Source organism: Vidua chalybeata, chromosome 26 (assembly GCF_026979565.1).
Source record: "Vidua chalybeata isolate OUT-0048 chromosome 26, bVidCha1 merged haplotype, whole genome shotgun sequence".
NCBI classification, from domain to species: domain Eukaryota; kingdom Metazoa; phylum Chordata; class Aves; order Passeriformes; family Viduidae; genus Vidua; species Vidua chalybeata.
In genome coordinates, this window is record NC_071555.1 from 1,083,867 (window position 1) to 1,185,864 (window position 101,998).

Here is a 101,998-nt window from a genome sequence, read left to right on the forward strand (position 1 = left end):
AGCTGGGAGGGGTTTGGAGCACCAGGAACGGAGCTGGGATGGGTTTGGAGCTGGGGAATGGAGCTGGGATGGGTTTGGAGCTGGGGAATGGAGCTGGGAAGGGTTTGGAGCACCAAGAATGGAGCTGGGATGGGTTTGGAGCAGTGGGAGCAGAGCTGGGAAGGGTTTGGAGCAGCAGGAATGGAGCTGGGATGGGTTTGGAGCACCAGGAATGGAGCTGGGATGGGTTTGGAGCTGGGGAATGGAGCTGGGATGGGTTTGGAGCTGGGGAATGGAGCTGGAATGGGTTTGGAGCACCAGGAATGGAGCTGGAATGGGTTTGGAGCACCAGGAATGGAGCTGGAATGGGTTTGGAGCAGCAGGAATGGAGCTGGGATGGGTTTGGAGCTGGGGAATGGAGCTGGGAAGGGTTTGGAGCACCAAGAATGGAGCTGGGATGGGTTTGGAGCAGTGGGAGCAGAGCTGGGAAGGGTTTGGAGCACCAGGAACGGAGCTGGGAAGGGTTTGGAGCACCAGGAACGGAGCTGGGATGGGTTTGGAGCACCTGGAATGGAGCTGGGAAGGGTTTGGAGCTGGGGAATGACCTGTGCAGGGATCAGGGATGGGGATCACCTGTCTGGGCATTGGGATCAGGGATGGGATCACCTGTGCAGGGATCAGAGATGGGGATCACCTGTGCAGGGATCAGGGATGGGGATCACCTGTCTGGGCATTGGGATCAGGGATGGGGTTCACCTGTGCAGGGATCAGGGATGGGGATCACCTGTGCAGGCATCCCTGGAAGTGTCTGGGCCAGCCTGGAGCCACCTGGGATGGTGGGACGTGTCCCTGCCCGCGGGACTGGATGGGATTCGAGATCCTTTCCCACCCAAACCATTTGGGGATTTTCGGATTGAACCCCCTGCACCAAAACCGGGAATTTCCAGCCGATTTCCCGAGCTGCTCCCGGGGGACAAACGAGGCCCCAAACCTCGGCGTTTTGGGACAATTCCCATTTGTGCCTTTTCCCCTCAGCCCGGCTCACAAACCCTGAGTGGATTAAAAAGGAGAAAACCAAATCCCAGCGGTGACTCCCTGACACAAACACCGCGTGATGGCGTCACCCCAGCGCGCAATTAACGCGGCCCGCTAATTACCCCAACCACCGCGGGTGTGTTAAACGCGGGGTGAAACCTCAGGAAATCCTGGAAATTCTCTCAGGCTCCAAAAAAAGCTGTCCCAGGACACTCCAGAACAACTCTGTTTAATTGATTTTTTTAATTTCCCCAATGGAATTTCTGGTAATTTCTAGAAATTTCTGTCGTTGTAAATAAGGAATCTGGAATTATCTCGGTTTTTTTTTGGGGGGGTGGAATTCAGGGGTGCAATGAACCCAGGAGGATTTATGGAAGTGGGATGTAATTCCAGGGAAACATTCAGTCCAATTCCAGGGAAATATTGGGGGATAAAAATAAAAATACGGGGGAAAAATAAAAACACTGGGGAAAAAAAATAAAAATATTAGGGAAAAAAAATAAAAATACTGCAGAAAAATAAAAATACTGGGGAAAAATAAAAATACTGGGGGAAATAAAAAATACTGGGGGAAAATTAAAAATACTGGGGGAAAATAAAATATTGGGGAAAAATAAAAATACTGGGGGGAAAATAAAAATACTGGGGGGAAATAAAAAATACTGGGGGAAAATTAAAAATACTGGGGAAAAATTAAAATACTGGGGAAAAAAATAAAAATATGGGGGAACAATAAAAATACTGGGGAAAAAAATAAAAATACGGGGGAACAATAAAAATACTGGGGAAAAAAATAAAAATACAGGGGGAAAAATAAAAATACTGGGGGAAAAATAAAAATACTGGGGAAAAAAAATAAAAATACGGGGGGAAAAATAAAAATACTGGGGAAAAACTCCTTCAGAGCAGCTGCAGGTCTCTGCTGCCATCGCATGGGAGCTGCTTTTGGAGCAGCGAGGGAAGGAACCTCTCTCTCCCAGGAGCTCCAGCTGCTGCCCTGGGAGAGCTCTGCAGTTCCAAACGAGCCGCTCCTGAAGCGGAATTGATAAAAAAAATTGATAAAAAATTGAATTTTCAAGGCGGTGATGTGGCAGCGCGGTTCTGCTGAGGTGAGGGCGCTCCCCGGGGTCACCCCGCTGTGCTGGGCTCCCGCTGGCAGCTCCGCGGGGACAGCTCCGCACTCCTCCAGGGCCTTGGGTGGAAGGGACCTCAAAGGTCCTCCCGCCGCAGCCCTGCCAGGGCAGGGACACCTTCCACCCTCCCAGGGTGCTCCAAAGCCTGTCCAAGGGGGCCTGGGACACTGCCGGGGAACCAGGGGCAGCCACAGCTGCTCGGGGGAGGATGAGGATGGACATGAGCGTGGAGATGAAGGCTGGAGGTGAAGGTTGGAGATGAGGGTTGGAAATTAAGAATGGAGATGAGGGACGGAGATGAAGGTTGGAAATAAAAAATGGAGATGAGGGATGGAGATGAAGGTTGGAGATGAGGGGTGAAGATGAAGGTTGGAGATAAAGGATGGAAATGAAGAATGGAGATGAGGAATGGAGATGAAGGTTGGAAATAAAAAATGGAGATGAGGGATGGAGATGAAGGTTGGAGATGAGGGATGGAGATGACGGAGATGAAGGTTGGAGATGAGGTTGGAGATGAGGGTTGGAGATGAGGGATGGAGATGAAGGTTGGAGATGAGGGATGGAGATGACGGAGATGAAGGTTGGAGATGAGGTTGGAGATGAGGTTGGAGATGAAGGTTGGAGTTGAATGTTGGAGGTGAAGGTTGGAGATAAGGGTTGGAGATGAGGGATGGAGATGACGGAGATGAAGGTTGGAGATGAGGTTGGAAATGAGGGATGGAGATGAAGGCTGGAGATGAGGTTGGAGATGAAGGTTGGAAGTGAGGGCTGGAGATGAGGGATGGAGATGAAGGTTGGAGATAAGGGTTGGAAATGAGGAATGGAGATGACGGAGATGAAGGTTGGAGATGAGGTTGGAAATGAGGGTTGGAAATGAGGGATGGAGATGAAGGCTGGAGATGAGGTTGGAGATGAGGGTTGGAGGTGGGTTTGTGGCTCTGGGCTCAAGTAGAACCACTGTGCAGGGTGTGGGGTTTTAGGTCCACAGGCCGGGGTCCAGGTACCTTACAGAGAATCCCAGAGCCCTGCAGGTGCCCTGTGCTCCCATCCCTGAGTGATGCTCCTGTGGGATCACACCTGTGGAACCCCAAAACCCAGTGACACCCCACACACCTGTGGAACCCCAAAACCCAGTGATAACCCACAAATCTCTGATACCCCAAAACCCAGTGATACCCCAAAACCCAGTGACACCCAACACACCTGTGGGAACCCCACACCTGTGGCACCCCATCCCTGCCAACCCCACATCCAAGGTGCCCCACACCTGTGGGACCCCACACACCTGAGCCTCCCCGCCCCAGGACACGCCCACACCTGCCCTTCCACCCCACGTCCCCACCCGCCGGGCCGGGCCAGCCCTGCCCTGAGGACACCATGTCCCCCCAGGGACCCCCGATGTCCCCTCACCCCGCCAAAACACATCAGATCCCTCATTGATTATTCATGAGGGGGGCGTGGCAGCGCGGGCGCGTAACAGGCGGCGCGCTCTTCCCGTTATGGTGAGGGGGCGTGTCTTGTTTAAATATTCATGAGGGGGGCGGGGACATCGCGGGCGGGAAAAGCCGCGCGCGCGCCGCTCGCGCCCCGCCCCCGTCCCGTCCCCCCCCCCCGCCCCTCGCGCCGAGAGCAGGCGCGGGCGAAAAGGCGGGAAAAATCGTTATTACCAAAAATTCGCCAAAATTCACCTAAAAAAGGGCCGGAGTTGCCAATAACACGAGCGAAACACCGCTGAAGGGGCACGCTGTTGTCGTCCGTGATAATTTCCTCCCTCCAGCGCGTCTGTGGCCACACTGGCAGCTCCCAAATCGAAACTTGCTGTGTTGGTTTTTAATATTTGCCAACATTTCTGCTCCCGGCTGAGGCTCCCGAACACAGCTGTGCTGCCTATACACACCCGCCTCTGCTCCTACGACCAGAACGCCTTTTAACCCCAATAGGTAGCAACATTTGACTGAAATAAGGCTTTGAAGAGTTGAATTTAAATAATAATAATTTTTAAATGGCGGTTTGGGGTTTCTTTCCCCCTCAGGGAGGTTGGTGATCCCGCACCCCCATCCCCTGCTGCTCCCTCAGAGCTCGCTGTGGGCGCTCGGCCGGGGCTGTTTGTGGAGAGGGGGTTTCCCTGAGGTAAAAAGCGGCTGATAAAGTGTTTTATGTGAGTACCATCAACTGTCAGACATCCTCTATGAATTTTCTGTAGGTTTTTGGGGTGCAGGTCCCCCATTTCAGCCCTTTAGCCACGAAGTTTGGGAGCCTGGGGGGGAGATGGCTCATGGAGAGGACACAGCCTGGCCCATCCTTTGGCCTAAAGGTCACAGCCTGTCCAAATCTGACCCAAAACCACAGGTAAAAGGCCAAAAATAACCAAAAATAACCCCTTTCATCAAATATTGAAGCCTGAGGAGCAAATCCAGGCTGGAGTGAGGGAAAAAGGGGCAATTTTTAGTGTTTTCCTCCTCTGTTGGGAGCCAGTCCCCTCACACAACCTGGGCGCCATCAACAACAGGGCCAGGAACCCTCAGCTCTGCTTTATACTCACATTATTCTCCAATTTAGGAGCTTTTGGGACCGATTTCCACCATCAATCTTACACAGAGCAGTTATCATAAATAAAACCACTCTTTTTAAACAAAAGTTTTCAGTGTAGGTTAAGGGTAACAAGGTAACTGCATGGGTGCACTCAGTGTTCTGTCATCCTCCGTTTCGCCTTGTGCTTGAAAATGATTATTTTATTTACTTCTATTTTCTTCCACTCTATTTTATTTCCTTTTTATACCATGAAAGACGAGAGAAAAAACGGGAAAAACAAATGAAAACCCCCATCGAGTTAATATTCAAAGCCACTGGGTTTATGCTCGGGGTTCTGAGGAAGGGAAAGGGAAACATCCCAAACCCATCTCCAGAGTAAACACCTTTTTTGCAATAAATGTTTGCCAAATGTTAACACAGGGCTCCGAGAAATATCAGGACTAAAGTGCATCCATTAGCAGGAGTTTAGCGACTGCTTAAGGCCAGCGTGGGTGGAAGTTGATGCTTTCTGCCTTGTAAACAAATTAGTTTATAGCCACAAATGAGATGACCCTTCTTAGCTAATATTATGAGTTTAGCTTGTTAAATATTTAACATTTACCTTTCAATTTCCAGTGTGGATTAAGCAGTTCTCCAAACACTGGTGTCCCCAGCAGCAGATGGAGATGCACAGCCCATTGCCCCGCTCTGGCTCAACTCCCTAAGAAATAAAAACAAAACCACTTTAAGTCAAAGAGGAAGCAAATGGGAGCTTTCAGGAAAGGCTTTAAAACTGGCTGTTTGCACTCCTTTTTATTGACATTAATTTTATCTAGCTCTGCTCTGCATCAAAACAGCGATAATCAAGTTCACTTTGACCAGATTGCACAGAAACAGACAAATATTAGACAAATCCTTGCCAAAAACCTCGCTGGGGGCAAAATATTTTCCCTTCTACAACTGGAGAGCCAAGGTAAGATTTTTGAAAAAAAAATCACAGGAAAAAAAAAAATTTAAAACTATTTTTAAAAATCCCCACAGCTCCAGACAGAGAGTGGAAAGAGAAGAAAGTATTTTAGGATTGCAACTTTATTTCTAAAGCCTGGATCAGAAATATGCACCAGATTTAGCCAAGTTTTGTGCTGCCTGATCGTAAACAGGGAATGGGCTGATTTTTATGTGGCACACAGGGGATTTCTATGGAATCCACAATTCTGTGTGTAAAAATCCCTGCTTTTAGAAGAGAAGCATTTTAAATATAATTTTATCTCTAGGTGATTTTTCCTCAAGGCCTTTTGTCAATTTCCCCCTCCTAAAACCCTCAACCCACTCATTTTAGCAGCAGACACATCTCCTCCCAAGCCCTGTGAAAGTTTTCAGCTGCTTTAGCAAGCCAGAAATGTCCCCCAGCTAAATTAAAAACGCTCCCAGTGACACAAAGAATTCCTTAAATGTAGAATTCCCAGTGTCCCCAGCTCCTGCCAGCCCCGTGTGTTTTTTCCCCAAAATTCCCTGATTTCTCAGCACCAACAGAGCCCTCATTGTGGGCAGTGAAAACTTATTTATTTTTCTTTTTATCGAATAAAAATAAAAATAAATTAAAAAAAAATAATAAAATAAATAATAATAAAATAATTTAAAAAATAAATAAAAATAAATAAAAAATAAATAAAAAATAAAAATAAATGTATTGAATAAATTTAAATTTTTAAAAAAATTAAATTTTCTTTACTAACTACATCAACGCCTTTCTTTTTCATTTATTTTTATATCACATTCCATGAGATGAAGCCTTGCACCGACTCGGTGCTGCAGGAAAAGGAGGGTTTGAAGAGTCACTTCAGTGCTTTTAATCTTCGGCTGGCTCCTGCACAATCAGGAATTATCACTCTGAAGGGACGGTGCTGATCCTTTCAATAACAGCGTTTTGCTGTTCTGTTGAATAACGAGTGTGACAAATGAAATGTGAATTCCCCTCCAGAGCTGCTCTCCTCACTTTCTGTGCCCTCAGTGCTTTTGCCTCTTCCTCCCCCAAAATCAGCTGAACCCTCCAGTCCCCTAGACATTATTTATGTTTAGAATTTCTTTATTTACACATTTCAACACACTGCAATATTATTATAAATTATAATAATTATATTCGTTATATTATTTATTAAAAATACATAATATTTATTATACATATATACATATTATACATATTTATTATTCATATATATATATGCAATAATATATAAAAATACATAATATTTTTTATACATATATATACATATTATACATATTTATTATATATATATGCAATAATATATAAAATTACACAATATTTATTATACATATACATACCTATTATACATATTTATTGTACATATATATGTATATATGCAATAATATATAAAATACATAATATTATTTATTATATTATATATTTTATAAGTTTATAAATTATAATATAATATAATATAATATAATATAATATAATATAATATAATATATAATATATAATATATATAATATATGATATATATTATATTGTATATAATATATATATATTATATAATATATTATATGTATACAAATTTATTATAGTATAGTATAGTATAGTATAGTATAGTATAGTATTATGATGCATTATTATATATTATTATATGTTACATATTGTATATTATTATTAATATATATTATTCTGTTTTTTTGTATTATTTATGCTATAATATATATTTATTTCTTCTTTATTTTATATATTTTATATTATTCTTAGATATTATTATATATTATTGTTATAAATGAGTTAGAACACATTTTATTCTTCACGCACTCCAAGTTATTCAGCAGATTGCTTTCCGTGAATCCAAGCAGTTTATCCCGCGGGATTTTCTCTCTCAGTGTCTCCAAGGCAGTCATTTCCTCATTCTGGGCGCCTTTCCCTCGCCAGGAAATCACATTTAATGGGCACTGTTTGGTCTTTCCCCAGGCTCCGCTGGTGGGAGCGCAGCAATGACCCCGAGCGCGGGCAGCGGCCGCGCCCCGCTCCCCCGGCAGCGGCACAGGCGGAGCCGCCGCCGCTCCGGCCGCGCCCCGGGCAGCGATTCCCCGGCCCTGGCCGCGCTGGGGGACTTCCAAACGCTTCCCTTGGAGATCTTCCAGATGGTGTTGAACTACCTCTCAGGTGAGGAGGGCCTGATCAGAGACATCAACACCTGAAATCTACCTTTTAGCTATTTATTTATTTTAAATGTGCGTAGCGCTATTGTCACTTTTAGGTCGTTAAAATAATTTCATGTGATTTCACATTTTCAGCTTTTTAAGTATGGAAGAACAACCGACCAAGAGTGCAATGATATTTGAACAATATATATTTGGCAACCTATTTGAAGTCGTTTTCTGCCTCTCAAATGTGAAAATTACTCCTTAGATCTCTCAGTTTCTAATATCTCCAGTTCGCTGGCAAAGCAGACCAACAGTAATTAATTTCGGTTTTATTTATAAATCTCATTTCTTGGCCTTGTTCTTTTGAAGCTAGACTGGTGATCAGCACTTTTTCCCTTGCAGCGGGGATTTAGGAGTGTCCTGGGTGTGAAAAACACCAATCACTTGTTTTTTAAAAATCTTAAAAGTTTATTAGTAATAAAATAGTTATTAAAAAAATAGTAATAAAATTAGAGTAATAAAAATTTGGGCAATGAGGATTAGGACACCAGGAGACAATAAAAAGCAAAGAATTTTGCACGTCTGGATGTTTTTGGGCACTGAGCTGCCAAAACCACGCCTTGTGAACAAAGGAATAACCCTTAAAAGCAACAGCCTGTTGCATATTCATAGATCTCATACCTCATGCATAAATTCCTTGCAAATTAAGATTTTTTTCTGGTTTTTGTCACCTCCTTCCCCTTAATCCTGGTGGTTCATTGGAGAGAAGGTGGAAGAATGTCTTTTCCCATAAGGAGGCTGCAACTCTTCGGGTTTCCTGTCACTGTTATCTCTGTGCTAAGAGTTTCTTGTTTACCTTTTCTTGAGCTAGTAAAAAAAATATCTCACATCGCAGAGTTTCTATTCTAACATTATGTTATAACCTAAAACTACATTTGGTTGTGCTGTATTGAGTCTACTTAAGAGAATCAATACAGCACAACTTTCTAACGTTACACATCGAATATTCATTGTAATATTTGTGAAAATATTTGTGAAAATATGTGTGGAAATATTTGTGCCGATGATAAAAGATGCGTTTTTTCACACACTGGGCTTTGCTTTTGCAGTGAAGGACATCAGCATGCTGAGCATGGTGTCCAAAACCATCAGCGGCCGCCTGATTAATTACATCTCCACCTCGTCAGGGAGCCGGCGGCTGCTGCTGCAGGACTTCCACCAGGAGCTCCCTGCCAGGAGAGGAGGAGCCTCCATCCTGGAGCACTACCGAGCTCTAGGTGAGAGCAAAACTCCCTCCAAAGCTGTCTCCTGGCACGTGTATGAACGCGGGAATGCTGAGGGTGTGGCCAAAAAAAAAAAAAAAATAGAGGAGAAAAAAAGAATCCCTTCCAGCACTGAGGAATTGCCTGGAATTCTTCCATCATTTCTGAGTTATGGAAAAAAAAAAAAAAACAACCAAACAAACAAAACTCTGCTTGTCACGCCCCTTTGGGTGTCTCAAAATTTCTATGGAATTCACAATTCTGTGTGTAAAAATCCCTGCTTTGAGAAGATAAACATTTTAAATATAATTTTATCTATAGGTATATATTTTATCTATAGGTATATATTTTATTGAAAAAACCCTGCTTGTCCCTCTCCTTCTGTGAGTCCCAAAATTTCTGATTTATTGAAAGAAACCCTGCTTGTCCCACTCCTTCTGAGAGTCCCAAAATTTCTGATTTATGGAAGAAAACCCCTCGTGTCCTGCCTCTTCCGAGTATCCCAAAATATCTGATTTATGGAAAAAATCCCCTGCATGTCCCACCTTCTCCAGGTGTCCCAAAACCTCTGATTTAGGGGAAAAACACCTGCTTGTCCTGCCCCTTAAATAAAGGCATTAAATACATTCAATAAAGGCACTAAAGACATTAAATAAAGGTGTTAAAATCCATTAAATAAAGGCATTAAATACTTTCAATAAAGGCACTAAAGATTAAATAAAGACATTAAAATATATTAAATCAAGGCATTAAATACATTAAATAAAAGCACTAAAGACATTAAATAAATGCATTAAAATACATTAAATCAAGGCATTAAATACATTAAATAAAAGCACTAAAGACATTAAATAAAGGCATTAAAATACATTAGATAAAGGCACTAAAGACATTAGATAAAGACATTAAATACATTAAATGCATTAAAGACATTAAATCACACAAGGTAAAGGAAAGCTGTTCAAACCATTTCGAATAAAAACCTATTGTAAGCAAACCATGGAGGTTTGGAGGTATCTTAAAGTACCTTTTAATATTTATCTGAGTATTTCCTCTTTAAAAGGAAGCCTGGAACCTTGTAATTCTTTAAAAGAAATCAGCATTGCTTTGTAGTAATCTCACCCAAAATGGCACCTTGTTATTTAAATGTAGGTGTGAGCCCACCCCTGCAGCAGCTGTAGAACACAAAACACATATTTAAAAAAAAAAAAAAATATATATATATATATAAAATTTTTGGCTGTGTCACAGTGGGAGGCTCAGGGGAAGCTTCCTGGTAGGGCTGGCTGCAAAATCAATATTTACACTGCAGCAGGAATAAACTGCTGGCAAAAAAAATCACCTTTTGCTCAGCCCTTTCTTGTCCTCCACACGGTTTTCCCCTGGTGGATGGCTCTGGTGTGGAGCTGAGCTGTCCTAGCAGCTGCTCCTCGGGGAGCTCTCCAAAGCCTGAGGCAGCCCATAAAAAATGGACTTGGCTGAGCTTTGGGGCAGATGAATAAATGATGGCTGTCTGCAGGAATGCTGACACGCTCTGAGCCAGGCGAGAGGCACTTCAGAACCACAGCAAATCCACAAGGTGCTTTCTGACCTTGGGGAAAAAATTGTGGGGTTTTAGGATTTTTTTCTTCTTTTTTTGAAAAAAATATTTTTTTTCTTTCTTTCCCCTGGGAAACTCCAGGCTTTTCAGTGCATTCCTTGATTAATTAACAAGCAGTATATATATTTTTTATCCTGGTGAAAGGCTTTGAGTGCAAGCTGTTAACCCAGTTTCTGTCAGGAGTGTAGAAGAAATTCTGCTCAACAACCAGCTGCTCCTCAGCATAATGAGCTCCAGACTCTGACATGCCAAACACGAGAATAAATTTCCCTCTCTGCTATGTTTTACATGAAGGAATTTCAGAATATTTGCTTCTTAGAGCATGTGGCTACCCCGAAAAAAAACTGGGGGATGATGTAAGGGGAAAACCAGCACAGAGGTGCAACAAGTTAAACATTTCTGCCAATATTTTGAACAGCTGTAATTCCCAAACCAAGGCAGGAATTTTAATACAGCTCCAACTGTGAGTAACAGGGGCTTTAAACACCACCACGAACAACTTAGAGCGGGTGCAGGGAGCTGGGAACTCCCTGCAAATATTCCTTTGGGAAAAGAAGGCCCTGCTACCCCTGCTCCAAACACAAATCCCTGCTCCTTCACCCCGTGTTGGGAAAGATGAACGTTTGACAAGAAAGTTTCACAGATATGTGTGGCGTGGGTCCTCTGCTTCCTTTTCCTGCCTCTGTCAGGGTGGGGATTGAGGCACTTGAGAGGATGGTTTGTGTTCACACTCAGGTGTTCATTGTTCCTTCTCAGCGTTCCAGCCTCACAGCACTGAGTTCTGCACTCTCTCCTTAGCAAGGCACAAAATGGCCAACTGTCTCTTGCTGCAAGGTCTTTTAAGGCTAAACTAGCCAGTTAAGAAATGACACCTAAATTATTTTCACTTTTAACCCAATCCCAATTATTTTAACCCAATAACTGACCACTCAAAGCCAGCACTGTGGACTTCTCTGTGCAGTTACAAAACACCACCCAAACCCACGGAGAAGAAGGAAGAAGGAGGTGATGAAGAAGGAAGAAGGAGGTGAAGAAGAACAACCTGTCTCCACCCTAAAACCTCCATCTCACCCCATATTTATTTCTGTATTCTAAAACCCCAAACTCTACGTTTCCCACCCTGTGCTGTCTCACACTCCTAACCAACTCCACACCCGTAACCCCAGTGCTGTCAGTCAGTTTTGGAAGCTTTCTCCACAGCCTCAGGTCAAGTGCTGGGAGTCAGAGTCTCTCAGAAAGTTTAAAACTCTCAGCATCCAGAGCTCCAACGTTATCCCAGAAAGATCCCTGGGTGTAGAGAATAGAGATGGAAGCAAGTTTTGATACAGAAGAACAATAAATGCCTAAATTGACAATTCCTGAGCCAGTCTTGCTGGACAACTAAGAAAGCAAAGCTTAAATCGAGTTGGAAGGAGGTTTTATGACCAGAGCAAAGAATATGTTGGCCACAAAGAAAAAAGATGTTTTTACCAAGCAGAAATAGGTCTTAGGAAAAGCAGAAAGATACCACAGGCAAGCAAACATGTTAATGTGGCAAGTAGAAAAAAAGGTCTAAGAATTTACCACTGTAAGAAAAGAGAAAAACAACTTAAAGCTTAAAGTGTAACTCATGTGATTGGACAGTATTGACCATAATATGGTAATGATTGTAGTTGTGATAGGCTATAGGTAACAGTAACAGGATTGATTGATTGATTGATTGATTGATTATGGATTGAGATGCTCAGCAAAGGAAAATATGTCATGCAATGGAACCAAAACTAAAGGGTCTTCAGGCTTGCCTATAACTGCAGTTAGATATGTATACATGGTTATATATAGGCAAGTTATATATATATATATAGTTATATATAAGGGTTTTTCCTCCCTGAAAATTGAGGTTTTTCACCCTTGAAAATGAAGATTTTCCTCCCTGAAAAATGGGGTTTTCCTCCCTGAAAATTTGGCTTTTTCCTCCCTGAAAATGATCTTTTATTCCTGGAGTCCCCCATCTCTGGTCACAGGCTCTTACAACCTCGGAGCAGCAGCATTTTCTCCGTATTTGCATTTTCAAGCTGCATTATTATTTTTTTTATTAGTTTAATCTCTGTATCTCCATTTCCAGGCCGTATTACTATTATTTTTTTCCCCTGAGGATGCTCCAGCAGTGTCTGAGCACCCCCAGAGCTGTGTGTTGCTCCCCTCTGCCACAGGGCTGCTGCTCAAGAGGTGCACGCTGCTGCTGCCCACCAGGGACAGGCTCAAGTACGTGCACAAGGTGCTCTCAGGGGTAAGTCTGAGGCCAAGATGGTTTTTTTTTACCTTTTCTTTTATATACCTTTCATAGAATTCTTCTTATTATTTTATATCAATATTTATTGTATTAATTTTATAATTAAAATTCCATTATTTAAAAAAATTAAATTTTAAAATCCTTTTACAATTTATTTATTTATTTTAATATTGATTTAATAGTAATATTTACATTAATATTTACATTTATATTCATATTAATATTTATATTAATGTTTACATCAATATAAATATCAATATAAATATCAATATAAATATTAATATGCAAACCAACATTTATATTAATTTTCAATTTTATATTACTACAATAATATACTTTAAATTATAATTGTCATTATATATAATATATATAGTTATAATAATTATAATTATTATTTATATTAATATTTTTTTTTAAATCAGAGATTTGGCCCATGCAGGGGGGAATTCCATGGATTATCCATGAGATATCCATGGATTATTTGGCCCATTCAGATGGGAATTCCATGGATTATCCACAGAATATCCATGGATTATTTGGCCCATCCTTGTTAGAGCTGCTCATTTGTAAGGTCTATAAATTTATTCTCCATCTATGGCTTGTGTGCATTTTGGTGCATTGCACCTTGGTGAAGTGGATCCTTATTAAAATCCTGAGGTAAAACCCCCTTATCCATGTTCTTGGTTTGTTAATTTGATACTTTGTTCTTTTTGAGATTTTTTTTCGGGTGGTGTATTCATGAGTGTACACAAATTTTTGGGTTTTTCCTCCCTGAAAATGGGGGTTTTCTTCCCTAAAAATGGGCTGGTTTGTCCCTGAAAATGGGGGTTTTCATCCCTGAAAACTGGCTTTTTCCTCCTTCAAAACTGGGCTTTTCCTCCCCAAAAATGGAGGCTTTTCTCCCCGAAAATTGAGTTTTCCACCCTGAAAATTGGGTTTTTCTTCCCCAAACCCTTTTGTCACTGCCAGTTTTGACTCGAACCCCTAAAGCACCTCCCATAACCCATTCCAGTACCTCATTCCCACAACATTCCCATGGCTCACACCGAGAGGGGAGGGAATCCTGCTGCACCTCTCTGAACCGAGGAACGCGAGGGCCACGGAGCCTTTCCAATCAGGGCAATTAATGACTGACTAATTAGGACAAACCACGGCTGTTTTTGCCCTTGCAGGTTTCCTGTTTCAAGCTGAATGGTTGTGCCAGTCCCCTGCACTGCCTGGGGCTGCAGTGCTACGGGGTCTTCTTACAGGTACGGTATCCCCATGCACACAAGGCAAGTAGCACGAATAAAAAATGAAAATTCATCCATTTTTCTAAATTATTCTGTGTTTTGCAAGATTTTTTTAAAGCATAAACTGTTTTTTTTTTGTGTGTGTGTGTGTTTTAGGGTGATGTTGATTCATGCAGTTCTCTGGGTTTTCCTTCCTGTGCTGGAAGTTGCTGATTTGACTGCTGAGGATTTCTTGGCCTGGATTTCACTCCCAGCCAGTCTGGGTTTTTTAATTAGCAATTTATTACCTAAGAAGACAGGGGAGAAAGGGAGAATTTTATCACACAGCCCCAAATTCACTGGTCAAGAGCAGAGATGCTTTAGCTTCCAGGGAAATGGCTCCACACATCAAAGGCCAGAACAGTTTCTGCTTGTGGTAGCTTAAAATGAATGTAAACCAAACATAAAAATTAAAATCCTGTCTTAGAAGAGCAGGGGATTATTAGTGCTGGGACATTTTGTAGCAAATCCCTTCCACATAACAGCCACAAATCAGATTTTGGGGCACTCTCAGCAGTTTTTGATTCTGGGAGGCATCAGGCTGATGAATCCCTGCTTTCTAATGCTTCAAATCATATTAGAAAGTTTATTTTCTGGCCAATTTCACTATCAAATCCTTAAGCACCACCTGATGAATTCCTGCTTTCTAATGCTTCACATCATGGTAGAAAGTTTATTTTCTGGCCAATTTCACTATCAAATCCTTAAGCACCAACTGCTGAATCCCTGCTTTCTAATGCTTCAAATCATGTAAGAAAATTTATTTTCTGGCCAATTCCAAGTAAGCACCTCCACTCAGGTATGACCCATCCCTCCCTCTCCTGGGAGACTGCAGGATAAAATTGGGTTTATCTGCTGGGAGCGGGAACGGAATTTCTGCTCAACCTCCTCAATTCCAGCCCGTTTCCCCTCCAGATCCTGACCGCGGGCTGGGATGAGCTCGAGTGCCACCGGGTGTTCAACTTCCTCTGGGAGCTCAGCAATTTAGCCCGGAAGGTGCAGACGGTGGTCAGCAGCAAACCAGGTAACTCCGAGCAGCCAGCAGCCCCAGAAACCCAAAAGCGCCAGCGCGGAGAGGGGGAAACGGCTCCTGGCTGTGGGATTGAGGGTGGTTTGGAACTCCCTGACCCCGCTGGGAGTTCTGTGGGCATCCTACAGCTTCACCTGATGGACACGGCTCCTCCCCAAGAGCAGCTTTTGTCTCTGAATTGATTTGTCTTGAGAGGCCTTTAGGGATTTTAAGTCATCCCGTTATCAATCCAAAGCGTCGCTTGTGTCTTCACGTCGGTTGTGGATTTGAATCTTTCCTACCCTACAACAATGAAGTCAATGGGAAAGGAATTAGAGAGAAAAAATAGCAATAAAATGAAGCATAAAAAGTGAGGTTTAATGTTTCTGAAGCCCAGCACGGATGGGACAAATGCCTCTCAAGGAATTCTCCCATTTCCCAACAGAGAACAAGGGATTTCTGAGGAACCCTCCATCCACAGCCACACCACCCTTCCTCCCACTGCCAAACCCCAGAAACCAAACCCCGCAGGGGAAAACACCAAAACCCAGGAAGCGAGAGACAAAACCCGAATTAAGCACGTTACAAAAACCCCCTCCTTTCCCTGCTGTGCAGGGAGGCAGGGCTGGGGAAGGGCTGAGCGCAGCCGGTGTTTTTTCCAGGCAGCGCCCGGCGGCTGGAGCTGCGGATCCGCCTGTTCTGCCGGGGGGTGCTGCTGTCGCCCGGGAGCCGCCGCAGCGACTGCGCCTTCTGGCTCACTCGCATCCTCAAGCCCTGGCCCATGGTCAACCAGGCCCGCCTGCTCTACATCATCTTCGGGCCCGTGTCCTCCCGCGATGGTGAGCAAAGGGAGCGCCCCCGGGAGGAGCTTGTCTGGGCAGGAAAGCCCAAAAGATGGGATTGTGTTGGAATGGTGGAGTCGTGGAATGGCTTGGGGTGGGAAGGGACGTTGAAGCTCATCCGGTGTCACCGCGGCCGTGGGCAGGGACACCTCCCAGTGTCCCAAATGGGGTGCTCCAAACCCCATCCAGCCTGGCCTGGGACGCTTGCAGGGGTGAGGCAGCTGCAGCTGCTCTGGGAAATCCATCCCAGCCCCTCACCACCCTCACAGGATTCCCCCGTGAGGATGGAAGGGAAGGAATTCCTTCCTAAAACCCAACCTGAACCTGCCCTCTGTCCATCTTGAAGCCATTGGAGCCAATGCATTGCCTGGGAAAAAATTGTTCTGCTCAACCAGACATCACTTACATACAGAAAATATATGTATATAAATATTTAAATATCTAATAATAATATATTTTAAATTATATATTTTCATACAGAAATTATATAAATTATGCACACAAACACACATATCTAAAAGTTACAATTCAATGAAGAAATGAAATGACACCTCTGTTCCTCTCTTCTCCCTACTTGGGGAGACTTGACTCAAATCCATCCCAAAGAAGCACCCATTTCCCTGCAGGAAAACACATTTTTTCACTTCATTATTAAACCTGGGTTTCTTTAAGTTGGACTCGCTGTCCCTACTGAAGTGACAGATGGAAAATAATCACAAAACCTCAGTGGTGTCACCTGAATTCCTCTCCTCTGCCTCTGCTGTGAGGCTCAGTTTAGCACCTTCCTTGTTTAAAAACTGTCACTCACTAGCAGTTGTGATTGATATATCACCCAGGACACGTGGTCTGGCAGAAAATGATAGAAGGACCAACAGACGAGACCAGTCTGAAGGGTTTAGCTGATGCAATTAAGCTGCTGTATGGTACAGAAGCTAGAGAATGGACAGCAGATGATGTTATCAGTCTTGTGGATGAGCTGTCAGGTGTGTTTTTGCTTTTATCATTAATCCCTGGGATTATGGATCCTCACGTCCTCCAAACCCAGCTGTGTGCTGCAAAATTCCTCTCAGTAGCTGTGGCTTAGCTGGAAAAGTCATCACACTGGGAAGCCAGGCTGGGATGAGACAAACCCAGTTTGTTTTACACATCCAGGCTGTCTTTCCCCGTGGAGAAATCTTTTAAGAACCCATGCAGACCTTTAAAACTCAAATCTTGCCTTGAATTATTCAGGAAACGTTGTCCAAACACGGAGTTTGCTCAGGCAAAATTCTCCTGAGCAATTTTTGCCAGCTACACTGAGAGTTTTGGCTGTGTCCCAGAGCTGGTGGGGAGAGCTCCAACCATCCCTGGTAGGGATTATTTGTGCAATTTCACTGCTCCTTTTCTGCTCAGAGGTTGTTGGACTATACCCTTTTCTGACCCAGAGATGGAGCAACTGGGAGGTGTTTTAAGAACTTTTATTCTATTTTTAGTTTCATGAGAAGGGTGAGACAATACAGGTGGTATAATTCACCCCATTACAATTAGAAGCCAACTACTTCCTAATTAAAATACACTATAAGTGTTTTTTACCCTATCAGCTTTAGCCACACTATGTTGTAAATGTCTTAAAGCTAATTATCTAAAATTACTCCTTGTAGGTCTTGGTACAAAACATCTTTGGTAATTCCATTTCTCTAAAATATCTGCTCTTATAAATAAGACCATCCTTCAAAACTTATTTCTAGTTCCATTTCTCTCTCAACACTGTCTTATTCTATAGCATTTCTAAGTTAACATTCCTTATCTCAAAGTTTGCATACAAACACACACTATGTAAACCTTCTGTCAAGTTCTGAGCATTTTCTCTAAATCCAGTTGGCTGAAATCCTCTCTCCCCTCGCTCCAAAGTCGTTCCCCAGGAGTGGCTGATGGAGAACAACGCTCGGCTGCTGCTCCTGAGTGGGAACAGCATCTGCTTCACCTTCATGGCCAGCAAAGCTGTGAATGGCAGGGCTGTGGAGCTGGCCAGGCTCATGGTCTTCATGGTTCTGGTGAGTACAGCTCAGCCTCTTTGCCCCACATTTGCTGCCTCAGGCTGGAAAAATCTTTTCCTCACTGCTCCCATGTCGCACTCTGACACAAAATAACTCACACGCTCACGCTGGATGCAAAAGAGGGGGAAAAAGAGGAAGTTTTGTTTCTGACTGTGGGAGTCCAGGACATCCCTCTGCCTGCCCTGGCTGGCTCGAGACCCTGGCACGAAGGCAAAAACACCTGTGGCTTTGATTTTAGCCCGTGGAAAAAGCTGCCAACTCTGTGTGAGGAATTACAAGCCACAAGGGTTTGAGCAGTGTGGTAGTTGAATTAACAAAGGGTGAAAAAGCAGAATTTTGGGGCTTTTTAGAATGGGGTTCAGGGGACAAGATGGAGGGATTTGGGCGTGTCCTGACCTCCTTCTCCTTTTTGCCCTCCATGTCTTGCTGTGTTGGTGACACTTTTCATTGGTTTAAGGTACAGACACACTGCCCAACATCAATGACAGACATTGGCACGTTATTGTAACCACAGCACACAGAGTTTTTGGTATAAAATGTGAACACTGCCCTGAGGGCAGACAGAATGCCATGGCCGAGCTGCTGGACAGAGCCCAGCAGGGCAGAGAGAGAATGTTCTAGATAAAAACTGTGGTTTAAATCCTTCCTCTGCCCTCCAGGTGTGTGAGAAGGACTTGTACTGCATGGACTGGGCAGTGAGGATGATGCAGAAGGTCTGCAAGGTTTTCAGCTCTCCCTGGGAGAGGAACAACTTCCTGCAGTGCCTGGAGAACTCCTTTGCTCGCATGCTCATGGACATGCTGCAGGCAGTGCTGGCTGGTAAGGCTCACTTTAGCACCAGGAATGTGCCCCTGTTGACACAGTGACCAAATTATCCTTTGGCTCCTTAAAAAGGCAAAAAGCCCCGAAGTTTCTCTCCTCAATTTGGTAAAAAGACACCTCATAAGACCTTTAAGGCTTCACCTCAAACTTAAGGCTTGGTCCTTTGGCCAATTGGACAGAGGCCAAAAAGTCCCACCTCAGTCATTCACTAAGAAAAGAAGAAAACAAAGGAAATAATCTATTTTGTGGGGTGTTTTTAGCAAGAGCAAAAACCTCTTGTCCCTAGTTCGGTTTTTCTCTGTAAGAGCTTTGTTATTTTCCCTTTTATTAAAACCTTTTCTGTTCCCAACACTACCTCAAAAACCATCCTACTGGTTTGATGCCATTTGAAGTAGCTGGGCTATCTCAGATGTGGTAAGTTCTCTGAGAGCTCACAAGACCCAGCTTGAAGAAAAACTTATCCCTGGAGCAGTTCTGGAGCAGTTCTGGAGCAGTTCCGGAGCCAGCCGTGGCATCCAGAGCAGCCTGGAACCTCCCTCCCTCCCCAGGCAGGGCAGTCCTGCAGAGCCTCAGGGGTTGGAGAACTTAAAATGACAGATCTCCAGAATTTCAGAGTGGTTTGGGTGGGAAGGGACCTTGAAGTTCATCCAGTGCCAGCCCTGCCATGGCAGGGACACCTCCCACTGTCCCAGGCTGCTCCAAGCCCTGTCCAGCCTGGCCTTGGGCACTGCCAGGGATCCAGGGGCAGCCACAGCCAATCTGGGCAACAAAAATAACCAAACAAGTGTCATCTCTGGGAAGAGATATTTATTTAAAATTTATTTTAAATGATTATATAATTATTATGTATTATACTTTATTATATTATATTAATTTTAATATATTTATTATATCACTAATATTATTATTACTCTTATTAATTTTAAACTTATTTTAAATTACTACATTTTTAAGGGATTCCTGGTGCCACGGATGGTGAAACCAGCAGTGGTTTAAAATCTGTCCCACCACAAAGCTGGGCCCAAGGTCCCTTTGGGCTGAGCCTAAACCTGCACCAGCTGCAGCTGCTGCCTGTCCTCGGCCCTGCTGGAGCCTCAGGGCTCAGCTCAGCTGAGCTGGAGTGAGGAACACCCAAGGGAGCTCAGCTCAGCTCAGCCCAGCTCAGCTCAGCTCAGCCCAGCTCAGCCCAGCCCAGCCCAGCTCAGCCCATCCCAGCCCAGCTCAGCCCAGCCCAGCTCAGCTCAGCCCAGCCCAGCTCAGCCCAGCTCAGCCCAGCTCCTTGTCCTGGCTCTTCCAGGAGCTCCTCCTGTGCTGCCTGGGCCGAGGCTGAGGATAAAGCCCAGCCCAGAGCTCAGGCTGCTGCCCCCCTCTGCTGGGAGCTGTGCCTCGGGGGGATTCACCTCCTGAGCTTCCCTGGGTGAATTCCTTCATTTCACTCCTCCTTTTCTGTGCCCTGCCAGGGGACAGGGATGAGGAGGACAGCAGCTTCCTGAACCTGTTCCACCTGATGAATGCACAGGCCAGCTTCCACAAGGAAATCCTCTCCGTGGCCATGGGCAGCAGCAGCAGCAGCAGCACCTGAGCTCCACGGAGCCCTCCTCTGTCCCTGCCTGATTCCTCTTGCTTTTCCTTTGAACTTGTGCAGAGAAGTCTCGGATTATTCCTGACATTCCCATCCCAGTAGGAGCTGGGGTGGCAGAGGTTGGGCCCATCCGTGCCAGGCCAGCTGAGTGAGCTCATGGAGGGCTTGGGGAGTGGAATTCCATTCCCTGTGCTCTTCTCCTCCAGGGAAGAGGGCTGGGAACACAATCTGCATTCTTTTCCCACTGTGCATGTTTGCACACACAATAAAAATGACATGGTTTCCACAGCTGATGTGCAGACACCAGCTGAAGCTCATGTTGTCTTAGCTCAGAACCCAAAACATTCTGAGCTCTTAAATTTCTTTTCTCTTGGGAATCTGAGGAGAAAGGGAGGGATGGGATTTGAGGAGCTGTATTTTTCCAGCTTGCCAAGGTCTCTGACTCAGGCTCTGTGGCAGAAATGCTCCGTAGTTTGTACATTCAGCTTTGGGGAAAGGTGATTTCTGAAAGCAATTCCAGTGCTTTGATCAACCAAGGCATTTCCTCCTCTCAATCTCCAGGTTTTATAAAGCAAAAGAAACTTCAAATCTCTCCCCCTGCCCCAGGTAGCAACTGTTGAAGTGTTTTAGGATTTAGCCAAGTTGAAGACACCCATTAAACACATTAAATTAGAACACTGGTTCATTAATGGATAAATGTTTGCTGCTCAGAGAAGGGTTTGATTTTCTGCTCTGTTGCCTTCCAGACAAACCCCTGTGCTGGCAATAAAAGGCTCTCACGCTCTCTGTGCTGTTTGCAGCCTCCAGGTTCCTGAAGAGCCGCCTTCCCCACCCGAATATTCCCTTCCCAAGCCTCCCAGGCTTCCCTCAGCACTTCCCACATTTAGCTCGGGAATTGCGGGACCAGCTGCAGCGGGGCCGATTTATCCCAGCTGCCCCCACCTGCCCCCATCAGCCGCAGCCTGGGAGCAGCTCGGGAACTGCTCCGAAGTTGGTGCGCTCAAAATCCCGGCGGCGTTTGTGGAATCCACAATTCCAGGCAGGATCTGGCTCCGGGACATCCCTCGGCGCTGGTGCCGGTAGGTGGCAGAGGTGAAACCTTCCCTGAGCGCTGCGAACATCCCTTTTTTTTTTTTTTTTTTTTTCCTTTTCCCCTGGCTGCTCGAAGGTGACGTTTTAAGGGCGCTGCAACGCCGGCGTTGCGCTGTGCGTGATTTCTGAAGCGAGAGAAATTCCAGGCTCTGCTTTCCACCCGGGGAACCGAACGTGTCCGGACTCATTCCCAGTGAAGCCGAAATTTGAGGATAAAACAGCCTCGATGTGAGGCCAGCGACGGGAAAACGCCGCCAGGAATGTCCAGCCCAGATCCTTGTCTCTCCCTCCATCCTCAAGAGCCGCTCCCGGTCAATAATCCCGGATGGGAGCAGGAGGAGCAGAGCCCGGCCCTTTGTGTGTCCCCGTCCCGCCGTGTCCCGGGTCATTCCCGGCCAGAAGCAGCCAGAAATTCCAGCCCGGCACAAGGGGGGCCTTTATGAGAGCTCAGCCAGGGGAAGAGGGAGCTCTTTGATTCCCTGGAGCAGCCGGCGGGGCTGGAATGTCAGCCCGGCTGCTGCTCCTGCTGAATTATTGATGGCTTTATTAATTGTCATTAACTGCTCTGGCTCTGGCACTCCCAGCGCCTCAGGGAGGCCTTGGGCTGCCTCGGAAGGGACATTAAAGCCCATCCAGTGCCACCCCTGCCACCTCCCACTGTCCCAGGGTGCTCCAAGGCCCGTCCACACTGGCCTGGGGCACTTCAGGGATGGGACATCCCTGGTGGCAGTTTTTTTTTTGCCACATTTCCAACAAACAGGACTTTCCTTCCCAAAGGAGTGAAGCCCAGCCCCGCTCCCCTGCCCAGTTTGGGGTGAACTGGGAAATGCTCCCAGCCCTGCTCCCTCCTTTTCCAGCTCCCCCTGGATCAGCTCAGACACTGACAAGATCTGAGGCGAGCTGGGATGGGGGTACTTGAGAAAAGGGTGATTTTCCTCTTGCTGCCAAATTTTTATCTGCTGCAGAGGAGAGTGGGTAAAAGGCAGGGCCAGGAGCAAATCCCCCCGTGCCAGGGGCTGGGCTGGATCCCGGCTGCAGCCTGAGCTGTGCACGGGCACTGTCCCTGCCCCCTTTGGCTGCCTGCAAACCCCTCTCCTGCCCTGGTCGCCTTTTCCCACCCCTCCCCAGCTTCCAGCAGGGAGCTGGCGGGTTTGGGGCCTGCAGGAAGGGATTTCTCTGCAGAGCTGGCAGCTCTGCGAGGCCTGGGAGCCAGAGGAAAGGATCGTTCCTGCTTTCACACTCAGCTGAGTTTCCATTCCACGCATTCCTCCTCACTCGCTCTGCCCTCATCCCTGCAGATGTCGGCTCCCGAAGGACGGGAGGTTATTGAGAAGCCACTTGTGCCTGCAGAAATTCCTCCCGGAATATTTCAGGCTCCCGATTCCCGGCTATATTTGGTGCTGGAGAGAGGGAGCAGCGCTTCCTCACCTCGGGGGCTCAGCGGGAGGGATCACCCTGGGCGGCTCCAGGAAATCCCCAGCCCGGAGTTTCTCTCGGGACTTTGACTGACAGGAAATGGCAGTGTCGAGCATTCAGCTGGCAGCGCTGACCACATCCAGCATTCCCAGGCTCTGAAATCTCTCTTTTTTCCCCTCTCTCCTGAAAGTCACAGCAGCCCATTCCAGCATTTCCTGGCCCCCTGCTCTCCCTGGATCCCCTTCTCTCACACGCTTGTGTGGTGCTTCCAGGGATAGCTGAAGGGGCACAAAGTTTTCCCCATTATGGATATTTCAGGTGTTTATTGCTTAAAAAAAAATAAAACCCTGGGAGACACCAGGAATGTGAAAATGTTGCCTTCTAGGAGGGTGAAGCTTTCAGTCATTGCCTGTGAGTGGCAGTGGGAGGGCAGGGATGGATGCAGGGCTTCAAAAAAGGACAGGAAAAATCCTCCTGATGCCCCAAACACCTCCCCACGCATCTCCAAGGGAGGAAAAATGAAGCTCTGAAATGTTCTTTCCATCCCACAGAAATTTCCATCGTGCCAAAAGTGTTCCTTTTCCTATCCAAGGCCTCCTGGAGCTTCCCCAAACACCAGGGAGGGACCTGAGAGAGGGGTAGGGACGCTCAGGGAGGGGACAGGCTGGAGCAGGGGGACACAGAGGTGCCTCGGGCTGGATTTCGGATCTTTCAGCATTCCCGGGATGCCCTGGATCCCTCTGCACTCCCGGGCTTTGTCCCTGGAGCCGCGTGTCCCCCACCCCCATCCCTGCAGTGACACCAGGGCCATCTTCCCTCTCCTGTGGCATTCCTCTTTATTCCACTCCCTGAACATGGCTCATCAAAAATAGAAGCCACTTCCTAAAATTAAGCCCAGACGAGCGGCCTCGGACCGAGGGGACACGACACAAGCGGGGGGACAGGACCCCTCTCATCCCCCTGGGGACACCGCGTGCGTTACCGGGAGCATCGCAGGTCCCGGCGGCGGGAAGGACACGGGTCCTGACAGGGGGAAGGACACAGGTCCTGACAGGGGGATCAGCCGCGTCCCGGCAGCGGGACAGCCCCTCGGAGCCCCCTCCCGTGTTCCCCCATTCCCGTCCCCGGCCCCGCCGGCTCCGTGACCGCTCCGTGCTCCGCGCCGGGCTCGCAGGGGTTAACGCTGTTCCAGAAGGCTCCGAGGGACGCGCACCGGGCGGAGGCTGCGGGAGAGAAGGAGAAAGGAGAGGCCGGTGTGAGCCGGGCCCGAGCTGCGGGAGAACCGGGATGGAGCAGCTCCGTGCGGGAGCTGCGGGAATAGAGCAGCTCCGTGCGGGAGAACCGGGATGGAGCAGCTCCGTGCGGGAGAACCGGGATGGAGCAGCTCCGTGCGGGAGAACCGGGATGGAGCAGCTCCGTGCGGGAGAACCGGGATGGAGCAGCTCCGTGCGGGAGAACAGGGATGGAGCAGCTCCGTGCTGGAGCTGCAGGGATGGAGCAGCTCCGTGCGGGAGAACAGGGATGGAGCAGCTCCGTGCGGGAGAACCGGGATGGAGCAGCTCCGTGCGGGATCTGCGGGGATGGAGCAGCTCCGAGCAGGAGCAGCCGCCCCCGGCCCCGGGAGCCTCCTTTGGCTCCTTGGGATGACGCAGCCGGGATCCCGCCCGGCCTCTCCCCGGAGCTGCTCCATTTCCCCCGCTCAGGAACCAAAGCCACCGGGCCGTGCTGCAGGAGCGGCTTTTCCAAGCGCGCTGATCAACCCGGCAGGGAGAACCCGGCAGCAGCTGCGCCGTGCCCGGGGCTGAGCGGCCTGGATTGTAAAATCACCCCCGCGTCCCCTCCAGCCCAGGCGGCCACAGCCAACAGCACCGACCCCCAACCTGCCCCCTGCCCCCCCCCCGGCACTATCCTCCCTGGAATTCGCACCTGGAGGGGCGAGGAGCTCACCCGGCCGCCTCTCGGCTGGCGAGGCCGCTGCTGAGCCGCATCTTCCTCGGCGGCGGCTCTTCAGAGCATGTAAATGATGTAGGACAGGACCACCAGGCCGATGATGGCGAAAAACATCAGGATGAAAATGTCCAGCATGGTGAGGGAGGGAGGGAGGGGGTGGCGGAGCAGGGGCTGCGGGGCTCCGGGAGGGGCTCGGGGCTCCGGGCAGGGCTCCGGGAGGGGCTCGGGGCTCCGGGCAGGGCTCTGGGGCTCCGGGCAGAGCTGCTGGGCAGAGCCGCCCCTGCGTCCTCCCCTCCCCGCCCGAGCGCGGCTCGCTCCGCTCAGGATGCAGAGACGATGCCGGAGCTGATGGAGCCGCGTTCCTGGGGGGGATGAAGGGATAAACCCCGGCGGCAGCCGGGCCCAGCCCAGCCCCGCCGCTCGGGGCCGTCTGTCCCCGCGGGGGTTGTTCTGTCCCAAAGCGCTCCCCACTTCAGGGGGTGCCCACGGGGATGTGTCCCCCCCCCCCCCGTCCGCAGCTGGGAACGGGCCCATCCTTTGGGGAAAGGAGGGAAAATGAGAAAATGAGCGCGGCCCCATCCTGAAGTCACCTTGGCTGGAGCTCCTGGGGTGCCCCAGCACCGCCCTTCGCCTTCCCCGGCACTGCTGCTTTGTTTTCCTGGCTTTTTTTACCGGAGCTGTTGATGAACAACACCCGTCCCTACACACCCGCCAGATGTTTATTAAACACCGCTGGAAATCCCACCTGCATCCCCAGGGCTCCACGGAAAGCCCTCGGCTGAGGTGGGGGCTCCAAAACACATCCCTGGCCTTTCCAAAGGCAGGCGAGGAGCCCAGGAGCTGCAGCCCAGGAGGATCCCCGGGGATGCCGGCGTGTCCCAGGCTCAGGGGAGATGAAAACCCCAGCTCTGGAAGCTTCCCTGTCCCCTCCCCAGCTCTGGAAGCTTCCCCGTGTCCCAACCAAGCAGGAAAAGCGGCCGCAATCAAAGCCAGCACAATCAGCAGGTAAAAATTAAACTTTTATTTTCAATCCAAGAGAATTGGTCGGGTTGTTCCATTCCGTGGTTTTTTTTTTTTTTTTTTTTTTTTTTTTGGATAAAAAGGCCAAATAACTTTTAAATTTTTTTTTTTTTTTTACTGGTGGGTGCTCAACCCAGGCAGGAGGACACAAGGACAAAACCCCAAAAGAGCGACGGATCCCAAGGAAAACACGTTCTAAGCTCAGCACTGAGACACAGCCAGGGAAGCTGGGATGGACGAGGTCTATTTTACACGTGATGAGAAGCAATTATTCAGCTTTTTAATTGTTCTTCCTCCTTGTAATTTTTTTTAAACTCTTTTATTTATTCATTTATTTTAAATACAGGTTCAGGTGCTTTTCAGCTATGAAAAAAAAAAGGCAAAAAAGTGCATAAAGTTGAGAGAAAAGGCAGAAATCAAGCAGTAAGAGGTTTGTTTCCCATGGTGGGGGTGAAAGGGGCACGGGAGGGGAGAATTTAGGGACAATGGTTCCGGGGGAGGATTAAAAAAAGGTCTGTATCCCAAAAGGGAATTTCCTGTGTTATTTGGTCCATTAGAAAAGGATTTATTCACATTGATGCTCCCCCCATTCCCAGACAAGAACGTGATTAAGAAGAGGATTTAGCAGGGCGAGGAGGCTCCCCCTGCCCTTGTGCTCCCTGTTTTAGCACCAGCCGGGATTCCCACCCCGGGCAGCCCATCCTGGCTGCTCCTGCCCCGGTGTCACCCCGAATCCCTGTCCCCATCCCACCGCAGCCGGAATTGCCTTTTCCCGGCGGGTCTCCGCCCCCGGCCCCGCTGTCCCCAGTCCCAGCCCCCGAGGAAGGGAGGTGTCCCCAAGGGCGCGGCCCCGGCAGGACCAAGGAATGTCTCACTCGGCATTTGGTCCCTCATTCCCGATTTTCCTGCGGGAACAGCAAAGGTGGCGCTTCCCCCTGGGAGCCTCCCGGCCCCACAGCGCAGCCAGCACGGGGACACCGCTGCTGTCCCCGGGTCCTGGCAGGGGGACACCGCCGCGGTGCCCGGGTCCTGGCAGGGGGACACCCCCGCTGTCCCCGGGTCCTGGCAGGGGGACACCGCCGCGGTGCCCGGGTCCTGGCAGGGGGACACCGCCGCGGTGCCCGGGTCCTGGCAGGGGGGCACCCCCACTGTCCCCGGGTCCTGGCAGGGGGACACCGCCGCTGTCCCCGGGTCCTGGCAGGGGGACACCGCCGCTGTCCCCGGGTCCTGGCAGGGGGACATGGCTGCGGTGCCCGGGTCCTGGCAGGGGGACACCGCTGCGGTGCCCGGGTCCTGGCAGGGGGACACCCCCGCTGTCCCCGGGTCCTGGCAGGGGGACACCCCCGCTGTCCCCAGGTTCTGGCAGGGGGACACCGCTGCGGTGCCCGGGTCCTGGCAGGGGGACACCCCCGCTGTCCCCAGGTTCTGGCAGGGGGACACCCCCGCTGTCCCCGGGTCCCCGCTCCTCACTCCCTGCTCGGTTCCAGTTTGTCCCGATCCCGCCCCGAGGCCTCCGGAGCGCGGAGGAGAAGGGGGCAGGGACGTGCTCGGTTTTGGTCCATGACGTGATCCCAAAGTGGTCCCAAAAAGCTGCCACCAGCGCTGGGAATGAGGTGCGGGGTGGCTCGGGGTGCCACAGCACCTAGGGGACAATCACCCCGGGCGGGCCCAGAGGGGTGGCAGCACTCAGCAGCAGCAGGAGAAAAACAGGAACATTGTGGGTGGGGGTCCCCAGGGGACCCCCAGACCCCAGCCCAGAACGAACTGGAGCTCTGGGGGGCTCATCCCAGTCTGGGGGGCTCATCCCAGTCCGGGGGGCTCATCCCAGTCCAGGGGGCTCATCCCAGCCCAGCCCTCCAGCCAGAGCAGCCGCCCCCAGGAAAAGCCCCACGGCTGCTCTGCAGGGCTCGGGACAGCCCAGCCCGAGGCAGGAGCAGCCAGAGCTCCTCGAGAGCTCGGAACGCCAAGCAGAGAGGTTTTGCTGGGGGTTTGAACCGAAGCTTTCCTGCTCTGAGCACTGAAGGGAGCGAGGGTGGGCGGGAAGCAGCGCCGGGAGCAGCTGCGGGATGAGCCGAGCAGGGGGAGCTGCCAGCCCTGCCAGCCCACCCCGAGCCCCGGGCACCCTCGGGGTGGGCACCCTCGGGTGAGCCCCCCTCGCCTCTCCCACCCCACAGCGGGAATTTGGTCCTGACGTGGCCTCTCCCTCCCTTTCCTGGGATCCCGGTGGCTGCGGAGCTCTCCCTGGCCGGGAGGGACAGGGGGGACAGAGGGGACAGGGGCAGGAACGCCTTGGGGCTTTGATCCCCAGCCCGCACAGCCCCGCAGCCCCCACGGGGCCACCACGGAGCAGAACTGGCGAGAGAAGCCGGACCCAGAGGGGACACGGGGACACGGCTCCGAGGGCGGAGCGGGCGGGGAGGGGACAAGAGACGCACACACGGGGAGGGGACACGGGCGGGGCCGTGTCCCCGGGCTCAGATGGCCTCCACGTAGTTGGCCGGGAGCATGCCCGTGTCCCCCGTGCGCTCCACCGTGCCGTACATCCAGCCGTCATCGATCTGCTGCACGTTGATGATGGTGTCCCCGTCCTGGAAGGACACCTCGTCCTCGTCCGCCGCGTTGTAGTCATAGACGGCACGGAAACGCTTCTGTGGGGACACGGGGACATTGTCACAGCCCCAGGGGACACGGGGGTGGGTCATTGTCACAGCCCCAGGGGACAGGGAACAGCCCCAGGGGACATGGGGGTCACTGTCACAGCCCCAGGGGACACGAGGGTCGTGGCACAGCCCCATCCTGGGGACAGAGGGGTCACTGGCACCTTTGGTCCTTCCCCAAGGCCAGAGGGGTCACAGCCCCTCCCCAGGGACAGGCTCGGAGCTGGATCTGGGCAGTTCCCAGTGCCCAAACTGAGCCTCCAAACCCCCCAAAACCGAGCACCCAACCCCCCAAAACTGAGCCTCCAACCCCCCAAAACCGAGCACCCAACCCCCCAAAACTGAGCCTCCAACCCCCCCAAAACCGAGCACCCAACCCCCCCAAAACTGAGCCTCCAAACCCCCAAACCGAGCACCCAACCCCCAAACCGGTTTCTCCTGGGGCTGAGGGAGCACAGGGACCCCCGGGGTGGGAGTTGGGGGCTGGGCTGAGCTCACCCCCCCTCCGGCCGGGGCGCTGCGCTGGGACGAGGCCGGAGCCGCCGGCTCCTTGTAGCCGTAGGACTGGGATGGAGGCGGCTGCTGCTGCTGCTGGTAAACTGGGGAGGGAAAGGGAATGAACTGGGATGGGAGGGACAGGGGGTCCATGGAGGAATGGGGATCCTGATCTGGGATGGGGAGGGACAGGGGATCCTGCACTGGGATGTGGGTGGATCCTGCACTGGGATGTGGAGGGAAAGGTGGATCCTGCACTGGGATTTGGATGGATTCAGTCACTGGGATTTCAGTGGATCCATGAACTGGAATTCAGCTGGATCCTGCACTGGGATTTGGATGGATCCAGGCACTGGGATGTGGCTAGATCCTGCACTGGGATTTGGGTGGATCCATGAACTGGGATTTGGGTGGATCCTGCACTGGAATTTGGGTGGATCCTGCACTGGGATGTGGCTGGATCCTGCACTGGGATTTCAGTGTATCCCGCACTGGGATTTGGGTGGATCCTGCACTGGGATTTGGGTGGATCCTGCACTGGGATTTGAGCGTATCCCACACTGGGATGTGGTTGGATCCTGCACTGGGATTTTGGGATGTGGGGGATGCAGAGCAGCCCCGGGGCTGTCCCCACCCACCTGTGGCTCCGGGCTGGCCGTGGTGCTGCTGCTGGGGCTGCTCTGCTCTCCGGTAGCCGCCGCTCTCCTGGGAATTGCGGCGCTCGGGCTCCGAGCCCTCGCCGGGGCTGGGGCCCATCCGGCTCCGCTCGAACTCCTCGTGGTACTTGATCTGCAGGGAGGGGGGCACGGCTCAGAGCTCGGCCCTGCCGCAGCAGCTCCTCCCAGGGGAGAAGGGCTGGGACACGGAAACGGCCTCAGGGCAGGCTCGGATGGGAAATTGGGGAGAATTCCTCCCAAAAAGGGAGTCAGGGCTGCCCCGCGGAGCCAGCGTGCCTGGAAGGGTTAAAAAGCCCACGTGGGCTGCTGCTGAGGCAGTGCTGGGCTCATGCTGGACTCGGTGGCTTTTCCAGCCTGAAGGATTTCGGGATCCTGCATCCCCTCATCCCAGCTCGGCTCTTTTTGCCACCCCAGGAAATCCCGGGGGGCTCCTTCCCCACCCCCCAGCACGGGGACACCTGCCCAGAGCACCCCGAGGCACAGAGGGGACAGGAGGAGCTTTCCGTGCCCTGGGGGTGGGCTGAGGAATTGTTCTGGGATGAGACTCAACCCCCAGGAAAAACCTCCCATTCCCTGCCCGGGGTTTGGTGAATCCATCACACCCAGGGGGATGCAGGGAGCAGCACAATGGGAGCAGAAAAAGAGGGAATAAAAATCCCTCTCCCACCCTGCTGGGGCTCCCTGGGTTTTTGTGTGAGCTCCGGCCGTGGCACCATCCCCCCCCATTCCAAGGAGCAGCAGCAGCTCCCAGGCAGGCTCTGTGTCCCCTGGGCAGGGAGGCTTGGGGATGGAAAAGCAGGAGCAGCTCAGGGAGCAGCTCAGGCAGCGCCCAAGAGGCTCCTCAGGGAGAGGAGTGACAGAGCAGGGAGAGCCCAGCAGGAGAAGCCAGCCCTGCAGCTGCAGGGGAATGAGCTCCCTCCCTGGCTGGGAGATTTTGGGCAGGGGCAGCCACGCCCACTGCTCCTGGGGATCCCAGGGCATCCCTGAGCCTCCCTGTCCATCCCAGAGCATCCCTGAACATCCCAGAGCCTCCCTGTCCATCCCAGATCCTCCCTGCCCATCCCAGCACATCCCTGTCCATTCCTGCCCATCCCAGAGCCTCCCTGATCCTCCCTGTCCATCCCTGCACATTCCTGAGTACCCCTGAGCCTCTCTGAGGATCCCTGCAAATCCCAGAGCCTCCCTGACCATCCCAGACCCTCCCTGTCCATCCCTGAGCATTCCTGAGCCTCCCTGTCCATCCCAGATCCTCCTTGTCCATCCCTGCCAATCCCAGAGCCTCCCTGTCCACCCCAGAGCACCCCTGCCCATCCCTGTCCCTCCCAGGACTGCAGGAACCCGTGTCCCCAGGCTGTTTGTCCCCTCCCTGCTGCCCTGGAGGTCACAGCAGGGGCGAGAGGCCACTCACGTTGCTGATCTGGTCCTGAGTCTTCCTGATCCTCTGCAGCTCCGGGGTGTCGGCCACCACGCTGAAGCCTTTCCCCTTGTTCTTCTCAAACTCCTCCTTGTAGCGGATCTGGGGGCAGGAAAAGGGATTGGAACAGGGCCAGAGGAGGGACAGGGCACAGCTGGGCCTGCCCAGCCCCCACTGCCACCCACCACGGCTTCCCTGGGGGAGCAGCTCCTGCCAGGGCTCCTGCCTCGCTCAGGGGCACCCCCTGTGCATCCCTGAACTTTCCTCAGCATCCCTGAACATTCCTGAGCATTCCTGAGCATCCCTGAACATTCCTGAGCCTCCCTGAGCCTCCCTGAACATTCCTGAGCATCCCTGAACATCTCTGAGCATTCCTGAGCATCCCTGAACATTCCTGAGCCTCCCTGAGTCTCCATGAACATTCCTGAGCTTCCCTGAACATTTCTGAGCCTCCCTGAACATCCCCAAGCCTCCCTGAGCCTTCCCAGGGAATTCCTGAGCATCCTCGAGCATCCCTGCCCATCCCTGAGCCTGCCTGCACATCCCTGAATACCCCTGTGCCACCCTGTCCATCCCTGCACATCCCTGAACATCCCTGAGCCTCCCTGAACATCCCTGAGCCTCCCTGAACATCCCTGAACATTCCTAAACATCCCTGAGCCTTCCTGCACATCCCCAGTGAATCTGGTTTTTCACCCTGCTGATGTTCAGGACACAGGAATTCAGCCCTCAAAACCCACCTGGCAGCATCCCCATGACAAGGACAAGAATAATTTAAGGAATTAATTAACCCCACACTTCATTTTCCTGGGGGAGCTGCTCCCTCTGTGCCGTGACTCCGAGTGCATCCGTGAGTTATCCAAAGGGAGCCAGAAAAACCCTGCAAAAAACCCTTCACACATCACACCCTCCCCCTTTTTGTCCCCAGCACCGAGGTGACACTGCTCCCAGAGGGGCTGGCACAGCAGGGACAGGAGTGGCACTGCCACCCCCACACGGGACCCTCGGGCAGGAAGGGCCGTGCCCAAATTCCCCCCCCGGGAAAGGCTCGGAAAAGGAGCCCCAGGATGGGAACCTGCAATTTCCCTGCCACACGTGGGCTGGGAAGAGCAGCCTGTGGGCACCAGGGTGGCACTTTGGGGACACTTTTGGCCTCACAGGACATCATTATCCAGCAGCTTCCCGTGAGCGGAACGGGAGGCGCCTCCTCGGGGACACAAATAGAGGGGACAGAGGAGTGGCACGGAACCACTGCTGCCACCCACCCTGTGCCTGGCACCCTGCCCCTGCAGGTGCCCAGTGTCCCATCCCTGTCACCGTGTCCCTGTCACCCATCCTTGCAGCTCCTCATCCTTGGCACCCCATTATTGTCACCCACCCCTGCCACCCCACCCCTGTCACCCATCCCTGTGGGTGTCCAGGACCCTGTCCCTGCCACCCCACCCCTGCAGGTGCCCAGTGTCCCACCCCCTGTCACCCATCCTCGTCACCCACTGTCCCATCCCTGCCACCCCAGTGTCCCCGAGCCTGGCAGGCCCCGGGAGCTGGGCACGCCTGGCACAGGGGCTGTGGTGACCATGGAACAAGAGCCACCCTCCCTGCAGGGCCGTGCCCCACCCAGCTCCCGAGGGGCTGCGAGTCCCCCCGGGCCAGGAGAGCCCAGGCAGAGCTCAAACCCCAGCCCAGGCAGAGCTCAAATCCTCCCAGGCAGAGCTCAAACCCCAGCCCAGGCAGAGCTCAAACCCCACCCAGGCAGAGCTCAAATCCTCCCAGGCAGAGCTCAAACCCCACTCAGGCAGAGCTCAAACCCTCCCCAGGCTGAGCTCAAACCTCAGCCCAGGCAGAGCTCAAAGCCGAGCCCAGGCAGAGCTCAAACCCCACTCAGGCAGAGCTCAAACCCCACTCAGGCAGAGCTCAAACCCCACCCAGGCAGAGCTCAAACCCCACTCAGGCAGAGCTCAAACCCCACTCAGGCAGAGCTCAAACCCCACCCAGGCAGAGCTCAAACCCCACTCAGGCAGAGCTCAAACCCTCCCAGGCAGAGCTCAAACCCTCCCAGGCAGAGCTCAAATCCTCTCAGGCAGAGCTCAAACCTCAGCCCAGGCAGAGCTCAAACCCTCCCAGGCAGAGCTCAAACCTCAGCCCGGGCAGAGCTCAAACCCTCCCCAGGCTGAGCTCAAACCTCAGCCCAGGCAGAGCTCAAACCCTCCCCAGGCAGAGCTCAAACCTCAGCCCAGGCAGAGCTCAAACCTCAGCCCAGGCAGAGCTCAAACCTCAGCCCAGGCAGAGCTCAAACCCTCCCAGGCAGAGCTCAAACCCCAGCCCAGGCAGAGCTCAAACCTCAGCCCAGGCAGAGCTCAAACCCTCCCCAGGCAGAGCTCAAACCCTCCCAGGCAGAGCTCAAACCTCAGCCCAGGCAGAGCTCAAACCCTCCCCAGGCAGAGCTCAAATCCCTTCCCAGGCAGAGCTCAAACCCTCCCCAGGCTCTGCTTTCATCACCAACACCCCAGGAAAAGCCTGGAGACTCCAGCACTGGAGCAGCAGCAGCTCCGTGGTTGCCATGGAAAAGCCACGGTGTCCCCCTTGTCCCTGTCATCCCCTGTCCCTGTCATCCCCTGGCCCTGTCATCGCTGCGTGGACACAAATCCAGCCCCAGGCTGGGCTCAGCTCTGAGCCTGAGCCAGGGATCTGCTGGGCCGCTCCCAGGGGGAAGGGCTGGGAGAAAAGCTGAGCTTTGGGGACAAAAGCTGAGCTTTGGGGACCCCGTGGTGGCCCCGGCCCCGCTCCCCCATCCTCCCCCTCCTCCCGGATGCATTCCCATGGATTGGCTCCTGGCACTCTCAGGATAATGGGAAGAGAAGGAAGAAGGTCACAGCATCCTTCAGAGCATGGCAGGCAGGGATCTGATCCCAATCCCAAAAACCGACTGGAAACAGCAGGGAAAACCCCAGAAAACAGCACAGGGAAATCCCAGAAAAGAGCATGGAAAAGCCCAGGAAACAGGACAGGAAAACCCCAGAAAACAGGACAGGAAAATCCCAGAAAATCCCACCCCATCCCGAGCTCTCCTCACTGACAGGATCACCTCTGGATGGGATTTTTGGGCTGGCATCAAAGCTCACCCACGGCTCAGGAGATTCCAGAGCCCAGGAAAACGTGGAATTGTTATGGCTGGAAAAGCCCCGTGAGCTCAGAGTCCAACCCTGCCCCCATTAACCCACTGGGGCTGGCTGGGGACATTTCCAGAAATCCACACTGCCCCGGGCAGCTCCTTGCAATGCTGGACATCCCTTCCAGTGAATGCTTTTTCCCTAAAATCCACCTTAAACCTTCCCTGGAACGACCTTCCTCTCATCCTGTCAATTTGGGGAAAAGCCTGGCCCCCAGCTGGCTCCTCCCAGGGATTTGTGGGGATTGGGAATTCCTGATCCTCTTCTTCCAGAGCCTTTTTCCCATCTCCCTCAGCCTCTCCTGGTGCTCCAGCCCCTTCCCCAGGCAGGCTCACCCCCTCCCCATGCCCATTCCTGCACTTCCAGCAGTTTTCCTACCAAACTGATGCTCCCAGCCCTTTCCCCAGAGCTCTGGAGCAAAGGGAAATCCGGGATCACCGCAGGGACAATCCCAGGGCCACCTGCAGGGGACAAAGCAGGGCATGCCTGGCCAGCAGCCTGTCCCCCAGGCTCTGCTCTTCCCAGAAAAACCAGGAATTCTCCTCCAGGCCCTCTCCAGCTGTTTGTTTCTCCCTGTGAAATTTGGTTTTTCAGGAAACATTTGGAGGGTGCAGGTGGGAAATGGATTTGTAGGAAATGTTTGAAGCTTGGCAGAGCGTGTACCCGTGTGTAAACTCTGAGACAAGAAACGTTGGCTTTGGGAATGTTATGGAACAGGATTAGGAACAGAATATTGTTGAGAGAGAAATGAAATTAGAAATAAGCTTTAAAGGAGGGTTTTGCAAATAAGGCTAGGTACTTTGGAGAAATAGAATTATGAAAGATGTGGTAGGACTTACAAGGGGTAATTTTAGATTGTTGGTTTTAAGGTATTTATTTTTTTAGTGTGGTTAAAGTTGATAGATTAAGAAATGTTTATATTGTAATTAGGAGATAGTTGGCTTCTGATCTATATATGAATTTATATTCTGATTTACATGGATTATACCATCTGTCTCACCCTTCTCATGAGACTGAAAATGGAATAAAAGTTTTTAAAACACCTCTCAGTTGCCCCATCTCTGGGCCAGAAAAAGGCCTAATGCAACAGGTGCACACCTGTCCAGGTGAGGATCCTGCCCTTTCCCACCTGGAATCCAGCCAGGAGAAGGCAAATGGGAGTGGGAGAGGCAGAATCCCCCTCTGGGAACAGGGGTGAAGGGAACAGCAAACACAGGTGAGGCCTGAGAGGAGGGAGCTGCACCCCAAACCTGCCTCGGCCTTCCCTGTGGGAAGCACCAGGGCTTGGGAGGGGTTTGGGAAGCAGCCAGAGAATCATGGAATTGTCAGTCATGGAGTTCCAGTTGACTTGGAATTGTCAGTTCCAAGGCTGGGAGGGCCCCTCAGGAGAGAGAATGCAGAGAAATCCCAAAATATGGAACCCTCCGAGACAGAAACACAACAGGGAAAGGTCAGGGTGGGATTTTCCCATGGGAATTTGGGAATTTGAGGAGCACCCAAAGAATCCTGGAACTGTCAGGGCTGGAAGGGCCCCTCAGGAGAGGGAACGCAGAGAAATCCCAAAATATGGAACCTTCAGAGACAGAAACACAACAGGGAAAGGTCAGGGTGGGATCTTCCCACGGGAATTTTGGGAATTCGAGGGGCTCACCTGGCTCTGGAGCTCGCTCTGCTGCTTTAGGCGCAGGTTCTCGGGCGTGTCTGCCACCATGGTGAAGGATTGCTTCGGGTAGTGTCTGCCGAGGGAAGGACAGGGTTAATGCCACTGTCCCCTGGCCCCACCTGCCCAGGTGCTCCAGCACAGCAGAGCAATTCCCACCCTGGAATTGTGGAGTTGTGGAATTGTGGAATCTTTCAGGCTAAATTCCTCAGCTGTCTTCCCAAAGCTGGGGCTCAGCACTGGACACAGCACTCGAGGCGTGGCCCCAGCAGTGCCAAGGACAGGGGAGGGATGAAGGGTGACCCCCCCCTGCTCCTGCTGGCCACTCCATCCTGATCCATCCCCACCCTGCCAGCCGGGATCTCCCATTGCCATGGCAACCGCATCCCTGCCCATGGCAACCGCATCCCTGCCCCGGGCACTGATAACGCCGAGCAGAGCAGCCAGGCAGAAATCCAGCCCTGTGGAGCTCAGGAGGGCTGGGAAAGGCAGAAATCCAGCCCTGTGGAGCTCAGGAGGGCTGGGAAAGGCAGAAATCCAGCCCTGTGGAGCTCAGGAGGGCTGGGAAAGGCAGAAATCCAGCCCTGTGGAGCTCAGGAGAGCTGGGAAAGGCAGAAATCCAGCCCTGTGGAGCTCAGGAGAGCTGGGAAAGGCAGAAATCCAGCCCTGTGGAGCTCAGGAGGGCTGGGAAAGGCAGAAATCCAGCCCTGTGGAGCACAGGAGGGTTGGGAAAGGCAGAAATCCAGCCCTGTGGAGCTCAGGAGGGCTGGGAAAGGCAGAAATCCAGCCCTGTGGAGCTCAGGAGGGCTGGGAAAGGCAGAAATCCAGCCCTGTGGAGCTCAGGAGAGCCGGGAAAGGCAGAAATCCAGCCCTGTGGAGCTCAGGAGAGCCGGGAAAGGCAGAAATCCAGCCCTGTGGAGCGCAGGAGGGCTGGGAAAGGCAGAAATCCAGCCCTGTGGAGCTCAGGAGGGCTGGGAAAGGCAGAAATCCAGCCCTGTGGAGCTCAGGAGGGCTGGGAAAGGCAGAAATCCAGCCCTGTGGAGCTCAGGAGGGCTGGGAAAGGCAGAAATCCAGCCCTGTGGAGCTCAGGAGGGCTGGGAAAGGCAGAAATCCAGCCCTGTGGAGCTCAGGAGAGCTGGGAAAGGCAGAAATCCAGCCCTGTGGAGCTCAGGAGAGCTGGGAAAGGCAGAAATCCAGCCCTGTGGAGCACAGGAGGGCTGGGAAAGGCAGAAATCCAGCCCTGTGGAGCTCAGGAGAGCCGGGAAAGGCAGAAATCCAGCCCTGTGGAGCTCAGGAGAGCCGGGAAAGGCAGAAATCCAGCCCTGTGGAGCTCAGGAGGGCTGGGAAAGGCAGAAATCCAGCCCTGTGGAGCTCAGGAGAGCCGGGAAAGGCAGAAATCCAGCCCTGTGGAGCGCAGGAGGGCTGGGAAAGGCAGAAATCCAGCCCTGTGGAGCTCAGGAGGGCTGGGAAAGGCAGAAATCCAGCCCTGTGGAGCTCAGGAGGGCTGGGAAAGGCAGAAATCCAGCCCTGTGGAGCTCAGGAGAGCTGGGAAAGGCAGAAATCCAGCCCTGTGGAGCTCAGGAGGGCTGGGAAAGGCAGAAATCCAGCCCTGTGGAGCACAGGAGAGCTGGAAAACCACAGGAGGAGGAGGAGGAGGGGATTAAAAAATAACCCAGACAACAACAAGCAGCCCGGCTGGATTGAACGCAGCGCCGTGTCCTGCTCCAGCCCAGCCTGGGGGAGCAGCAGCCAGCCAGGGATGAAGCTGGGATTAGGTTTCCTTTGGATTGTGAGGAAATCTCCCAAGGATTTGAGGCAGCTTTTGCTCAGCCCTGAGTCAGCAGGCGGGAGGGATCCGTCTGTGCCGGGTGTGGGATGAACAAAATTCGGGATCCTCCCCCGGGATTGGGAACCCCAGCTCCTGGGGGCTGCTCCCTGGGGAGGAGGCATCCCAGAGGCATTTGGGAATTTGGGATTCAGGATCCTCCAACAGGACTGGGCACCACTTTTTCCCCCAGCTCCCTGGGGAGGAGGCGTTTCAGCCCTTCAGGAATTTGGGATTCAGGATCCTCCCCAAGGATTGGGCACCACTTTTTCCCCCCCCAGCTCCCAGGAGCTGCTCCATGGGGAAGAAGCACTCCAGAGGCATTCTGGAATTTGGGATTCAGGATCTTCCACGGGACTGGGAACTGCTTTTTCCCCCCAGCTCCCACGACCTGCTCCCTGGGGAGGAGGCGTTTCAGCCCTTCAGGGATTGGGGACAGGATTGGGGATAGGACCTGGGATCCAGGGTGGGACCCAGGTTTTGGTGGGTGCTGGGTTGGTGCTGCTGAGGCTGCTGCAGTGCCCAGGGGGGGTGTGAGGAGCCCAGGGCTGCTCCAGCACCGGCCAGACACGGATTATCCCAGGGATTGATGGAGAGGAGCCAACAGACTGCAGGGGGGATTGGGTGGGGAACCTCGGGGTCTCTCCTCACTGCTGGCATCCCTCCATCCATCCCTCCCTGCAGTCTGCACACAATTCCCTGCTGGAATTGCTGTCCCGTGGATCCCAGGGACACACAGGGATGGAGGAGCAGGAAAACCCTCCCTGAGCTGCAGCTCCACAGGATCCCGGGTGGGTGAGGAAACCTAAGGAAAAGCCACCTCTGGATGCAGCTGGAAAAGTGAGGGGAGACTCCTCAGGGGCGGCAGCTCCGATCTCAGTGACAGGGACAGCACAAGGGAAGGGCTGGAGCTGTGCCTGGGAGGTTCAGGCTGGATTTTGGGAATTTTTTTGTCCCCCCAGAGGGTGCTCAGGCACTGGAACAGCTCCCCAGGGAATGGGCACAGCCCCAAGGCTGCCAGAGCTCCAGGAGGGTTTGGACCATGCTCTCAGGGACAGGGTGGGATTTTTGGGGTGTCTGTGCAGGGCCTGGAGTTGGATTGATGATCCCTGTGGATCCCAGAGCCCCAGGAATGTTTGGACAACACCCTGAAACAGGCTGGGATTGCTGGGGGTCCCTTAAACTCAGGATATTCCAGGATTCCACACACAACAGCGCAGGGCACGGCAGGGACCCCAAACACCCCCAAAACCCCACAAATCCCCACCAAACCCTGGCCCCTGACCAGCAGGGGAGCCCCGGGGGCCCAGACCAGGCGGCTTCTGTGGCGCTGCTAAATCAGGTCAGAGGAGGCTGGCGCCGGCATTAGGGGCGGGCTGAGCCCGGCAATTCCCGGGGATGGAAATTCATCCCGGCAATTCCTGGGGATGGAAATTCATCCCTCAGAGCCTGGCAATTCCCGGGGAGTGGGAATTCATCCCGGCAATTCCCGGGGATGGAAATTCATCCCGGCAATTCCCGGGTGTGGAAATTCATCCTGGCAATTCCTGGGGATGGAAATTCATCCCTCGGAGCCTGGCAATTCCCGGGGGGTGGGAATTCACCCTGGCAATTCCCGGGGAGTGGGAATTCATCCTGGCAATTCCCAAGGGGTGGAAATTCATCCCTCGGAGCACAGCAATTCCCAGGGGATGGAAGTTCATCCCTCCAGGAGAAGGAGAGGGCTGAGAGCACAGCAATTCCCAGGGGATGGAAGTTCATCCCTCGGAGCCCGGCAATTCCTGGGGGGTGGAAATTCATCCCTCCAGGAGAAGGAGAGGGTTGAGCCCAGCAATTCCTGGGGGATGGAAGTTCATCCCTCTGAGCCCAGCAATTCCCCAGGGGTGGAAGTTCATCCCTCCGGGAGAAGGAGAGGGCTGAGCACAGCCATTCCCAGAGGGATGGGAATTCATCCCTCCAGGAGAAGGATCCAGCTGCTCCCGGCAGCCCCCCGGCCACCATGTGGTAAAGGGCTCATTTGGGGGCCACCAGCAACTCCTGCACATCCCCAGGCAGGGAGGGAAATTCCATAGGGATGTTGGGAAGTGAATCCAGACCTTCCTTCCCACAGCAGCACCGTGCCTGCTTTCCATGGGATCCCTATTCCCCGTGTTCCCACCTTCCCTGCCCCACAGCAGGAGAGAATTTCCAGATCGAGGTGAATCTCCCAGCACTCGCACCCCATTCCATCCCAGTCCTGCCCTAAAAGCAGCATTTCCCCCAAAACCTCCCATCCCAAGCAGCAGCACTTGAGCTGCTCCCTTTGGAGCTTTTCCCAGGCTGGAAATGAGGATAAATCCTGGAACACCACTAAAAACTCCTGGGAGTGCAGCCTGGCATGGCCCAGCTGCTCTCCAGAGACAACTGATGGAATTTGGGAGCAGACTCTGCATCCCCAGCACGGCCCAACCCCGAATCTGATCCCAAAAAAACGCCAGGGATGATGTGACAGCCGCCAGTGTTTGGAAAAACCTCGGGAGCTCCGAGTGTTGCTTATATTGAGGCTTCAAACCAGATTTTGGCAGACTGGTCCATCAAGGAGCAGCCCTGGATTCAAACATTCCCTGTGCCTGCAGCTCCCAGGGGTGACAGCCACCCCCCAGCTGGGGCAGGGATCCGGGAACCCTTCGGGAAGGATTGGGCAGAGGAGATTTGAACAAAGGAAGCAACTGGCTGTGCTCTGCCAGGAGGCTCCGAGGTCACATCCTGCCTCTCAAAGGGCTGCTGCTCCTGGGGATGAGCTTAAAACACAAACGGAGCCTTTGTCAGCACCGGAATCAGCCCCAGCCCGCAGAGATCCCACCGGGAATGGGCGCAGGGGAGGGCTGGGATCCTGCCAGGATCCCGGGATGGCTGGGGCAGCCCTCCTGGTGCAGAGAGCCCAGCAGCAGCCTGGCACAGGATTTCTCCAGGATTTGTCCCAATGTCCCAGTGCCAGGGCTGCAGGGGGCAGGAGAGGCCAATGCCATGGCCAGGCCAATCCCAAATCCAGGAACCACAGCAGATCCTTGGGATCCAGCAGGGAAACAACCCCGATCCCAAATCCAGGAACCACAGCAGATCCTTGGGATCCAGCAGGGAAACAATCCCAAATCCAGGAACCACAGCAGATCCTTGGGATCCAGCAGGGAAACAATCCCAAATCCAGGAACCACAGCAGATCCCTGGGATCCAGCAGGGAAACAATCCCAAATCCAGGAACCACAGCAGATCCTTGGGATCCAGCAGGGAAACAATCCCAAATCCAGGAACCACAGCAGATCCCTGGGATCCAGCAGGGAAACAATTCCAAATCCAGGAACCACAGCAGATCCCTGGGATCCAGCAGGGAAACAATCCCAAATCCAGGAACCACAGCAGATCCTTGGGATCCAGCAGGGAAACAATCCCAAATCCAGGAACCACAGCAGATCCCTGGGATCCAGCAGGGAAACAATCCCAAATCCAGGAACCACAGCAGATCCTTGGGATCCAGCAGGGAAACAATCCCAAATCCAGGAACCACAGCAGATCCCTGGGATCCAGCAGGGAAACAATTCCAAATCCAGGAACCACAGCAGGTCCCTGGGATCCAGCAGGGAAACAACCCCAATCCCAAATCCACAAACAGCAGCAGATCCCTCTGATCCAGCACAGGAACAACCCCAATCCCAAATCTAGGAGCAGGAAGAGATCCCTGGGATCCAGCAGGGAAACAATCCCAAATCCAGGAACCACAGCAGATCCCTGGATATTCACATTTGAGCCCTCATCCGGGATTTTCCAGGTGGGATTTGTGCTGCACAGGGGGATCTCCCTGATCCCTCAGCCTCAGCACAGCGAGTTTAATATAAAATATATCTTCAGATATAATATTTACTTTAAAAAAATTTATATATTTTATAAATAAATACAGTTCTATATTTATAAACTAGATGTCTATACCTATAAAATCTAATTTTATATATTTATAAAATATTATTATGCATTTATAAAATATGATTATACATTTATAAAACATACGCTAATCTATTTATAATATATAAGTTAATATATTTATAAAACAGATGTTAATCTATAATATATATATGTTAATCTATTTATAAAATAGATGTTAATCTATTTATAATATATATGTTAATGTATTTATAAAATAGATGTTAATGTATTTATAAAATAGATGTTTAATATAAAAATCTCTATAAAATGTGTCTTTGGGAGCAGCTGGAGCCTGCAACTCCAGCCTTGCCTGTCTCTTGTATCCAACTTTTCCCCACTTTTCATCTGGAAAAGCCTCAGGTTTCCTTGGATTTTCCCTTCTTCCACTTCCAGCTCAGTCCAAGAGTGCAGCCCAGCCCTGAATGTCACTTCCAAGTGAGCCACCAGTGCCACCAGTGCCACCAGTGCCACCAGTGCCCAGCTGGAGCCAAGGAGGGGACAGCGAGGGGGGTGGGGACTGTCCCATCTGCCTCCAGGCCATTCCCAAAGATTCCTCCCGGATTTATGGCTGGGGCAATGGCAGGGCTGGAGGAAGCCCAGCCCTCTTCCTCCTGCTCTCCCAGAAGAAAGAAACTCAGGAATTTGGCAGGGGCCCAGGGCTGGAACAGAGAGGAGCCTGTTTGGAGCAGCAGCCTCTCCCCTGCCAGGATAAACGTTGCTTTTCCACCCCCTTCTCCCAGCACGGAGGATCCTGCCCCTCCAAACCCGGCAAATTTGGGAATTTCTTTTTGTTTTTCTGCGCTCTTCCCGGGATGTCCCCAGCCAGGCACATCTCTCCTGCAGTTTCTGCTCTCCCAGGATACTCCTGGGAGCAGCTGAGAAGGAACCAAGCCCAAATCCAAGCCTGGAGTTTTCCCGGCTCTCTCCACATCTCAACCCCCGGGAAAATCCTCCGGGAACTCCCAGCTGCTCCCACTTCCCCTTTTGGTTTATTTTAGACAAGGAAAATGGGAAGAACAAAAGGGTTTTGGGGGCAGTTTGTGTGCTCAGTGCCGGGCTGGGAAGGGTTAAAGCAGCAGCAGCATCAAAGGGAGCCCCGGGAGAGGGGGGTGAGAAGCAGGGCTTGCGCAGACTCCTTGGAATGTCAGGAATTTCCCATTATTATCCCACTTCCCCGGCAGGGAGAGCGCAAGAACAGGACCCTGAGCCTGGGGATGGGCAAATCCCACGGCCCAGGGGGGAAAGTTTTGGGTCAGGACACTCGGGACAGCTGGGGAGGGGCTCAAAATCATCACCCCCAAAGGCAGAGCCCGCCTGCCTCAGCACAAACATCCCCCCCCTCAAAAGACCCCAAAATTTCCCGCTTTCCCCCCAAAAGATGGAGCTCCAACGGTGCTGTTCGCCCACAAAAAAAAAACAAAAATTATTTTCAATCAGTTCTTTGCATTGTCACCCTGGGGGAGACCCCAAGAAAAGCCATTCCCTGCCCAAATTGGGATTTAACAGATTTCCCCTCAAAATTCCTCTGGATTTTGGACGAGCCACAGCCACCCCCAGCAAAAACCACCAAAAAAAAAAAAAAGGAAAAAAGAAAAAACCCCACGGAAATGGGAGGGTCTGGCCAAGCCCAGCTCTCACCACTTCTCCTTTCCGTGGAACTCAGAAAAGTCAAATTTAAAGAGCAAAAGTAAAAACTTACAGAGAGTAAAATCAGGAATATTGGGAAGAAATCCCTCCCTGGGTGTAAGCCTGGTTTTACACCAGTATTAACTGGGGTGTAAGCCTGGTTTTACACCAGTATTAACTGGGGTGTAAGCCTGGTTTTACACCAGTATTAACTGAGGTGTAAGCCTGGTTTTACACCAGTATTAACTGGGGTGTAAGCCTGGTTTTACACCAGTATTAACTGGGGTGTAAGCCTGGTTTTACAGCAGCACTAACTGGGGTGTAAGCCTGGTTTTACACCAGTATTAACTGGGGTGTAAGCCTGGTTTTACAGCAGCACTAACTGGGGTGTAAGCCTGGTTTTACACCAGTATTAACTGAGGTGTAAGCCTGGTTTTACACCAGTATTAACTGGGGTGTAAGCCTGGTTTTACACCAGTATTAACTGAGGTGTAAGCCTGGTTTTACACCAGTATTAACTGGGGTGTAAGCCTGGTTTTACACCAGTATTAACTGGGGTGTAAGCCTGGTTTTACACCAGTATTAACTGAGGTGTAAGCCTGGTTTTACACCAGTATTAACTGGGGTGTAAACCTGGTTTTACACCAGTATTAACTGGGGTGTAAGCCTGGTTTTACACCAGTATTAACTGGGGTGTAAGCCTGGTTTTACAGCAGCACTAACTGGGGTGTAAGCCTGGTTTTACACCAGTATTAACTGGGGTGTAAGCCTGGTTTTACACCAGTATTAACTGGGGTGTAAGCCTGGTTTTACACCAGTATTAACTGAGGTGTAAGCCTGGTTTTACACCAGTATTAACTGGGGTGTAAACCTGGTTTTACACCAGTATTAACGGGGGTGTAAGCCTGGTTTTACAGCAGTATTAACGGGGGTGTAAGCCTGGTTTTACACCAGGATTAACTGGGGTGTAAGCCTGGTTTTACACCAGTATTAACTGGGGTGTAAGCCTGGTTTTACAGCAGCACTACCTGAGCCTGAGGCTCCTCCAGGCCAGGCCTGCCCTCCCTCCCGGGGCGCTGTGGGTCAGTGGGGCAGAGCTCCTGGGGGGCTCGGGGTGCCCCCAGAGCCCGTCCCAGGCTGGGCACGGGGCTTGGAGAGGGGAACATGCAGGAGACCCCACAGGATCCCCCAGAAAATCCCCCACAAAATCCCACAGCAGAGCCCACAGGAGATCCCACAAAATCCCACAGCAGACCCCACAAGGATCCCCCATGGCAGGAACCCCCACAAAATCCCACAGGAGATCCCCCACCAGAGCAGGAGGAGGATCCCCCCACAAGAGAGACCCCACAGGAGGATCCCCCACAGCACAGGAGAGGCCCCACAGCAGGAGAGGAGGCCCCAAAGGAGATCCCACACAGGAGGGTCCCACAGGAGGAGATCCCCCACAGGAAGGGAACCCCCACAGGAAGGGATCCCAAAGGAGGAGATCCCCCAGGAGATCCCAAAGGAGGAGATCCCCCACAGGAAGGGATCCCAAAGGAGATCCCAAAGGAGATCCCCCACAGGAAGGGATCCCAAAGGAGATCCCAAAGGAGATCCCCCACAGGAAGGGATCCCAAAGGAGATCCCAAAGGAGATCCCCCTCAGGAAGGGATCCCACAGGAGGAGATCCCCCACAGGAAGGGATCCCCCACAGGAAGGGATCCCAAAGGAGGAGATCCCCCAGGAGATCCCAAAGGAGGAGATCCCCCACAGGAAGGGATCCCAAAGGAGATCCCAAAGGAGATCCCCCACAGGAAGGGATCCCCCACAGGAAGGGATCCCCCACAGGAAGGGATCCCCCACAGGAAGGGATCCCCCACAGGAAGGGATCCCACAGGAGGAGATCCCCCCAGAAGGGATCCCCCAGGAGGAGATCCCCCCCGAAGGGATCCCCCAGGAGGAGATCCCCCCCGAAGGGATCCCCCGAGATCCCCGGGCCGGCACTCACGCGTTGCAGTACGGTTTCTTCTCGTAGCCCTTGTAGTTCTTCATGTTCAGGGTCATCTTGCAGGTCTCGCAGTGGAAGCAGGATTTGTGCCAGAACTGCAACACAAAACCCCAAGCATGAGCAGCAGGGACCCCAAAACCCCGCTGGAGCCCCACAGCTCCCAGTTAATCCCAGGACATCGGGATCTTCCTGTGCTACAAAAATGGGATTTCCGAGCTCGTTTTCGGGTATTAAGAAATATTTTGGCTCCACAGAGCTCGGGACCGGTCAGGAAAGGGGAGCACACATCAGGATCCTTCTGGATAAAGGGGAAAAAAAAAAAATTGGAAGGTTGGTTAAATGAGCACAGGGAATATCCTGGTTAATTTAGGATCAAATCCCATCTCTCCTGATCTTCCCAATGCATTTATCCCAGCCAGGGGAGGTTTTTTTCCCCTTCCATAAATCCAGGAATTCATGGATAGGAAAAGTTCCTCCTGCGAGCGACACCTCAGCAGAGGGAGCAGCTGTGTTTGAAGGTTCAAGGCTGCTGCTTTGGGTTTTTATTTTTATTTTATTGCTGCGCTCTGCCTGGTACCAGCCAGAAGAGCAGGTCAGGTGAGGCTGCACGAGCCAAGCAGGAAAAGGTTCTCATGGGAAGCAGACACGGATCCAAGGTGAAAGAGACACAAAATCCCCAAAAATCCAGACCCTGACCCCACACCCTGGGCTCTGACAAACCCTAAAAAAAAGAGTTTGATGGTTCTTTTTTTAGGGCTGCTCCTAAAGAAATTCTTCCCACCTGGCTCTGAGCTGGGAGGAGCCTGAGGAGAACAGCTCAGAGCTGGGCTTAAAGGTCGGATTTGGTGATCTGGGAAATCTTTTCCAACCCAAATTATTCTGATTTTGTGATTCTGAGGCGGCACAGACCAAGTTCAAAGTCCGCTTTTCCACGGGGATTTGTGGGCTCTGGCGGGAATTCCCAGGGCACAGAGAGGAATGGGAATTTCCTCCTGGAGCAGGGGAAGAGGGAAAGCACAGCCTGGAGCAAAACCTTCACCCCTGGCAGCCAGCTCTGCCCTAGGGCGACCCCCTCAGCTCCCAAACCACCCCAAAAAATCAGGGAAAGCTCCGCCAAAAGCCCAATTAGCAGCACCAAGCACTAATTAGAGGACGGGCAAGCGTCCTTTGACACTCAGCCAGGGTGCCCAGCTGCTGCTTCTTGCTGGGATTTCCACTTCAAAACCTCCAAGAAGCCGACTTCCCTCTCCAAGCCCAGCCTGGATCCGTGTCCCCGCAGGGACCAGGCCCTGCTGTCACCTCCCCTGGTGCCACACCCCGTGCACAAACACTGCCAGGCTCTGGGGAGTGACTCAGCCTGGAGAGGACAATTCCCCTCCTTTTTAATTGCTCTCAGCAATGGATTTGTTCCTCCCCTCTGCTCCAGTTCCTCCAGCTGGAGGGGCTTTGCTCCTCCGCCCCTTCCCAGCTTTTGGGCTCCTGCAGGATGGAGCAGCAGCTGGATCCTGAGTTTTTGGGGTTTGTGGGAAGTGCCAGGCTGTTGTGGGGGGGGTGAAGGGCCCCTTCCAAGCCCTTCCCAGCAGGGGCTGCCAGGGGTGAACTGAGAGCCAGCACGGCCCCAGAGCCTTCTCCCCAAGGAATGTCCCAGCTCCCAGGAGATCTGGCACAGCCAGCAGATCCCTGGGATCCAGCAGGGAAATAACCCCAATCCCAAATCCACAAACAGCAGCAGATCCCTCTGATCCAGCAGGGAAATAACCCCAATCCCAAATCCATGAGCAGTAGCAGATCCCTCTGATCCAGCAGGGAAATAACCCCAACCCCAAATCCATGAGCAGTAGCAGATCCCTGGGATCCAGCAGGGAAACAACTCCAATCCCAAATCTGGGAGCAGCAGCAGCAGATCCCTGGGATCCAGCAGAAGAACCCAAAACCCAAATCCACAAACAGCAGCAGATCCCTGGGATCAGGGAAACAACCCCGAATACCAAATCCAGGAAGAGCAGCAGATCCCTCTGATCCAGCAGGGAAAGAACCCCAATCCCAGAACCAGGAACAGCAGCAGATCCCTGGGATCCAGCAGCAGAAGAACCCAAATCCAGGAACAGCAGCAGATCCCTCTGATCCAGCAGCAGAAGAACCCCAATCCCAAATCCAGGAACAGCAGCAGGTCCCTGGGATCCAGCAGATCCCTCTGATCCCACTCCCAGCCCGGCTCTGTTCCCATCCCAGCGTATTCCCAGCACATTCCTGCCCCATTCCCACCAGGGATTGCTCAGCAGTGCCATTCCCAGCCCGAGGCTCTCCCCACGGGATCTGGGATGCCCCTGGAGCACTTTTTTGGAGCACTTTTCCCTGGCCCCAGCCTCGCTGCCACCGCTCTCGGGCTCACAAAGGGAGTGGAATTAATGCTGGATGCACAGAATCGAAGGCAGTGCTGAAGGGAGGCTGGAGCAGGGCTGGACACAGGGGACCAGCAGTTATTTCAGCTTCCAGGAACGTTCTGCTCGCCGTGGAAAGAGGACAGCATCCAAATGGGGTTTTAGAGGAGCATGAACGCCCTGTGCTTCCCAATCCTGAGCCTGGAGGTGCTCCCACATCCCAGCAGGCAGGATTTTATTTCTAGGTGTGAACACACATTTTGGAAGCTCTTCTGACCTACACATCCTCACTGGAAAATCAGAAATTTAAAGGAAAACAGCTCTAAAACTTCCCAGGTTATCCAGGTGAGTGGGTCAGAGATAATCCATGCTGGGGAAAGAAAGGATTCCTTGGATTTATAATCATGGAATGGTTTGGGATGGAAGGGACCTTCAAACTCATCCAGTGCCACCTCCTGCCATGGGCAGGGACATTTCCCACTGTCCCAGGCTGCTCCAAACCCTGTCCAGCCTGGCCTTGGACACTTCCAGGGGCAGCCACAGCTGCTCTGGCTCCCACCTGGCAAAGCCTTTGCTCCACACCTGGGGCAAACCCCACACCTTGGGGGCAAACCCCACAGCCTGGAGCCCCCAGGATTTGAGGACAACACCCAGAGCAAGCCCTGGGCTGGAGCAGACAAGGCCTGGGTGAGGCTCAGGGCCCTGCAGAGCTCAGGCTGAGCCCAGCCCAGCCCTCGGGTGTCACTTCCCCTGCGGAAGCCAGAGCCAGCAGTGGCACTGTCCCCGTGGGGGCAGGGACAGCGATGTCCCCTGAGCCACTCGGGCACCTCGGGGCTGTGGGGAGGGGGCCACGCTCCGCGTTAAAGGGGTGAGTTTTCCATAAATCCCAAAGGGAAGCGGAGTTTCCCTGGTTCTGGGGGCAAAGCCACATCTCAGCCACCCCAAGGCTGGGGCTGTCCCCTCCTCTGCCAGCACGGCCCCGCTGCCCTTCGGACTCTGCCCGGGGTGGCAGGGACAGGGAGAGGGACTCCAAGGGCTGGGAAAAGCAGGGCCAGAGGAAAAGCAGGGCCAGAGACATTCCAAGGGTCAGGAAAAGCAGGGACAGAGGAATTCCAAGGGCCAGGAAAAGCAGGAGTAGAGGAACTCCAAAGGCTGGGAAAATCAGGGACAGAAGAAAAGCAGGGACAGAGGAATTCCAAGGGCCAGGAAAAGCAGGGCCAGAGGAAAAGCAGGGCCAGAGACATTCCAAGGGTCAGGAAAAGCAGGGACAGAGGAATTCCAAGGGCCAGGAAAAGCAGGGACAGAGGAATTCCAAGGGTCAGGAAAAGCAGGAGTAGAGGAACTCCAAGGGCTGGGAAAAGCAGGGACAGAGGAAAAGCAGGGCCAGAGGAATTCCAAGGGCCAGGAAAAGCAGGGCCAGAGGAATTGCAAGCAGGAACAGAGGCACTCCAAGGGCCTGCCCAGGGTTTTATGGGAACTGGGGCAGCGTTCCGGGAAAAGGGCAGCCGGAGGCGCTCCGGGGCGGGCTGAGCCGCACCACGAGCCGGCCGAGCCTCGGCTTTTCGGAAGAGGAAGTGGGTGAGGAGCCCGAGGAGGACAAGATGGTGACTGCGGGCTCCTGCCCGCTCCCCACAGCTGGAACACAGCCCCCTCCTGCAGCTCAGGGAGCCCACGAGCACCAGGGAGCCACGGCTCATCCCCTTCCTTGCTGGCAATCCTGGGATCCCCCTTCCCTCCCGGGGCAGCCTCAATCCCAGCACTCCCTTTCCCTTCCAAATATCCCCAATCCCAGCACTCCCTTTCCCCTTCCTGTGAGCCCCAATCCCAACACTCCCCTTCCCTTCCAAATATCCACAATCCCAAACCCCTTTCCCTCCTAAATATCCACAACCCCAGCACTCCTTTTCCCCTTCCAGTTATTCCCAAACCCCTTTTCCTTCCAAATTTTCACAACCCCCAAACCCCTTTTCCTTCCAAATATCCACAACTCCCCAAACCCCTTTTCCCTTCCAGTTATCCCCCAACCCCTTTTCCCTTCCTGTTATCCCCAGTCCCAACACCCAGCGGCTCCTGGAGGCTCGCAGGGCGCAGAGCCACCCGCAGCCCCAAATCCCAGGATTTAGGGGTGATAGTTCAGCTCCGAGCCATCCCCGGCCTCAGGAAGAAGCATCATCCCTTAAAAATGCGAGCAACAGGGTCTGCCGGAGCTCAGGAATGCCGCTGGAGAGCGGAGCCTTCTTCCCAGTTACTTTTTTTAGTCCCTAAACTGGTTGTCCCAGAAGCCTGGGAGAGGAGGGGGAGGAGAGGAAAGGAAATCCCATGGGAAGAGCAGCGGGAATGGAGCCCCACCATCACCTTCCCCAGCTCCAGCTTCCACCAGAGCTTTGGTTTTGAGGGGAAAATACTCAAAAAAATATTCCGGGTTAAGGGAGGCAGCCCCGGAGTGTAGGGATGGGATTTTGGAACAGAGAAGTAGCAACTAGAATGGAAGATTTAGGGAAAAAAAAAAAAAAAAAAAAAAGGGAAAAAAAGCTCGATAATGGAAACCAGATGAGGTTCCCGGCTTCAGGGAAGCGTTAACTGTTGCTTTCCTTGGGCCTCCACACGGATGTGCTGCCTTTGAATGGGAGATATCGCAATAAAAAGAAATATTTGCCATGGAAGGAAGAGCTGGGGACGCTGCCGGAGCCCCCCCGGGCAAAGAGCTCCAGCCCTGTCCCCTCCCTGGGGACCCTCGGGACCCCCAGGACACGGGGGGGGGGGGGGGGGAGGGCAGCGTGGAAATACCCCCGGGAAAGGTGGGGGGAGAGACCCGGATTCCCTGGGGTCCCACCGCGAGGGGATCCAGCGTGGAAATACCCCCGGGAAAAGCCGGGTTTGGAGTGGGAAGCGCGGAAATATTCCCGGGAATCGGGCGGGGGGGAGAGCGCCCATAAGGAAGTGGAACCCGCGGGGGGGGGGGGTTGGAATCCTACCAGAGACCCCCCCCAAAATAACGGGATCCCGTGGAAAACCCCGCCGGGAATGGGGGCGAGGGGAAAATCCATCCCATCCAGAGAGGGGGGGGGGGGGGGGAAATTCCCAAATCCACGTCGCACTCCCCACGTGCGATCCTGCGGGACTCACCTTATCCAGGCAGTTCACCTTCTCCGTGGGGTACACGATCTTCCCGCAGCGCGCACAGTTGGGGTTCATGGCTGAAAACTCGCGTGGAGGGGAAGGGAGGGAGGGGGGAAAAGGAGGAAAAAAAAAAAAAATAAAATCACTCCCACCCTCCTCCGCCGCCTTCTTCTTCCACTGAGCCGCCGCCCGCGATGTCGCGACTTTAAATAGTCGGGAAGGGGGAGGAGGCGGTGGGGAAAAGGAAAGGGGAGGGATCGCGGGGGCGGGGGCGCGCCCCTACGCGTGCGCGCACACGTAACGCGCGCGCGAGCGGCGTGCACGCCCCTCGGGGGGCAGCGCCGAGCTGAGACACCCCCAAAAAGGGCGAAAATCGGCGTGAAAACCGCAAGAAAGTCACATTGAGGACGCAGCGGGATTCGAACCGGCGGCCTTCGGGTCCGCAGTGCCGCTAGGGCGGACTCCTGGCGGGAGCACGCGGCGGGCGGGGGTATAGCTCAGTGGTAGAGCATTTGACTGCAGATCAAGAGGTCCCTGGTTCAAATCCGGGTGCCCCCTCAGCGAGCGTTTTGAACCTTTTTTTACCCGTTTTTGTCGGGTCTTTACCCATTTTTTTTTTCCGTTTTTTTTCGGTATTTCCGGGGGAGGGAGGGGGGATTTGAGACAGACGGGTCGCATTTGCCGCGCAGGCGCGGAGTGAGCCGTAAAGGATCACCCAGCGGCTCTATCCCTGCAGTGGGGGTATAGCTCAGTGGCAGAGCATTTGACTGCAGATCAAGAGGTCCCCGGTTCAAATCCGGGTGCCCCCTCATTTTAGTTTGGTTTTTTTTTTTTTTTTCCCTTTATCCCAAGTTTTCTCGCCCCAGTTATCCCGGGTCGCTCTTTCCGTTGCCGCCGCCCCCTCCCGGCGCTCCCGGTACCGGTGAGGGGGGCTCGCGTTTCCCGCCGCCGCTAGGGGGCGCCGCGCGCGGAGCGAGGCGGGGCGGACGCGTCACGTGACGTCCGCCGCCTCTTCCGGCGCCAAGATGTCGAAGCGAGGTGAGGCGGGCGCCGCTCTCCGCCGCCATCCGGCTCCATCCGCCGCCACCCGGTGTCCCCGTGCCCGTCCCGGCGCAGCGGGAGGCCCGGCGAGAGGCGCCTGAGCCCGGGCGGGAGCGGATGCCACGGGTGATGGCGCCGTCGCCCTCCCCGTGAGGCGCAGTCCCGGGGCCGCGCTGGCCGCGGGCGCTTCGTGAGGCGGTACCGGACTCTTAACGCTCTTCTCGACCCGCAGGACGCGGAGGTTCGTCCGGGGCCAAGTTCCGCATCTCCCTGGGGCTGCCGGTGGGGGCCGTGATCAACTGCGCCGACAACACCGGTGAGTGCGGGGCGGGAGCCCCTCGGGAACGGCCCCCTCAGTGACCCGAGGGTGAGGCGCCAGATAAATCCCCAAAGCTCCGTTTTCCTTCTGGAATCTCTGGTAGCGGCGGCGCTGTGGGGTGTCCCTGCTGTGGGACGTGTCCCGGGATAACGGCGGCGCTGCTCCCGGCTGCTAAAAATAAACGAGAAATTATTGTGAAATGGTTGATAGTTGTTAGTTTGGTTATGGTAAAAGGGGTTTAAAGGGGCGGTTGTCAGAAATGCGGCACTCTACATGCCATAATACACCTAAGTAAAGCGCACCACCCCCAGGCCTGGACAGAGCTGTAATGAGCCAATCAAGCGCCTTAAACCTTCATGCAAATGAAGGATCCGAAAAGAAACCAATCCAGAGGGACAAAAAACAGGATAAAAGGGGGGCTCCTGACCCACTGAACCCGTGCCGCTCCACCTGGAACATCGAGGACATCGCTGCTCAGAAGACCCAACAATCCTCGATGGGAACGCTGCTGCTCAGCCCTTGCTTTAGTCCTTTATTTTACCACAATAAATGCTGAAATCCCTTTTGTTCCCGGGAGCGTGGTCCCGTTTTTAACGCGGCTCTCCCGCAGGGGCCAAGAACCTCTACATCATCTCCGTGAAGGGCATCAAGGGCCGCCTGAACCGGCTGCCGGCGGCCGGCGTGGGCGACATGGTGATGGCCACGGTGAAGAAGGGCAAGCCGGAGCTGAGGAAGAAGGGTGAGTGGCACCGCTGCTGTCCCGAATTGTCACCCCCCAACCCCTTCTCTAAAGCACTCGTTGGGTCCCTGCCGTGGCCCAGGGAGTTGTCGTGGAAGGGCAGAGCAAAGGCGCCGCTTTTGGGTGAAGTGGCAGCTGCTGGTGCTGTTGATTTCAATCAGCGGTGGGACAGCGGCTTTGGGGATCCTGGAGTGGGCTGGGAAGGGACCTGCCGTCCCATCCGTGGGCAGGGACACCTTCTGCTGGCCCAGGTGGCTCCAGCCTGGCCTTGGACACCTCCAGGGATGCAGGGACAGCCACGGCTGCTCTGGGTAACCCGCGCCAGGGAGGAATTCCTTCCCTAAATCCCCTCCTGAGCCCAGCCGTCCGTCAGTAAAAGAGGAGTGATGTCACGTGGATCTGTGGAATTAAAAATTATGGAATGGTTTGGGTGGGGAAGGAACCTTAAATCTCATCCAGGTTCACTCCTTGCCGTGGGTTTGTTCCTGCTCCAGAGGAGTTTTTGCTGAATATTGTTTGCGAATTAATAATTCACTTCAAAATAAAGGTGCAAAAGTTGGGAAAACCCTGGATTTTCCAAGCATAGGTGCAGCTGCAGGTGTTTCATGGTCAGTTTCAATGGGACTGTTGACTATAAAGTGTAACTTCAGAGTAAAACACCACAAATACAAGCTGCCAACCAAAACCCACCCCGAAATGTGGGTTTGATTCCTGGGGGATCCGTGTGGAATGTGCTTGTCCTGAGGGCTGTGTCGCTTTTCCCTCGCAGTGCACCCAGCAGTGGTGATCAGGCAGCGGAAATCCTACAGGAGAAAAGATGGGGTGTTCCTGTACTTCGAGGACAACGCGGGAGTGATCGTGAATAACAAAGGGGAAATGAAAGGTGAGCCTGGGAATTGTGTCCCACAGGGGGAAAGGACTCAAGATTCCCCCCCACACAGAGTGGGATTTTGGCTGGGAAATGCTGCCCTGAACCATCTGTGAGCTCTAAATCACGGAATTCCAGAATGGTTTGGTTGGAAGGGAGCTCGAAGCTCATCCCAGGGGCATCTCCCACTATCCCAGGGTGCTCCAGCCTGGCCTTGGACACCTCCAGGGGCAGCCACAGCTTCTCTGGGAATTGCATCCCAGCCTCTCAGGGATGAGGTCAGCCTCACTGACCCTGTGGTGTTGTCCCTGTTTTCCAGGCTCAGCCATCACAGGCCCCGTGGCCAAGGAATGTGCAGATCTGTGGCCCAGGATCGCCTCCAACGCCGGGAGCATCGCCTGATCCCCATCCTGCCCCTGGCCAGGGACACAAAATAAAACTCCTTGTAGCAACTCCGTGGTGTTTTCATTGCCAGATAGGAGCAGGATTGTGCTGGGAAGTGTTTCCATGGAGCTTCAGCTGGAAAGTGGGATTGGGCAATGATTTAACAGTTCTGGTTTTCAGGCAGGTTCCTGGAGAATCCCTGGAATGGGTTAAATTTTAGTGATTCTCAATTGATGCCTTGTCTGAGGGGGGCTGGGAGGGGTCTGTGCCTTTGTGCTGGAGCTCCCAGAATTGGAGAATTCCCAGAATTTTCTTCCAGAATGGGCAATTGAACTGTTCACAGTGAAGTAGTGCCCGAGGCTGAGCTGCCCTGGGAGCTGCAGGGTTCCTGCAGGACAGGGGCACCTGAGGAATGTCCCTTGGCTGGGGACAGGGGGAGGCCACTGCTGTCACCTGGAGAGCCTGGGCTGAGCTCGGGATCTGCTGGGAACCTGCAGCAGAGTGGGAAGGGATGTCCAGGGAGAAGCTTGTGCTGTTTGTTCCTGGAGCAGAGGAAGGAGAGGTTTGGGTGGGAGCTGTGATTTCCTGGCCCCACAGGATGGGGGGAGCCTCATCCCTGGACCCCCAGGACGCTGGGGTGGCTTTGGGGCCTTGGTGCCTGGAATTCCTGCCCCGACCCCAAATCACAGGAGGAGGGGGCTGCTCCCAGCAGGAGCTGCTCCCAGCACTGCAATTCCCACCTCCAGCTGGCACCGAGCTGTTCCCTGCTGCACTTGTGGAGATTCCTGATGTTCCTGTGCCACTCCCGATGATTTCGTGCCATTCCCACTGTTCCTGTGCCATCCCTGATGCTGTCTATGCCACTCCCAATGCATTCTGTGCCATCCCCATGATTTTGTGCCATTCCCACTGTTCCTGTGCCACGCCCGATGCCTTCTGTGCCATTCCTGATGTTCCTGTGCCATTCCCACTGTTCCTGTGCCACTCCTGATGCCTTCTGTGCCATTCCTGATGTTCCTGTGCCATTCCCACTGTTCCTGTGCCACTCCCGATGCCTTCTGTGCCATTCCTGATGTTCCTGTGCCATTCCCACTGTTCCTGTGCCACTCCCAATGCCTTCTGTGCCATTCCCAATAATTTTGTGCCATTCCCGACATTCCTGTGCCATTCCCGATGATTTTGTGCCACCCCCCATGTTCCCGATGGCCTCTGCTCCAGCTCAGCCTTCTCAAGGCTTCACCCCAATAAAGCCCAGCCCAGTAAAGCCCCAGTAAAGCCCCAGTAGAGCTGCTCTTGTTTGGTGTTGCACTAATTCCTGAGCCAGGCTGGGCACACCCTGAGACCAAACCGAGCCTGCGCCGACACTTTGAAGTCCGCGCTGGAAACGTTCCTTTCCTTTGGCCACATTTGGGGTGTTTTTAGAGGGAATCAGGTGGGAATTCAGGACCTGCCTTACCAGGAGCGTGGTGAGAGCCCTGGCATGAGGGCTGGGTGTGCCAGGCAGGGCTGAGAGCAGCTGGCACACGGCAGCCATCCCTGGCATGTGACAGAGCCACGTCAGTGGCCACAGGAGCCTCACCTGGCCACAAGGAGCCTCACCTGGCTACCCTGGCCAGGTGGGGGTATAGCTCAGGGGTAGAGCATTTGACTGCAGATCAAGAGGTCCCTGGTTCAAATCCGGGTGCCCCCTTCTCTTTTCTGTCTTTTTATCCCCAAAAAAGGGGGGTGGGAGCCTGGAATTCCCAGGTTTCCCCCCCCTCACCCATCTCCGTGCAGGCCCCGTGCTGATTCCCAGCAGGGCAGAGCAGCAGCAGGGAGTGTTGGTGAGGAAAGGGATGAGGATTTGGGGGGGATGTGTGTTTTGTCCTGGGATTAATTAGCTGGGATGGTAATGAGCAGGGAATTCCTGCTGGGAATGCCCATGGGAAGCTCAGGGGGAGAGGAGAGCGTTTGCAGATCAGGAGGTCCCTGGTTCACCCCCAGGTGCCCCCTCTTTTCTCCTCCTTTTCCTCTTCCTTCTGCCCAAATCCTTCCGGGAAGGTTGGGGAGCTGCCGTGGGACGTGGGGGTTGTGCTGGGCAGGGAATGTGGGGTGGGAGCCGTGGTGGGAACAGCGAGGCCCGAAGGGGAAGCACCCCTGGGAACCCCTCCCGGGAAATCCGGGCCTGCCTCAGCCTCCCCTGGGCTGAATTCTCTGTCTGGGGGAAATTCCGTCGGGAATAACGGGGAAAATGGAACCGGGATCTGGGCTGGATTCAGGGATGGGGAAAACCGGGACGGGAATCTGGAATGGGGGAAAAACTGAACCTGGATTCGGGCTGGAATTGGGGATGGGGGAAAAACCGGGACTGGATAAGGGTGGGATTTGGAATGGGGGAAAACCAGGACTGGATCCGGGCTGGAATGGGGAATGAGGGAAAATCTGAACCTGGATCTGGACTAGAATCCAGAATGGAGGAAAACCAGGACTGGATCTGAGCTGGAATCTGGAATGGGGGAAAACCGGGACTGGATGAGGGCCAGGACACGGAATGGAGCAAAACCCCAAAACCCAGACAGGATCAGAGGGGGATAAAGAATGGAGGGAAAACCCGGACAGGATAATGGCCAGGATATGGAACGGAGGAAGACCTGGACTGGATCAGAGCGGGATTTGGCCTGGAGAAAAACCTGGACTGGACAAAGTCTGGAATATGGATTTTTTTGGGGAAAACCTGGACTGGATTACAGCTGATATATGGACTGGGGGAAAACCCGGACTGGATTACGGCCGAGACCTGGAAGGGAGGAAAACCCGGACTGGATCACAGCTGGAATATGGATTTGGGAGAAAATCTGGACTGGACTGCAGCTGATATACGGAATGGGGGAAAACCTGGACTGGATCAGGGTGGGATATGGTAGGGAGGAAAACCCGGATTGGATAATAGCCAGCATATGGAATGGAAGGAAACCTGAACTGGATCCAGCCAGGACATGGAATGGGGAAAATCCCGGGCTGGATCAGGGCTGGGAAATGGAATGAAAGGAATCACATTTGCCATTTTTTTATCCCATTTAACTCCCTGTACCTTCACCAGGGACATTGGGCTGCACAGGAGCTGTCGAGTACAGGGATCCAACTCACAGAGGGAAAAGCTTCTCTCTTTCCCAAGGAATGTTTTTACCTGTCCCTGGGGCAGGTGGCATCCCAGGGGGTATAGCTCAGTGGTAGAGCATTTGACTGCAGATCAAGAGGTCCCTGGTTCAACTCCAGGTGCCCCCTCTTTTCCTCTTCCTTCCACCTTCACTTTGCCAAAATTTTGCCACAGGAAAAATCCATGGAGCTTGTGCTGTGCACTCAGTGTTGCTTCTGAGCTCCAGCATCCAAGGAAGGAGGCCCTGAGCGCTGGGGAAGTGCAGGGGTTGTTCTTTGAGTGACCACTCACTGTCTGTGTGAGCTTTGCCTGTCTTCAATTCACTGCAGACATCAGATCTACCAGAATTTCTCATTCTTACCCTCATTTAAGCCCACGCACATCCTTTGGCAGGTACACTGAAGTGCAAAGGGCAGTGTCAAGGATTCCTGAAAAACAAATTTTTAAAATTTCCTGATAAATGTTTTTAAATCTGCCTGGTGGAAGTGGTGTGTCAGGGGGTATAGCTCAGTGGTAGAGCATTTGACTGCAGATCAAGAGGTCCCTGGTTCAACTCCAGGTGCCCCCTCTTTTGCTGCTCCTCTTTCCACATTCCTTTTGCCCAAATCTTTCATGGAAAACACGTGGCGAGCTCGTGCAGGATGTGTGGCCTGGCTCTGTGCACTCAGTGCTGGTTCTGAGCTCCAGGATGCAATCCCTGGGTGCTGGGGGAGTGCAGGGGCTGTGCTCAGTGTGAGAACCCCTCCCTGTCTGTGTGAGCTTTGCCTGTCTTTAATTCTCTGCAGACATCAGATCTACCAGAATTTCTCATTTTTACCCTCATTTAAGCCCACGCACATCCTTTGGCAGGTACATTGAGGTACAAACAGTGGTGTCAAGGATTCCTGAACAACAAATTTTTTAAATTTCCCGATAAATGTTTTTAAATCTGCCTGGTGCAGATGTTGGCCCAGGGGGTATAGCTCAGTGGTAGAGCATTTGACTGCAGATCAAGAGGTCCCTGGTTCAACTCCAGGTGCCCCCTCCTTTTTTTGCCTCTTTTCACCTTCCCTTTGCCAAAACCTTGGCACAGGAGAAGCGCCTGGAGAGCTGTGAGCTTGTGGGGTGTTGGTCCTGAGCTCCAGCATGCAAGGAGCAGAGGCTCTGCTGGAGAAGTTTTGGGCTTGTGCTGTTCTCTGTCCTTAATTCTCTGGAATCAGCGTGAGAATTTCTTTAAAAATGGTATGGATGAAATGATGTGATAGATTTGAGGTATGACTGCTTTATTTTAGTTGTTCAGTGTTATTAAAATTGTAATTTTTGCCATGATGGATGGCCTTTATGTCCCTGTGCCTTTAGCAGGGAGTGCGTGGAGCTGTGAAGAAATCCAATTCCTGGCTGAGAGTGATTTGAATTTCACAAGGAATGTTTTTAGCTGTCCCTGGTGGAGGTGGTGTGTCAGGGGGTATAGCTCAGTGGTAGAGCATTTGACTGCAGATCAAGAGGTCCCTGGTTCAACTCCAGGTGCCCCCTCTTTTGCTGCTTTTCCCTGGGGATTTTGGGGGGGTTGGACACCGGGAATGGCAGCTCAGCCTCTCCTCCTGCTCAGTCCTTCCCCTGTTGCAGCCAGGGATGGAAGCCAGAGGAAAACATCCCAGACTCCAGGGAGGTTCAGAGCACGCAGGGGACACACTGGGACTGGGGAGGTGTCGGAATAAATCACTGCATTTTCCTCATGGTGGAAGAATCCTCCTCTTTACTCACAAAACTCAGTGTTACCCAGCTCCACAGCCCTCGTGGGGGACTCCAATTGGTGAGCTGTTGCCCCGATTTTTAAAAGTGTTTTCTTTTAGAATTCTTTTGAAAGTTTTAAACTTCTCATAAAACTTCTTCAGCCTTCTGATGTTTACATATTTCTACTGGAGTTTCATGTCAATAATGATTGTTTTGCATTCTTCTTTGCAGGAGGGAATTGATGGACTGTTGCTTTGAGCAGTGTGGCTGGAGAGGTGGCAATTCCAGCCTCCAATCCACGGCCACTTTTGGAATTCTATAAATACCAGATGCTCCAATAAAACTTTCTCTTTTTTTCTCTTTTGAACTGACCAAGCTTCTGTGTGCTCATTTCGTGTCCAACAGCGACAGTCAGCAGCTTTCTTGCCAATTATTGATCAGTGACGAGTCGTTATCCTGTATTGATTGGCCACTCCAACTCTCTGTGTGTCGCTTGTGAGAGGCAATTTGCATTTTTCTATTTGTGTGTAAAAGCAGTTTGCACTGGTGTAAGTTGCTTTTTCACCCAGGAATCGATTGTTTGTTGACCAACTGCTCACGCCAGGATTGCTGTCACATGGGAACCTGCGAGGTGCCAGCTTCCCTCAGGAGAATGGCGGGATAACAGAGCAGGCCTGCTTTTATCAGGCCTCTTTCTTATAATTTTCCCACTTCTAATTTTCCATTTTTTCTTGTAATTTTTCCCAGGAAGGGAAGGAGCTGGGTTGGAAATGGCCCAAGGCCTTTATGATTTTATGAGGCCTTTTTCTCATAATTTTTCCACTTTTTTCCACTTCTTATAATTTTTCCACTTCTAATTTTCAATTTTTTCTTAGAATTTTTCGCAGGAAGGGAAGGAGCTGGGCCAAAGCCTTTATGATTTTATGAGGCCTTTTTCTTACAATTTTTCCACTTGTAATTTTCCATTTTTTCATGTAATTTTCCCCAGGAAAGGAAGGAGCTGGTGAGGAAGTGGCCAGGGCCCTGTGTGGGAGTGCAGTGACTCTGTGGCTGCTGCTGCCCCACAGGTTCTGCAGCAAGAACCAAATCTTCAAAGCACAGAAAACTCAGGGATTTGGGAAAAACATCCTTGAAATGTTTTATTTTGCTGAGGAGCTACCAGGGGGTATAGCTCAGTGGTAGAGCATTTGACTGCAGATCAAGAGGTCCCTGGTTCAACTCCAGGTGCCCCCTCTTTTCCCTTTTTTTTTTTTTTTTTTTCCATGAAAAAATCAGGAAGATTCCTCCTTTTTTGTACCCCCAGTGTCTGTGCCTGCACTGACACAAATCACAAAAAAATACCTGAATGGCTTTGGTAGGTCCCTGTTTGCATTTTGTATCTCTTCCGAAAGAAAAAGAAATGCAGAATTTGCCTTTGAAAGCCTTGAAGATCTTCTGAAGTGGGAAATTTTTGTGAAGTTAAGATGAGGATTTGATGCCATTGATTACTTAGCCAGGTGTTACTTTCCCTGCAAGCTCTAGGAGGACTAAAATAAGCACTTAATAGTTTAATTCCTTAATGAGAGCACATTTTGTGGCAAAAATAGGGAATGATGTCTCATGTTTAAAGCTCTTGTGTGGTGTTCATTTTCCTTATCGTGTAACAATGAAGGGCTGGCAGCTCCAGGATTAAAAACTGAGCTCTCCACTAGGAAAAATCCTGCAGGAATCCAAATTTTGGGGTGGTGACAAAGCCCAGACTCAGCATTTGTTTCTGTGCAGAATTTGGCTGGGACATTTTCCTGCAGTAGGAATAAAACCTGAGCTGGGTTTAAGGGATTTTATTGCTTTTTTTTTCTGTGAGCTAGGACAGGGGGTATAGCTCAGTGGTAGAGCATTTGACTGCAGATCAAGAGGTCCCTGGTTCAACTCCAGGTGCCCCCTCCTTTTTTTGCCTCTTTTCACCTTCCTTTTGCCAAAACTTTGGCACAGGAGAAGTGCCTGGAGAGCTGTGAGCTTGTGGGGTGTTGGTCCTGAGCTCCAGCATGCAAGGAGCAGAGGCTCTGCTGGAGAAGTTTTGGGCTTGTGCTGTTCTCTGTCCTTAATTCTCTGGAATCAGCATGAGAATTTCTTTAAAAATGGTATGGATGAAACGATGTGATAGATTTGAGGTATGACTGCTTTATTTTAGTTGTTCAGTGTTATTAAAATTGTAATTTTTGCCATGATGGATGGCCTTTATGTCCCTGTGCCTTTAGCAGGGAGTGCGTGGAGCTGTGAAGAAATCCAATTCCTGGCTGAGAGTGATTTGAATTTCACAAGGAATGTTTTTAGCTGTCCCTGGTGGAGGTGGTGTGTCAGGGGGTATAGCTCAGTGGTAGAGCATTTGACTGCAGATCAAGAGGTCCCTGGTTCAACTCCAGGTGCCCCCTCTTTTGCTGCTTTTTCACCCTTTTTTCCCTCCAGAAATTCCTCACGCACAGACCACGGGGAGCCTTTCTTACCCCTCTGAGGTGCTGGAAATCACTCGGTGATCTTTTGCCAAGCCTGAGCTCCCCCTTTGCCACTCTGCTGTGCTGAATTCTGCAGGAAACACACAAACTCAACAGCTGCAGCTCCAGTTTTTCCTGTTGGGAGTAACTACCCTTAATTTCCACAGTGAATTATGTGTACAACGCATTTCTAGAAGTCACTTTGGAGTAATTACCCTTAATTTCCACAGCGAATGATGAGTATAACTCGTTCCTAGCTCAGCTGTTCCCTCCAGGCCGGTTTGGTGGGTGGCTGAACGCCACAGCTCATCGTCTGGGCAGCCCCGGGGCTCGAACCCGTGACCCGCGGCCCCGCAGGCGGCGGCGCTGCCCCTGCGCCACGCCCCGGCCGCGGGCGTGGGGGGGCGCCGGGGGCGCGGCGGGAGGGTGGCGCAGGGGCAGCGCGCCGGGCTGGGAACCGCGAGGTCACGGGTTCGAACCCGGCCTGGCTCCAGAGGGGAGCGGCAGGGCCCATCCAAGGAGATCACAGGCTCCAAACTGGGAGATCAGGGCTGGTATCCCGGGAGATCAGGGCTGGTATCCCGGGAGATCAGGGCTGTTCTCCTGGGAGATCAGGGCTGGTATCCCGGGAGATCAGGGCTGTTCTCCTGGGAAATCAGGGCTGGTATCCCGGGAGATCAGGGCTGGTATCCCAGGAGATCAGGGCTGCTCTCCTGGGAAATCAGGGATGTTATCTCGGGAGATCATAAGCTCCAAACTGGGAGATCAGTGCCATTATCCCATGAGATCACTGGCGTTATCCCAGGAGATCACTGCTGTTTTCCTGGGAAATCAGTGCCATTATCCCAGGAGATCACTGGTGTTATCCCGGGAGATCACTGCTGTTTTCCTGGGAAATCAGTGCCATTATCCCAGGAGATCACTGCTGTTCTCCTGAGGGATCACTGCCATTATCTCAGGACGTGACAAGCTCCAAACTGGGAGATCACAGCTGTTTTCCTGGGAAATCAGTGCCATTATCCCATGAGATCACTGCTGTTATCCCGGGAGATCACTGCTGTTTTCCTGGGAAATCAGGGCCATTATCCCGGGAGATCACCAGCTCTGTCCTGGGAGATCACAGCTGTTATCCCAGGGGATCACTGCTGGTATCCCGGGTGATCACGGCTCCATCCCGGGACACCACCGGCTCTATCCCGAGAGATTCCTCAGCTCTATCCCGGGGAGCCGCCAGCCCTGACCCGCCCCGGCACAGACCCTTCCTTCCTCCCCACCACGGCCTGGGAGCTGCCAGGTTCTGCCCCTGCCGGGGCACCGCCGGAGGTGACGGCAGCGGCCGGGCTGTGCCCCGGGCCGGGCCGTGCGTCACGGGGCTCGGCGCCGGAGCGCTTTGGCACGCCGGGTCCGAGCCGGAGGCGCTGCCCGCGCCCTCCGCGCGTCCTCGTGACGGGCACAGCCCGACAGACTCGTCCCGTGGCTCTGCGTGCCTTTGGAATTACTCACTTCATCATTGCCAGGCGCGTCTTTGGCAGTGCTGCGAGCAGCCCCATTTGAAACGGGCTCAGGTCTTGTCTGGATCCCCGGGAGCGCCCAAGGCCTGGCAGGGTGGGAGCTGTGCCTGCCCACGGCAGGGCCGGGAATGGAGAGCTTTGGTGTCCCTTCCCACCCAAACCATTCTGGATCCCATTAAAGAAATAAAAACACCCGTAGGCCCGGTACCAAGGGGCCTCCCCGCCGGTTCAGCCTCTTCCTCCTTCTACTGCGCGCCGCCATCTTCCCCGCAGCCTCAGCGGCGCGCCGGAAGTGTCGCAAAGGAGGAAGTAGCGGGAAAACCCAGCGGCGGCACGCGGTGGTGACGTACTTCCTGTCCCGGTAGCGGCGGGGGACGCGCTCGCCCGGAGGCCGCGATGGGGGGGGGAGACCTGGTGAGGGGAACCGGGGGGGGCTGAGGGGAATGAGGGAACCGGGGGGAAACCGGGGGGAAACCGGGGGGCTACGAGGGGAATGGGAGAACCGGGCGAGAGACCTGGTATGGGGAACCGGGGGGCTGAGGGGGGAATGAGGGAAACCGGGTGAGGGGAACCGGGGGGGCTGAGGGGGGAATGAGGGAAACCGGGTGAGGGGAACCGGGGGGGCTGAGGGGGAATGAGGGAAACCGGGTGAGGGGAACCGGGCGGGGGCTGAGGGGAGGCGAGCGCTGAGAGGGCACTGAGGAGTCTGAGGGGCACCGCGGGGGCTGAGTGGGACCGGGAGGGGGCTCGGAGGGTTCGGGTGGTCTGAGGGGAACTGGGGGGGTGAGGGGAGACTGAGAGGGGCCAGTGGGCGCTGAAGGGGCCGGGGCTGTGCGAGGGGCCCTGGGGGGGGGTTCGGAGGGGCCCTGGGGGCTGAGGAGGGGTCGGGGGGGCCGCAGGGCCGGGATGTGCGGCTGCCCCGGGGCTGAGGCCGCTCCCGGGGCCCGCGGGAGCCGCGGGTCCGTTCTCCGGGCCCGGCTGCCGGCATTGCTGGGCTGCCCTGGCCCCTCGGTGCTGGGGCCAGTGCCAATCTGGGTGCCAGTCCCAGCACTGGTGCCAGTCCCGGTGGCAATCCCAGTGGCAGTGCCAGTGCCAATCCTGGTGGCAGTGCCGGTGCCAGTGCTGGTCCCGGCACCAATCTTGGTGTCAATCCCAGTGCCAGTGCCAATCCTGGTGCCAATCTCAGTCCCAGAGCCAATCCTGGTGCCAATCCCGGTGCCAATCCCAGTGCTGATGCCAATCCTGGTGCCAATCCCAGCCCCAGTGCTGGTCCTGGTGCCAATCCTGGTGCCAGTCCCGGTGCCAATGCCAGTGCCCACCCCTGCTCTCCACAGAACCTGAAGAAGAGCTGGCACCCGCAGACGCTGCGCAATGTGGAGAAGGTGTGGAAGGCGGAGCAGAAGCACGAGGCCGAGAGGAGGAAGATCGAGGAGCTGCAGCGGGAGCTGCAGGAGGAGCGGGCACGGGAGGAGATGCAGCGCTACGCCGAGGACATGGGCACCGTGCGGTGAGGGCACGGGGACACGGGGACATGGGCACCGTGCGGTGAGGGCACGGGGACACGGGGACATGGGCACCGTGTGTGACAGCACAGGGACATGGGCACCGTGCGGTGAGGGCACGGGGACACGGGGACATGGGCACCGTGCGGTGAGGGCACGGGGACACGGGGACATGGGCACCGTGTGTGACAGCACAGGGACATGGGCACCGTGCGGTGAGGGCACGGGGACACGGGGACATGGGCACCGTGTGTGACAGCACAGGGACATGGGCACCGTGCGGTGAGGGCACGGGGACATGGGCACCGTGTGTGACAGCACAGGGACATGGGCACCGTGTGGTGAGGGCACGGGGACAGTGGCACCATGTGTGACAGCACGGGGACACGGGCACCGTGTGGTGAGGGGGCACAGGGACAGGGGGACACGGACACCGTGTGTGACAGCACAGGGACATGGGCACCGTGCGGTGAGGGCACAGGGACACAGGGACACGGGCACCGTGTGTGACAGCACAGGGACACAGGGACACGGGCACCGTGTGTGACAGCACAGGGACACGGGCACTGTGTGTGACAGCACAGGGACATGGGCACCGTGTGTGACAGCACAGGGACACAGGGACACGGGCACCGTGTGTGACAGCACAGGGACACGGGCACCGTGTGTGACAGCACAGGGACACAGGGACACGGGCACCGTGTGTGACAGCACAGGGACACGGGCACTGTGTGTGACAGCACAGGGACATGGGCACCGTGTGTGACAGCACAGGGACACAGGGACACGGGCACCGTGTGTGACAGCACAGGGACACGGGCACCGTGTGTGACAGCACAGGGACACAGGGACACGGGCACCGTGTGTGACAGCACAGGGACATGGGCACTGTGTGGTGAGCGAGGGCACGGGGACAGTGGCACAGGGACACGGGCACTGTGCGGTGAGCCAGGGGACAGTACAGGGGATTGCATAGGGACTGCACGAGGACAGCACAGAGGTTGGGGTGGAAGGGACAGCAAAGCCCAGCCAGTGCCACCCCTGCCAAGACAGGGCCCCCTCCCACTGTGCCAGGCTGCTCCACGCCCCAGTGTCCAGCCTTGGGCACTGCCAGGGATGCAGGGGCAGCCACAGCTGCTCTGGGGTTTCCGTTCCATCCTGTCCCCTCCTTGCCAGGGAGGAATTCCTTCCCAAAAGCCCATCCCACCCTGCCCTCTGCCAATCCAAACCCATTCCCCTGGTCCCAAATCCCTCTCCAGCTCTCCTGGAGCCCCAATCAGGCACTGAACGACCCCAGGCAGATCACCCCAAAGCTTTTCCAGGCTGAGCAATGCCATCCCTCTGATCCCATCCTCTGGGCCGTGTCCCACAGCTCCAACCCCAAAGCAAAGGAGACTCAGGGTGACCCCAGCACAGCTCCTGAAGGGTGGCTGTGCCCAGCTGGGCTGGGGCTCTTTCTCCAGGCAGCACTGGCAGAACCAGAGCACACAGCCCCGAGCTGCACCAAGGGAAATTTAGGCTGGATGTCAGGAAAAAGTTTTCTAGAGAAAGGTGATAAAGTTCTGGAATGGGCTGCCCGGGGAGGTGGTGGAGGCACCACCCCTGGAGGTGTTCAAACAAGGCTGGAGGTGGCACTGGGTGCCAGGGTTGGGTTGAGGTGCTGGGGCTGGGTTGGACTCGATGATCCTGAAGGTCTCTTCCAACCCAGTGATTCTGAGAATTTGGGGGAATTTTGGGAATTCCCAGGGAGTGGGGATGTGGTGGAGTCGCCATCCCTGGAGGTGTTTCAACAAGGCTGGAGGTGGCACTGGGTGCCAGGGTTTGGTCGAGGTGCTGGGGCTGGGTTGGACTCGACGATCCTGAAGGTCCCTTCCCACCTGGTCATTCTGTGTGAATGTTGGGGTTTTTTTTTGGCACAGGAAGCGGGAGGAGAAGCTGGAGTGGATGTACCAGGGCCCCGGGGGCATGGTGAACAGGGACGAGTACCTGCTGGGGCGCCCCGTGGACAAGTTCATCCTGGACAAGGTTGGGGACAGGGACCCCGCTGGCTCCGGGGACACGGGGCTGCTGCCCGGCTCCATCTTCGCCAGGGCCGGGGCCAGCTCCGTGCTGGACATGGCCACCAAGATCCGCGAGGACCCGCTCTTCATGATCAGGTGTGGCACAAAGCAGGGCCCCTGCAAACACTAAAATGGTCCTCTATCAAACACGGGTCAGTGCATTAGGAATGTTATATTATCCTGCAAAAATAAATGGATTGTAATATTATATATTTGATCAATGGATTAGGGATGTTATGTTATCCTGTAAATATAAATGGAAAGCAGGGCCCCTGCAAACACTAAAATGGTCCTCTATCAAACACGGGTCAGTGCATTAGGAATGTTATATTATCCTGTAAAAGCAAATGGATTGTAATATTATATATTTGATCAATGGATTAGGGATGTTATCCTGCAAAAATAAATGGAAAGCAGGGCCCTTGCAAAAACTAAAATGATCCTCTATCAAACACGGGTCAGTGCATTAGGAATGTTATGTTATCCTGCAAAAATAAATGGATTGTAATATTATATATTTGATCAATGGATTAGGAATGTTATATTATCCTGTAAGTGTAAATGGATTGTAATATTATATATTTGATCAGTGGATTAGGAATGTTATATTATCCTGTAAATATAAATGGAAAGCAGGGTCCCTGCAAACACTAAAATGATCCTCTATCAAACACAGATCAGTGGATTAGGGATGTTATGTTATCCTGCAAAAATAAATGGATTGTAATATTATATATTTGATCAATGGATTGGGAATGTTATATTATCCTGTAAGTGTAAATGGATTGTAATATTATATATTTGATCAATGGATTAGGGATGTTATATTATCCTGCAAAAATAAATGGAAAGCAGGGCCCCTGCAAAAACTAAAATGATCCTCTAACAAACACAGATCAGTGGATTAGGAATGTTATATTATCCTGCAAAAATAAATGGATTGTAATATTATATATTTGATCAATGGATTAGGGATGTTATATTATCCTGCAAAAATAAATGGAAAGCAGGGCCCCTGCAAAAACTACAAATGGTCCTCTATCAAACACAGATCAGTGGATTAGGAGTGTTATATTATCCTGTAAACACAAATGGATTGTAAAGATTGTATTATCCTATAAATATATATCCTATAAGTATTCTAATGTGTGTATATATATTTTTTAGGATTATATATATCCCAATATATATTTTATATTATCCTGTATCAATTGTAATTGATATTGCTAATTTATAACTTGATCATTTATAATCAATATAATCAATTGATTATAAATTATCCTTCATCAAAAGCACTTAAATTGATTATAAATGATCCTGTATGAAAAGCAGTTCAATTGATTATGAATATTGTATTATCCTATAAATATAAATGGATTATAAATGTTGTATTATCCTAAAATATATATATTCTATAAATATCTTTATATATTTTTTTTTACCATATATATTGGGACACATATATGTATATATATCTTCTAATATATACCTTATATATTATATATATATATGTTATCCTGATCAAAAGCAGTTCAATTAATTATTAATTATCATGTATCAAAAGCAGTTCAATTGCTTATTAATTATTCTGTATCAAAAGAAGTTCAATTGATTATAAGAAGAGGGGAAATTCCTCCTCAGTTTTGCTAAATACACAACATTTCTCTTTTTTCCTCTTTTCTGTATTTTTAGACCTTGCACTTGCTGCATCCTCTCTGTGAAAATGTGATTTAAAAAACTGATTTTTTTTTTTCCCTGCTTTAGGAAGAGGGAGGAGGAAAAGAAAAGAGAAGTTTTGAACAATCCAGTGAAAATGAAGAAAATCAAAGCCTTGGTAGGTGTGAGGCAGGGGAGGAGCAAAAATCAGAATAAACGTCTCAATTTTGAGAGTTAAATGAGATTTTCTGGCTTGAAATCTATAAATGGCTGTAAACTTTTATAAATATCTCTACATTTTTATAAAGATATTTCTCTTGCAAAGACATTTTTTACACCTTTAAATAGAAAAATTCTGCAAATATCTTTAAATTAAAAATGTCTGTAATTTTTAGAAATGTCTTCACATTTTTTTTTATTTCTTGTAAACAGTGTAAAGATTTTTTTGGCCCAGGTTTTGAGCACAAAAATCAGAATTTTTATTGTCCAGGACAAGGAGCTGAGCTCTCTTTGCTCCTTAAACTCCTCAATTTTGAGAATTAGACAAGATTTTCTGGCTTGAAATTTATAAATGCTTGTCAAATTTTAGAAAGGTATTTAACACTTTTTTACACCTTTGAACAGAAAAATCCTGCAAATGCCTTTAAATTAAAAGAAAAAATTTTGAAACATCTTCACCTTTTTATATTTTTTGCAAAGATTTTTTTGTGTGGCTTTGTGTTTTGTGCTTTTCCACGTGGAATTCTGCTGTTTTCCCTGTGGTCCTGAGGGAATTTTTGCCTCTGCAGCTGCAGAACAGTTTGGATAAAAAGGAGAGGAAGAGGAAGAAGGAGAAGAAGAAGAAGCACAAGAAGCACCGGCGGCGCAGCTCCAGCACCTCCAGCTCCAGCTCTGAGGAGGAGAGGGCCAGAAATAAGTGAATTTTATTTTATTTTTTTGCTAAAACCACCTCCATTCCTGCTTGTTTTTCACCTGCTCTCTCTCAGCTTTTTGTCTAATTAATGCTTTTAATTAAGTGTTTCATTAAATTGTTGTTTAGTTGGTTTTGCATTGTTAACGTGTGGTAAAAATGGATTTATTCTTGCAATTTGCTTGCTTCAAAAGGACTTTATTTTCTTTTTAGGTCTCAGAAGAGGGTGGATAGTTCCTCCTGGAAGGCTGCTCCTTCCAAAATCCCGGGATATGGCTTACAGGTACACCCTGGGAGGGGGAAAACCAGGAGTTTTGGGAATTGCTGCAGCAGCTGGAACAGGAATTAATACATTTTAGATTTAATTTGGAGCCAATTAAGCCTTGAAATTCAAATTATTCTAGATTTTTGCTTGGAGTTCAGGATAAGGTTTGTTCAGATGCTCCTCATTATCCATGGAATGTCTCCATTCATTCCATGTGAGTGGGAGAGGAATGAATAAATTTTAGGTTTAATTTGGAGCCATCTAAGCCTTGAAATTCAAATTACTCCAAGCTCGGATGGAGTTTTGCTTAGAATTTGGGATAAGGAATTCAGGAATTTGGGATGGGGTTTGTTCAGATGCTCCTCATTATCCATGGAATCATGGAATGCTTCCATTCATTCCATGTGAGTGGAACATGATTTAATAAATTTTGGATTCAATTTGGAGCCATCTAAGCCTTGCAATTCGAATTCTTCCAAGCTCGGATGGAGTTTTGCTTGGAATTTGGGATAAGGTCTTTTCAGATGCTCCTCATTATCCATGGAATTAATTCAATGAATCATGGAGTGGCTGGGAAGGGACATCAAAACCCATCCTGTCCATGGGTTCCCACTGGGACACTTCCAGGCATGCAGGAGCAGCCACAGCTCCTCTGGGAATCCCTCCCTGGGGCGGAATTCCCTCCCTCAGCTGTGCCACTCCCAAACCTCACCCCCTGTGCCCTGTGGGAGAGCTGCTCCCACCCTTCTGTTCCCTCTGGATTCCAGGTGAGGGACGCCGAGGCGGGGCCGCGCTCCCGGGGCTCCCCGGGCCAGGCCAGGCCCCCCCGGGAGCGCTCCCGGAGCCCGTCCCGCTCTCCCCAGAGACATTCCAGCAGGAGGAACCCCCAGAGGAGCTCAGCATCTCCCTCCAGGCACAGCAAACAGTGAGTGGGGGAAGCCACGGGAATTCCCTGCAATCCTCTGGGTCCTCTGCTTCCTTTTCCTGCCTCTGTCAGGGTGGGGATTGAGGCACTTGCGAGGATGGTTTGTGTTCACACTCAGGTGTTCATTGCTCCTTCTCAGCGTTCCAGCCTCACAGCACTGAGTTCTGCACTCTCTCCTTAGCAAGGCACAAAATGGCCAACTGTCTCTTGCTGCAAGGTCTTTTAAGGCTAAACTAGCCAATTAAGAAATTACACCTAAATTATTTTCACTTTTAACCCAATCCCAATTATTTTAACCCAATAACTGACCACTCAAAGCCAGCACTGTGGACTTCTCTGTGCAGTTACAAAACACCACCCAAACCCACGGAGAAGAAGGAAGAAGGAGGTGAAGAAGAACAACCTGTCTCCACCCTAAAACCTCCATCTCACCCCATATTTATTTCTATATTCTAAAACCCCAAACTCTACGTTTCCCACCCTGTGCTGTCTCACACTCCTAACCAACTCCACACCCGTAACCCCAGTGCTGTCAGTCAGTTTTGGAAGCTTTCTCCACAGCCTCAGGTCAAATGCAGTGCTCTGCTGTGGGTCTGTGCCTTTCAGCACAGAAAGTTTAAAATTCTCAGCATCCAGAGCTCCAGCACAATCCCATCCCTGCTGTCCCATTCTGCCCTGGAGCTCTCTGGGTGCTCCCAGGAGGGGACAGTCCCAGTTTGTGTTGGGGACACCCTCTCCAGTCACACCCCTGAGGTGTTGCTGCGACTGGGGTTTGCTTTGGGCTCCCAGTTCCCTTCAAACTGATCATTCACAGCTGTTAAATTGTGTTTATATTTTACAGATATTTTTTGCCTTTATTTAATACAGATAAAATTATAAAAACAGGTATTTATTGATTGTTGATAGAATCCCAGTTTTCCTCAATCTGCTCATTCAGAACTGTTAAATTATTTAATACAGATATAAAAACAGATTTTTGTTGATAGAATCCTAGTTCTCTTCAAATTGATCAATTAGCTGTTATATTATCATTATTTAATACAGATAAAATGATAAAATTTAGGTATTTGTTGATAGACTCCCAGTTCTCTTCAAACTGATCACTCAGAGCAATTAAATTGCCTTTATTTAATACAGATAAAATTATAAAAGCAGGCAATTGGTTGTTTGCTGATGAAATAATTAAAAAGTAAAGTCAGAGTTTATTCAGATGAGGATTGTTCCTCGAGTGGCCAGGTAACAGCCCTGCAGCTGTGGGAGCCACCTGAGCCTCAGGACGTATTAAAACCCCCAGGGAATGTTTAGAAATGTTTATCAGTGTTTATAAATGTGATCAAGATGAAATCAAACGTGGATTTGGGTGCTAACAAGGGTGATTTTGGGGTTGCAGGCACAGCAGCCGGGAGGAGAAGGGCAGAGCCAGGAGCCCTTCCCCCAAAAAGAGCGTCCGGCGCCAGCACCCCCCGGGCTACACCAGGTCAGTGGGACCCTGTCCTGTCCCTGTCCCTGTGCTGGGGGACAAACCCCGGGGGGACACCTGGGCAGCAGATTTTCCTCTGGTGGCTGGAGTGGGACAGGTGAAATATCCGGAAAATCACACACAGGGGCCTCAGGGGCTCACCTGGTGCTGCTGGCAGCTTCCCAAAGCAATGCTCGGGGTGCTGCTTCTCCTGCAGGGCAGGAGGGGCAGGTCTGGGTCTCTTGGAGGGTTGGTTGGTGCAGTCAGCACCCCTGGAGGTGTTTCAGCAAGGCTGGAGGTGGCACTGGGTGCCAGGGTTGGGTTGAGGGGCTGGGGCTGGGTTGGACTCGATGACCTTGGAGGTCTCTTCCAACCCGGTCCTTCTGTTCTGTCCTTTGTACTCACAACATCTCCACGAGGTCATTTCCTCTGGAGTGGTCACCAGTGACAGCAGGACAAGAGGACACAGCCTCCAGCTGTGCCAGGGGGAGCTTGGGCTGGACATCAGGAAAGAATCCTTCACAGAAAGGGGGAGTGGGCACTGGAATGTGCTGCCAGGGAGGTGGGCACCGGCCCTGGAGGTGTTCAAACAAGGCTGGAGGTGGCACTGGGTGCCAGGGTTGGGTCGAGGTGCTGGGGCTGGGTTGGACTTGATGATCCTGAAGGTCTCTTCCAACCCAGTGATTCTGGGAGTTCTGTAATTAGGAGGTTCTGTTCCATCAGGCAAAAAAAGGATCCTGACAGCATCATCTTGGAATTAAAACCAATTAGGAGTTCAATTAAATCCAAGAGGGATTAAAATTAAATTCAAGAAGGAGATTAAATTCAAGAGGGGGATTAAATTCAAGAGGGAGAAAAGAGCCTCCTGCTGGGATGTGGGGAGGTGGAATATTTTTTAAATGGTGGGCATTTTAAAAATGTCCTCACAAGCTTGGCTGCCAAACACAAACCTGTGTTAAATCCCCCTAATTTGGGGGATTGTGAAGCAACTTTGGTTGACCTGAACCTTTTCCAACCTGAACAATTCCATCATCCCAAAGTGAGGAAGGTGAGGGGTGTGGGGTGCTGCTGCTTCACAGAAAAATCTCTCCAGAAGTGTTTTCCTGTATAGATTATGTCCTGTAACTCTCTGAACATTCAGGGTTCCAATGTGAACAGGCTCAGATTAAATCCCAATTCCCACTACAGAAAAACTCCTTTGCACCTGCCTTTATCCTTTAGATCAAGAAAATGAATGAATGTCCTTCCAGAAGTGTTGATAGGTCTTTGGCAATGCTAATTAATGAACATTCAGTTCATTAATAAAGATAGATTTGCCCTATAGACTCTTCAGGAAGATTTTTGACCTCTCTTGTGGCTACCCTCGATTACTCTCTTTTATTTTGATATTTCCATCAAAATAAACCCTCTTCTCATTAGGATATTAAAGGCTGGTGGGAGTTCTCTATGTGATGCTTCTGTTCCCTCTCAGAATCTAACTAAACAATCACTGATTTTGCCTTTTTTAATTAATCTCACTCCTGCAAGTGCCTTACTTCAGTTTATAGTTTGGCAGATTTTTGATTCTGCCGAAAATGGTTTTATGCAGTGATGTGTGTGTCTCTCCAAACAGGAAGATCTCTCCTGAGGAGCTGGAGCGAAAACGCCAGGAAATGATGGAAAATGCCAAGTGGAGGGAGGAGGAGAGAGCCAACAACCTCAGGAAGCACCGCAAGGAGGAGGAGCTGGAGAGGGAGCTGGAGAAACTCGACGCCAGGGATGGGAAATTCTTCCAGTGAGTCTTTTACTCCTTCCTCATCCAAGGGGAATTCAGCTTCTGAGGGGTGGCCTCGGTGTCTGGGGTGGTTCAGATCATGGCCTCGCACATCTCCCCTGTGCCTGACAGAACTGCTCTTCCCAAATTTTCCCCCTCAACCCAAAAAATTCAGATCATGGCCTTGCACATCTCCCCTGTGCCTGACAGAACTGCTCTTCCCAAATTTTCCCCCTCAACCCAAAAAACTGATTCTTGCTGACCGGGAGTCAGACCCAAGATGGGCATTGCTGATGTTTTGCCACTCTGGGAGTGTTTTATATGCAGTTAATAATTTAGAAATGATTTTATAAATTATAGGTTTGTATTTTTATTTATTTATTTATTTTATTATATTTATCATTAATATCTATTTTTATTATATTTATAAATTAATAAGAATAATTTAGAAATTCTCTGGTTTTGGGAGTTTGAGGCCTTCAAGTCCCTGTCAATCTGTGTTTGACAATAAAACCTCTGAAGACGTGGGAATTTAATCCCTTGTGCTGGTGGCTGCAAAACCCTGAAGCTGCCCAGAGCTGGGATCACAAAATCCCAGAATCCTGGAACGGTTTGGGTGGGAAAGGACCTTAAACCCCATCCAGGGCCACCTCCCCCTGTCCCAGGCTGCTCCTGGGACGCTCCCGGGGATCCATCTTCTCTGGGAATCCCATGGCAGCCCCTCCCCACCCTCCCAGGAAGGAATTGCATCCCAGTCTCAGTCTCTGATGCAGAGCTGCTCTCCATCAGCGCCAGGGTTGTGATTTGTGTCTCTGCCCCCGTTCCCTGCAGCCGTTTGAAGCTGGAGAGTGCCTCCACCTCCAGCCTGGAGGATCGGGTCAAGCGCAACATCCACTCCCTGCAGAGGACTCCTGCTGCCCTGGAAAAGAACTTTATGCAGAGGTGAAGCCTGTCCTGCCCCTGGCGTGGGCAGGAGCTCGCTGGATGTTGGTTCCCAGAGGTGAGAGCTCTCCAGGAACAATTCCAGCTCCCAGAGAGGATCCCGGAGCCGAGCGCTCGGGGCTCTGCGTCTGGGGCCTTTGTGTTCCACTCCCAACCTCCTACCAGAGCTTCTCCTCCTCTCCCCACCCCGACTGGTGTCACTTTTGTACATTATTACCAAGCTCTGCTGGCTGGTCACTGCTTCCTGCTGTGCCAGGGCCGAAGATTATTTTTGTTAATCCTTAAAATCCAGAGCAGAAGCGATCCACACGTGGGGTAACCCCATGGAATTTGGGGTTACACGAACCCTGTCCCACACTGTCACCCCCACACCTCGCAGCGGGGTGTCTGTGGCTGGCATTTGGTGGCTCGCAGATTTATCTCATTGATCTTTGACCCCAAAAGGAGCAGTTTCTGAGGAGGGGGGGGGGAAAAAGGGAATGAGCAGAGCGTAGCTGGCACAGCAAACGTTTCTCTGGGATTTTGTAATGTAAGTAATGTGTATATGTACAGCAGTGTAGATTTATTTTACCTTTTTAATTAAGAAACTTGGCTGTCGTTTGTTAAACGTCCTTTGTGGCTCTGGGGGGGGGGGGGTGGGAGGGGCAGGGGTGGGCTGGCTGGGGGCGGGAAGGGTCGGTGAGGGTTCGGGAGGCCGCAGCAGCCCCTTCCCGGGCGTGTCCAGTCTGCAGGACGCGCCCCGGGCCCGGGGGGTCCCCGTTGTCCCCCCGAGGCTCCCGGCGGGGTCCCCCCGCAGCCGCGGGCCCTTTAAGCGGCGGCGCGTGACGTGCGTAACAGCCCATTCATAATTCCAGCCGCCTCGCTGCTGATTGGTCCGTTCCCGGCGGGGCGTGGCTCTGGCGGGCGCGTCACACCAGCTGGGCGAGACCATCTCCAGGAGGAGGAGGAAGGAACGGAGCTTTTTTCCCCCTCTGTCTCCTTCTCCGTCCGTTATCCCTCTCCGCTGCTCCCTCTCACAGCGCAGTGCGTGCCGCCGCAGGAGCGGGAGAGCCGCGGCTTCTCCCGCCGGCAGCGCCCGCCGCTCCCCCCGCTCGGGCGGGACATGGCACCTCCCGCTGCCCACCCCCTCAGCCCGCCGCCATCTTGGCGCCTCCTCGGCGCGGGGCCGGAGCGGGCTCGGCCGGCCGCGGCGGAGCGAACCACCGCGGGGGCGGGCGGGGGGGGGGGGGGTGGGACGGGGACCGAACCACCGCGGCAGTGGCGTGGGGGGGGGGGGGGGGCGGTGAGCGGAGAGCTTAACGGGCCGGGGCTGCCGGGGCGGGCCGTACCACTGCGGGAGGGGGGGTGGGCCAGCCGGGCCGGGCGGAACCATGCGGAGGCGCTGGTAGGGGGGCGCGGGGAGGGGGTCGGTCGGGTCCGCCATGGCCGCGAACTGCGCGGGGGCCGCGGGGACGGCGGCGGGAGCCGTGGCCGCCGTGGGCTCGGCCCTGAGCGCCAGCAAGACCAAGACCAAGAAGAAACACTTCGTGTGTCAGAAGGTGAAGCTGTTCCGGGCCTCGGAGCCGCTGCTCAGCGTCCTTATGTGGGGGGCGAACCACACGGTGAGAGCGGGCGGCGCGGCCCCCCCCCCACCCCACCCCAAAGCCCCCGGCCCTCAGAGCCGGGAGCGGGCCCCTCACAGCGCCCCGGGAGCGGCGCCTCGTCCCCCTCGGCAATGCCCGACCCCCTCACATCCGACCCTTCCCCGCTCCCCCTCAGGCTGGGCCTTTTCCCTCCCCTCCCCTCCAGAGCGGCTTTTTTCCCTCATCCCCGCTGAATGCCAGCCGTCCCACCCCTGATCCAGCCCCTCGCAGGGCTCTGTGTCCCCAGGCGCTTTGGGGACCCCCAGGTCGGGGTGTCCCTGCCAGTGTCCCCTCCCCTGACACCTTTCCCACACCCTTTTTCCCAGGACTGGGCAGGGGGACTGATGCTTTTTTGGGTGATGTTGCTGTGGCACAATCCTCCCTCTGGCACTGGAGGGGACACGAATTTGGCACCCAGAGCCCTGTGCCAACCCCTGGTGTCCACCAGGGCTGTCCCTGTGGCTGTGCCAGGGAGGGATTGGCACAGCCCAGAGGGGACAGCGCTGTGCCTCACGAGGACAATGTGTGTGTCCCATCTCCATCCCCCAGAAATGAGGGGCTTGGCCCTGGCTTTGTCCCCTTTGCTGGCAGGACTCGGGCTTTGTGTGTCCTCTTGGCCTCAGTTCCTCTGGGACCAGGTTGTGAGAGGGTCCCTTGGGGATGTCTGTGACGGCTCAGCTCTGATCCACCTCCTCTGGGGATTCCTAAGAGCATCCCTGTGTTTTCTCTGGAAACTTCTCCCCGGTTTGTGATGGCAGGCACGAGGATTGATCCTTGGATGTGCCTGCTGGGTGCTGTTCTTGGTGGCCAAAGAAGCCAGAAGCCTCATCCTCAATTAATCCACTTTTAGGGCTCAGACACACCTATTTCTCCAGTGGATTAGTGGATGTTTCCTAGAGAGTGAAAGGGATTCAGGCTCATTTTTTCCCCCAAACAAATAACACATCAGGAATTTTTAAAAAAAAATCCTCCTTGCATTCCTGGCCTGGCTGGCTGGAGCGAAAGCTTCCAAATGTGGTTCAGCACCGTGCTGGCTTTGAGGCAAAGGATGTTCCAAGTGCTCCCAGCCTTGCCCAGGAAGCAGGATAATGAGTTTAATCAGCCTTTGATCAGTGGTGCCATTAGCAGCCCTGAAGAAATGGAAATTGTGGGATTTTTCCGAGTTTCATTCCTGGCCTCATAGTGACGGTTTGTTTGCTGGCAATTGGCCTTTTTTGGGTTTTTTTTTGGTGTGTTTTTCTTTGTTGTAGCTGTCTGGGCAGTAGGAGCCTGGCAGGAATTTGAGGCCCTGGATGAGGACAGAGTAACTTCGGGAGCACTTGGCTGTGAGATATTTGGGCAAAGGGAGGAAGGCGAGCTGAGCTGACACTAAGCTGGTAATGAGATTATATAGGATGTGTATTAGGAAGAAATTGCTGCCAGGAAGGAGCTGAGGGGCTGGGAAAGGGGGTGAGAAAAGTTCAGCTGTGACCTCCTGACCTTTGGGAAGGCGTTTAGGATTTCCCAGGAAATCCCTCCAGCTCTCTGCCACGTTGGGGTGAGGGTTTGGTGGCAGCTGTGGCTGGGAGATGATCCCAGTGCCTTGCTTAGGTGGGAATTGGAATTAGGTGCCTCCATCTGAGGGGTTTGGAAATAATTTTGGGAATACCTTTAAGCTTTGTTGGAAATCCTGTAATTTGTTTAATATTTGGCTGCGTTGGACAAGGAGGGGTGAGTGAGGAGGCTCCGGGCTGCGTCCATGGAGTTCTGCACTGGGATCCTTGCAGTGGGAGGAGGGGAAAACAGCTCTCAGCACAAGCCCCGGGGCCGTGCCAGGAGGATCCTGTCAGAATTGTTTGGATCTGGGGTGAACTTGGAGAAATCAAAAAACCAACCATTTTGTCAGAATTGTTTGGATCTGGGGTGAACTTCTTCACGGAGAAATCAAACAAACAACCATTTTGTGCAACGTGCTGCACAAATCCCCGTGGGTCCCTTCTCCCAGTCTGGATCAGCCCTAAAGAGGCTGCTGAGCACAGGCAGGGCTGGCTCTGGAGAGCATCAGGAGCACCCCAAGAGCAGGAGCTGCCTTGTGGATCAGCAGTTTGGAGTGTTTCAGTAACGGGTCCTGGTGGTCCCAGCAAGGGTTGGGGTGGGGATTGGGGTGGGGCTGGTGTGAGCAGGGCCAAACGGGGGTGGTATGACTCAAACAATTTGAATTTTGGACCAGAAAAGCACGGAGGGGAGGGGAAAACTTGTGTGGAAGTGGAGCCACCGTGGCTCAGGCTCGATTTCTGAGTTTTCTGTCAGACCCTGAATCCAGCAGACGTGGGAAAGGTTCCTGGGGAAGCTTCTCCTGCTGTTGTCATGGCACTGGGAGAGGAGCTGCAGCTCCTGGTGGTTGGGTCTGTGTGTGGTGCTCCAGGGCTGGTGCTCCAGGTGTGTTTTCCATGCCCTGGATGGGTCCACGTGCACGGGATGGGAAAGTTGGGTCGGTTCTGGAAGGGAGCAGCCACCTCCCAGCCAGAGAGATGAACAGAGTGTTGTGTGATGCTCTGGGAACCATGGAAACCATGGTTGTAAGGTGCTGCTGATGGAAGGCTCTGGGATCCCCGGGAGGGATTGTGGATCTGTGTCTGTAGGGAGGGAAGGAGATTGTGGATCTGTGTCTGTAGGGAGGGAAGGAGATTGTGGATCTGAGTCTGTAGGGAGGGAAGGAGATTGTGGATCTGTGTCTGTAGGGAGGGAAGGAGATTGTGGATCTGTGTCTGTAGGGATGGAAGGAGATTGTGGATCTGTGTGTGTAGGGAGGGAAGGAGATTGTGGATCTGTGTGTGTAGGGAGGGAAGGAGATTGTGGATCTGTGTCTGTAGGGAGGGAAGGAGATTGTGGATCTGAGTCTGTAGGGAGGGAAGGAGATTGTGGATCTGTGTCTGTAGGGAGGGAAGGAGATTGTGGATCTGTGTGTGTAGGGAGGGAAGGAGATTGTGGATCTGAGTCTGTAGGGAGGGAAGGAGATTGTGGATCTGTGTCTGTAGGGAGGGAAGGCTCTAGGATCCCATCTGGGATCCCAGGGAGGGGACTGGGGATCTGTGTCTGTAGGGCTGTGATGCTGCTGCCAGCTCCTCAGCTGGAAAAGATTGCAGTGGCTCTGGCTGCTGGCAGGGGAAAGGCACAAACATCCCGTTCTTGTGGGAATGGGGAGATCCACGGATCTTGCCCGAGGCAGCTCCAGAGGCTCCAGTTCCTGGCTGGAGCAGCAGCCATCTCCCAGGCCCTCAGGAGCAGTGCCAGCAGGAGCAGAGCTCGTTAGTATTCCAGGGAAACAGAAGTGCTGGGAGTGGAGCACGGCGCTCCCTGCTCTGCAGCCTTGCCTCCCGTGCTGCCAGAGCAGCATCTGCCACATATCAAACACTCAGATCCCAGAAATTGCTCCTGGCACGGTGGGAACAGCCTGGATCTGTCCCTTCCCAGCCCGGCTCTAATTGACCTCTGGAGAGAGCAGCATATGGCCAGGGCCGTGCCAGCCCCTGGAAGGGTCGAGGGCCTGGCTGCCAACTGCTCACCCAGGAGCTCCTGTTCAAATCCCCATTCCAGGAGCTTTTTCCCATTCAAATCCCAATTCCAGGAGCCCTCTCCTATTCAAATCCCCATTCCAGGAGCCTTTTCCCGTTCACATCCCAGTTCCAGGAGCCTTTTCCCGTTCAAATCCCCATTCCAGGAGCCCTTTTCCCGTTCAAATCCCCATTCCAGGAGCCTTTTCCTGTTCAAATCCCCATTCCAGGAGCTTTTTCCCATTCAAATCCCCATTCCAGGAGCCCTTTTCCTGTTCAAATCCTCATTCCAGGAGCCCTTTTCGTGTTCAAATCCTCATTCCAGGAGCCCTTTCCATGCTCAAATCCCCATTCCAGGAGCCTTTTTCTGTTCCTCAGCTTTTTTTGAAGCATCAGCCTTGCCCACCTGTGAGAGGACTGGGAGAACTGGGAGCATGGATGCTTCCCAGTGACCCTGGGGCTGACAGGACTGGGGACAGGAGGGTGGCACTGCCTTATCCCCATCATGCAGCCAGGAATCCTTTCCAGCAGCTTTCCAAGTACATTTTTCAGGAATAGATGGGTCTGCTTTCACCAGGGGATGGTTTTTTTTTCCCATCTTAAAGCATCCTGGTGTCCCCAGAGGAATTACTGACTGCAAGATTCGCTCTTCCCTCGCCTTGCACGGGGGGTTGTTAGCGTGGATACTGATTAATCATGCTCTAATTCATGGAAAACAGGGTTTTTCCCTCAAACCATCACCCAGTTGCTGCTCTGTGCTAAGCAGCAGCGAAGCTTTGCCACAGCTGTGGGTTTGTCTCCATGCTAAAGTGATTTTCCCATGTGTCTTTTACCTCCTTCCCCAGAGCATAATGAAGTTTAACTAATACTCACCGAGATGCCTGATTGGAAAGCTTGGAGGGGAACAAAGTATCTTTATTTTCCTGAGCAAATTCCTGTGGCAAAGAATCCCTGAGAGTGGGCTCACACACTCCATCAGCTGCATCTTGTTAGTAAACAAATGGCATTTTCCCATCAATTTACTAATGCTAATTGCCACTTTGAGGCTACAGTCAGGTTTTGAAACAAAATTGTGCCTGGCCCGTTCATCCCAACAGCTGTCCCTGAATGACACAGAATATTGATGTGGCTTTTATTGGGAAAGGAACCGGCTTTGGTGGTGAAGAGAAATCATCAGCCCAGAGTCCTGAGTGCTGCTGCTGGAGAATTCCAGTGACCAGGAAGTAAAAGTTTGGCAGAGAGAGAGGGAGGAGGTGTTTTTGCAGCCCTGCAAAGCTGGATTGTGCTGAGGATGAAGGGTCTGGGCAGTGGAAGAGGTTTTCCCTCCCTCACCTCCTGCTTTGGATCCCTGATTCTTGTTGGCATCCAGCTGCTTTTCCCTCTGCTCCTGTGGGATTGGGCAGCTTTGATCCCTCTGTCCTTGCGGGGTGGCTCTGGACATCGGGAATGGCTCCTTTGTTCTCAGGACGTGGCAAAACCAGGGAAAAACGGGCAGGGTCTGTGTCCCAGCGGGTTTGTCTGGATTGTGCCTCGGTGTGAAATGCTGAGAGCCCCCGGGGCGTGTCCGAGCCTTTCGTGGGGCTCGGGCCGTGCCACCCCCACCCCGGAGGGGCAGCAGCCCAGCCTTATCTCTGCCAAACTGCAGCTGGCACAGACAAAAAGCACTTTTTGGTGGTGCCCTCGGCCTGGGCTCGTCCCTCTCGGGGGTCTGTGCCAGGGAAATGGAGAACTCTGGGCAGGAGAGGAGTGGGCAAAACCGGGCTGATTTTCCAGGGGATTCAAGGGCAGATCTGGGCCACAAAGTGAAGTGGGTTTGAGGGCAGATCAGGGCCACAAAGTGAAGTGGATTTGAGGGCAGATCAGGGCCACAAAGTGAAGTGGATTTGAGGGCAGATCAGGGCTAAAAATGAAGTGGGTTTAAGAGCAGATCAGGGCTAAAAAGTGAAGTGGGTTTAAGAGCAGATCAGGGCTAAAAAGTGAAGTGGGTTTAAGAGCAGATCAGGGCTAAAAAGAGAAGTGGGTTTAAGAGCAGATTGGGGCTAAAAAGCTGGAAGGCTGAAGGGAACCCAGCATCGTTCTGGGTGTGGCTGCAAATCCCTGAGCGTTCTGTCCCCACTTTGGGGACCTCTGATGTGGCAGAGGTGTGGCACAGCCTGCTGCTCCTGTGCCTTGCAGTGGCTGTGATGCCAAAAGCACATCAGGGCCCAGGTGTGTGTTTGTGGTGCTGCTGCACCTCTGCCCTCTGTCCCTGCCTCCTCCAGAACCACACCCAGCATCTCCCTGGTACCCACATCCCCAGAGATCCTGGTCCAGGCAGAATTTTGGGGTTTTGCCCTTCTTTTTGGGCACAGATCCCTGGGAATGTGCTCCCTGGGAGCTGAGCACCTCCCTGGCATGCACCTTGCTGTGACCTTGCCTCCTGGAGCACAAATACCCCGGGACACACACACTCACACACACTCTCACACTCTGCTATATTTAATTTGCTGCTCCACGCCTCTCCCCGGGGAGCAGGCGAGAGAGCAAACATGTGCCAGGCGTTTGTCACGTTGCTCCCTCCAGGAGGCTGCTCAGATTCCCTCGGGATGAGCCTGAGGAGAGGATCCCTCTGGAGAGGTGATAGGTGCTGCTGGCCAGGCTTTCCTTTGGGAAGGACTCCTGGTGCTTCAGGATTTGGCTGGATAATCCTTGGGAAGGGGGATGGATGCTGAGGGCTGTGCTGTGAGAAGGGTGGGGCTGGGATATCCCTTTCCCAAGATGTGTGGGGGCTTTTTGTTCCTCTCCCTTGGGAAAGTGTCAGGCATGGGTGTTGCTGTGGGAGCACATGGTGCTTAAACAGCAAAAAATGTTAAAAAACCCAACATAGCAACAAAACTAAACTAAATAAATCAGTTTTTTTTTTCCAGACTGGTGCCAGGACCAGAGGCCCAGTGACCACTGGCCTAGAGCTGCCTTGGGGGTGGGCAGGTGGACAGTGCTGGGTCTAGAAATGACCAGTCCAGCCCTTCATCCTCATCTTGGTGTCCCTCTTCCTTCTCTGTGCCTCCTTCAGAGCCAGAATCCCAAATCCAGCCCTTCATCCACATCCTGGTGCCCAGCACAACCCCATTCCTTCTCCAGAGCTAGAATCCCAAATCCAGCCCTTCATCCACATCCTGGTGCCCAGCACAACCCCATTCCTTCTCCAGAGCTAGAATCCCAAATCCAGCCCTTCATCCACATCCTGGTGCCCAGCACAACCCCATTCCTTCTCCAGAGCTAGAATCCCAAATCCAGCCCTTCATCCACATCCTGGTGCCCAGCACAACCCCATTCCTTCTCCAGAGCTAGAATCCCAAATCCAGCCCTTCATCCACATCCTGGTGCCCAGCACAACCCCATTCCTTCTCCAGAGCTAGAATCCCAAATCCAGCCCTTCATCCACATCCTGGTGCCCAGCACAACCCCATTCCTTCTCCAGAGCTAGAATCCCAAATCCAGCCCTTCATCCACATCCTGGTGCCCAGCACAACCCCATTCCTTCTCCAGAGCTAGAATCCCAAATCCAGCCCTTCATCCACATCTTGGTGCCCAGCACAACCGCCTCTCTTCTCTATGTCTCCTCCAAAGCTGGATCCCAAAGCATCCAGCCAGCTCTGCTGGAAGGGGGGAAAAGCTTCCACAGGGAGGATTTTTTTGGGCTGTTTTATTTTGTGAGGAGCGGTGGCACCTCTGAAACGATCCAGAGCTCTCCTGGTGCACCATTTCTGCCACTCAGGCGCCTCGCAACAGGTCCCACACTCGCTTTGAGGTTTGTGCCGTGGCAGAGACGAGAAACGAGGGCACCCAGCGAGGCCTCAGAACATTTGTGTCTGAATTGCTGCCAGCGAGGAGGCAGCCTCGGAATCGCTGTTCCCTCTCAGCCGTCAGCACCCTTCCTCCGCTCGGCAAGGAGCTGATAATGGCTTGTTTGTGCCTTCCCCACGCCGGGAAGAGGGCTGGGAGCAGGCTGGGATGGGAGCAGGCGTGTGGCAGGAGCTGTCAGGCTTCCCCTCCTGGTAGACAGCAATAATTAGTGGCTGGAGGCAGCGCCTCTGTCTCTGTGCAGAGTGAGTTGTTTTCTCCTCGCCCCGAGGGGAAATCTCCGCGTGGGACTCTGATGCAGCTCCCTGCAGTGGCTGCGAGCTGGGAGATCCCTTCCTCACCTGGAGTCTGTTCCCTTTTCCCTCCCCTCTGGCTCAGGGGTTGGCTCGGTGCAGGACTGAGCTGAACCCGGGGGGGCATCGGCCTCTCCCTGCTCGGGGCTGCTGCTGGTGGGGGATGTGTGCTGTTATTTATTTATTTATTCATTAATCTGATTGGGGCTGCTGCCCGTGGGGGATGTGTGCTGTTATTTATTTATTTAGTCATTCATCTGTGCAGTGTTTTCCATACATCCCACAGCGTTTGTGGCGGTGCTGTGATGCCTTGGGCTGGATGCCTAGAACAGAAGCTAGACAGAGTTGGAGAATAAAGTATTATAAAGGTATTTATTAAAGGCTTTAACAGATACACCTTGGGCAGTGCAGAGGCTACTCCTGAGATGGATGACAGTCACGAGTTTTTCAGGATCTCAGGGGTTAATTGTCCAATTACAGCTTCAGGTAACGAAGTCACAGTCCCCCAGTTTGCTCTCCCCCTCTCCCATTAATTTTTGTTTATACTTTTTGGGCCTGAGGCTGTGATGGTGACTTTGGTTCTCAGGCCTGGAAGGATTGTTCTGTCTGACCAAACTGTGATGACAGCTTACAAACACTCTCTGTGGAGTTCAGAGCTGTACCCTAATCCAGTACAGGATGTGGAAAATAGAAGAGCTAAAACGTAAGGCATCGGCTGGGTGCTGCAGGGCAGGGCTTTGCAGAGCTCCAGCTCTGCTCAGGAGCCACGGTCGCTTCACTTCCTGCTTCTGTCTGTTGTGTGGGATGGCTGGCTCTGAAAATAGCCACCTTCCCTCCTGGCACTGGGATGTGTCTTTCTTCCCAGTCTGACGTGTGTTAAATCTGGTCTGGATTTTCCTGGTAACGATGGAGAAAGGGTGGGATAAACACGGGCTGCACGGAATTGGCTCACGGCACGTCCTGTCCCCGGGGCTGAACCCTACAGAGCCCAGCAGGGATGGGGCAGCACTTTGGGCAGTGCTGTGTGTCCTGCTGCACACAGGGAACGGGGAATCCCAGAGCTGGATCCCTTTCCTGAGCCTGGCCCCTGCTCCCAGCCAGCAGGGAAGTTTTCCAGCAGCTTTCCCAGTGTGCAGGGAGTCACTTGACCTGCCAGAGGTTTTGGTGCTGGGAACAGCCCCCAGAGCTGACTCGGAGCCAAACCCTGCTGGTGCCAGCGTTGTCTGCCTCCCTCTCCTGTGCTACCTGCTTGGCACAGCAGTCATGGGGACAGAGCTGGAATGGAATTGCTTCCTAAATCCTGGCTGTTAACAGCAGTTCAGTGAGATGGGGCTGTGGGGAGTCCCTGGGAGGGGATGGCACCGGGGCTGTGCTCAGAAAAGGCAGCTCAGAAACCTCTTGATTCTGGCACAGCCTTGTCAGTGACTGCAGTGACTGGAGCAGGGCAGCCAGACACAGTCCAGAGATGGATCTTTATTATTATTATTATTATTATTTATTATTATTAATGCTGGCACTGCTGGGTGCTGTACAATAGTAGCTGAACATTCATTCTTTTGCTTCCCCGTGTTCCCGTGGCTGCCACACATGACTAAGGAGCAAAAACAATCTAGTGAGTGACTCATCCCTCCAGAGAAGGTGGGATGGGAGCAACAGGAGACAGCCAGGATGGAAACAGCATCCACGGGGAGCTGTGCTGGGCTGCAGCAAAGGCTTTGGTCATCCTGGTTTGTAGCAGGAATGATTAACATTGGGACATTTTCTCAGCAAGGTGGTTAAGTTAAAACACAAAATCTGCTGGTTCTTGGCCTGTGGGTTTGTCTTGGATGGTCGGTGGAAGGGGAAAGGTTGTCTCAGGAGGATTCACCACATCATGGAATGAGGTGCTGCTGTGGCCTGGCACCACAGTGTTTCCCAGCTGCTTCTGTCTGATGGGTCACGGTGCCCCAAACCATCCCCTGGGGTGTTGGGCATCCCTGCACGTCCCCAGGACAGTGGGACTTGGGGTTTGAGTCTCCCTTTCCTCTCTCTTGCAGATCAATGAGCTCAGCAATGTTCCCGTCCCCGTCATGTTAATGCCCGATGACTTTAAAGCCTACAGTAAGATTAAGGTGGACAATCATCTATTCAACAAGTAAGTAGGAGCTTCCCAACCTCTCTGTGGTCAGAGCTCTGTGCTGTGAGGCAGACTGGCCTGGGGGAGGCCTTCTGGGTTGTTCCTAGCTGTACTGCCAGGAGGATCCATGCCCCGTGCCCTGCCCAGAGCCTGCTGTGGTCATTCTGTCACTGAAATACTCTGTGGTGGTTGGTTTGCATCCTTTGGGGGATTAAACTGTTCACAGGAGGCAGCTCTGCAGCTGTGCTGTGCTCATGGAGTCTCTCTGGAGTTACCCCTGTCTCCTTTTCCCAAAAAATCCATTTTTGGAAGCTGTTTTGAAGTCATGGTTGTGGCTGGTGCTCAGAGCTGCGTTCTCCACCCTGGCTCTGCAGGGCTGCAGTGCTCCCTGATTAATCCTTTGTTTTCCCCAAGTGTCACAGGGATCAGCTTTGCAGAGTGGGAGGTGATTGGGAAGTTTGTCTCTCCTGGCATGTCCAACGTGTGGGATCTGCTCTCCCCCTTCTCCTCCAGAGAAGATCTGAGCTCCCCATGTGTCACTGCAAGGCTTTCTCATTGAGAAGGAGCTGCCAGATTCTCCCACTGTGTCCAAGCAGGACCAAACTCTGCTTCTCTCCCTGGGCAGGATGAGGGCTGTGGGAGGAGCAGGTGCAGCTCCCTCAGTGGCAGGGAATGCTGTCACTGTCCCCTGTCCTGTGCCTGGGGGCAGCCAGGCTGGAGCCAGTGCCCCTTTCTTGGGTGCTGTGGCTGAGCTGGTCTGTGGGGCCTTGACCCTTCTCGTACTGTGATGGGATCTGAACCCAGAGCTCCTGCAGCTCTTCCTGGTGTGCAGGGACAGCAGGGACAGCGTGTGTGGGGACAGCCGTGTGACAGCTGTGTGCAGGGACAGCTGTGTGACAGCTGTGTGCAGTGACTGTGCAGGGACAGCTGTGTGCAGGGACAGCTGTGTGACAGTGTGTGCAGGGACAGCTGTGTGCAGGGACAGCTGTGTGCAGGGACAGCTGTGTGACAGTGTGTGCAGGGACAGCTGTGTGCAGGGACAGCTGTGTGCAGTGACAGTGTGTGCAGGGACAGCTGTGTGCAGTGACAGTGTGTGCAGGGACAGCTGTGTGACAGTGTGTGCAGGGACAGCTGTGTGCAGGGACTGTGCAGGGACAGCTGTGTGCAGGGACTGTGCAGGGACAGCTGTGTGACAGTGTGTGCAGGGACAGCTGTGTGACAGCTGTGTGCAGGGACAGCTGTGTGCAGGGGCAGTGTATACAGGGACAGCTGTGTGACAGTGTGTGCAGGGACAGTGTATACAGGGACAGCTGTGTGCAGGGACAGTGGTGACAGCATGGCAGTGACAGCCGTGTGCCAGTGTGACAAAGCCACCGAGGAGGGCACAGGCAGGGTGGCTCCCTCAGAGTGGGCCTGTGGCAGGGTTGCCCTGGCAGCCACACGAGCTCCACGCTCCCACCCCATCCCCGTTAGCCAGGATCCTGCTAATGGAGTTCCCTGGGAGAGATGGGGTTTGTGGGCATCCAAAGGAAGGAGCTGCCCTGCCCAGGGGACAGCAGGGCTGGGATGTCCTGGGGGGCTGGCAGGGAGGGGGAGCCAGCGTGGCATTGGGTGGCACTGCTGACGTCTCTGCCCTGCCCTAGGGAGAACCTGCCCAGCCGCTTCAAATTCAAGGAGTATTGTCCCCTGGTGTTCCGGAACCTCCGGGAGAGATTTGGGATCGATGACCAGGACTACCAGGTACCCTCTCTTCTCTTCTGGGACAGAGCAGCCACCCTGGCAGAGAAACCATGCTGCAAACACTGCTGCCAGCAGCTTTTCTGGGTTTATAAACTGGGATTTGAGTGCTTCCACCTTAACCACAGCAGTGCAGTGGATCTTGCTGTGCCAAGCACAGGACAATAGGAGGAGAAGGTGATCCCTGCTCCCAAGGCATGAAACAGGGGCACAGGTGGCTGTGGGCAGGCAGGAGCTGGAGGATAACAAGGATTCAGCATGGAATATCTGCAAGGAAAACGAGTCTCTGGTGTTTGTCCAGATTCAGGTGAATCTGCTGCTTTCAGCCAAGTGTGTGTTGTTGAATTGGGTGTATCAAGGTGGCTCCTGCTTTTGGATCCATCCCCTAATGCCAGAGGGGCAGATTTTCTTGGAGAGGAATCTGCTGTTAACACTGCTCAGCTCTGGGGACAGGGAGATGTCACAGCTCTGGCTGCTGCAGCAGGGCCACCCTTCCTCAGCCAGCTCTGAGCCCTGGGCACGAGGAGCTGAGCAGAGGCAGCTCAGGGCTGGGAGATCACACAGAGCAGGGCCAGGGAGGCCAGCCCTGAGCACGAGGAGCTGAGCAGGGGCAGCTCAGGGCTGGGAGATCACACAGAGCAGGGCCAGCGAGGCCAGCCCTGAGCACGAGGAGCTGAGCAGAGGCAGCTCAGGGCTGGGAGATCACACAGAGCAGGGCCAGGGAGGCCTGGTGGCCACGTGGCTCCGGGCAGGCCGGGTGTCAGAGAGCTGGAGTGTCCCCAGCACGCAGTGACAGAGTGGGCATGGTGCCAGGGGCATCCCCTGGAACACTCTGACTGCAGAGGCACGTGGGGGAGTGCTGCAGCTTCCCTGCTCCCTCCACGTGCTCCCTGCCTGGTGGGGAGAGCAGCTGGAGCAGGGCTGGTCCCAGTCTGCCTCCCCCTGTGCCTGTGTCACAGCCCTTTGTGATGACACCCTCCCCAGGTGTGACCTACACTCTCTGTAGTTCGTCATTTACACTCCCCCTGTTGCTCTGAGGGATTGCTTCCCCCATCTTCAGGCTGCTTTTGGCTTTTTCAAAAGTGCCCAGCTGGAACAGAAAACGTTAATTGAGCTAAATTCAGGTGCGTAAACTGTGGTGGCTCGAGTGGGAAGGGAGCCAGGAGGCTGAATTTAACAGCCCAACTGTGGCAGAGGTGGGAGTGACAGGAAGGGAGCTGAGGGCTGTGAGTTTGGTACTGCTCTGTGTGGTCACGATTTCTGCTTCCCAGCTCCAGAAGAAAAGCTCTGTGGTTTTGAGGTGAGGGCTGATTAAACTGCCTGGCACAGACCCCTTTGCAAATGTCAGCGAGCAGCAAAGGGGATTTTTCTGTTTGCCTTTATTTTCCTGACGCTCTCTAAAGCTGTTGGCAGCAGCAGAGTTTTCCCCCTGCTTCATTAAAGTTTTAAAAGCTTTAAATGCTTCATTCTGAAAGGAAACCTCTGGGCTCACTTGCAGCATGACGTGGTAAATCTCTCTCTCAGAGCAGGCTCTGCTGTCAGAGCTGAGCGAGGGGGACACAGCAGTGCCACTGCCACCTAAAAAAACCCCAAATAATCCAGCCTGAAATGCAATCTCCAGCCCAGAAATGCTGGAAAACTTAAGGATCGCTGTTGGTGCTGCTGTGTTTCAGAGCCCTCCCCATCTGTGATAAGGAAATGCTGGTGAGAGGTTGTTGGTTGAGAAAATGACTTGTGGGCAGGTGGAGGGGACAGCCAGAGGACAGGTGACAGCTTGAGGTGTGAGCAGCAGTGGCTGGGGCTGCGGGAGGAGCTCACAGCAGGCCCTGCTGCCTGTGGAGAGGCAGCAGAACAAAGAGCTGGTCTTGTGGCTCAGGGAATTGATCCCTGCTCTGCAGTTTTCCTGGGATTTTCCAGCCCTGCTGCACTGTCTGGTTGCTAAGGGTGGAGACAGGGATCTAAAGGCAGATGCTGCTGGTTGTCAGAAGAACAACCAAGCTATTTATACTCATCCTGTACGTCCAGGAGTAAGAATAGCAGAGCCTGAGGGTGGCTTTTGGTACAGGATGACCTGTGAAGAATCCCCAAACACTGAGATTTTAGCCAGACTAAGCTGCTTTTTTGATGGAAAAGCCAACAGGCCATTTCATTTGTTTTGGTCTGGTTTTTCTTAAGGCTTAGGAATATCCTGACTATTCTTAAATCCCTGAGAGGAAACGCTGAGAGCTCTTGGCCTGTGTATCCTACACCCTAAAAACCCTTTAGTAAAAAACACCTTCCAAAAACACCCCACAGGCATTGGAGTAAAACCTGCCAGCAAATCACGGGCCCAGCTGGAAGCCCTAAAAACATATCCAGACTTTTAAACAATTGGGTTTTACCCTCAGCAGCACTAAACTTGGAGTTCACAGCCAGAGTGGGATCCCTGAGCTTGGTCCTGTGGGGATGCCCCTGCTTCCCAGAGCTGCTCAGGGGTTCCTGTGGGGCTGGCCCTGCTTCCCAAGGGGTTCCTGTGGGGCTTTCCCTGTTTCCCAGGGGGTTCCTGTGGGGCTTTCCCTGCTTCCCAAGGGGTTCCTATGGGGCTTTCCCTGCTTCCCAAGGGGTTCCTGTGGGGCTTTCCGTGCTTCCCAGGAGGTTCCTGTGGGGCTTTCCCTGCTTCCCAGGAGGTTCCTGTGGGGCTTTCCCTGCTTCCCAAGGGGTTCCTGTGGGGCTTTCCCTGCTTCCCAGCGGGTTCCTATGGGGCTGGCCCTACTGCTGAGGGAGGTGACACTCCTGGCACCGTCCCCACGCCGTGTGTGTCCCCCAGAACTCGGTGACACGCAGCGCCCCGGTGAACAGCGACAGCCAGGGCCGCTGCGGCGCGCGCTTCCTCACCACCTACGACCGGAGGTTCGTCATCAAGGCCGTGTCCAGCGAGGACGTGGCAGAGATGCACAACATCCTCAAGAAGTACCACCAGGTATGGTGAGTCTGGAGCCCCCCCCCGTGCACACCTGGGCATCTGCTGGGGGTCTGGAGCTTGGATTCGCAGCTGGCAGAGCTTGCACGGAGGTTTTGTGGGGAAAAAAATGGTCCTTGGGGTCTGAGGGATGAAAGTCTTGAGGGGAAAAATCTTGAGGGAAGAACATCTGAGGGGCAAAAATCTTGAAGGATGAAAATCTGAGGGGCAAAAATCTTGAAGGATGAAAATCTGAGGGACAAAAATCTTGAGGGATGAAAATCTGAGGGACAGAAATCTTGAGGGACAAAAAGCTTGAAGGATGAAAATCTTGAGGGACAGAAATCTTGAGGGATGAAAATCTGAGGGGCAAAAATCTGAGGGACAACCCAGCAGCTGTTTGTGGTGCTGAGCCCCTTCCCAGCTCATCCTGGCCCTTGTACCAGTAAATTATGGATCCCTGGTAGGTCAGAGCTGCAAACAGGCTCCTCATTCGTTGCCTCAGACCTTCCAGAGGGGCTGGAGGGGAGCTGGGAAGTGGGGTCACAGTGGGACAGCTGGAAATGTCCTGGCCCACGTGCTGGTTCCAGCCCATCTGCTCTGCAGGGTTCTGAGCAGGGGGTGTTGAACATGCCCTGAGTGCCAGGCAAGGTAACCATGAGAAGTGAAGCTGGGCAGTGCCTGGACACACACAGGGTCACAGGATCCCAGGATTGGGAGGTGTGGTATTTACATCCTTTTTTACAATAGGGAGGAACCCTGGAGATCTCCCAGTTTCACACACAGAATCCCAGGATTGGGAGAAACCTTGGCAATCTCCCAGCTCCACACACACAGGGTCCCAGAATAGGGCTGGAGGAACCCTGGAGATCTCCCAGCTCCACACACACACAGGGTCACAAAATCCAGGATTGTGCTGGAGGAACCCTGGAGATCTCCCAGCTCCACACACACAGGGTCACAGAATCCAGGATTGTGCTGGAGGAACCCTGGAGATCTCCCAGCTCCACACACACAGGGTCACAGAATCCAGGACTGGGAGGAACCTTGGAGATGTCCCAGCTCCACCCTCTGCCATGGGCAGGGTGGCACTCCCTGGGCCAGCTTGCTGAGGGAATGGGATTCTCAGATCCTCACTCCTTTCCTGGAGACCCCAGGAGCTGTTCCAGTGCTCCTTTCCCTTCCCACGGGTGCCTTGGCTGCAGCACCTCCCGGAGTTTGTGTCCATCAGAGCTGGGCTTTGTGTGACACAGCTCTGTCCCCTCCCTGCTGTGCCACAGTTCATCGTGGAGTGCCACGGGAACACGCTGCTGCCCCAGTTCCTGGGCATGTACCGGCTCACCGTGGACGGCGTGGAGACCTACATGGTGGTCACCAGGAACGTCTTCAGCCACAGGCTGACTGTGCACAGGAAGTACGACCTGAAGGTGAGGGGCTGGGGGGCTGGGGTGAGGCCTTGTCAAGGCTGACCTGGAGCAGAGGCCTGGCAGAGTTAGAGAATCAATTTATTAAAAGGATCTCCTCCATGGAGAGATTGGCCAGGCAGAGTTAGAGAATCAATTTATTAAAAAGATCTCCTCCATGGAGAGATTGGCCTGGCAGAGTTAGAGAATCAATTTATTAAAAAGATCTCCTCCATGGAGAGATTGGCCAGGCAGAGTTAGAGAATCAATTTATTAAAAAGATCTCCTCCATGGAGAGATTGGCTAGGCAGAATTACAGAACAAAGCAGGGATTCACTAAAAGGATCTCCTCAATGGATCCACCTTGGGCAGCACAAGAGCCCATCCAGGGTCACAAAATGGTCACAAAATGAACCCAAAATGAACCAAAATGGTCATAAAATGCACGAATGCTCACAAGGTCTGTCACTTTGATCAGTTCTGCTCCATTTGCACATTGGAGTTAATTGTCTAATTCCAGCTTTAGCCCATGAAGTCCCATCCTTGTTTTTCTCTCTTCATTCCATGTTGTTTGTGCTCTTGGGCCTGAGATTTGGATCATTTCTCCTTGGTCCCCAGCTAGAGAAGGAATTTTATCTCCCTACTCTGTGAAGAGAGCTCACCATCCCATAATAGGAAACCCAGACCCACACACTAGAGCAGCACAGAATGTGAAAAACAGAAAAGCTCAAACCTGAGGCATCAGAACTCTGGAAGTTGGGCCTGGAACCCCCCCTTGGCAGGGTCCTGGGCGTTGGGGTTTGCCCAGGGGATCAGGTTTTGGGAGGCTGTGCGTGCAGGGTCAGTGTTGGTCCATTCCCCTGCCCCAGGAGGTCACCAAAAGGGGTTGAGCACTGATTTTAAAAATGCTTCCACTGCTTTCCTGCATGGAGAAATTAAATGGTGTCAGTTAATTCATGGGGAGTGTGACCCATAGGGCACTAATGATATTTTCTTTATTTGTTTTGCTTTCATTGTTTTTTCCTGCATGGAGAAATTAAATGGATTCATTGGGAATGTGACCCAAAGTGTAGTAATGATGTTTTCTTTATTTGTTTTCTTTATCAGGGCTCAACAGTATCCAGGGAAGCAAGTGATAAAGAGAAGGTATGGAGCCAATCCTGGCCAGCCTTTCCTTCCTCCAGCTGCTTGGAAGCAGACAGATCTGAGTTCCCTTTTCCATTTTTCCTTTTCCTTTCCATTCCCTTTTCAATTTTCCCTTTTCCTGGGGTACTGAGCAGGGGGTGTTCCACAGGCCCTGAGTTTGCCCTGTCCCCCCTTTCAGGCTGGGAAGGAGCTGGCTGTGCCTGCCCTGCTGTGTGGTGGTGGCACTGCCAGGGCTGTGGGGCACTCCCTGGGGACAGTACCAGCAGAACCAAACCCCCCCTAAGGAGGGGTTTCCTCACAGCACCCCAGTGCCAGCCCCAGGCAGGTCAGGGATTTATTCCACCAGGTTTATAAACCAGATCCTTGGCATATTCCTGAACCCGGCTTCTGCTGCCAGTGGGGGAATTCAGGGCTGTGCCTCCTTCCCCTGCAAGACTTCTGTGCTGCTGCCTTGAAATCCCTGTGCAGATCCCAGCAGTGCCTCGTGCTGGTCCATGATTTTCAGGGTTGGAGTCTGCTCCAGCCTGCCCTAAGAGATCCCAGCCAGCAGCCAGGGAACTCCTCCTTGCCCTGAATCCCCTGATAACTCCCTGGCCCCTGCAGCTGGGTGGTTCATGTGAGCTCACAAAGCCACCCCACGCTCAGTGTCACTAAGGAATTGAAACCCTGAGGCACAAGGGGGCTCCGAGTTCTCCCACATGTCCAGAAATCCTCAGGGCCTGCTGCAGGCAGATCCCTCAAAAAAACATGGCTTGAATTTTTTCCTCAAATCTTTAGGAAGAGAAGGTTTGGGTTATTTTTTCTCACAACCCTTCATGCCTTTCCCCCCACAGTCAGAAACCAAGAAAATGAATTTTTTTATTATTTTTTTTCAATTCAGAAACCAAGAAAATGAATTTTTTTTATTATTTTTTTTCAATTCTGGGAGCTGCTTGGAGCATCCCTGGCCTAACTGTGCAGTTTTTAAAGCTGACTTGCTCCATGTCTCCCTCGAGCTGCCTGAGTTCTCCCACATCTCCAGGAATCCTCAGGGCCTGCACAGGCAGATCCCTCAAGAACAGTGGGGTGATTTTTTTCCTCAAATCTTTAGGAAGAGAAGGTTTGTTTGGTTTTTTTTTTTTTTTTTTTTTTTTTTTTTTTTTTCAACCCTTCACCCCTTTCCCCCCACAGTCAGAAGCCAAGAAAATTAGTTTCTTTAATTGTTTTTTTTTCAATTCTGGGAGCTGCTTGGAGCATCCTTGGCCCAACTGTGCAGTTTTTAAGACTGACTTGCTCCACATCTCCCTCGAGCTTCCCTGTAGGTCCTGAGCCCACGGACTCCCTGGCACTTCCTGTGCTCTGCCTGGTGCCCTTTCCATCCTCAGTGGATTTTGGGCACCCCAGAAGCCCAGACTGAGCAGGGGCTGCTGCTGCTGGCAGCTCCGTGTGCCAGCCCTGCCCTGGCAGCGGGCTGGGGAATTTCACCTCAGCCTTTTTGCTGCAGGCCAAGGATCTGCCAACGTTCAAGGACAACGACTTCTTGAATGAGGGGCAGAAGCTGCACGTTGGGGAAGAGAGCAAAAAGAACTTCCTTGAGAAGCTGAAACGGGATGTGGAGGTAATTTCCTGGGGGACAGCCCTGCTCTGGCCCTGCACTGACTCCATGATGCACAGAAGGCTGAGACATCTCATTATAATATCATAATCTTATAATATCATATCATAATCATATCATCTAACATATCATCTAGCATATCATATTTTACATTATATTACATAACATTAAATTACATTATATTCATATTATACCATATTATATTTTACATTATATTCTATTCTATTATATTCATATCATATTCCTAATATACCATATCACATAATGTCTTATTTCTATTCTATTCTATTCTATTCTATTCTATTCTATTCTATTCTATTCTATTCTATTTATACTATAATTATCCCATTGCTTTTACAGACAGTTACAATACAGGTGGACCTACTTGGTCCTCCAGTCCAAACACCATCACCACTGGCTAATTAAGAAACCACTCTTTGGTAAACAAATCTGCATAACACATTCCACTTGTTCACCATTGTGGGAATCTTTAAAATCAGAGGGTTTTGGGAAAGCTGCAAAGAGACAGCAGAACTGCAAGTAGAGCTAAGCAGTAGCCATAGGACTTATTAGCAGAAAAATTATACAAGAAGTGGAAAATTAAGGACAAATAGAAGAATGGTCAGTGTGTTAACACTTGGATAGAATAACTCCCTAAGCTACAGAAAAGTGAGATATTAGGAAGTTCTAAGGTGAATAATGGAGCTCTGTGCATTGTGTTTTAAGGCTCACAAGCAGGTACTGTATTCAAAATGTGTGAGCATTGTTTTAACCAAAGGTACGTGTACCTATAATGGTTGGATAAATCTACCTTCAATATGCTTTTGCTTTGTGTGATTGGTCAAAAAGCTTTTAAAGTGAGTTGTAACATTAAGTTCTTTGTCTACTACCAAAAGTGTGAGCTGCTGGCACCTTCCCATTGTCATAACCACGTAACGAGGCTGATGCTGGAAAACAAAAAGCTCCAGACGCGTTCCCCAGCAATCCCATCCCCAGCCACCCATTCACAATAACAGCTGTAACAAGTTCAGATAGGAATTATTCCTCATTCTTTTCTCTACTCTTCTCACAGCCTTTCCCCAGAAGGGCCTGGGGAAGTTGTCTGTTGCCCTCTGTGGCTGGAGAGCTGCTGCCACAAGGATGCTCACCGCTGCTGCAGGGCTGCAGAGCGGCTCCTCCTGCAGCAGCCTGGTCCTGCTGAGGGCAGGGGGCTGTGCAGCCCCTCCGCAGCCTCAGGAGGGTTCAGCTCTCACTGCACCCGCAGGGAGGCACTGCAGGAAGGGCTGAGCCTTCCCTGTGGCAGCAGGGAGGCACAGACTAAATCAGGATTCTTCCTGAGAGAAGCTGGAAGAGAAGCAGAGAAGAGAACCAGGACAATTCCTGTCTCTGCTCGTTGTTGTGCCCACGTGGAATGTGTTTGGAGATTGCTTGGCCAAGGTGATGGCTGGGTTGGATTCTGGTGATGGTGTTTGGATTCATGGATCAGTTGGATCCACAGCTGTGTCAGGACTCTCAGTAGAGAGTCACAGGTTTTCTAGTTACTAATGAGTGAGAGCTCTTGCTACTGTAATGTAATGTAGTGTAGTGTAATGTAATATAATGTAGTGTAATGTAGAGTAATGTAATATAATGTAATATGTAGAATATACTATAAGATTATATAATATAGTATAATATACTATAAGATTATAATATATTGTAATATAATTAGATACATTATATTTAATATATTTTATATATTATATATTATATAATATATATTATATTATCTAGTATCTATTATATAATATATAATATAATTCTAGTAGAATATACTATAAGGCAATATAATAAAACAGTTGATCAGCCTTCTGGCCATGGAGCCCCTGCTCATTTGCCCTGGCTGGGGGCCTGCAGCAGCACTTCCCCCCCGTGCAGTGCCAGGTCTCAGTGCTGCCTCTGTCGCAGTTCTTAGCCCAGCTGAAGATCATGGATTACAGCCTGCTGGTGGGCATCCACGACGTGGACCGGGCCGAGCAGGAGGAGATGGAGGTGGAGGAGCGGGCGGAGGACGAGGAGTGCGAGAACGACGGCCTGGGGGGGAACCCCATCTCCTCCTACGGGACCCCCCCCGACAGCCCCGGCAACCTCCTCAACTACCCGCGCTTCTTCGGGCCCGGAGAGTTCGACCCCTCCGTGGATGTGTACGCCATGAAGAGCCACGAGAGTGAGTGGGGGGCTGCGGAGGGCACGGACGGTGTGGGGGAGCTGGGAAGGGCTGGGGAGGAGTTTTGGAGGGCAGGGAAGGTGTCAGGGAGCTTTTGGGGAGCTGAGGAGGAGCTGTGGAGGAGTTTTGGAAGGCAGGGAAGGTGTGAGGGAGCTTTTGGGGAGGGCAGGGGAGCTGAGGAGGAGCTGTGGAGGAGTTTTGGAGGGCAGAGAAGGTGTGAGGGAGCTTTTGGGGAGCTGGGGAGGGCAGGGAGGATGTGGGGAGCTGTGGAGGAATGATGGAGGGCAGGGAGGGTCTGGGGGGAGCTTGTGGGGAGCTGTGGAGGGCAGGGGAGATAAGGAGGAGCTTTGGAGGGCAGGGAAGATGTGAGTGAACTGTGGAGGGCAGGGGAGCTGAGGAGGAGCTGTGGAAGGCAGGGATGCCCAGAGGATGTTTTTGGAGAAGGGGGATGAAGCTGGGGGTGCCCAGGGGGACTGAGCCCCTCTGTTGCCCTGCTGGCTGTGCCCAGGGCACTGAGCCCCTGCTGTGCCCACAGGTGCCCCCAGGAAGGAGGTTTATTTCATGGCCATCATCGACATCCTCACGCCCTACGACACCAAGAAGAAAGCTGCACACGCTGCCAAGACAGTGAAACACGGGGTGAGCCTGCCTGGGCTGGGGGCTCTGGGGCTTCTGCTCTGCAGCATCTCCTGGGCTGGGAGGTGTCCCCAGCACGGATTTTCCTGCCAGGGTGGGGATTCTGCAGCCCCTGTGCTCAGCACTGCCCTCAGCATCTCCTCAGGGTTGGGGTTTCCCTCTGCTTGCTTGGGATAATTTGTATTTCCATCCCAGTTTGGGAGGTACTGGAGGGATGGACTGGATGAAGGGTGACACCCCTGGGTCACTGCTGTGTCCTGGCAGCCAGGGTGACACCCCTGGGTCCCCTCTGTGTCCTGGCAGCCAGGGTGACACCCCTGGGTCCTCTCTGTGTCCTGGCAGCCCCCCTGGGCTCCCAGCAGGGCTTGGGAAAGCCCAGCCTAGCAGGACGTGCAGTCAGGGCATTGCTGATGCTGGAATTCCTTTCAAGGTGGAGTCCAGCCCAGCCAGCAGCCCTGGGGGGTTTGTGTGGGGTCCTGGGATGTGCTGGGCTTGGGGGACCCATCACAGACCCCAAATCCCACCCTGGCAGGGCAGGATTCCCTATTCCCTGGGGAGCTGTTCAGTGCTCAGAGCCCCTCTGTGCAAAACCTTTTCCTGAAATCCCTCCTCACCCTCCCTGAGTGAGCTCTGGGAGCTCTTTGTGCTCCTAAACCTGTGAGCCACCAAGGTTCACAGTGCTCTCACTCTGCACGTGCAGCTGGAGCTAGAATCACTTTCCTTGGGCATTTCTCCACACCTGCTGGGTTTTCCCTTAGCCATGGATCCTCCCCAGCAGAGGGGCTGTGCCCCTGCCCCCTCCCTGACTTCTCCTTGACCACACTGACCCTTCCCTGACCCCTCCCTGCCCATGCTGACCCCTCCCTGCCCTCTCCTTGCCTACCTTGACCCCTCCCTGACCACTCTGACCCCTCCTTGACCTCTCCTTGCCCACCTTGACCCCCCCACCCTCTCGGCCCCCCTGCCCACACTGACCCCTCCCTGCCCCTTCCTTGACCTCTCTGCCCCCTCCCTGCCCTCCCTGACCCTTCCTTGCCCACGCTGACACCACCCTGAGCCCTCCCTGACCATCCTGGCCACGCTGACCCCTCCTTGACCACCCTGACCCCTTCCTTGCCCACCTTGACCCCTCCCTGCCCTCTCCTCTTTGCCCACACTGACCCCTCCCTGACCCCCCTGACCACTTCTTGCCCACCCTGACCCCTCCTTGCCCACCCTGGCCCTTCCCTGCCCCCTCCCTGCCCATGCTGCCCCCTCTTTGCCCCCCGTGCCCCTGCCCTGCTGACCCCTCCGTGCCCCCCCACGCTGACTCTGCGCCGTCTCTCCGCAGGCCGGGGCCGAGATCTCCACGGTGAACCCCGAGCAGTACTCGAAGCGCTTCAACGAGTTCATCTCCAGCATCCTGGCATAGTGCTGCAGGGCTGCAGGGCTGCAGGGCTGCAGGGCTGCAGGGCTGGGGGCTCCTGCAGCCCGGGACAGCACAGCCACTGCTGCAGCAGCAGCGGGGCGCGCGTGGCACCGCGTGACAAACCCATCCTCATCCTCGCTGCTGTGGCACAAGTGCCCGGATCTCACATCTCTGAGGGCTTTAACAAACAAGCCAAGTGCATTGTTCCAGCCCTGCCCGCAGTGCCCAGCGACGTTTCCTCCTCTTGCTGAGGGGCTGGGACATGGGTGGCACTGTCCCCAAGGGTGGCACTGTCCCCAAGGGTGGCACTGTCCCCAAGGGGCCGGTGGAGCAGTGCCTGACTCACCAACCACTCCTTGTTTTTTGTGTTGTTGTTGTTGTTGTTTTATTGGACTGGCTTTGCCAGAAAAAAGAAAGAAAAAAAAAAAAAACCAAAAAAAAAAAAAAAAACCAACAAAAACCCCTTTTATTTCCCTCTCGGTAGGAATTGGAAGGAAAATAGCTCACCATTTCAAGGATGGGAAATAGAACTCTGATAAAAAGGAGGAGTTGCTGAACTTTAGGTAAATTCAGACTGGGACACTTTATATTTTTTTGGTTAATTTAAGGAATGGGAAAAAAAAAAAGGAAAAAACAACAAAAAAAAAACACCACCACTTTTTTGTAACTGCACTTGATTTACAAGAAAGATGAGGGAAATGAACATCTACCAAAGATGATCTCTGAAAAAAATAAAAAGGTGTAACTCCTAAAAGCTAAAAACAAGCAGAGAAGTGAGAGAGGCATTGACCAACCTCAGCTCATTATGTGCTCAGACCTGGGCTGATTTCAGTTGGCCAGCTCTGAAGATTTCCTAAAAAGAAAAGGAAAAAAAAATTTTAAAAAAAGGCATTTTTGTACCTGTAGATCCAGGCTAAGATTTTGGGCCACTTCCTCAGCCAGGAGTGGCTCTGAGGTCACCATCACAATCCTGCCAGTGTTAATTAGCTAATTAATCATTCAGTCTTCCTTCCCCACCCCACCTGCAACAGGTACTTGAATCTGTGTCCTGACAGAGGTTGCTGGGTTGGTTTTTTTGTGTTTTATTTTTAAAAAAAAATGTGACTTGCACAGAAGGAATTGGCCTGGCTGCCAGGGGCAGTGCTGGGAGCTGGGCTCATCCTGCTCCACCCCCCCGGGCGACCCTCCAGGAGTGGAAATGGTGGAACTCTCAGCCCAGATTTCTTTTCCAGCCCCCCCTGAAGGATTTTGGGACTGATTGGAGTGACTGAAATCGTCCTGTTTTGTCTCCTTTAACCCTTTCACAGCCATGCTCGGCAGCCTCGCTGTGGGTTTTGTTAGCTCTGCTGCACAAGAGAACTTTCAGTTCTTTGTTTTGGGATTTGTTGTTTGTTTGTTTTTTAAATTTTGTTTTCATTTCCTTTCTCTTTTTAAGCAGGATTTAGAGTTTTGAACAAACCTCTTTGCAGTTGAAACATGTTGCTTAATCTGCCTTGGAACTGTTTTTCACACATGCCTTTGTTTGGGGAATAAGCTCTTGGGAATGTCAGTCCTGTGCTGTGACAGTTCTTGCTGTGTGGAATTTTGGTCCTTTTTGAGACATAACTGGTGCTCATCACATCCTGGTAATTCCCCTAAATTAACCCTGCCTCTGGGCTGGATTCTGAATGGGGCTTTGGGGTTTTTTTTTTGGTTTTATTTCCTCTTCACCCCCTCCCCATTTCCCCTTTGTGACATGAATCCCCCACAGGTCTCACCTCAGGAGGGGCTGGAATTGGAGCCCCCGAGGGTGCACTGTAAATAGAATTTTGGAGAAATTGAAAATTAGGGGTCCTGATGGGATTTGAGGGTTTTTGGTCGTTCCCTTTGGCGTGGCACAAATTTCAGTTCCTCCTTTGCTGTGGAGGGGTCTTAAGGTGTGGAGCTGGAAAAGCCACGACCCAAATGCAGCTAAAAAATACTTTAAAAAAATCAAAAAAGAGGGAGGACTTAGAGGGCATCATCAGCTTCGTTTTGTGGGCATTATATTGGTTGCTTCTCTCTTAATAAGCACTTAAGTTTACTGCTAATTAGGAATTAAACACCCAATTACTTTTTATTCCTGACAGTTAAAAAAAAAAAAAATCTGCATTGAATCTGCAACTTTGAGCTGGTAAGTTTGCCCTTCTCCTTTTGGGGAAAGTAGCTTGGAATTTGTTTTATCTTGAAATCATCTATTTAAAAAAAATAAATAAAGAGGAGGAAAAAAAGGGGGAGGAAGAGAGCAGGAGGTGGGTGAACACCACAGAGCAAACCCAGAGAAAGGAGTGAAAATGGCCAAAAAAAAAAAATCTCCTTTATTGAATTGCAGAATAATGAATAAGGAATCCAGTCAAAAACCAGAAACCCTCACAGAGTTCTGACAAAAATGAAGAGCAGGGAATATTTTCTTACTCCAAACTCCTGCTGGGATTAAATTTGGCTGTTCCAGGTGATCTGGGGGGGTCCCACAAAGATTCTGCCCCTTCTGCCCAGTTGCCATATTGTGTTCAAAGTGATTAAATGCAATTTTCTCACCTAATGATGTATTACCCAGGTATGTCACTTTGTTTAACAGAAGCATTTTTGTATATTGTTTACATTTGGAGAAGTAGCATTACCTTAAAAATGCTAATTTTTGTTTCTAGACAGTATTTTTTATTACCAGAACAAGAAGCTGCAAATATTTTGATTTGTTTTTAAAAGGGACTTCTTCTTTCTGTTTGTTTTCTTTTCTTTTTGTTTTGCTTTGTTTTGTTGGGTTTTTTTTTTTTAGTTTTAAATCTTGTTTTAGGTCACTTTTTAAACTTAAGTATTTAAAAAAAGAAAAAAAAGGAAAACCCAGTCCTTTCAATTCTGGTTTTACAACTGCTTGTGCTAGTTTGTTTGGTTCTGGT

The 101,998-nt window shown here is 52.5% G+C and overlaps 5 protein-coding genes, 2 long non-coding RNA genes and 10 other non-coding genes across 22 annotated transcripts; 15 read left to right on the forward strand and 2 right to left on the reverse strand.

Moving 5' to 3' along the window:
- The first annotated feature begins 3,759 nt into the window (after positions 1-3,759).
- On the forward strand, positions 3,760-23,391 carry FBXO47 (F-box protein 47). Of its 5 annotated transcripts, none has more exons than XM_053965528.1 (12): positions 3,760-4,087; positions 4,180-4,305; positions 7,630-7,824; positions 8,915-9,082; positions 12,860-12,936; positions 14,112-14,189; positions 15,126-15,234; positions 15,882-16,058; positions 16,898-17,044; positions 17,952-18,094; positions 18,757-18,916; positions 20,380-23,391. In XM_053965528.1, the coding sequence occupies exons 3-12, from the start codon at positions 7,653-7,655 to the stop codon at positions 20,499-20,501; spliced, it is 1,353 nt and encodes a 450-aa protein (XP_053821503.1). In that variant the 5' UTR covers positions 3,760-4,087; positions 4,180-4,305; positions 7,630-7,652; the 3' UTR covers positions 20,502-23,391. The 5 variants fall into 5 exon arrangements, with proteins under 5 accessions (XP_053821503.1, XP_053821504.1, XP_053821508.1 ...); XM_053965529.1 differs by having other exon boundaries at positions 4,180-4,277; XM_053965533.1 differs by lacking the exon at positions 16,898-17,044.
- A 437-nt stretch (positions 23,392-23,828) lies between these two features.
- On the reverse strand, positions 23,829-25,026 carry LOC128800402 (uncharacterized). Its single transcript, XR_008434966.1, has 2 exons — positions 24,936-25,026; positions 23,829-24,232 (listed from the first exon to the last, which is right to left on the reverse strand). It is a non-coding gene; the product is annotated as an uncharacterized LOC128800402 (long non-coding RNA).
- On the forward strand, positions 25,006-26,202 carry LOC128800403 (uncharacterized). The gene is made up of 3 exons (XR_008434967.1): positions 25,006-25,095; positions 25,780-25,964; positions 26,117-26,202. It is a non-coding gene; the product is annotated as an uncharacterized LOC128800403 (long non-coding RNA).
- Positions 25,961-51,156, reverse strand: LASP1 (LIM and SH3 protein 1). The gene is made up of 7 exons (XM_053965534.1): positions 50,961-51,156; positions 45,454-45,548; positions 36,044-36,128; positions 31,217-31,324; positions 29,770-29,920; positions 29,135-29,235; positions 25,961-28,627 (listed from the first exon to the last, which is right to left on the reverse strand). The coding sequence occupies exons 1-7, from the start codon at positions 51,027-51,029 to the stop codon at positions 28,454-28,456; spliced, it is 783 nt and encodes a 260-aa protein (XP_053821509.1). The 5' UTR covers positions 51,030-51,156; the 3' UTR covers positions 25,961-28,453.
- A 284-nt stretch (positions 51,157-51,440) lies between these two features.
- Positions 51,441-51,512, forward strand: TRNAC-GCA (transfer RNA cysteine (anticodon GCA)). The gene has a single exon. It is a non-coding gene; the product is annotated as a tRNA-Cys (tRNA).
- Positions 51,513-51,691: 179 nt separating this feature from the next.
- Positions 51,692-51,763, forward strand: TRNAC-GCA (transfer RNA cysteine (anticodon GCA)). Its single transcript has one exon. It is a non-coding gene; the product is annotated as a tRNA-Cys (tRNA).
- A 132-nt stretch (positions 51,764-51,895) lies between these two features.
- On the forward strand, positions 51,896-54,373 carry RPL23 (ribosomal protein L23). The gene is made up of 5 exons (XM_053965535.1): positions 51,896-51,992; positions 52,228-52,311; positions 52,925-53,053; positions 53,823-53,936; positions 54,241-54,373. Exons 1-5 carry the CDS (start codon positions 51,980-51,982, stop codon positions 54,321-54,323), a joined length of 423 nt encoding a protein of 140 aa, XP_053821510.1. The 5' UTR covers positions 51,896-51,979; the 3' UTR covers positions 54,324-54,373.
- Positions 54,374-55,923: 1,550 nt separating this feature from the next.
- On the forward strand, positions 55,924-55,995 carry TRNAC-GCA (transfer RNA cysteine (anticodon GCA)). The gene has a single exon. It is a non-coding gene; the product is annotated as a tRNA-Cys (tRNA).
- Positions 55,996-57,497: 1,502 nt separating this feature from the next.
- TRNAC-GCA (transfer RNA cysteine (anticodon GCA)) lies at positions 57,498-57,569 on the forward strand. The gene has a single exon. It is a non-coding gene; the product is annotated as a tRNA-Cys (tRNA).
- Positions 57,570-57,937: 368 nt separating this feature from the next.
- TRNAC-GCA (transfer RNA cysteine (anticodon GCA)) lies at positions 57,938-58,009 on the forward strand. The gene has a single exon. It is a non-coding gene; the product is annotated as a tRNA-Cys (tRNA).
- A 384-nt stretch (positions 58,010-58,393) lies between these two features.
- On the forward strand, positions 58,394-58,465 carry TRNAC-GCA (transfer RNA cysteine (anticodon GCA)). Its single transcript has one exon. It is a non-coding gene; the product is annotated as a tRNA-Cys (tRNA).
- A 416-nt stretch (positions 58,466-58,881) lies between these two features.
- On the forward strand, positions 58,882-58,953 carry TRNAC-GCA (transfer RNA cysteine (anticodon GCA)). Its single transcript has one exon. It is a non-coding gene; the product is annotated as a tRNA-Cys (tRNA).
- Positions 58,954-60,315: 1,362 nt separating this feature from the next.
- On the forward strand, positions 60,316-60,387 carry TRNAC-GCA (transfer RNA cysteine (anticodon GCA)). Its single transcript has one exon. It is a non-coding gene; the product is annotated as a tRNA-Cys (tRNA).
- A 618-nt stretch (positions 60,388-61,005) lies between these two features.
- TRNAC-GCA (transfer RNA cysteine (anticodon GCA)) lies at positions 61,006-61,077 on the forward strand. The gene has a single exon. It is a non-coding gene; the product is annotated as a tRNA-Cys (tRNA).
- A 416-nt stretch (positions 61,078-61,493) lies between these two features.
- On the forward strand, positions 61,494-61,565 carry TRNAC-GCA (transfer RNA cysteine (anticodon GCA)). Its single transcript has one exon. It is a non-coding gene; the product is annotated as a tRNA-Cys (tRNA).
- Positions 61,566-63,481: 1,916 nt separating this feature from the next.
- CWC25 (CWC25 spliceosome associated protein homolog) lies at positions 63,482-75,195 on the forward strand. 2 transcript variants are annotated; one of them, XM_053965455.1, is made up of 10 exons: positions 63,482-63,550; positions 64,471-64,643; positions 66,558-66,794; positions 68,463-68,532; positions 69,143-69,270; positions 69,478-69,547; positions 70,297-70,454; positions 71,845-71,931; positions 73,526-73,687; positions 74,498-75,195. In XM_053965455.1, the coding sequence occupies exons 1-10, from the start codon at positions 63,533-63,535 to the stop codon at positions 74,610-74,612; spliced, it is 1,218 nt and encodes a 405-aa protein (XP_053821430.1). In that variant the 5' UTR covers positions 63,482-63,532; the 3' UTR covers positions 74,613-75,195. The 2 variants fall into 2 exon arrangements, with proteins under 2 accessions (XP_053821430.1, XP_053821433.1); XM_053965458.1 differs by lacking the exons at positions 63,482-63,550; positions 64,471-64,643 and adding an exon at positions 65,096-65,107.
- Positions 75,196-76,022: 827 nt separating this feature from the next.
- On the forward strand, positions 76,023-100,632 carry PIP4K2B (phosphatidylinositol-5-phosphate 4-kinase type 2 beta). The gene is made up of 10 exons (XM_053965209.1): positions 76,023-76,209; positions 85,936-86,033; positions 87,659-87,755; positions 90,559-90,711; positions 91,971-92,117; positions 93,201-93,239; positions 94,723-94,836; positions 96,781-97,039; positions 97,575-97,678; positions 99,006-100,632. The coding sequence occupies exons 1-10, from the start codon at positions 76,030-76,032 to the stop codon at positions 99,084-99,086; spliced, it is 1,272 nt and encodes a 423-aa protein (XP_053821184.1). The 5' UTR covers positions 76,023-76,029; the 3' UTR covers positions 99,087-100,632.
- The last annotated feature ends 1,366 nt before the right edge of the window (positions 100,633-101,998 follow it).

Excerpts from the sequence above, each read along its gene's own strand:
- FBXO47 (XM_053965528.1), top strand. The coding sequence starts at position 7,653 with ATGACCCCGAGCGCGGGCAGCGGCCGCGCCCCGCTCCCCCGGCAGCGG. Across the intron at positions 18,095-18,756 it reads TCATGGTCTTCATGGTTCTG|GTGTGTGAGAAGGACTTGTA; the intron begins GTGAGTACAGCT and ends TCTGCCCTCCAG. Across the intron at positions 18,917-20,379 it reads GCTGCAGGCAGTGCTGGCTG|GGGACAGGGATGAGGAGGAC; the intron begins GTAAGGCTCACT and ends GTGCCCTGCCAG.
- LASP1 (XM_053965534.1), bottom strand. The coding sequence starts at position 51,029 with ATGAACCCCAACTGTGCGCGCTGCGGGAAGATCGTGTACCCCACGGAG. Across the intron at positions 29,236-29,769 it reads CGGCCAGCCCGGAGCCACAG|TTTACCAGCAGCAGCAGCAG; the intron begins GTGGGTGGGGAC and ends TTCCCTCCCCAG. Across the intron at positions 28,628-29,134 it reads GCGCCCCGGCCGGAGGGGGG|AAGCGTTTCCGTGCCGTCTA; the intron begins GTGAGCTCAGCC and ends GTGTCCCCACAG.
- RPL23 (XM_053965535.1), top strand. Across the intron at positions 53,054-53,822 it reads GCCGGAGCTGAGGAAGAAGG|TGCACCCAGCAGTGGTGATC; the intron begins GTGAGTGGCACC and ends TTTCCCTCGCAG. Across the intron at positions 53,937-54,240 it reads TAACAAAGGGGAAATGAAAG|GCTCAGCCATCACAGGCCCC; the intron begins GTGAGCCTGGGA and ends CCTGTTTTCCAG.
- CWC25 (XM_053965455.1), top strand. Across the intron at positions 64,644-66,557 it reads GAGGACATGGGCACCGTGCG|GAAGCGGGAGGAGAAGCTGG; the intron begins GTGAGGGCACGG and ends TTTTTGGCACAG. Across the intron at positions 71,932-73,525 it reads CACCCCCCGGGCTACACCAG|GAAGATCTCTCCTGAGGAGC; the intron begins GTCAGTGGGACC and ends CTCTCCAAACAG.
- PIP4K2B (XM_053965209.1), top strand. The coding sequence starts at position 76,030 with ATGGCCGCGAACTGCGCGGGGGCCGCGGGGACGGCGGCGGGAGCCGTG. Across the intron at positions 90,712-91,970 it reads TCCTCAAGAAGTACCACCAG|TTCATCGTGGAGTGCCACGG; the intron begins GTATGGTGAGTC and ends GCTGTGCCACAG. Across the intron at positions 97,679-99,005 it reads CCAAGACAGTGAAACACGGG|GCCGGGGCCGAGATCTCCAC; the intron begins GTGAGCCTGCCT and ends GTCTCTCCGCAG.